The sequence below is a fragment of the Pan troglodytes genome, chromosome X (assembly GCF_028858775.2).
Source record: "Pan troglodytes isolate AG18354 chromosome X, NHGRI_mPanTro3-v2.0_pri, whole genome shotgun sequence".
Lineage (NCBI taxonomy): Eukaryota > Metazoa > Chordata > Mammalia > Primates > Hominidae > Pan > Pan troglodytes.
Window position 1 is genome coordinate 72,873,485 of NC_072421.2, and position 144,179 is coordinate 73,017,663.

General features: G+C 37.3%; 1 protein-coding gene and 1 pseudogene across 4 annotated transcripts; both read right to left on the reverse strand.

The window, feature by feature from the left end:
* Window positions 1–7,067: 7,067 nt before the first annotated feature.
* ABCB7 (ATP binding cassette subfamily B member 7) lies at window positions 7,068–110,434 on the reverse strand. Of its 4 annotated transcripts, none has more exons than XM_016943706.3 (16): window positions 109,874–110,434; window positions 68,572–68,652; window positions 66,708–66,794; window positions 52,760–52,879; window positions 30,306–30,438; window positions 29,146–29,414; window positions 27,650–27,738; window positions 27,471–27,558; window positions 25,271–25,445; window positions 24,120–24,277; window positions 23,049–23,212; window positions 22,765–22,894; window positions 18,832–19,003; window positions 16,093–16,196; window positions 13,982–14,089; window positions 7,068–7,373 (listed from the first exon to the last, which is right to left on the reverse strand). In XM_016943706.3, the coding sequence occupies exons 1-16, from the start codon at window positions 110,039–110,041 to the stop codon at window positions 7,158–7,160; spliced, it is 2,262 nt and encodes a 753-aa protein (XP_016799195.1). In that variant the 5' UTR covers window positions 110,042–110,434; the 3' UTR covers window positions 7,068–7,157. The 4 variants fall into 4 exon arrangements, with proteins under 4 accessions (XP_016799195.1, XP_016799196.1, XP_063660964.1 ...); XM_016943707.3 differs by having other exon boundaries at window positions 68,572–68,649; window positions 109,874–110,079; XM_063804894.1 differs by lacking the exon at window positions 109,874–110,434 and adding an exon at window positions 109,753–109,805.
* Window positions 110,435–129,483: 19,049 nt separating this feature from the next.
* Window positions 129,484–131,909, reverse strand: LOC134809302 (uncharacterized; annotated as a pseudogene).
* Window positions 131,910–144,179: the final 12,270 nt, after the last annotated feature.

The following is a 144,179-nucleotide window of genomic DNA, read 5'->3' on the forward strand; positions in this document are numbered from 1 at the left end:
ATTAGCCTTCTTAGATACCATTTCTGGCTGTCGTCATTCATGCCTGTGGATTCAAGATATTACCTGGTATCATTCCTTACATAGCTTTGTTTCATTCCCAATAAAATAATAATATACAGATTGTTTTATGCAGTTGCTTTATAAGTCAGTTAAGAGAAGAAAGGAAAAGAAGCATGCAATTGTCTTTTTAAAGTACTCACATGATTGCCATTACTGGTGCTTCCTATTTTTTTTTCACGTGGATTTGAATCACTGTCTGGTGTCACTTGCTTTTTGACTGAAAAATTACCTTTTTATTTCTTATAATGCAAGTCACTACTATTGAGTTTTCCTTTTATTTGTCTGGGAACATCTTATTTCACCTTCATTTCTGAATGAGTTTTGCTAGATATAATATTCTCATTTGGGTAGTTTTGTTTAATTTCAGCAATTTGAACATGTCATCATTATATCTTCTGGCCTTCACTGTTCCTGATGAAACTTCACTTGTTAACCATATTGGGGTTTCTTTGTAGGTGATGAGCTATTTTTCTCTTACTGCTTTTGAGATTTTCTCGTTTTTTGCTCACAACATTTGATGTGTCTCTTTGTTTACCCTACTTGACATTTGTTGGGCCCCTTTGATGTGTAGATTAATGTTTTGCATCAAATTTAAGTGTTCTCGTAAGTTTCAGTTTTTAGTCCCCCTCTCTCCTCCTGGTACTGTGCATATGTTGGTACACATTTTTCTTGTTATTTTTCCCCATTCTTTTTTCTCTGTTCTTCAGACTGCATAATCTCCACTGATCTTCCTTCAAGTTCAGATTTTTTTCTGCCAGCTCAAACATACTACTGAACTCTTGTGAATTTATTTCAGTTATTGTACCTTTTCAACTCCAGAATTTCCATTTGTAGACACACACACACACACACACACACAAATTCTCTTTGTTGACAAATCTTTTGCCTGCTACAAAAGTCATCTGGGCCACTTCTAAGGCAGTGTTTTATCACCTGCTTTTTCCCCATGTATGGGTCACACTTTCCTGTTTCTTTCCACGTCTTGTAATTTTTTCTTGTAAATTAGACATTTTAGATAGTATCTTACAGCAATCCTGGATATTGATCCTCCTTTCCTGGGGGATTTTGGTTATTTCCTCCACAGTGTGCAGCCTGATGTTAGCTCTATTTTTCAGTTCAGCTATTAATACCTAAGGGTTGCCCCCAGGTTAGCACAAGGCACTTATTCGTCAATAGGATTTTTACCCTTTACGACTGGATGTGTGCATGTTTGGAGGCTGTTATAAATAGTTCAGGAAATTTATTTTCACCCATATTCATCAGGGACTAGAAGCTTGGAGGATCCCTGTGTGATCATCCTAAGAAGGCACAACCTTCAACATACACACAGTCTTTCAGATTGCCAGGGATGAGTGTAATTTTATTTTTAATCCTTGTTCCTGGGAGTCACTTCTGGGTCAAAGTAGCTTATTGCAGTGTTTGGTCAAAGGTTGTTTTTAAACTCCTTGTGCCAGTAAAGATTGCACCTTCTGTTGATGGGTCTGCATGCATTGGAATGCTTTCAAGTATGTCCCATGTTCCGCTCTGATTGTCGTGAGTGGGTGCAGACCCAGCACATGCACACAGACTTTTCAACCCCCATAGTTGACTGCACTCTCAGGACGGCTCTTCTTGGCTGTCTCTTTCATGTTTCTATTAAACTTCTGGTTCCTTTGCATGTGCAAGCTTCCCTTAATTGATCTCCACCAAGATCTCCATCCACTGTTTTTGACAACATCTTTAGGGATGAAGTTCTTCATGCTCTGTTCCAAATGAAGTCAGTTTCCACAGGCAGAGCTATGGAGTTGTCTTTATTGCATGCCTTTCCCCTTGGGCAGAACCTCTGCACCACTGAACTGAAGCTGAGGGTGGGGCTCATTTTTCCTGAAATGAAATCATCATTTTACTCACGGGTGATGGGGTGGGGTGGAAGTCCCCCGTATTTGACAGTTTCCTTCTTTGGGTGATGCCTCCAATGTTATGAGCAAGCTGGGATAGAGAAAATCAGGGCCCCCTTATTCTCAGTCTTTGCATAGAATAGAATTTCTACTCTAAGGGGGTGGGGGTAGGGCTGGGTGGCAGAAGGCATCTCTAGTCCTTTTGGCTTTGTCTGCCTGGGATAGAGTTTCTGCAACACAGGTTTGAGCATGTGTTTGTATGGGGTTGAGGGGTGGGATAAGAAATGTAAACAGTTGGCCATGACAGGGTGAAACTGTAGTCCCAGAATGGGAGCTGGGAGAAGAGTGAGCCCCACCTACCCCCATCATCTTCAGCATACAAGCCCTGAATGGAGCATCCAGGGTGGAACACTCAGGTAACACTTGGATGGGGGTGGGGGATATATGGAACAGGTTGTTCCTCAAAGACCAGACTTTTGCTGTTCTTAATAAGATTCAACATATTTTCTTGAATGAATGTTTCTCTATTTCCCATATGCCCTTAAGACAATTTTCAGAAATTTTAAATGATTGTTTTAAAAAACAATTTTACCAGTAAAAATGTTGTTTTGCTGGGGAGAGGGTCTATTGAGCTCCTTACTTTGCTATTATGGAAGTCCTACTCTCCAATTTATTTATTTCACCAATGCCAACTGTATTTCAAGTCATAATGGCCGGGTATCGGGAAAAATTTTCAATTAGCAATAACTGTGCCTCGGATAAACCTCGTTGGCTTCCAATTTATTTTTAAATGTAACTTCAGTGGAAATGTGGTGCAGTAGAAGGAAGAACGGACTAGGTGTCAGGAGCCAGGGTTTTCATCCCAACTTGGCCTGTTTCCTCATTTGTAGAATGAGGGGATTGTATTAAATGACCTCTAAACTCCTTCTAACTTTAAAATCTCATGATTTTATGAAACTGAAACTACTGTAGTTGTGTAACAACAGGAAGTATGGAAACAATCCACTCACCTTTTTCAACCAAAAAATGCTCCAACCTGTTATTAATTAGAGCATGCATTTCATTTCCAACTCTACCTAGCTAATAAAAATGCTAGTTTATCACATGATTTGCAGTCAAGACATTTCTATACCCAAAAGTTTACTTCCTAATCATTAGAACTGAGAAACTGGGGGCAACAGAAACTTGCCTTTCACTGATTGGTCATCAAAATTATGACAGCTTAATGTCAACTGAAAGCACACTATAATTTGCTGCCATTTTACCCACATTATGAGCTTCACAATTACTTAGAAACAATTCCAAGTTTTTACCTTCTGCATAAGGCTGTAACGTCATACCCTCGGAGTGTCTCTTAATTATCTGTATTTATTCTCAGTATGTGAATGACAAAATATCAGTTTTCCCTGGACACTGCAGAGAAGAGTTGCTTCAATGGGATACCCATTTCTTGTCACAAATATAATGTTATTTAGTAATGTTTATCTACACAGATTGCTATAAACAATAACAGTGAGGTTAAGGGCCTCTCTGACTGAGTTATTTTGTCTTAACTGACCAGTTTTAATCTATTTGATTTGGTATTATCATTTACTATAAAATTTACATTAAAAATCTATATATTCAAAGGGATTTGTTTACAATTTAAGAAAACTGCAATTGCAAACATATTTAAATGCTTTCAACTATTAATCCAGGACAGACTATCTAGTACTAAAGATACAAGGTAAGAGAATTGTGAATATACACTGGCAAAAGTTGCTACTCAGCAACACATTCAGCAAGTAGGAAGGATAAGAGCAAGATGGCAGTATGGACAAAGAGATCCAGAAATAAGGAATCATACAATCTTTAAATATCTTGCCTTTAAAGCAAAAACTTTTTAAAAAATAGCCATCTTCACAAACTACTTTGTCAACATCCAAAGGAATGACACAATATTTATCTTAAGGTTTATAAAAGGTGCAAATCTCTGTAGAGGAAAAACATACGCTTATCTTGAGCTTGTTCATGTCCAAATGCTAAGGTCTCTTTCTGATTTTCAAAAGTGACCCTCAGACTTGAGCTGTTAAAAATTTCCAAATGAGCCCATCTGCTCACCAAGATATTTCTATGTTAAGAACCTTCAGTAAGGCATCTGGCCCAGTTTTTACAATCCCAAATTACCTTGGTTTCAACTTAATTTTTGTAAACTGGAAGTCCCTTAGGAAGAAAGTAAAATTTTCAATCTTTAAAATAAAGAGACATAAAAAATAAAACCCTATCATCTTGCTCCATTTTCAGATTCCATATTCTAAAACTGTACCTGATTCATCTCAATATATTAAAAAACATTATGTTGCAACACTGATTTAGAAATTTATACACTTTATCCTTTTGTGTGAGTACATAATATTATAATGTGAAATAAGTACCCTATAATTAAATGCCCTTTTTCTTGGCATTTCCTCTGAATGAATCATCCTAGGAAGCTTTTCTTTCATCTTAATTTGTCTATTATTTCCCTGTATAGAACTACCTTAATATGAAGTGGTTAAAAGAAATGCCTTTAAGACTTAGTTATGGACCCTACAATAACTGCTTTTCAAGTAATTTAAGATTTTGTTAGTTGAAAATAATGGTTAATGACGACAATGGCGTAGGGACCACTTACAATCATACGAAAAAAAAATAGCTTTGTATCTCTTAGTGGGAAAATTATCCACACCTTGGAAACATTCCTAACCTTCTTGGACTAAAGGTTTCCCATATCACAAAATAACTTACTTTGAACACTATTCACACCTCAAAATGAATTATTGCTGATGGTTACTTCAGTATTATGTGTTTGTTTATGCGGCTAAGCAAAATCTTTTCCATCAGCATCACTGGAAATGTATAGAGGGAATTAACAAAGAAGCAAAATTTCTATTGAGACTTTAACCACATTTCCAGTAATGCAACTGGTTTATTAAAAGTACTCACCCCACCCCCAGAAGAGCAGTAACAACTATGGTTTCAGAGTAAGAAATGTTGAAAAGGAAAAAAAAAACACTAATCCACTTTTCAGTTGATTATGCATCTCAGTATTAACTCTAGCTTTAAAAGCAAGATCTTGCATCACTTACTCTGGCAGCAAAGACTATGAAATATTGGTTTCATGTTACTTATCAAATTACCTTTATATAGCAAGAGTGGACACCTAAGTTAGATAAGTTCAGCTATCCACCCACCAATGTCAACAATACTAAAATTAATCTCTCCCATATCAAATTATCATGAAAAATTTCTTAAAACTATAAACCAATAAAATATTAGGACCTTTTCTGAGAAATAAAACCTTATTACATAGTTATGTGGCCATTCATGAGGTGCATATGTTTTCAAATTGAATGATTACTACCAAACAAATGAAAGCAAGTTCATACTGGAAAAGAGAAGAACTTTCTAAGTGAATGTAGAGCAATATTTTATTAATTCTTTCTAGCAGGTAAAACTTTTTTTCCTCCCAAGGTAAAACTTGATTATGTTGTTTGGGCTCCTCCTCGTTATGTCAGGCTTAAAGAAACTAATTAAATTACTGAAAAGTAAGGGAAGATCTTTTAATAAAGAAATTCTGAAGTGTCAACACAGATTAGAGTCTTGATCATCTAAAGAGTATAATATGTAATACTCTGTTTACCTAAATGTTAATATTTTTTAAATGGACAATGATTTATACACGTGTGAGCATGTGCATACATGCACGACATCCCATTTACTTGTTTCTTTGTAAACTTCGAATAGAAAAAGCAGCACATTTAAGATGGAAATATAAAAGGAAATGAACTTTCTAAGCTTTTCAGATTACTCCCAGTATAGCAACTTTCAAATTACATAGGAGTTTGTAAATCTTTAAAGAAAAATGTGTAGTTTTGTCCAAAACAAAAACAATGCCTCATATTTTTATGGAAAAATAAAATTCTAATCACTAGATGATAGTTATGGTGCTGCTTAATGATGAAGAATATTCTACATAGCGACATGAGAATGAAGGTTTTTTTCCTTCAAAAAGTACATAGTTGCAAATACTTCAAAAATTCTAGCGGCCGGGTGCGGTGGCTCAAGCCTGTAATCCCAGCACTTTGGGAGGCCAAGGCGGGCAGATCACGAGGTCAGGAGATTGAGACCATCCTGGCTAACACGGTGAAGCCCCATCTCTACTAAAAATACAAAAAAATTAGCCAGGCATGGTGGCGGGCGCCTGTAGTCCCAGCTACTCAGGAGGCTGACGCAGGAGAATGGCGTGAACCCGGGAGGCGGAGCTTGCAGTGAGCCGAGATCGCGCCACTGCACTCCAGCCTGGGAGAAAGAGCAAGACTCCGTCTCAAAAAAAAAAAAAAAATTCTAAGTATAGGCTGGGCATGATGGCTCACACCTGTAATCCCAGAACTTTGGGAGGCCAAGGTGGGCGGATCATGTGAGGTCAGGAGTTCAAGACCAGCCTGGCCAACATGGCAAAACCCTGTCTCTACTAAAAACAGAAAAATTAGCCAGGTGTGGTGGCACGCGCCTGTAATTCCAGCTACTTGGGAGGCCAAGGCATGATAATTGCTTGAACTCAGAAGACAGAGGTTGCAGAGAGCCGAGATGTGCCACTGAACTCCAGCCTGGGTGACAGAATGAGAATCTGTCTCAAAAAAAAAAAAAAAAAGAAAAAAGTAAGTAACCTATCAAGTAAGACATCAAACTATAAATGCATGTCTATTTCTGATACGTTCTAATTTTAAAAGTTTATAAATTCATTTTCACATCAATTTCAATTGGACGAAGGAGGGAGAAGAAACAATGAACCTACACTATCCTCTTTTTCTTTCATGTTAAGAAACAGACACTTTCCCTCTAAATTGTCAGCATAAAGGTTTTAAAAACTATAAAAATTTGGAAACCAATCTGATTCATCTGGCTATAGATCAAATGAATGTCAGGCCTCAAGAGGGTAATGTGGTAATATCAAACAGGTAGCAAAAATTATGCATTGAGCACAACCAGGACAGTGACAAGAAAATAATTTGGGGATAAATACAGATGCCACATTAAATAGACTATGAAAGATGTAAAACTCAAATCCCCTTTTAAATAAATCTTATCTAAAAGAAGGATTATAGAAAATGGGAATGTATGATTTTTTTAATAAAACAATTCTGCTTCAGTGCAAATATGTAGTCCAAAACAACAAAAAAAGAAAATGTCTTATGTGACTTAGCACGAACAGTTTCCACAGCCTTTCACACTATTGACAATTTCTTCTTGTAGTTTCTTTCTTTCCTCCTCTTTGGATATATTTTCTTTCTTTGCTTCCCATTTGGGGTTATCATGGTTCTGCACACGGCTGCTCTGTGTATGCCACATTTCTGAATAGATACTATGAGGGTTAGCAAGCAAACCATGGTGGGTACCACGTTCGGCTACCTTACCCTAAAAAGTAAACACATGAGAAACACGGAGAAAGGTCATTTAACTAGCATAATAACTGAAAATACCAAATACTTTCTAACTAAGGAGTTTGAAGGATTTGCATTCATTAAAATACTTCTCCCAATTCCTCATACACAGTATAAGTGAAAAAAATTTAGGTAGGAATGCTTTCCTCCCTGTTGAGCTACCCAGTGCCAGAACAAACAAAAGGCTATAAAATTTCTAATACCATAAACACCATTTTATTTAAAGGAAATAAAATTGTAATGTTTCATTTGTCATTTTGAAGGGAAGAAAGGGAAGGTTAAAATGTAAAAAGGTGATATTTTCTGTAATCAGCAAATATTCAAATCAAAAGCACTGTTATTTACAGAGACTTAAAAGATTTAAAAATAATATCCTTAAATCCTTATGTGTACTTTGAAATAAAAGAGATTTCATAAAATAAAAAAGATTTAATGAAAATGAAAAGTTTACTTCTTCCAGTGGCTATTTTTGTTAACAATGGTTATTAAACTTAACACTGCAAAGATTTGGTGGTATAGATTCCAAACTCTCATCTACAATTAATTTGTTTCTTGATAGCTACGGTTAACCATGCTGAGAGACAAAAGGACTTCTGTCACTTTTACTGGTATTCCTGGTAACAAGACTTTTACAATAAACCCTTAAGTAAAATAACTGAAATGTCTGTGCCTACATTTAAGTATTTACATGTAAGGTTATACCGCTATTCCTTGATTTATTCATTTCCGGCATTATCTACTAACTTCCTACTATGGAATACGGAGATTCAATACTCATACTATCCCACATTCCCACTACTCCATCATTTACTCTCCTAATAACATCAGTTACATCACAAATTTTGATTCAGTGTTTACCTTATTACGACTTTGTAAGTATTCCCTGCTTAGCTAAGTAGGTACTAGGATTTTATATTTATTTTCTTATATAGTCTTTTAATTCTCCTAGACTTAGTAACTTCCTTGTTTTTTTTTCATTTGCTTAGTTTTCTGTGTCACTATTGGAAATCTCTCCAAAGTTTATTACACAATCACAGAACCCTTCTCAACAGTATTTTTCTCATAATCAACTACATTAGGTAATCTATTAGTTTATTTCACCTCACCACCCAGAGATATTCCCTTCAGAGCTTTTAGGTTGTTTTCTACATCCTCAATTCTGAAATTGTATGATAATGTGCCCTGGTACAGCTTTATTTTTCCTTTCCATTCATTGTGGTGGGTACTCAGGCCCTTTCAATCTAGAAACTCTTGCTCTGAAGTTCTAGACACTTTTTTGGTATTACTTTCTACGGCAAAAACCACAATAACTTTTGTACCAACCTACTATTTGACAATTTCCTCCCCTGTTTCTGGCCTCTCTAGAACTACCACTAGTCAGATGTTGGACTTTTTAGATAAATTCTCTTGTTTTCTGATCTTTTCTCTATATTCTCTCTCTTTTGGAGATTTCCTTGACTTTATTTCAGCAAAGACATTTCTCATTTCAAAAATCTTGTTCTCAGGTCATTCCTTTATTTATTTATTCACCAAATCCATTTTAAAATTTTGAAATATTTCAAGAGTGACACAATGAACAACTTTATATGCTTCTCCTAGTTTGGCAACCATTATTTTTTCCTACATTTGCTTTCTCCACCTCACCTTCTCTCTATATATACATGATTTTTTTGCTACACAATCTGAGAATGAGCTGCAGACATCATTACACTTCACCCCTAAATATTTCATTAGCATGTATCTCCTAAAAACAAAGACATTCTCCTACATGACTGAAATACAACTATACCACACTCAGGAAATTTAACAATGGCCGGCCATGGTGGCTCATGCCTGTAATCCCAGTTCTTTGGGAGGCCGAGATGAGAGGATTGCTTGAGCCCAGGAGTTTGAGACTAGCCTGGGCAACATGATGAGACACACCCCCCCGCCCATCTCTACCAAAAAAAAAAAAAAAAAAAAAAAACCAAAAAACACACAAAAAAAACTGAACAGTGATATGATATTCTTATTTAACATACAGTCCATATTCAAACTTCATCAATTGTACCAATAATGTCCTTTATACTTTTTTTCCATCTAGGATCCAATCAGGATCAACACATTGAATTTATAACAGCTTCGTTCTAGTCTGTGTGTGTTTGTGACATTGATATTTCTAAAATGTCCAGTCCTGTTTTTAAAAGACTGCCCTTCAATTTGTATTTGTCTAGTTGTTTCTGATTATTAGATTCAGGCTAAATTTTTTTTTTTTTTGAGATAGACTCTTGCTATGTTGCCCAGGCTGGTCTGGAACTTCTGGGCTCAGGTAATCCTCCCACCTCTGCCTCCCAAAGTGCTGTTATTACCAGCATGAGCCACCATGCCCAGCCCAAGTTAAACATTTTGGGTAGAAAGAAAAGATAATACATCTTCAGTGCATTACATCAGGAGGTACATGAGTTCAATTTGCTCCATTACTGATATTAGGTTTGATCAATTGGTTAAGGTGACATCTACCAGTTTCTCTATTTCTCTATTTTCAAGGTATTTTTTCTCTAATTAGTAAGTAACCTATGGTAATTTCAAACCGTGCAAATATTCTAGCCTCAATAGCTTTATACCATATGGTTTCAGCAACCAGAGAGGACCCTTACCTGAATCAATTATTACAATGGTGGCTGTAAAGTGTGATTTTCTAAATTTGTAATTCCTTTTACATTTCATGTGTTAGTTGGCTTTCTTCCTAAAGGGGAATTGTCCCTTTCCCCTTGATAATTTTTGTTTTAGCAGTATCATCATGGATGCTTAGATGTTTTTTATTTAATGTATTATAATTAGTGTCATTATTCTTTTTATGCCCCAATTGGCTAGTGGGAGCTCATTCAAAATGGTTCCTCTGTCCTCATGACTTGTGTTCATTAGTTTCCCTGACCCAGATCGGGAATCAACTACTTCTCCAAAAAGTCTTGGTTCCTTTTAGTGAGGAACAGTATTTAGTGCCCAAGATCTGGGTGCCAAGTATACCCATTACTACTGGGTTTTCACAGCTTCTAGGCCTCTTCAGTGAATAGAGTTGGGACATTTTTTTTAAATCATAAATTCAGACTGATAATACTATTCCAATATATCGCAAGGTTCTCCTCGTCCTTGCGAATTCCATATTTTTATCTTTCTTCTCCAAGAGATCTGTTTCCCAACATCAATGTATTTACTCATAAGCTCAATCTTACACTATACACAAAAATAGTCTCAAAATGGTTACCCCCACACTACTACCAACAATACACTAGGTTCAAATTTCCTTTGGGTTATTTTTGTCTTTATAATATATTCCACTAAGGGTATATAATCAAAGTAATATATTCAAAAGTTACTTGGCTTAATTCTATTTTTCTTCTGTGTGGTTATGTTAGCAATTTTATATGCAATTCGTTTTACTTCTTTCTGTTTGTATTCAATTTTTATTTTTCCCCATCCTTGTTGATTTAATTTTATTTTTGAAGGTATAAAAACACTAAGCATGGTTCAAAAGTAAAAGAAATATTAAAACTTCATTCTCTTTTCCGTATCTCTTCTAACCCTTTGTACCCACATCCCATAGGCAGCCAATTGCTTTAGTTTCTAGTTTATCCTTTGAGTTTCTTTTTGCAAAAATAAGCAGATATACATATATTCCTTTTTCCTTATCTTCTTTGCAAAAGGTAGCATGCTATATTCTCTTTTGTATCTTACTTTTTTTTTCACTTACCAATATATTCTACAGATCATGCCATATAAGTTTCCTTTACTTTTTTTTTTTTAAATTTTTGGAGACAGAGTCTCGCTATGTTGTCCAGGCTGGTCTCCACCTCCTGGGCTCAAGTCATCCTCTTGCCTCAGTCTCCCAAGTGGCTGGGATTACAGGTTACTTTTTTTTTCTTCTGTCCTTATTTTAGAAATACTGTATTTTCCACAATCTCTGAGCATATTAAGAAAGTCTACATTTTCCATTGAGTTCCTTTTTTCTCTGTTTTGGAGGCCTATCCACTGACATTTAAGAATAGAGCATTGAAAGGCTGACCGGAAGCTCTGTGTGCATCAATATGCCTTTCTAAACCACTGGACTTCATGGTAGGATGATTATGTAGATATCTGGACATTTTGTTGGGGTTCTCAAATACAAATATCTTTTTTTTTTTCCTGGGGCTGCTTTTGTTTCTCCAGAGAAGAATCCTCCTATTATTTGCTGATGAGTTAAGGAGTAGTGATGGTAAAAATAAACAACTGGTTGGCAAAGTTCTTGGAGCCAGTGGCACAAGAGGGTCTGTGGTCCTATCCTTTGGTATGTTTTGATTTTCAGTTAATCTCTCCCTTCATTGTTAATGTGCCTGGTGGTCTGCTTGTGTCCAAAGCCAGTAATTTCCTGATAAGTAAATCTCCAGACTCTTGCTAAGGTTAGGAAGGAGTATAAACACCAGGCTGTGGGGATGAGAAAGGGACCTGGGAACTTTATTTCTTATGTAGTCTTACACTTAATTCTGTTACTTTCAACCTCATGCTTATCGCCACTTTTCATCATATCTGGTGCCTTCAATTCCTGAGCCTTTTCAGGGGTCTACAACATGAATCAACTTGCTTTTTTTTAAATTGATGTCTCTCTCTTTTGACACACAACTTTTTAGCTCTGCTAATCTGTCTACTTACCAGTTTCCCCCAATTTGCTGGTATCTCTTGTCCACTGTTACTCCCTCTCCTATTATCTTTGTCCTTACGGCTGTATACTTATTATACTTATTTTATTTCTTCACTTTCATTTTAGTATGGTTAGGGGAAGAAGAGATAAACAAATGTATCCAACCTTCCATGTTTAACTAGAAGTTCCCTAGATATGCCGTCTTAACATTAACACTACTACAAGAAATTGCTGACAGAACACAGGGGGTGACAGATTATTAGTCAAAGCTAAGGTCATATTAGTTTCACTAGAAAATGAAAATCTGTTATCTTCATAATCAGACAACTATAGAATCATCAAATTATGAATAATAAAGAGATTCTTGTTTAGATACAGTTGCTATGATCATTAATAAATTAGGTCCAATTATAACCCAAAACCCAAGTGGCAATGGTGTAAAATAAGTGTATAGATACTGTGAATTACATGGCATGAGGCAGGTAATCACATGCCTGCTAACGTATTTTAACAACTTCTATTTGTAATAAAAGGCTATTACTACTTGGCTGCATAGAATCAGAAAGCTTATAAAAAAGTAGCAGATTTTATTTAAGATTCTTGAACATCAATGATATAATAAGGTATTATTTACAAAATTTCCCATTTAAGACATTCTGGTACAACCATACTGGAAAAATCAGTTTGGCAATGAATATAAATATTTAAGAACAAACCAACAGAAAGGCCTAGGGTCACAAGTATGCAAGCAACTTATGAAGGTAATAGTATACAAACCACAACACTGAATACCCTATAAGAAATGTTAGTGGAGTGAAAAAGTCCCTTTAAATAGCTCAATATACAGACAGTACATGAGAATGCTTCTCTCTAAACTCTTAGTATACAGGTTTTCAAAATGTGACCGGGTGTGATGGTTCACGCCTGTAATCCCAGCGCACTTTGGGAGTCTAAGGTGGGCAGATCACCTGAGCTCAGGAGTTTAAGACCAACCTGGGCAACATGGTGAAACCCTATCTCTACAAAAAATTAGCTAGGTGTGTGGCACATGCCTGTATAGTCCCAGCTACTTGGGGGACTGAGGTGGGAGGATTGCTTGAGCCCAGGAGTTCGAGGCTGCAGTGAGCCGAGATCGCGCCACTGTACTCCTGGGTGACAAAGTAAGACCCTGCCTCAAAAAGGAAAAAAAAAACCCAAAATGATAAAGAATTGAAGATATATTTATTAGAAGGGAAAAATAATTACAGAAAAGGCTGAATGCAGGGTGGAAAACTGCATAATGTTAGAAATAATCAAGTACTAGGGGGGTGTGGGGAGAAGAGGTCCTTACAGAAAGAAGAAAAGAAAAATTATTGCAATTTTCAAATCTACCCATCACAATAGTGGTACTCTGATTTGTATAGACTTTTACAGTATACTCATATAGTAATTCCCTTAGAAGAGATAAAGCAGGCTATCTTTTTTCTTACTTTCCCGAGAAGGAAAAACATAAAATAAAAATGACCATGTTTGAAAATGACCACTTTATTTTATGGTAATTTTCTTTTAACCATCAAGGGTATGTGCAGGTATTAGAAAAACAAAAACATATAATACAGCAAAGACACCAAGCAAAGAGTCTATTCAGAGCAAAATGAAGGCAGAAAAGTTATTTTTTATATGCACCATTGAAAAACCTGCTTCTATCGTGAAGATTTAATGCTTTCCTGATTAAACTTTTGCTTATAATACTTTAATAAAGAGTGAGTTAATATACTTTATTCTTTCTTGGAAGTGACATGCATTATTTCCAACCAAAAGGGGCTAAAAACAGAATCGTAACAGGATTCAGTCTCAACCAAATAATGTAAGAAACAATATTTAAGCTTCTTGTATCTATAACAATTTCCAGTGTTCCTCAAATACTAAACTTTAGTTAAATCTCTTACCTGATCCAAGACAATGATTTCATCTGCATCAACCACTGTTGACAATCTGTGTGCAATGAAAATAGAAGTTCTGTGTTTGACCACATCCTTCATGGCACCAAGAATAGTCTGCAAGTTTGGTAATATGAAGAACAGGAGAAAATAAAAAGAAGTACACATTAGGCAAATGTAAATTAAAATAATCATACATTTCCTAAAGGAACATAAAAAATGCCAGTTTTTTTTTAGTATGTAACTTTATACTGATACCAAATATTAGACCTAATCTAATAACTGCTAAAAGGAAGAGGAGAAAGCAAAAAGAGAAGGCAACTATGATCACATTATCGTGGAAAAAAATTCTTTAAGATAGGCAACATTTCTCCAAGTTACAAAATCTGGGAGAAAGTAGATATTTTCTATACAAGTACAAATAAACAACTCTCGTGATATCAGGAACATAGCCACATATAATGTTTACCAATGAGAACAAAACTAAAATGAGGAGAGACTTAAGTGATAGGACACAGAGAAATTCAAAATAATCCAGAGATAGGGAGATTCAAAGAGTATAGGAACATTTGCTTTTCCTTAGTTCAAACTCAGAGGACAGAAGGGGAAACAATGATAACTGTATATTTTTAACTGCAGAAACCTCTTTTTCAAAAGCATTCTGACTTCCTAACGCATCCTGGAAATACATTTTTGTTTATTCCCTGTAAAGTATAAGAGTTGTATATATATTCAGCTATACTTGGAAACCTGGGTCTAAGTACAGCAAGCTAGATGGAAATAGCAGTGTGGGGGATGGGGATATACCCAAATTTCCTACGGATATTTCTGAACATTTTATTTATTAAAGGAATAAAATTATCAAGAGCAGATGGTTACCCAGGAAAAGATCTTATTTTACTAGGGCAGACTGATAATAAGGTACAAGGCCAATACTAAGAAAGCCTGTTATGTTTGTGAGGACTCCTTTTTTAACCTTTAACAACTTAAACTCTGACATCCTACTTAAAACTCTGGACTTTTTAAAAAGGCCCATTAAAATTTACCACATCTTCTAATAACTCCTCCCCTTGGGGGGTTGTCTATTGGCTCTTAATGGGTTATGCTCTCTGACATAATAAAGCTGTGTGACTCAAATAATGACTGTTGGTAGGTCTTTTAGTTTGTGGTAGTATGACACATTTTTAGGTGAAAAGTTCTTATAAGCATGTTCCTATTTTTCCTATGAATGGGGTCTGGTCCTGCTTATGGGTCACTTTAAATATATGCTAACCAATTCACTTCAAAATTAAATTGCTTTAAATATGCTGCAGATGAAACAATGGGCCCTGAAACTTAACTCCGTATGAAAATATTATGTCACACAGCCTGCAAAGCTGAATTAGGCCTATCCTTCAACACTAGGTTTATACTATGTATTGAATTAAAAGGTAGTTGAATGAAGGCAATTGACAAATGCATCTGCCTATCTTCAGTTCTAGATTAAGGGGATATGATAATGAAATTACCATTGTTGTTGAGACTTTTGTATGTAATGTAAAGATGTTGCTATAAAATCTAATGCAGCTGTGGGGCAATGTCATTGACATCAGTGTCACATCTTGGTGTTTCATAACACTTCCAGTGAAATGAATACAAATTGATACCAGCACTGCAGGTTGTGTGTGCCTGACTTGCATCTCATGAGTCGCTCCATGATAAGTGAAAGGCTTTCTGGTATGTACCATGTCACAGGTTTCACAATCACTTCCATGACTATTTTAATGAGTGTTAAGTGGCAACAGGAGAGAGACTAAAACTTTCTTCCTTTGTCAGCATATCAGGTGATTCCTACAGCTTTGTAAAATGCAAGGGCAATACAACAACAGCATAAGGTATCACATAGTTCCAAAAGGAGACACATTTGCAAATGGACTTAACACTGTGGTATCTCTAGTTCAATACAACCTGGTATTCTTACCATCAACACTTGCCATATGGAAAAAGGGGGATAGGCATTTTGCTCTATAGCACTTACTATTGAAGTTTATTCAAAATACAAAGTAATGCAGCCATTTTACTGAAACTTCCAAGTAGAAAAGTTAAACATTGAAGAGCTTTATATTTTAATCATAACTTACCTCTTCAGTAATCGAATCTAACGATGAAGTAGCTTCATCATAGAGTATGACTGGGGGGTCCTTCAAAATGGCTCTTGCAATTGCTACTCTTTGCTTTTCTCCTCCTGGTAAAGGAAAATTTTACTTTAAGGAAGCATAGTGCATGCATATTTTATGTTTTTAGTGTTTCCATTGATTACAACCACCAAGTAATACACTGAACATTTCCTTATTCTCCTGATCACAGTTCATTTTACTGAGTTGTAGAGTCGAAGTTCATATATAATATCTTTTGACAAATTATATTCCCTGAAACATGAATGCACTACCGAATTCTGACTTCGTAGCAGGTGGGAAGAATGAGGATGAGGCAGGAAGGTAACAACTTTGATTCTACTATTATTCTTCTACCAGAAGCATGCTCATTATATGTTACTTTATATTACAGATAATTCTCAATGAACTGCAATCTCAGAAAAATTTCAATGACAGAATTGACAATGCCAACAAAATCAATATCTGAAACCTGAAACTTGAAGACATTAAACTATGAATAACTGAATTCGTCTCTTAAGATAAAAAAGTAGCATTCAGCCAGTATTCTCAAGGATTGTTTTTTGATAGAAAGCCATTATTTTCACAGCATTCTTCAAAGTTAAAGGCATATACTAGATATCTTTTCCTTTATTCAGGTATTTATTATAGGTCTCTAGCATATCAAATTTTTAAAATAGAAAGGATACAGGCCCAGAAAAGTTAAGTGATTTGCTCAAGGTCACCGAGCAAGAATCTGGACTAGACCCATTCCAGTCCAATGCTCTTCTTATCACAATGTGTAAGCCCACATTTATTCCTAAATACAAGAATAAATATTTAGAAAGTATTTCTTAAATAAATAGTGAAAATATGTAGTGAAATGTATAGAAACCTTTATTACTGGGACTACTGTAGGTCTAAGGTCATCAATCTTATATAGAACTATAGTTGGAAGTACAGAAGATGGTACTCTGCTGACTATGTCCCTTTTGGCTTCTTTTCTTGTCTATTATACATTATCAATATCTGAAAAACATATTTTTCAGCTTATTAGGAAATAAGCTCTATCCATTACCTGGTACATTAAATATTTTTATTTTTACTTGTTCTACAATTATTATCTTTGGCCTATAAAGGGGTTCCTTATTTTTAATATTAGTAAGTTTATATTTATGCTAGCCATACGCTTCCCCACCTCACAGGATCAAAGTTCTCCTAACAAGGCAGGTACCATAAGTACTATCTTCCCGCCTACCTATCAGCCCAGTAGCAGAAAGTTCCTCAAAGAAGTAGATATTCAGAGGAAGGACTAGTTTTGAAGTGCCTCTCAAATTTCAAGTGGAAACCAACTCAGTTGTAATTCTATTCAACGGTATTTTGGAACTTGGAGAAGAAATGTCTGTTTATTCTCTAACATAATTATTAGCATAAATGCTAAATAATAAATTGCTCATTTTGAGAGGTTTGGTTGTAAGGAAATGAGAAATAGGTAAGAATAAAATTTCTTTAGCTATTCCTATCCCTCAAAGGCATGCAGAAAGGAAAAATAAGATTAGAAAATGGAACACAGCATAGCTGGCTGAGGCAGTCATGCATTAAGAGGGCTAGTTCATATTACGTGATAAATTAGGGATCGCCAGAATTAGCCAAACGGACACATAATTTGGGGGTGGGCCAGATAACTGGAAATTACTCCTATTAAAATCAGTAATAAAGTGTAAATGTGGACTGGAATGATACTGGCATCTTATACTACCAGGTAATGACCCAATCAACTTAACTTGGAAATAATCTTTGCTTAAAATTTTCTAAACCTAGCCCAAAACTTTCTAACAGATTGCCAATTCCTGAATAACAGGCCTGTTTGTGCTTCATTTTTTTAACTTTCAAATCATTTAGCATAGTAGCTTGCACATAGTGTGTATCTAATAAATGAAGCCAGTTTATAATGAAGAGGAATGTGGATTCGTTAAAATTCATATAGAGTATTTCTCATTCTATTTTTGCCTTACCTCTATCTATAATCAATACATTTCCTCCCCAAACTAAACTAGACATTGCTATACTTTTGAATTCAAATAATTTGGGGGTAAAGAAACATTTTTCTGTGTCCTCCAAAAAAAATCAGTCATTTTAGGGTAATTCATTCTTAAACCTAGCAATCTCATAATTAAACATTTAACAAGAAATGTATAAGCCTCAAAATATCCTTGGCCACAGAACAAAGGACATGAAAATGAATCTGGCTGTAAGGAAAGTATAGCAGTTAACAGGATCAAATATAAAGAGGTCTCAAGTACTGAAAACATCTTCTAATGATCTAGGAAGTTATGATGAGAGATATACACTATTCGTTATCAAATTACTTCTCCCTAACCTTACTACTTTCCCAGGTAAAGAACGATCTTGTTTTTCCTTTATCATGAAGATTGTAGATAACAAGTTAGTAATGATCTGAACATATTTTGATAACTTACTTAATATCAAACACCTACAGTGTTTGCAGCTGCAAGTGAAAAAAAAAAAGACTTGCATGACTTGAGAATAGTTACTAATATGTTGAATTGGTTATAGTGAGGGCTAGGAGATTAGTAACCCAATCAAATGTGACTCAACGAGCACTACATTTGAAGTCTCTCATTACATTTTCTAAAAAATGGCTCTGACAAATTAGAGTTTGAAAGAAGTATACAAGAAGGGGGCAGGTCTAAAATCTCTGATCACCTGAAAGCTTGAGTCCTCGTTCCCCTACTTGGGTGTCATATCCATGTGGCATTCGAAGAATTGCATCATGAAGTCCAGCTAATTTTGCCACCGCATACACTTCCTCAGGTGAAGCACTGATGTTTCCATATAAGAGGTTGTAATAAATAGTATTATGGAAGAGGACAGCATCCTGAAGCAGATATACTGAATGAATATATATCTATATCTATATATCTCTCTATATATGTTCATTATTAAAAATTCAAATAGTAAAGAGACAAAGGCATAAAGGGTAAAACATGACAGTCCCTTTCATCATCCCTCATCTGCAAAATCCCATTCCCTTCCCAGGGGTAGTCATCATAAACAATTTAGTGTGCATCATTCCAGACTTCTTCCTGTGAATTTATATACCTAAACATATGTTTCTTTCCCCTAACACAAGTATGGTCATTCTACACATATTATTTTGCAATTGCTTTTTTCAGTTAACATATCATGGAGATTGTCCATGTCAATAACAGAAAACTAACTCATTCTTTTTAACAGTTGTATATTCCATACTATGGAAATGTCATAATTTATTTATACATTCTCCTACTGATGGACATTAATGTGATTTCCAAGTTTATGCTATTACAATGTTGGAATAAAACATTATGTATATGACTTTGTACACCTGTGTGTTTCTGTAAGAATTCCTAGAAGTAGACTGATGAGTTTAAAGTTAAGCATACTTTTATCCTTTGATATTATTGCCCAAATGTCTTCTAAATATGGCCCTACCAGCAACCAATAATGTATAAGTACACGCTAACCAATAGCATATGAGGGTGCCAGTTCCTCATATACTCAGAAACCCTGGATATTAATAATTTTTAGGTGTTGCTATTCTTAGGGGAAAAATGTGTTTTTTGTTTAAATTAGCATTTCCCTAATTACTAACGAGGTTTGAATATGTTTTCCTATGTTTCTAAGAAGCTTTGACATTGATATTAAAACAGAAAACAAATAATTTATGCAATATATATATTTTTGGAGAAAGTTCACTTCAAGCATTCATTTGATATTTCAACTTATTCTCACATGGCACACTAAAGCTAATTTACTTCAAGTGAGCATCCATCTCCCATTTTTCTTTCAATCTCTAAACGGTTGGAAGGCTATGGTTAGGTGAAATAAAATGACTCCATTTGTTCACATTAACCAGGATACCCATCTTCTTTAACATCATAATCAGACCAAAAATTTCATATATTGCTTTAAATAGTATTTAAATCATTTATATACCTATTAATAAAATTTCTCATATTGAGACAATACTTAAACTCAATAAGCTCATTGTATAAACAGAAACTGCTTATTTTAAAATAATTTATATTTAGGAAAAAGCTAAATGTGCTAGATGGAAATTTTGAAAATATAAAAACTAATATAAAATAAATACTGATTTTTTGGTGTAATTTCTGCTAAATGGGTAGATTTTAGCTGCTCTAGTCACAAAAACATGGGTAACTGTGAGATGATGGACATGTTAATTTGCTTCTCTACAGTAATCTAATTATCTATATGTATCTCATAACATCATGTTAGATACCTTAAATATATACAATAATGTTTAATAAATTAAAATTTAAATAATCCATATTCCCATCATGTAGCAAGATCTAATATTACATTGATATTTTCTATCTTTTTTCTCTACTGCAATGTATTCATTTAATATAATAAAATCAGGATATTATATTTTGCTTGCTATCCTCCTTTTTAATACTTTGTATTTGCATATTTTTCATGACAATATTCTTTAAAAACACAATATTTATGAATGGCTGCATGACTCTGATCCTATAACACTGTAACCATCTACTTACTGTTGGACATTTACATTGTTTCCAACTGATGCTACTATAAATAATGCTGTAATGAACATATTTGCATATAAAGACTTGTTCACATCTCTGTTTATTTCCTTACTAAAATTTCCTAGAAGCAGAATTATTGGAATAAAGGGTATGAATATTTTTCAGGAACTTGATACACACTGCCAATTTGCTTGTCAGGAAAGCTGTATACTTCCACCAGCAAAACAAGAGATTGTCCATTTTACACAGCCTTGCCCAAACTGGATATTAGGAATTTCAAAATCCTTACCAATCTGATAGGTGAAAAAACGACACGTATCCTGTTGTTGATTTAATTTATATTGCTAAGGCCTCCAATGAGGATGAGAGTCTTTCGTTTACTGATGATGTGTATTTTCCCTTTGTGATTGTGTTACTTCCCAAAAGGATGAGGATAATTGTTACAATGCCCAAGAGAATGGCAGGAATCTATTTACATGGATGAGGACACTGAATCCTAAGTAGTCACAGCTCAGAATCCAGTTCACTTGACGCACAGTTTAGATTAGTGTTTCTTTTTCCTTTTTTTTCTTTTTTATTTTTGAGACTGAGTCTAGCTCTGTTGCCTAGGCTGGAGTGCAATGGCGTGATCTCGGCTCACTGCAACCTCTGCCTCCTGGGTTCAAGCAATTCTCCTGCCTCAGCTTCCCAAGTAGCTGGGATTACAGACACCTGCCACCATGCTCAGCTAATTTTTCTATTTTTACTAGAGACGGGGTTTCATCATGCTGGCCAGGCTGGTCTCAAACTCCCAACCTTAGGCGATCTGCCTGCCTTGGCCTCCCAAAGTGCTGGGATTACAGGTGTGAGCCACTGTGCCCAGCCTAGATTAGTGTTACTTAACATACAATCTATGAACCATCTATATCAGAATAACCTAGGAGGCATTTTCAAAAAGGCAGTTTTCTGGGCCCACATAGTCCTCCAAAATCGTAATTGGGGTATGTGAGAAAGAACTGGAATTATTAAATTAGATTATCTAATCCAATTTAAATGATACGATTTATTTTTTAAATTTATAAATGGTATTGCATATATTTAAGGTATAGAACATGATGTTATGAGATACATATAGATAGTAAAATGATTACTATAGTGAACAAATTAACATATCCATCATCTCACACAGTTACCCAATAATTTCTCTAAATGACTCATCCTGACTAACATGTGGGATTTTCAGTGAAAAAGAGGACAGGGGAGAGTCCATGTGTGGGATCATTTGGGGAACATTTTGCAAGCTACATATCCCCATCCAATCACTCTCTTACAGTTCTTCCTCTCCCCATATTTTGATCCATTCTCCCAGGGATTTGATTCTGGCTCCAGAAATCAACTTTATAATACATACTAGCTGCAACTAATTCCCAGGTCTCTCTATAAGCTTTCATCATAAAAAAGCTCACATCCTATAAGGCTATCTACCTCTTAACTTCTCAGACCTTACTTTGAATTTATTTTCCCTCCAAAGTAACACAGTAAGTGTTTATTAAATGTTTAACATGGGTTCGGCACTGTGTTTCGTACTGAGGGCAGAGTGGTTAACAAGGCATACAAAATTGAGGATGGCAGACAAGCTACTTTGTAATTATTATAAATCCACTGTGTTGAAAACTGCTCCAAATTACAATAGTAGTTTCCGTTTTCTGAACAATTATGTGATAGACTCGGTATTTTATATTCATTATCTCTAATCCACAATAATTCTATCCTATAAGATAAATGGCATCCTTATTTTACAGATAAGAAAATGGAGGCCCCAGGCCACACAACTAATGACAATTACAGATGGGGTTAGAATCCAGGTCTGTGTTCTTTGTATTCTATTATGCTATCATTCCAGGGCTTCCTATCATGCAGATTTTTCCTTCAAGTTTTTTCTTTTCCTTTTTTAAAAAATCCCTTTTGATACCAGAATTTCACTGGTAGGGTCTAATACTGACTACTTCAGTAGCATATGTTGATCCCTTGATTCAAATTGCTCTAGTTACGGATTGATCAACCCAATAAATCCTCCAAAAATTTGTTTTTTTCTGTTTTTAAATACCTGAGGTACCACTCCCACTGCCCTCCGAAGGCTTTCCAGGCTCACATCTTGTATATTTTGACCAGCAAGATAAATGCTACCCTTTTGAGGCTCATAGAAGCGAAACAATAGCCTCACTATTGTGCTTTTCCTGAAATTGGAGATGAAGAAAGGTTATTTAGCTCCTATTAATGTTAGGAAACCCCAGTTTTAAACCACAGTAATCATTTTGATAAAGAGAGAAATATTACATTGGGAATCATCAGCCTATAATACAGAATTTTACAAATAACTAAATTACCCACCCTGACCCACTACCTCCTACAATGGCCACTTTCTTTCCTGCAGGGACTTCAAAGGATATTCCACTAAGGACTTTCTGGCCCTCAATGTATTCAAAATGCACATTATCAAAGGCCACGGTAGCTGTCTGTGGTGTGATCTGAAGGGGAGATGCCATCACTTTGTCCTAGCAGGGAAGAGAAAAAAAAAAGCCACTTTACGCACTGCCTAGAGTACAGCTATGAAGACAATTTTCTAATTCACAGAAAGAAAAAGGATATAATGGAAAAGAAGGAGGTTTATAAGTGGACTTAGACCACTTCCAAGCATGCATTTAAATATTTGTTTTCTCATGCTTCATGGCTAAGGTAAAACAAACCCTGAATGTTTTGGTTTCTGAGCAACTTTTTTTTGAGGTGGGGTTGGGGAGGGAGAAGGGATAATGGGCAGGGGAGGAAAGGGGCTGAGGATGCAAGGAGAGGCAATCATATATTCCATGTCATTATTAGATAAGTAAATTCAGTGTAAGTACAAATAATTCAACTTAACAAAATTTACTTTCTAGTATAACAGTCTTCATTAACATTGTAAGATTTTATTTATTTATTTATTTATTTATTTTGAGACGGAGTTCGCCCTTGTTGCTCAGGCTGGAGTGCAATGGCAGGATCTCGGCTCACCACAACCTCCGCCTCCCAGGTTCAAGCGATTCTACTGACTCAGCCTCCCGAGTAGCTGGGATTACAGGCATGTGCCATCACGCCCAGCTAATTTTGTATTTTTAGTAGAGACAGGGTTTCTTCATGTTGGTCAGGCTGGTCTCGAACTCTTGATCTCAGGTGATCCACCCGCCTCAGCCTCCCAAAATGCTGGGATTACAGGAGTGAGCCACCATGCGTGGCCAGGTTTTTAAACACAGAAGTGAAAGCTCTAACAACCTCTTAATACAGGTGATAGCACCCCCGCCCCTGCCAATTCCTGCAAGTAAAATAAATTGGTTTGCTAATGTGGTGATGTAGGAATATTCCTAGAATAATCCTACTAATAGAATGATGTTCACATACTTTTGAAAAGGTACTATATAGATTACTTACTTTAATTCGGGTGTCTACCTTGAGTAGAGTAAACAAGGTGTTCATATCTATGAGTGCTTGTCTAGTCTCTCTATATACAGTTCCCAGAAAGTTCAGGGGTAATGAAAGCTGAAAAAGCAGTCCATTCACCATTACTAGATCTCCAACAGTAAGGGTACCTTAAAATGCAATCGGCAGAAGAAAAAAAGGGTATTTTAGATAAATGTTACATACTTTTCCAATTTACGATAGGTTTATAGTCTATTACCACGGAACAAAATATTCTTAATCAGCAACAACTCTTATGTCAACTCAATTTCAAAGCATTAATCCACGATTTAGGTAATACAGGGAACTTAGTATACGTTAGGAATGGGAAAGACCCACCTATACACTATATATAATATATAAAAAAGAATGGTTTAAGTGAGGATAGAAATTGAAGGCTAAAAATTTTCTCTTTTTTTCCCTAAGACACTAGCAATGGTTTCTTTGTAGTGTAAAGCAGAAATTTAAAAATTAGTATACATTAAAAATTGGAGAAAATAGATATCACGATTAAGGATGATAAACCATTCTGATGTACATCAAGTTGAAGGAAACAAAATGAAACAACAACAACAACAAAATGTTGTTGTGACCTAAACATGTTTTCCACAGATTTTCCACATATTTAGGTCACAGTGAATGAATGAATACTAACTGAGTGGGGGTGGGGAGGGTTTCCAGAAAGGAGGGACAGACATTTACTTTTGAAGTGTTTTGCAACTAAAAAAAGGAGGAGAAAGATTAAAAGGTTCCTGGTAATTCTTAAAAAAAAGAGTGCAGTTTAGTGCTTTGAACTAAACACTAAATTAATTACATTGCTTTACAGGTCTACAAGAGAAATTAGAAAAGCTAGATACTAAAAAAAAAAAGTTGTTCTTAAAAGAACAGGTAGTTCCGAACAGTAATCCCAATCAGTGAGTGAGCCAGTGCTAAACAAAAGGAAGTTAAAAAACCATTATCAAACCATCAAGTAAATACATTCTGATACAAAGAGAAAAGTACTCCAAGGATGTGAAAGCACTTTAACATCATTTATAATTAAGATAAGCATACACATTCCTTTCATTAATCTTTATTTATAAAAGTTGAACAGCCTGTAAATGTGATAGCCACAGACTCATTACCTGCCACAATTCCCTGACTGGCGAGCACCATTATAGCTGTTAAACCGACACTGAAAATAGCACTTTGACCAAAGTTCAGCATAGCCAGAGTAGAGGTACTTTTCAATGAAGCAGTCTCATACGTCTTCAAAAATCCATCATATCTCTGTGCTTCATATCTTTCATTATTAAAATACTACAAAATATATAAAAATAACTATGGGCAAGTATAATTAGAATTTATTCTCTTAAGTGATTAGTATACTTTTCATCAGACTTCATGTATGAATGCAATTTTGTACTGTAGATTCCATTTTAAAAATTGACTCAATATATTGGACTATGATATCCCTGCAGTTTTCCATAATGAATTGTATTTGAAAAGTCCACAAAATTCACGTAAATTCAGTAAAAATTCAACGAATATTTACTGAATGCTTATCTAATTGCAACCCGACCTAAAACAAAATCTTCAATGACACTTCCTTCACAAAGCCTTCCCCTGAGACTCTGAATTGACAATTCCCACTACCCTCACAACATTATGCCTTCTTATTTAGTCACCTGCATACTTAAATTCTCTCGGTACAGTATAAAATTCTGGGATAGCAGGGATCAGAAAGTAATCTTTTTTTACCACCCTCCCCTGTGAAAGCACTTAGAACACATAAGAGGCATTCAGTAACTATTTGTTAAATGGAAATATGAACAAATAAATGAAAGAATTAATGAGAAGCACTATGCTAGGCACTCTGAGGGATAGAAGAGAGTCAAGAATTTATATGCCAGTTTGATTAGCTTACTGTTCATTCTGAATCAAGATGCTAACGGTATACAGTCATGCATCACTTAACAAAAGAGATATGTTCTGAGAAATGCATACTTTAGGTAATTTTGACTGTGCAATCATCATAGAGTGTACTTACACAAACCTAGATGGTATAGTCTACCACTCACCTAGACTATATGGTATAGCCTATTGCTCCTAGGCTATAAACCTGTATAGCACGTTACTATATTGAATATTGTAGAAAATTGTAACACAATGGTATTTGTGTATCTAAACACAGAAAAGGTACAGTAAAAATATAGTAAAGAAGATTTGCAGTGGTATATCTGTATAGAGCACTTATCAGCAATGGATCCTGCAGGACTGAAAATGGCTCTAGGTGAGTCAGTGAGTGAGTGGTGAGTGAATATGAAGGCCTCGGGCATTACCGTACACTACTGTAGACTTTATAAACACTGTACGCTTAGGCTACACTAAATTTATTTAATATTTTCTTTCTTCAATAACACATTCAAATTAGCTTACTGTAACTTTTTTACTCTACAAACTTAAATTTTTAAAAACTTTTTTACTCTGTAATAACTTGGCTTAAAACACAAACACATTGTACAGCTGTACAAAAATATTTTCTTTCTTCATATCCTTATTCTATAGGCTATTTTCTATTTAATTTTTTTTTTTTTACTTTTTAAACTTTTTTGTTAAAAACTAAGACACAATCACACACATTAGCCTAGACCTACATAGGATCAGGGTCAAATATCACTGTCTTCTACCTCCACATCTCGTTTTACTGGAAGGTCTTCAGGGGCAATAACATGCATGGAGCTGTTAACTCCCATGACAACAATGCCTTCTTCTGGAATACCTCCTGAAGGACTTACCTGAGTCTATTTTACAGTTAACTTTGTTTTTAGAAGTAGAAGGCGTACACTCTAAAATAATGATTAAATGTGTAAAAATACATATACTAGTTAACATACTAGTTTATCATTATCAAATATTAAATGACGGGTCGCGCAGCTGGTTTGTTTCCACCAGCATTACCAGAAACACATGAGTAATAGAGTAATGAATTGTGCTACAACATTACAATGGCTACAATGTCACTTGCTGACAGGAACTTTTCAGTTCCATTATTATCTTATGGGACCAACATCATAGATGCCAAAGCATCATTATACAGTGCGTGACTGTATTTATGATCACTTATAAATTAATTCAGAAGGTAAAAATCTGATAGTGCCAAACAAAAACTGAGAAGGAAGGAGGATAGTTTCTAAAGACAAACAATAAAATAGTATTATTCCATCACACCTAGAGATCATATCCTAACCTGAAGCTCTAATTTACAGTACCTATTAAATTAAATGGTAGATCAAATCTTAGTGCAGTGTGAAAGGCAGAGGAAAGTATAATTAAACATATTACCTTCACAGTTTCATAATTCAGCAGTGAGTCTATAGCAGCATTACCTGCATCATTATCTGCTTTGTTCATTTCTATTCTAAATCTAGTTCTGTAAGACAAAGATTTGCATAGGCATGAAATACATGTTATAAAAGCATAACAATTTCTAAATTTTATGTGGCTTCTAGGGAATAAATTACCTCCACCGTGTGACTGCAACTGTGAATGCTGTGTATGTACCAAGTGTTCCAAGGGTTACCAAAGCAAACTGGGCACCGCATTTGTAATACTAGAAAAGGAAGTCCAAAGAAGAAATGTGAAACAGTTATTGTTCTTCCCAAACAGTTTGTAATACACAACAGCAAATCTCGGTCAAAAGATTTTAACAAAAATATGGTGGCGTGAAGTTATGTACGTGAATGATGGGTGAAAAATCAAATACTTTAGAAAATCTACTTTAGGCAACAAGGGAAGAAAGTCAAACTGCACTTGCTACATCAGTAGTACCATCAAATACTAATAGGAAGATAGTACAATAAGCCTAAAGAGGAATAAAAAATATATACATATATTTTTAACTATAAAAGGTGAAATTGCTAATCATTAGAGAAATGCAAATCAAAACCACAATGAGATATCATCTCAGATGAGTCAGAATGGCTATTATTAAAAAGTCAAAAAATAACAGATGTTGTCAAGGTTGCAGAGAAAAGGGAACACTTATACACTGCTGGTGGGAATGGAAATTAGTTCAGCTACTGTGGGAAGCAGTTTGGAGATTTCTCAAAGAACTTAAAACAGAATTACCATTTGATCCAGCAATCCCATTACTGGGTGTATATATATTGAAAAGAACATAAATCATTCTGCCATAAAGACATACAAATGCGTATGTTCATTGCAGCACTATTCACAATAGCAAACACATGGATGCCAATCAATGGTGGACTAAATAAAGAAAATGTGGCCCATGTACATCATGGAATACTATGCAGCCATGAAAAACAAAATCATGTCCTTTGCAGCAAAATGGATGCATCTGGAGACCATTATCTTAAGTGAATTAACTCAGGAACAGAAAACCAAATACCATATGTTCTCACTTATAAGTGGGAGCTAAACAATGAGTACACACAGACACAATGAGGGGAATGGACACTGGGGCCTATTGAGGGTGGAGGGTGGCAGATGGGTGAAGGCAAAAAACTACCTATTAGGTACTATGCTCACTACCTGGTGATGAAATAATTTGTACACCACACCCCAGTGACACATAATTTACCCATGTAACAAACTTGCACAGGTACCCCCTGAAGCTAAAAGTTGAAACAGAGAAAAAAAAATAAAAGGTGAAATTGCCTAAAATGTTATGAATGGTGATGAGAAACCTAGATATTCTGAGCATATTAGTCCAATGTCATATACAAAAATCTCTGCTTTAAAAAAACCTTGTAAGTACTAGTTGATGACTAATCTATGTGTAGAATTGAACAGTTATTTACAATAACAACACGATAAAGAATTTGAGCAGTCCATTGAAGCTTGTGGCAAAATAATTAAACTGCATAATATTTCTGGCATCATGGAATTTTGCTTTCAAGCCCATGGGCATGCAACAGGACAACAGCTTCAAATATTCAATTGCTACTAATGAGAATTTAAGATAAAAGCTTGTTATGAAAAATGTTTAACTTACCAAAACACCACTGACAAGCATCACTTCAAACATGATGGGAAGAAGATTAAATACCAAAGCACTCAGGACAAAACTGATACCCCTTGTTCCTCTGTCAATAGCCTTAGATAAAGCTCCCGTCTGTCTGCTCAGGTGAAAACCCAGATCCAGGTTGTGAAGATGGAGAAAGACATTTTTGGCTATTCTTCGGATTGAATTCTGGGCTACCTTGCCAAATACTGCATTTCGAACTTCGTTAAAAAAAGCAGCTCCAGCTCTTGATACACCATCTAACAATACATTCAAAAGAAAAAATAGGATGTAACAATATTAGAATCAAAGGAGTATAGAAATGACAAGGGCTCAGAAAATGTTTGTACAATGAGTAATTCAGTGAATGAATATATCACAGAATATTTACAATAAAAGAAACCTAGAAATAATCTAGCCTAATGAGTATTAACTTTTCTACCACTATGAATCCCTTCAGTGTTATTTCCTCCAGGTTTCAGACATTAAAAGATATTTTTTCCAAATAAAATACTTAAATAATAGCCCACATGGCATTACTGTGGATAAATGTGCAGTGTCTGTTGAGGTTTTTTTTATCTAATTTAATCTTCCTAAATAACAAGTGATAAAATTGAGACCCTGAAGAATCAAGTGCCTTGACTAAAGGCATACCCCTACTAATGTCTCCTAAATCTCATAGTGTCCTTTCTAATGCATGGGACACACAGCATTCATATTCTGTTCTTTTCAAATTGTAGATTTGTGTCATTACTAATGAATATATTTTAATAAAGCATTTATGTACATATATATTTTTATTTAGCTATTTCCTATTTAATAGCTAACAATGCCAGCAAGAAAATAATTGACCTTTGTGGAAATGGATGTTACAAAAAGCCTAACTATTAGAAGTGGTTGTTATGAATTTAATGTCTTATTTTATATTATTGTTTTCTAGAACTTGTAAAAATGCTACTGTTATCATGGAATTTTTTGAAAGTGTATCATACAGAATAGTTTTTAAAAACACATACAAAACATCTCACATAAAACAACAAACATCCAAAACGCTAAGTTGTGTTTGTAGTGAAAAGGTCATCTGCTCAAATATGATGAAACCTCCTTGAAGAAAGTCAACACCTGTAGACAGATTAAAGAATCACACATACAGCCAATCAGAACTGCTGTTGCCATGGTTGCAACTGTATTTGGTGCATCACTCAGGTTCAGCATGTTTCCCGACATCTGGTTGAGGCTGTCTACAGCATATTTAAACATGAAGGGAACCACAATATTCATGGCCTAAAAACATAAAAACATCAATTACCCATTATACACAAAATACTTATTTATAAAAGTACAAATATTTACCTTAAATTAGTACTTATGGTAATGTTTACATATTTACCACTTACTGGTATTAGAGTGATTTTCCCCATTCATAAAGACAACATCTTTGACATTGGGAGAGCTGTCATTTCAGGCTTCATACTTCACACTGCCATGTTAATATTCATTTATAAGCTATGTGAATTAGTCAAATGCTTCTGCTTCCATGAAATCATCCCAGATCTGCCACTCAAAAATGCTGTCTCCATTATCTAAAATCCTACAAAGCTCATGACACTATGGCAAACTGTCTTACACTGTAGTTATTTGTGTATATATTTCCCTTTCCTACTGGATCCTTGAGGGTCTGTGTCATTTTACTTTTTGTCCCACCCATGCTGAATATAATGCTCTTATACAGTAGGCATTCAATAAATATTTTTAAAATAATTTGGTCACCAAAATAATGGTAAACTAAATTACACAGCAAGCCAGATCACAAAAGCAGATGAATTACAAGTATATGTGGCTGATTCACCATTTGAAAAAACATTGATAAATCCATTTGTCCTATTTGTCCTACAGAAAGCTTCTTTGCCCCAATACCACATAAAACAAAGCCCAATTATTATCAAAACTAAGCTTTCAATAATGAACCTATTTCTCCATGAGAATACATCAAAATAAAACTTAAAAAGAAAATTAGAAGCATGATGTTTTCATATATTAAAGGCAAATGTTTCATCATTCACATTCTATATTTTCTGCAGTTATAGTATCCAAAACATCAACCATCATTTAGGAACAGAAAGTTTGTCAGACTCCCAAAGTTTCTTTGAAGAAATTAAATTGATGCACATTAATAACATGTGAAAACAATTTTATAAGCCTTAATAAAAACACTGAAATCCCAGATCTTGTTAATGCTCCATTATTATGCCATCTATCTTTGCAAAGTTTAGCTATAACTGATAGAAGCTATGTAACTCTTATCAAGATTCCAAGGTAACGTATACAAGAGTCTTACCAACCAAGCAGGCATTCTAGTATTCGACAATATCATTAAAATACACAGCACATGTTGGGATGCTTTTAAGAATGTAACATGAGATAAAGTGCTTAAACATTAAGCTTTCTGACTTCCAAAATCTAATAGAATATATGGCAGGTCTCAAATAGCATAAATTTCTCAAATCTGATTCCCCTGTAGCCATATAACCTTAGGTTCTTGCTTCTTCTTTGCCTTTTTTTTTTTTTTTTTTTTTTTTTGAGATGGAGTCTCACTCTGTCACCCAGGCTGGAGTGCAGTGGGGAAATCTCGGCTCACTGCAACCTCCGCCTCCTGGGTTCAAGCGATTCTTCTGCCTCAGCCTCCTGAGTAGCTGAGATTACAGGCATGCACCACCACACCCAGCTAATTTTTGTATTTTTAGTAGAGACAGGGTTTCACCATGTTGGTCAGGTTGGTCTCAAACTCCTGACCTTGTGATCCGCCCGCCTCGGCCTCCCAAAGTGCTGAGATTACAGGTCTTGCTTCTTCTTGAAATGGTCTCCTCTCCCCTATCTACCTCGTCACTCTTCAAAGCCCAATTTTAATCCCATTTCTACCATAATGCCTTCTCTGAAACATGCAGCCAATTTGGCACTCTCCATTTTCTATCTTTTTGTTATAGTTTATACCTCAATATTTATCACTTTTATGATATATTTCTGATTCATTTTGTATGTATATATGCATGGATATATTTCCATCCTTTTTGCATAAATTTGAGGGGTACAAGTGCAGTCCTGTTACATGGATATATCGCATACTGGTGAGGTCTGGGATTTTAGTGTATCTATCACCCAAATAATGTACAAACCTTTTGTGACAAAACTGACATTTACTGAACAACAGCTAGATGAATCAGGTATGGTGAAAGGTAGGTACCTTTCACAAATGTGAAGGATGAAAGGAATAAAAATTTTACAAAATAGATTTTATCTGTATAGTTGAGGAACCTCAGGTTCCACAAGGTTTAATGTCTTGTCTGGTAAGAGCAGAGCTGAGATTAAAATACAGGTCTGACACTTGAAGTTAGAATTTTTTCTAGTATACCATAGCCACATTAGCAGCTTATAAGGCAGGGACAATATATTTCACTTATTTTGCACCCTAAAATGGATGCTCTCAAAGGCACTGTTTAAACCAGCTATAGCTGTAAAGTATATCAAAAGTAATTTAAATAAATTTGAGCAGATTCCAGGTTTTCCATTTAAGGATACAGTCCCTCACCTGCAATCCAATACACTTTCTTCAGTAGGAGAGAAAGTGATAGTTACAGCTAGCATGCAATTCTCATAACTCACAGCCCATTATACCTTTTCCAAAGCTGTAGTGAATGACGCCTAAAACTAATGTATCACCAATAAAGTTGTGCAATTTTACTTCCTTGAAAATGTTTTTGGATTTGGTCAAACTAGAGAACATCCTTGTAAGTGTTCAGGACGTGTGAGTGTCATCTGCATTGTGTTGTTTAGTGGCAGAAAAAGGGCAGTTAGCACATGCAAAGAGCATGGCGCTACCTCTAATAATAACTGAATACTGTCAGTTTTCCCATAAAAGTTATTTTAAAAAGGTAAGAAATATGCCATATATGTTAAAAACGAAAGAAATACACCAAAGAAATAAGAAGGATACTACATGTAGATGTTTTTATTAACATGTAGTGTAAGTTTTATTTGCTTTGTGATATTTTGGGGATGGGACTAGCAAATAGTGGTTTTCCCCAATATCCTGCCTTTAGCAGAACTAGATTTAAACCATTCCAGGCAAATGAGAATCTTTAAAAAAAATAACTTTTTTATTTTGAAATAATGAGACTCATAGCTGCAAAACAGTACGTAGTACAAAGAGACCCACGTACCCTTCACCCAGCATCTCCTAATGACATTTTATTTCGCTGTAGTTCAGTATCAAAACCAGAAAGTTAACATCGGCACATTACCGTTAACTACTGGACTAGAGAACTCATTCAGTTTTCACCAACTTTTAGCTTGTATTCATGTGTATGTGTGTGTAGTACGTATGTGTCTGTCCGTGTGGTTCTATGTAATTTTACCGCACGTTCAGATCTGTAACCAGCACCACAATCAACATACAAAACTATTCCATCACCACAAGAGAAATCCATTATGCCACCACTTCGTATTCACCCCCGTTCTACCTGCCTCACCCCAGTCCCTTTACCCTGGCAACCACTAATTAATTTGCTCTTGATCTCTACAGTTTACTCATCTTGAGAATATTCTAGAAATGGAATCATATATAACCTTTTAGGATCAGCTTTTGTTTTATTCAGCATAACGTGCTTAAAGTTTATCAAGACTGTTGCATGTATCGATAGCTCATCATTTGCTATTGCTAAGGATTATTCCATTGATGTACTAGAATTTATTCAACCAGTCACCCCGAAGGACATTTTGGTTGTTTCCAGCTTTAGGCTACTATCAGTAAAGATGTTATCAACATTCTCATACAGATGGATATAAGTTTCCATTCATCTGGGAAAAGACCCAAGAGTCCAACTGCTAAGTCATATGGCATCTCTATGCTGACCTTACTAAGAAACTGCCACACTCTTTCTAGAGTTGCTGTATCATTCTATTTTATATCTTTGAGACAGAGTCTCACTCTGTTGCCCAGGAAGGAGTACAGTGGCATGATCTCGGCTCAGTGCAACCTCCACCTCCCGGGTTCAAGCGATTCTCCTGCCTTCACCTCTTGAGTAGCTGGGACTACAATTGCACGCCACCAGGCCCAGCTAATTTTTGTATTTTCGGTAGACACGGGGTTTCACCATGTTGGCCAGGCTGGTCTCAAAGTCCTGGGCTCAAGTGATCTCCTGCCTCGGCCTCCCAAAGTGCTGGGATTACAGGTGTGAGCCACCACGCCTGGCCTGCTGTATCATTTTACAATAACCAGCGAAGTATGAGTGACCCTGTTCTTCTGCATCCTCACAAACATTTGGTATTATCATTTTTTTAAATTTCAAAACTGTTCCAATAGGTGCATATTGATACCTCACTGATGTTGAGCACTTTTTAATGTGCTTATTTGCAATCTATATCTTCTCTTTGGTGAAATATCTGTTCATGTCTTTTATGCATTTTATAATTGGATTGTTTGTTTTTCTGCTGTTGAGTTTTAAGAGTTCTTTATATATTCTAAGTATAAGGCCTTTGTTGGATATGTGGTTTGCAAATATTTTCGCCCAGTCTACTGCCTTTTATTCTACTCAGGAGTCTAACTTCTCACTCCATTCAGCAGTAATGAGGAATCTCTTCTGCCAGGAGCCAATAGAGGCCCAAGTAGGAACCTGGATTCTCATCTCCACCCACAGTAATGAGGCAGCACCCCTGCTCCACTGAAGTGGTGACACAGGAGGCCTGCTAAACAGAAGATTTACATAAGATTCAGAGTCTAATAATACTCTACATGTCCAGGTTTCAATTTAAAAAATCATATCAAGAACCAATAAGATAAGATATCAATTTGAATAAGACAATACAATTAATAGACACTAACATCAGGATGACACAAACATTACACCTATCTGAAAGATTTCGGAGTAGCCATCATAAAAGTGCTTCCAGGAATATTTATGAACATGCTTGAAATAAGTGAAAAAATAGAAGTCTCAGGAAATAAATAAAGGATATAAAGAACCAAATGAAAAATACAGAACTGAAAAATATAATAACTGACATATAAAAACTCAACGGATGGGCTCCATGGCAAAATGGAGAAGACAGAGGCAAGTATTATTGAACTTGAAGATAGAACAATAATTAGGAATACAATGCTTTCATATATTCAAGGCAAATGTTTAATCATTCACATTCTACATTTTCTGCAATTATAGTATGAAAAACATCAACCATCGCTTAGGAACAGGAAGTTTGTCAGACTGCCAAAGTTTTTCTGAAGAAATTAAATTGATGCACATTAATAATATGTGAAAACAATTCTATCAGGCTTAATAAAAACACTGAAATCCCAGTGCTTGTTAATGTTCCATTATTATGCCATCCATCTTTGTTAAGTTTAGCTACAACTGATAGAAGCTATATAAATCTTACCAATCAAGATGTCAAGGTAAGGTATACAAGAGTCTTAGCAACCAAGCAGATGTTCTAGTAGTCAACAATATCATTAAAATACACAGCAGATGTTGGGATGCTACCTAAGCTTAACAACAGGGAGAAAATAGACTAAAGAAAAAAAAAAGCCAACAGAGTCTCAGGGACCTATGGAGCTGTAACAAAACACTTACCATCCTTTATTGAGTCCCAGAAGGATAGCAGAAGAGTGTGGGGCACAAAAAAGTACCAACGAAGTAATGGCTGAAATTTTCCCAAATTCGGCAAAAGACATAAACCTATAATTTCAAGAAGCTGAGTAACCCAAATGTGGATAAACCCAAAGAAATTCACACCAAGACACATCATAATTAAACTTATGAAAGCTAGAGACAGAGAAAAAAAATCTTAAAACCAGCTAGATAAAAACACGTTATGTATAAGGGAAAAACAATCTTAAGACAGCAGATTTCCACAGAGGCCAGCAGTAAGTGGGACAACATTTTTCAAGTGGTGAAAGAAAAGAACTGTCAACCTAGTACCGTACACTGGGCAAAATTAGCCTTTGTGAATGAAGGTAACATCAAGACATTTTCAGATTAAGGAAAACTAAGAGAATTAGTTACCAGAAGGCCTGCTTTAAAAGAACTGCTAAAGAAAATTCTTCATACAAGAAGTGAAAGCAGAAGGAAACCTGGAATATCAGGAATGAAGGAAGAGCAATGGAAATGGTAAATATCTGTGTAAATATAATAACCTATTTTTAAGTTCTTTAAAAATATGTTTGACGGTTAAAAGCAAAATTTATATTTGTCTAGAAAGATTCCATAGAGCAATAAAAAAGATTACTGACTGATGCGGTTTACAGTACATCAAGATATATGAAACAATTGTAAATATAAAGGGGGAAGGTAAGGGAACTTACAGAGTAGTAAGTTTTTACATTTCATTTGAAGTAGTAAAATATTGATCCTAAGCAGACTGTGAAAAGTTACTTATGTATATTATAATTTCCAGAGTAACCACTACAAAATTATATAAAGAGATAAACTAAAACACATAGTAGATAAATGAAAATGGGATAGTAAAATCTGTTCAAATAACATAAAAGGTGACAGTAAAGGTAAAACCAAGTAACAAAATAAATTTATCAGAAAATACATAATAAAATGGTAGACTGAAATCCAAATATATAAATGATAGCAATATTATCAATATATTACAATGATCAACAAAAATCAATAATTATTAATATATCAACATATTAGCGATGAACAGTTAGAAACCAAAATTTAAAAAAGAAAATTATTGACAATGCCCTCATCAAGTAAAAAAAATTCTTAAGTATAAATCTAACTCAGGGTCTCAACCTCCAGCACTACTGACAGTTTGGGTTCCATAATTATTTCTTGCGGGAAGAGCTATTCTGTGCATTGTATGATGTTTAGCAGTGTCCTTAACCTCTACCCAATACACACCAGTAGCATACCCCACCCCCTCTAGTTGTGACCTATAAAAATGTCTCCAGACATTGCCTAATGTCCTCATGGGGTCAAAATCACCCCTGGTTGGGAACCACTGGTATAATCAAACATGTATCATGTCTGTATGCTGAAAGCTATCAATGCTGATGAAATAAATCAAAGAAAAGCTAAATAAATGGAGAAACATACTACATTCATCCAATGGAAGACACGACCTAGTAAGGATGCCAATTCTACCCAAATTGGTCTACATTTTTAATAAAATTTTATTTAAAACATCATCAGGCTTCTTTGATAGAAGAGCTTTAATAGCTATAGAAAAGTTTATTCTAAAATTTATATGCAGAGGCAAAAAAACTGGAATAGCTAAAAACAATTTTGAAAAGAAGGGAAGAAAGTTGGAAGAATCATCCTACTTGGCTTTAAAACTTACTATAAAACTACAAATATATATATATATATATATATATATATATATATAAAATATAAAAATAGTGTGGTACTGGTGAATGCAGAAACACAAAGATCAATGAAACAGAATAGATTCCAGAAAAACATCCCATACATAATCATTATGGTAGAAAGAATAATGGCTCCCCAAAGATATTCATGTACCAATTTCCAGAACCTATAAAGATGATATTTTACATAGCAAAATGAACTTTGCAGATGTGGTTAAGCTGAAGAACATGATTATGTTCTTTATCCTTGATTTTGTGGGTGGGCCAAATCTAATTACAGGAGTACTTATAAGAGGAAAGTAGGAGAGTCAAAGTTGAGACGAAGGGAAGCAGAAGGGTCAGAGTCAGAGATAGATTGAACATGCTGTTGATGCTGAAGATGGAATAAGAGGCCCTGAGCCAAGGAATGTAGGTGAACTCTAGAAGCAGGAAAAGGCAAGGAAATAGATTTTCCTCAAGAGTTTCTGGAGGGAGCACAGCCATGCCAAATATCTTTATTTCGATCCAGTGAAACCTAATTTTGGATTTCTGACCTCCAGAAATGTAAGATAATAAATTTGTGGTGTTTTCAGCTACTATGTTTGTGATAATCTGTTACAGCAGCAATAGGAAACAAAGCAAATTGAATGGGGAAAGGATAGCCTTGGTGTTGGAACAACTGGAAAAAAATTCAATTTGGTGTTGGAACAATTGGAAAAAAATTTAATTTCTACCTAAACCTCATATAAGAATTCAAACTGTAGCACTTTAGTTCAGTACATATTTTTTAAAAAACGTGGCACAATCTAAATGTAAAAGAGAAAAATATATAAAACTTTTAGAAGAAAACAAAAGAGAAAATCTTAATGACCTTGAGTTAGGCAAATAGTTATTAGACATGACAACAAAAGCATAATCCATAAAGGAAAAAAATAATAAACTGAAATTTATCAAAATTAAAAACATTTGTTCTACATAAAATACTATTAAGGGGATTAAAAAACAAGCTACAGACTGGGAGAAAATATCTGCAAATCATATATCTGGTAAAGGTTTCATATCAGAATATATAAAGAATTCACTAAAGTTGAGAGGAAAAACATACAGCCCAATTAAAAAATGGACAAAATGCTTAAACAGACACTTCACAAAAGGAAGATATACAAATGTAAACTAAATACACACAAAGCTGCTCAATATCCCAGGCCTTAAGAGAAATGTAAATTAAAACCACAAGATACCACCATTCACCTGACAATACCAAGTGTTGACAAAGAAGCAAAGCAACAGGAACTCTTTCATATACTGCTGTGGGAATACAAAAAGAACTACTCTGGACAACAGCTTGGCAGTTTCTTATTGAGTTAAAAATGTGTTTAGCATGACCTAGCATTCCACTCTTAAGTGTTTATTCTAGAGATATGGAAACTCAGGTTCACACAAAAACCTGTGTCTGAATGTTTAAAGCAGCTCTAGTTATAACCTATAATCACTAAAAAGTGGAAAGAACCCAATGTTGTTGAATGGTGAATGGACAAACTCTGTTATATCCATACCATGGAATACTATTCGGCAATGAAAAGAAACAAACTGGTATATCCAATAACATGGATGAATGACCAAGACATCATGCTTAATGTGAGAAATCAGCTCAAAAGGTTATATACTACATGATACCATTTATATGGCATTCTCAAAATGAGAAAACTATAGTGATAGAGGACAAATCAATGTTACCCAGCAGCTAGGGGTCTGGAAAGGGTATGACTATAAAGAGGTAACAAAAGGGAGATTTTTGGGGTGATAGCACTTGTCTGTATCCTGACTGTGGTGGTAATTACATGAATACACACGTGTTAAAAATTATGGAACTGTATACTAAAAAGAGTGCACTCCATTGAATGTACATTAAAATTAAAAGAAATAAAGCCAGCATCACACCACAGACCCGGCTCCCTGGGGGCAGGAAATGTCTAAAAATAAGGCTGAATCACAGTGTATTTCAATAAAAATCAACCCAATATGAAGTTTCATACCCCTGTTACTTTTTAAAAATTAAGAAACTGGTTATATTTACAAGATTGTAATCTTGTGACAAAAGGTATATTTAATCTGACTGCAATGTGCACACTAAGTACACGAGAAATAAAGGAACTTTAAATATTTTTTTTTTTTTTTGAGATGGAGTCTCACTCTGTCGCCTAGGCTGGAGTGCAGTGGCGTGATCTCGGCTCACTGCAACTATCGCCTCCTGTGTTCAAGTGATTCTCATGCCTCAGCCTCCCGAGTAGCTAGGACTACAGGCACGAACCACCACGCCCAGCTAATTTTTGTATTTTTAGTAGAGATGGGGTTTCACCATGTTGGCCAGGAAGGTCTCAAACTCCTGGCCTCAAGTGATCTGCCTGCCTCGGCCTCCCAAAGTGCTGGGATTACAGGTATGAGCTACCATGCCCAGCCTCAGGAACTTATAAAACTTTTTTTCTTTCTTAGATCAAAAATTTAAATCATATAAATAATCTGCTAGGCTCTTGAATTATCAAAGACTGGTATATCATTACAAAATGGTATTCATTTAATTTTTAGCACAAAACTGTACAATTTGGGACACTAACTGAAGAAGAGAGTTAAGTAAAAAGTAAAATTGCCATAAAGGACTACCAAAAGTATGCTATATCTACATGGTGCCAAAATTACTGGTCAATATAGTCAGTTTGCTGAGGACCTCAAGTTCTAGATTTAATTATCGCTTTTCCCATTATGATCATGACTAGTCATCTGAGGAACCCAATTCTTTCAGACTTTTTAATATCTAAACTCCTTAATAAATTCACCTCTTTCAGAGTGGCCTCTGTTAACTAAGGGCTTTATGAGCAGTGCTGCCAAGAAGTGCCCAATATATCTAAACAAGTAAAAAAGAATTTTGTTCCTTTAATTGCTTCTCTATTCACAAAAGAATCAGGAGAAAAAAGAATAAAGACCAGGAACACTAAAGAGAGATCTGATTAGCAAGGCAAAGCAAAGATAAAAGAAAACCAGACAAGGTAAGGTAGGAGATCGGCATGAATTATTTTCCAAGCACTGGTCACGAGGCCCCACTAAACAAACAGGATCTGAGAAAAACAGAATGCAGCAAAGAAACCAGCCAAAACCAGCTAGATCCAAGATGGTGACGAAAACAACCTCTAGTTGCCCTCATTGCTCATTATACACTAATTATAATGCATTACCATGCTAAAAGCAACTCCCACCAGAACCATTTACAAATGCCATGGCAACTCCTGGAAGTTGCTTTATATGGCTTAAAAGGAGGAGGAACCCTTAGTTCCAGGAACTCCTCATCCCTTTTCCAGGAAATTCATGAATAACCCACCCCTTATTTCACAACTAATCAAGGAATAGCCATATAGCTAGCCAGAAATCCAATGCTGCTGAAAGGGCTGCTGCTACTACTCTGTCTATGGAGCAACCATTTTCCTGTACTCTGTTGCTCTAATAAACTTGCTTTCAGTTTGCTGTCAGCTCACTCTTAAATTCTTTCCTGCACGAAGCCAAGAACCCTCCCAGGCTGAGCCCCAATTTTGGGGTTTGCCTGCATTAAGGGTACTCAGACAATTTGTAAAGATTATCAGGGTAGTGGTAGAATCCTCACAGAACTGAAGTTTCTATTCTCATTAAAGGAAAAATATCAAACAACAACAAAGCAGTTATGTAAGTTGATCAAATAAAATTATTTTATATTGTATACATTATTAATTCATGAAAATTAGGCCTAGGCAACAAAGCAAATGTCATTAAAGATTTCCATTGTATAAACAAAATACTTCTGGCTTGTATATAAAGTTTGCTCTGGGCATCAAAGAGTAACCTCAACAGAAAACAGCCTATTTAATACAATCCTTGCAACATAGCTGAATATGGATCCTGAGAAAGTAAAGCAAGAGTTATGACTAATCTATATGAATAACAGACACGCAGAAGACTCCATATGCAAGACTTTTACATAATGTAATATTTGTAAGAAATGTCATTTTTACCTAGTCTGATAGTTTGAAAGTATAAACATGGAAAGGTATGACATAGAAAGGGACTATATGTCATTGTCATTTTCAATAACAGACATCTAAAAGCTAGAGATCATAATATCCGCAAAACAAACTTGTTTTACCTTATTTCATAGCTGAAGCACACAGAACTGAAAGCAAATTAAAGAATATGAAAGAGCAATTGACTTGCAGTCTCAACTCCACTAATCTAATCAAAGAGATAAGTCCTCTTATCTAAATCCTCTAGGAGATAAAACATTTAGAGGGGAAAAGTAGATCACACTGATATTTAATGAACAACCTCAATGTAACTAGTAGAAGTTACATGATATGTGAACCTGATTCATTAAAATTTTTTGTTCATATGGCCTTATCCCCTAAAATTTGTCTAGCCCCCGTTTAGCAGGTTCTAGAGGAAATTCTAGCCTCTGACACCTACAGCTACAGCTAACACTAAAGACAGCCAACTCCTAGCCAGATAAACATAAAATCTCACATTAAAGGCATATTTATCATCTAATGCATTGTGTCTAGCTTTCAAAAAAAATTACAAGGCATGCCAAAAGGCAAAGAAGAGTCTGAATAGACAAAGTAAACATCGGAACCAGACTCAGATAAGGCAGAGATTTTAGAATTATCAGACCAGGAATTTAAAATGCCAAAGGCTCTAATGGAAAAAGCAGACAGCATGCAAGAAAAGATGGGTAATATAAACAAAGAGAGAGGAATCTCTAAGAAAGAATCAAAAGGTTGTACAAGAAATCAAAAACACTCTAACAGAAATGAAGAACGTCTTTGATAGGCTCATCAGTAGACAGGACACAAAATAGAAAAGCAGCAGTGAGCTTGAAGACGTATGTCAGTGAAAACTTCACAAAGTGAAAAGCAAAGAACAAAATGAATTTAAAAGGGAAAAGAATATGCAAGAAATATGGGAGAATTACAAAAGGTGTAACATATGTATACATAATGGGAATACCATAAGGAAAAGGGAAAAGGAACAGGAAAAATAATTGAAATAATGAAGGCTAAGAATTTTCTAAAATTAATGACAACACCAAACCACAGATCCAGGAAAGCTTAGAGGACACCACGTAGAAAAAACAAAACAAAAGAAACAAACAAAAAAAAAAACCACAACAACAACAACAAAAAACTCCCAAAAGGTACAGCCTGGCATATCATATTCAAACTATAAAAATCAAAGACAAAAATAATCTTAAAAGAAGCCAGGGGAATCACCTATAAAGGAACAAGAATAAAAATAACAGTGAAGGCAAGCAAGAACAGAGTGGAATGAAATATTTAAACTGTTGAAAAAAAACAATCCACCAACCTAGAATTCTGCACCTAGTGAAACTGTCCTTTACAAGTGAGGGAAAAACATACACTCTCTACAAAAGCAAAAATTGAGGAAATTTGTTGCTAGTACATGGATCTTGCAAGAATTGTTTTTAAATAAAGTTTTCCAGAGAGAATGCAAATGATATTGGTCAAAACCTCAGATTTACATTTAATTGGGAAGCAATGTTAGAGAAGGAATAAATTAATGTAAAATAAAATAATTTATCTTTATTCTTAATTCATCTAACAGATAAGTTTCTTCAAAATAATAACAGCAACAATGTATTGGTAATTAAAGCTTATAAATAGGTGAAATGAATCACAGCAGTGTGTAAGTGATAGGGGGAATGAATTGGGAATACTGTTATGTGTACCACCCCCATGAAGCAGTAATAGTGTCATATTAAAGTGGAATTAGACTGCCTATAAATGTATAATGCAAACTCTATGGCAACCACTTAAAAATTAAAAAGTATAATTGGAATGTTAAATGATTAGAAAAAACAAAATCATATAAAATGTTTAATTAAAGCCAGAGAAGGAAGAAAAAGATTGAAGAAAAAGTAAAATAAAAGCAAAAACCAAAGAAGAAAGGAAATGAACAGAAAACAGTTACACATATGGTCAATATTAATCCAACAATATCAGTGAATCATTTTAAATGTGAATAGTCTACACCAATTAAAACACAGATTGTCACCATGGCTGAATCTGATGGCATTAAAAAAAAAACAGATTGTCAGAATGGATTTTTAAAAGATGATCCAATTACAGACCCAATTTTAAATATCAAGACATAATGAATTATATGTAAATGGATGAAGAAATATACACCACCTTAACCCTTATCAAAGCTAAGCTGGAGTAGAAACCATATTAATTTCAGATAAAGCACACTTCAGATCAAGGAAAATTAACAGGAACCAGGAATAAAAGAGGGGCATTACATAATGATAAAGAGGTTAATTCTCCAAAAAGATATAACAATCCTTAATTGTGTATGCACCTAACAGCAAAATATCAAAATGCATGAGGCAAAAACTGATAGAATGGCAAGGAAAAATAGATGCATCTTCTATTATATCTAAATGACACCTATAGGATACTTCATCCAACAAGAGCAGAATACACATTCTTTTCAAATTTGCACAGATCATTCACCGAGATAAATGACACCCTGGGCCATAAAACACACCTCTACAAATTTTTAAAAATACACATAGCACGAAGTATGCCCTAGGCAAAATGGAATTAAATTAGAAATCACTAACAGAATGACGGTAGGCATATCCCAATGATTAAACAACATGCTTTTAAATAACACATGGGTCAAAGACTAAAGAGAAATTTTAAAATATTTTGAACTAAATAAAGATGAAGATACAATGTATCAGAATTTGTGGGATGCAGCAAAAGCAGCACTTAAAAAGAAATTTATAGCACCGAATGCAAATATTAGAAAAGAAAGATCTAAGATGAATAATGTAAGTTTCCATCTTGGGAAAATAGAAAAAAAAAAAGCGCAAAAAAAGTGCAAATTAAATCCAAAGTAAGCAGAAGAATAAAAATTGGGGCAGAAATCAATGAAATTGAAAAAAGGAAATCAACAAAACCAAAAGCTGCCTCTTGGAAAAGAGCAATAAAATTGCTAAGTCTCTAGTCAGGCTAATCAAGCAAAAAGAAAGAAGACAAACTACTAACATCAGAAATGAAAGGCAGGACTTCAGTACTGTTTCTATGAAAATTAAAAGATAATTGAGGGATAGTATGAGCAACTCTAGTCCAACAAATTTGATAACTTAGATGAAATGGACAAATTCCTTAAAAGATCCCTTCCTATAGAAGATACATTGATAAATTGAATTGGTCTGTATCTATTAAATAAATTGATTCAATAATTAATAACCTTCCAAAACAGAAAGCACTGGTCCAAATGGTTTCACTGGTGAATTTTACTAACTACTTAAAGAAGAAATGATGTGAATTCTCTACAATTTCTTCCAGAAAACAGAAGTAGAGGGAATACTTCCTCATTCCATGAAAACAGCACCATTCTAATATCAAAACCAAAGACATTACAAGAAAACTACAGACCATCCTCTTTCCTGAATATAGATACAAAAATCCTCAACAAAATATTACCAAATCATACCCAACAATGTATAAAAACAATTACATGACATAACCAAGTGGAATTTATTCTGGGTATGGAAAGCTGGTTCAACATTTGAAAATCAGTTAATGTAATCCATCACATCAACAAGCTAAAGAAGAAAAATCAAATGATGGCAGATGAAAAAAATCATTTAACAAAATCCAACACCTATTCATTACAAAAACTCCCAGCAAACTAGGAATAGAGGAAAACTTCAACTTGATTACAAACACCTATAAAAAACCTTAAAGTTAACAACATACTTAATGGTGGGAAACTAAACTGTGAACAAGGCAAGGATGTCCTCTTTTATCACATTATATTCAACACTGTACTAGAAGTCATAGCTAATGCAATAAGAAAAGGAAATAAAGGTATTCATTCTACAAAGGACAAAATAAAACTGTCTTTGTTTGCAGGTGATATAATTGTCTATACAGAAAATCTGAAAAAAAAATCAACAAAAAACCCTACTAGAACTAAAAAGCAATTACAGCAAGGTTGCAGCATACAAGGTCATATACAAAAGTCAACTACTTTCCCACATACCACCAATGAACAATATGCAATTTGAAATAAAAAATACAACACCATTTAAATTAACAACAAAAAATGAAATACTTCAGTACAAATATAACAAATGTGTGCAAAAAGCATATGAGGAAAACTACAAAACTCATATGAAAGAAATCAAAGAAGCTAAATAAATGGAGAGATACTCCATGTTCATGTATAGGAAGACTCAATATTGTTGAGATGTCAGTTTTCTCCAGCTTGATCTATAGATTCAATGTGACCCCAATCAAAATCCCAGTAAGTAATTTTGTGGATATGGACAAACTGATCCTAAAGTTTATATAGAAAGGCAAAAAACTCAAAACAGCCAACAGAATACTGAAGAAGAAAACAATACTGGAGGTCTGACACTACCTGACTATAAGACTTACTCTATGAAGCTACAGTAATCCTGACAGTATGGTACTGGTCAAAAAATAGACAAATAGATCAATGGAAATAGAAGAGACAGCACAAAAATGGACTCACAAAAATATAGTCAACTGATCTTTCACAAAGGAGCAAAGGCAACCCAATGGGAAAGAGACAGCCTTTTCAATAAATGATGCTGGAGCAACTGGACATGCCAATGGAAAAAAAAAGGAATCCAAACACAGACCTTACATATTTCATAAAAATTAACTCTAAATAGATCATAGACCAAAATGTAGAAGATGAAACTATAAATCATTTAGAAGATAACGTAAGATAAAATCCAGGTAACCTTGGGTTTGGCAATGACTTAGCATCAAAAACATGATCCATGAAAGACTGGTAAGTAGGACTTCATTAATATTAAAAAGTTCTGCTTTACAAAAGACACTGTCAAGAGAATAAGATGACAAGCCACAGACTGAGACAAAGTATTTGCAAAAGACTTAACTGATAAAGTATTTGTATCCAAAATTACAAAAGAACTCTTAAATCTCAACAATAAGAAAACAATCAAATTTAAAAATGGGCAAAAGAACTGATCAGACACTTCACCAAAGAAGATATACAAATGACAAAAAAAGCATATGAAAAGATGCTCAACATCATATGTCATTAGGCATTTGTAAATTAGAACAAAAGTGAGATGCTACCACACACCTATTAGAATGGCTAAAATCTAAAATATCAATAACACCAAATGCTAGTGAGGATGTGGAGCAATAGGAACTCTTATTCATTGCTTGTAGGAATGTAGAATGGTATACCAACTATAAAAGGTTATTTGGCAGTTGCATACAAAACAAAACATAGTCTTACAAGACAATCCAGCAATTGTGTTCTTTGGTATTTACCCAAATGAGATGAAAACTTATGGCCACACAAAAACCTGCACACAAATGTTTACTGCAGCTTTATTAATGATGGCCAAAATCTAAAGGAAACCAAGATGTCTTTCAACAGGTGAGTGGATAAACACACTATAGTACATCCATATAACAAAATATTATTCAGTGATACAAAGAAAAGAGCTATCAGGTAACACACACCCACACAATGAATATCTTGAAATACATATTGTGAAGTGAAGGAAGCCAGTCTGAAAAAGCTACATACCATATGGTTCCAACTATATGACATTCTGGAAAAGGCAAAACTAGAGAGTTAGTAAAAAGATCACTGTTGTTAGGAATTCTGGAGGAAGGAAGGACAGATGAGTAGATGGATCACATGGGATTTTGGGGGCAGGGAAACTATTCTATATGATATCATAATGGTGAATACACGACATTATACATTTCCCAAAAACCATATAACTGTACAACACAAAAAGTGAATCCTAATGTAAACTATGGACTTGGTTAATAATAATGTATCTTTTCAAAATAATTGGTTCATCAGTTTTAGCAAATGTACCACATTAATGCAAGATGTTAATAACAGAAGAAACTGCATTGTGGGGAAAAAAAGGGGGTATATATAAGAACTCTTTGTACTTATTGTTCAATTTTTCTGTAAACTTAAAACTTCTCTAAGATATAGTATTTTAATAATAATAATAATAATAATAATAATAATACTACCAGGGTAAAATTCATACTTCTCAAAAAGGCATCAGGTAGCAGTCTCATTTTAAAAAATATTTTTCAGAAAAAGTTTCAAAAAAATGAAGAAGTACATAAATGTTTTAAAGTTACAAATGTCAAAATAGTTATTCAAAAATACTAAATCCTTCATAAAGCCTTCCCTATATGCTTAATTGTTGGTACTCTCCTACAGCTTCATTTGTCTCTCCTTTTGGATGTTTCTATTATGTTATATACATATATATATATATCTCTTATTATTTGTTAGTCACTCAATAAATACTTGCTCAATATATATATCACCTGTTATACTTTATATAACAGATGCATTTCTGAAGAAAAAGGGTGTTTATTTTTATAAATCACTCTCCCTTGAAATTATTATAATTGTAAAGATAGCTTATATTTGCACTTGATACTTTAACTTCCTTTGCCCCCAGTTTTTCTGTCGACTAAGTGGTTTCCAAGATGGCAGTGGTTAGAGAATATGAATAAACATTTTTTGGTAATACTAAAGGTAACATACATTTTATAAAATCAAATGACTTCAATAAATATGTTTTACATTTTCCTTAAATCCTGGCATGGTTGTATGTAAAATACTAATAGAAAAGTTGAATTAGGTTCGCCGGGAGTGGTGGCTCATGCCTGTAATCCCAACACTCTGGGAGGCTGAGGCGGGCGGATCACCTGAGGTCAGGAGTTTGAGACCAGCCTGACCAATATGATAAAACCCTGTCTCCACTAAAAATACAAAAATTAGACGGGCATGGTGGCATGCACCTGTAATCCCAGCTACTCAGGAGGCTGAGACAGGAGAATTGCTTGAACCCGGGAGGCGGAGTCTGCAGTGAGCAGAGATCATGCCACTGCACTCCAGCCTGGGCAACAAGGGTGAAACTCCATCTTAAAAAAACAAAAACCCCATAGAAGACCTCAAATTCCCCAGATTAATAATGATATGATACTCCTATGATATATGTATAGATGGTAAAAAAATACATTACATATGATTTGTAGGGATTTAAGGAATGAATACAAATGGCATTTTGTTTTTGTCTCTCTTGGTAGTAGAACCGCTAAAATACATCTTATATAGAACCCAAACATATTAAAATAGAATTGCTGCAACTCTGCTAGAAGAAATACCAATCCCCTCTCTTAGTCTACTCTGGGCTCCAAATCATCTCTACATAATATCATTTGTCTTTAAAATTTTTGCTGGAGACAATGATAGCCTTAAGACCCTCAGGATCAAAAGAGCATTAAAAAGTAAATAAGCAAGCAGAAGGTATGCTATGTTCTCATACATTAGGCACAAAATCTTCCTCCTGTTTTCTTCTTCTTACTTGACAATCCTTTCTTTCTTCTTTCTCATCTACGTTTCATGCCTAGTTATGATACCACTACAGCCATGCAGATGGCAGGGTGGCATTTAGAGCTGAGAAGATTCTTGAACACTGCACTAAAATCCCCAGAATATGTGGAGGAGGTAGGAAAGATCAGAATATAAAGAGGCCTAGATTGATCCAAGGTGTTTATATGCCAAAGCATATATTCAGGTTTGATGAAAAATAGGAAGCCAAGGATAAAAGGGGATAACAATCCATCTTTCCACACCAATTATAAAACACACCTGCAATACTACTCAAGAATAAACAATGATCACTTTTTAAATATTTGCAAGAGCAAGCACTTTTAAACGGCCAGTCCGCAAAGCTGTGCAAATGCTTTTTGGAATGGTCAAATGCTACTACTATGTTCTACATGCTTAAAGTTATTCTATGATCTAGTTTCTGTTTTGTAAAAAGAAAATTGTTTTCTATATGCTTTGAAAGTACTAGCAGGCACTCATCATAACATCTGGCAATTTCTTCCTTCTCCTGATTCAAAAGAAATCAAACATTCTTTTTGAGGATTTTCTATATTCACTTCTGCTTATCTGCAATCAGTTTACATGAGTTTAGTATAGCATTTTCCATCTTATGGGCACTCAGTAGTTGTTGATTAAAGAATCAAATATTAACCTTCTAAAAATATTTTAGTCATTAAGGAAGTTAGTTTAGATCTAGATTTCATACCCTGATATTGACCTGTCACTAAGCAACAGAAATCTGTATTTTGAAGGACTGGAACTCACTCTAAAAATAAATTCTAATACAAATGCCATTACTTAAGACTCTCCACTTTGACTAGCTTAATTAGTCATGTTCTAACCTGTTCTCTTCAATTAAAAAGAAAGTCTAGAAAACAATCTGCCTTTAACTTGTCAGCAAAGTACTTGCATTCAACTAACAAAGGAGCATATGAGCTCAGAATCATATTTATCCTTAGGTAATTTGTATGTAAAAGACAATTCAGCAACCAATACTATGCTAAAAATGCACGAGGGTTAAAATTTTTCAACAATACGTACTAAAATTACATTTGTAATATTCTTCTCTCTGTTCAGCTTAAACAAATGTAACAAAAAATGCTTTCTTGACCTGTTGCTCAGCATCTTGATTTAAGTAAGTACTCTTTCCCAAGAATGGGTGAGATCCCCGGGAGAGTACTCAACAGAGATTACAGATGAGAAAGGAGACATGAAAATGGAGTCTGATTGTGAATTATTTTGGCTTTTCTCTTAACTGTACAGTCACTCCTTCTCAGTTTCCTCTATTTACTTCCCTAGAGGAACACATTAATCAAAGGTACTGTCCCTAGTTGTCTTCTATTTCCTTCTATTTGTGTTCTTTTCCTTGGTGAACTCACTAATTTGCATTGTTTCAACTGTCATCTCAATCTCTCTAGACCTGGGCTCCTTCCTGAGCTTGTTTCACATTTTGTATTACCAGCTGAATATCTCTATCTGGGTGTTCTGCTAGTACCTAAAACTTAACATGTCCAAAACCAAGATCTTCATTTTCCCCAAACAAGACCTTCTGATTATACCCACTTTTGTTAAAGGCATTCTTATTCTCTCATCCTGGAATCCTACTTTTTTTTTTTTAACTTCTAACAGTTGACCCATTGCTAAGTATTGTTGACTCTATCTCCCCTACTGCACAGTATCTCTTGCATTTTCCTCCATGTTGCAATTTCTACTACTATTTCAGTACAAACTGCTATTACTTCTTATCTAGACTATCATATGAGCCTTATAACTGGTCAGTAAACATTTGCTGAATGAATGTGTGAAATAAATGGTATCCCTACTTTAGGTCTATCACCATTTGAATTCATCTTTTACACATGGCCAGATTAATTTCCTAAAACACAGTTCTAACCTTATTACTCATCTATTCAAAATACAGGTTCCCACTTCCCACATAATTAAATACATTTTTCTGTCTCACAGTCACAATATTTCACATTTACGAGCTCTAATCTGTCTTTCCAAGCTTATTTCCGAATTCTCTGAAACATCTTCCCCTCGCTGGAACCAAGATAGACTACTCACTTCTGTACACATACTATGCTCTCTCACAACTAGGCCATTTTTCATGTTATTCCTACACCTGTAATAATCCTACTCATCAATCAAGGTCTATCTCAGATGTCATCTCCTCTGTGAAACCTTTCCTAACTCCCCATGATGGTGGTTCCTAACTTTCTTCTGAAACCCCACAACACCCGACTGGCACTTCTTTAAATCATTTATGACCTACCTTTTATTAGGGCAATAAAATAAAGCTTGCCTTATCCCATATGGTTTGAGGAAAGAAATTTGCTTTGTTCATATCTGAACACTCTGCAATGCCAAGAACAGTAGTGTGTATAAGTTCTCAATTAATATTTTTAGGGTAGGGAAAAGAATAAGCAAATAAAGGAGAGTATACATAATATAGGGAAAAAATAAGTGGTAAGAACTGGGTTCTAAAATAAAATCTTAATCCTTATATATAAGAGTGGTAGCCAAATTTTAGCCAAACCTCCTTTATGCTCATTTTAAGCAAACACTTTTTACCATTATTTTTGGAAATCTAAATTTATTTATTTTTAATACTTGTATTTTACTACCTGCCAGGCACTGTTATAAGTCCTTTATATGTTAACTTATTTAATCTTTATAGCAACCCTATTTTACAAATGGACAAACTGAGGCACACAGACTAAACAACTTGCTTAAGGTTACAAGGTGGCAAAGCCCAAGCAGTCTGATTCCAGAGACTTCATCATGACAATATAGTATACCTACAAACGTGTACTTCCCTGACATTAAAATCTGAGTAAATTGGGGGCTGGGTGCGGTGGCTCATGCCTGTAATCCCAGCACTTTGGGAGGTCGAGGCGGGTGGATCACCTGGGGTCAGGAGTTAGAGACCAGCCTGGTCAACATGGTGAAACCCCATCTCTACTAAAAATACAAAAATTAGCTGGGCATGGTGGCGCACGCCTATAATCCCAGCTACTCGGGAGGCTGAGGCAGGAGAATTGCTTGAACCCGGGAGGCAGAGATTGCAGTGAGCCAAGATTGTGCCACTGTACTCCAGTCTGGGCAACAGAGTGAGACTCTGTATCAAAAAAAAAAAAAAAAAAGAAAAAAAAATCTGAGTAAATTTGAAACAAGGTTTTTATTTTCTTGAAAACTCGAGGTCATCATTATAACTTTGCTTTATATAGTACAATGACAAACTGAGAAGGCTGCTGAAATGCAGAGGGCTCCTATACTGAACGTACCAAAACAGTCAGGTTTTGTGGCTTTTGTTTTGTTTAGCTTTTCTCTTGATATTAAGCTGTTGCTTATTACTTATGGCTATCAGTGTTCCTAAAATGGCTTCATCCTCTTTTCAATTTACTGGGATCTGGGAACCAAGCTTACCAAAAATATGTATTATTTCGGAGCCAAAGAGGCTCCGAAAAGCTTCTTTTACAAAGGTGCTTATGCTTTGTTACAATCAATGCTCCTATATCTCACAATGGTTTCAAGGAGTGAATTCCACTAATTCTGTGAGAAGTCTGATCCAGAGATAAACAGGACATTACCATATAATTTCTAATGACTGCATAAAATAATTATGTAAACTAAATGAGGGTCCTAAAAGTTGGTCATGCTACCCCAAAAGTGATTTACACCAGGCCCAGGATTCATAACTAGAAAATGTAGTATTTCTTAGTTAGAGCAACCAAACAATGCATAATTTCTTACCTTTGCACCACCCAAAAATCCCAGCGAAATGGCAACTCTAGCTCGTAGATCTGGCCTGTCTTTGGGCCACACATAAGAAAGCATTGCTTTTATGATTTTCCGAGTATCAACATCTTTTAACTATTGAAAGAGAGAAAACAAAGCAGTGAATAACATGTCATTTCAAATATAACCATAATTCAATAACGTAGAATTTATATATTTGAGAAATACATGAAAACATTACAAATATAACTTTTATTCTGAATCTAAGGCTAATATCTTTCAAAATCAAAATATTTTAGAGAAAAATTATTTCAATTACTTTAAAAAAGTTATTCATTTCTCTTAAATGTCTTACTTTCAATTTTAGCCACTCTCATATTGTTAAAAAAGTAATTTAGTGGTCATGAAGGGACATGTACTATACATTTATTTATTAAGCTACCAAAACACTACAGAAAATTCAAAAAAAATTTCCATATTTCCATTTTGTAGTAGAAAATTTATATACATTTTGGCTATTTGTCAGTTTTTTACTTAAAACACTTTGGAGTCCCAAGTCTAAACTCATGGTAGAGCTGAGTTGCAATACTCCTTTTAGGAAAGCAGAGGGCTTGGTATTGACTATATCAAACAAAGTTGAGTTACTGAAAATTTCCTCACAAATGCAATTTTCCAATAATACTTAATCTGATCTAAATCCATCTCACATTTTTTTCTTTGTCCCATGTTCCTGAGGCAACATTCCATTAAATTCTTTTGCTTTACTTTCAGCTTTAGAGGCAGAATATTAAGAATAAAAACCACATTTTCTAATACCAAACTAAGTAGACCAATACATATATATTCTAAAACTACTATATTATTATGATTGGCAAAACAATCCCCATTTAAACATTAAAATCATAACTTGATTTCTGGAAAAGGTATTAAAAAGAATAAAACATACCCAAAAAACACTGAAAAAGAAAAAAGTAAAAAAAAAAAAAAAGGATACTGCTTATTACTGCTGAGGGCATATGAAAATGAGCACTCTAATACACTGTTGATGGAGAATACACTGAAATAATCTTTCTGGAGAGCAATTTGCTATATATTACAAGCTTTTAAAATAATTTTGCCCTTTGTGTCAATAATTCTACTTCTGGGAATTTATGCTAAAAAAAAAACCCTTATAAATATGCTCTAAGTTGAATCAATTTTATCTCCTAAAAATCTCTTGAATCTATTTCTTTCCATTTCTAACCATAAACCTCATCTGAGCTATCATCAATTATCGCGTAAACCACTGCAACAATCTCCTAACTGATCTCCCTGCATCTACTTTGTCCTTATCTAGTAAGTTCACCCTGCAATCAGATTTCCCTTCCAGCTTAAAACCATTAAGCAGTATCCTATCATTCTTGGGATAAAAAACTAAAATCTGTAACATGGCTTATAAGGCTCTGCTTGGTCTGGCCTCTGGATACCTCTCCAGTTATGTTTTATACCACTGCTTTCAGTGCTTAGGCCACACTGCCTTTCTTTTAGTTCCTTAAACATTCCATAATCCCTTCTGTCATGGGGACTTTACACAGTAATGTCTACTCTGTCTGGAATAATCTCTCTCTCTCTAACACCTTCCCCTGTGGCCCCTTCAACCTCTTTCAACTAGTTGACCAACAGCTCAAATAGCATTTCCTCAATAATGTCTTCCCTAGCCCATCAGGGTCCTTTGCCTTATTCTCGCACAGTACATTATTCCTTTCTTTCACAGTATCCATTTCAGTTATAAACTACATAAACAGCAGTACAATTATTTGATTAATATCCACTCTCCTGCACATTCCACATGAGTAATCACTCTAACAGTAGTGCTTACTGTTGTAACTCAAAGCCAAATACAGTGACTGACATACAATAGGTACCTAATGAGTATTTGTTGAATAAAGGAATGAAAATTTAGCTATAAGGTTGTTTATACCAATTCTGTTTTAATAGAAACAAAATTGGAAACAGCCTAAGTGATACATGTTGGAGAACAGTGTAAATAGAGTGAACACATACAACAAAATGCAGCCATTCAGAAATGTATGTAGTGACAGAGGAATGTGTTAAATGAAAAAAGCAGAGTGAAAAAAATATTTTTGTGGGAAAAAATGTGATATATGTAGGAGTTTACACCAAAAGTGTCAATAACAGTAGCTGTGAGTGGGTGGAATCATTGATACTTTTTTATGGCCTTTTGTTGTTGTTGTTGGCTAGCTTCTACTTTTTATAATTCACATATATTCAGCAGGGGTTAGGGAGGGAAGTTATATAATTTCGAGTAGATTTGCAAAGCAAGGAACGGGGGGAAATTGTCAACATATAATATAAAACTAACCTGTATTATATAAGGTACTGTCAAGGCCCAGGACAGTACCTTATATAATACAGGTTAGTTTCATATTGTAGTTATCCCTCTAGGACTCAGCAAACTACTTTTCTAGTCTTTTAGGCAGTTTATCGCATAAAGAGTATTAGAAATAAAATTGTTCATATTGTAAAAACACAAGAGTTATCTTCCTGAACTGCTTTAAATACATAAGATGACAAAAATATGAAATGCTGAAAGTATAGTTCTTAATGTTTTATTTTATACACACACATATACATGCTCTTATAACTGGTAAGACCTTCTAAGGCAGTAATTTTAAAATTCCCTTTCCCAATAGAACTATTATGAAATAAATATAATTTAAAGCATTATAACACAAACTAGGGCATTTCAACCACTTTCCCATTTCATGAGTTTTGTCTATCTTACTTTTCTTGATGGAATAATGGAAAAAGGCCCTGCTTTCATGTATCTTTAGAAACACTCTCTTCTATCAAAACCTTCTACAACACATCCCAGAATTTTTTCAATAAGGACACAGTGAAGTTATGGCTAAGAGCAAGAAAATTATTCTAGTTGGCTTAATAGTGCATAAAATGTCACCACTTCATTTAACAAAATGGGTTCTGAAGTTATGTAATCATGCATTATGAGTCCATTAAGCTGTAAAGTACATGAATTCCATTAGTTTTGATAAACTATAAAGTTTGAAAAATAATGCATTTTTTTAACTGGAGACCAAACCAAAGAGGCATTTCAGAGTCCGAGGCACAGTTTTTATTGATTCATAATATTTTACATATTTATGGGGTACACGTGAGATTTTGTTGAATGTACAGAATATGTAATGATCAAATCGGAGTATTTGGGGTATCTATCTCCTTGAGTATTTATCATTTCTATGGGTTGGGAACATTTCAAGTTCTCTCTTCCAGGTACTTTGAAATACACATTATTGCTAATTATAGTCACCCTGCTCTCCTATCAAACATTAAAACTTACACCTTTTATCTAACTGTAGGTTTGTACCCATTGACCAATCTCCCTCTATCCCCCACTCCTAACCACACACCCTTCCCAGTCTCTGATATCTATCACTCTATTCTCTACCTCTATAAGATCAACTTTCTTAGATAACATGTGATATTTGTCTTTCTGTGTCTGACTTATTTCACTTAACATACTAACCTCCAGTTCCATCCATGTTGCTGCAAATGACAGGATTTCACTTTTTTGTAGACTAAGAGTACTCCACATTTATATTATCGTATTTCCCACTGATGGACACTTAGATTGATTCCATATCAGCTATTGTGAAAAGTACTGCAATCAACATACAACATGCAGGTATCCTTTGATATACTGATTACCTTTCCTTTGGATAAATATCAGGTAGTGGGATGGCTGGATCATATGGTAGTTCTAGTTTTAGTTCTTTGAGAAATCTCCATACTGTTTTTCATAGTGGCTGTACTAATTTACAGTCCCACCAACAGTGTATAAGAGCTTCCTTTTCTCTGCATCCTCACCAATATCTGTTATTTTTTGTCTTTTTATTCACGGCCATTATAACTGAGGGAAGAGGATATCTCATGTGGTCTTGATTTGCATTTCCCTGGTGATTAGTGACGTTGAACATTTTTCCACATACTTGTTGGTCATCAATATGTCTTCTTTTGAGAAATGTCTTTTTAATTGATTTTTTTTATTATTGAGTTGAGTTCCTTGTATATTCTGAATATTAGTCTCTTGTTGGATGAATAGTTTGAAAATATTTTCTCCCATTTAACAGGTTGTCTCTTCACTCTGTTGTTCCTTTTGCTGTGTGGAAGCTTTTAAGCTTAATATAGTCCCAGCTGTCTATTTTTGGTTTTGTTATCTGCTTTTCAGGTCTTCACCACAAAATCTTTGCACAGACCAATGTCCTAAAGTATTTTCCCTATTTTTTCTTCCAGTAGTTTTACAGATTCAAGTCTTACATTTAAGTCTTTAATCCATCTTGAGTTGATTTTTGTACATGGTGAGAGACAGGGATTCAGTTTCATTCTTCTATATACGGACTCCAATTTTGCCAGCACAATTTATTAAGGAGAGTGTCCTTTTCCCATGTATGTTCTTGATGCCTTTGTCGAAAATCAGTTGGCTATAAATACATGGATTTATATTTGGATTCCCTATTCTGCTCTGTTGGTCTATGTATGTTTTTATACCAATACCATGCCATTTTTGTTACTATAGCATTATAATATATTTTGAAGTCAGGTAGTGTGATGTCTCTAGCTTTGTTCTTTTTGCTCAGGATTGCTCTGGCTATATGGGCTCTTTTTTTGGTTCCATACAAATTTTGGAATTCTTTTTTCTATTTCTGTGAAAAATGATGTTATAACTATCCTTGTAGAGATCTTGCACCTCCTTGGTTAGATTTAATCCTGAGTAATTTTTTTGGTAGCTATTGTAAGTGGGATTGCCTTCTTCATTTTCTTCTTAGCGATTTCACCATTGGTGTATAGAAAGACTACTGATTTTTGTATGTTGATTTTGTGTCCTGTAACTTTACCAAATTTATTTATCAGATGTAAGAGTTTCATTGGTGTAGTCTTTAGTTTTTTTCTAGATATAAAATCATATCATCAACTAAGAGGGACAATCTGACTTCTTTCCCAATTTGGATGTCTTTTATTTGTTTCTCTTACCTGATGGCTCTGGCTAGGACTTCCAGTACCATGTTGAATACGAGTAGTGAAAATGGGCATCCCTGTCTTGTTACAGTTTTTTTTTTTTTTTTTTTTTTTTTTTTTTTTTTTTGTGGAAAGGCTTTCAACTCTTCCCTATTCGGTATGTTGTTAGCTGTGGGTAAGTCATATATGGCATTTATTATGTTGAGTTTTTCTATGCCTACTGTGCTGAAAGTTTTTATTATGAAGAGATTTTGAATTTTATCAAATGCTCTTCCTGTGTCTATTGACAAATAAAAGATTGATTCTTTGAAAAGATAAATAAAGCTGAAAGACCACTAGCTAGATTAACCAAGAACAAAATATAAGATTCAAATACTTGTAATCAGAAATGGAAAAGGAGACGTTACAACTGATACCACAGAAATACAAAATATCATCGGAGACTACTATGAGCACTTCTATGCATACAAACTAGAAAACCTAGAGGAAATATATAAATTTCTGGAAATGTACAACCTCCCAAGATTGAATGAGGAAAAAAACAGAAATACAGAACCCACCAACAATGAGTTCCAAAATTGAATCAGTAATAAAAAACCTCGAAACAAACAAACCCAAAAACCCCGGAACCAGGCAGATTCACAAATTCCATGAGACATATAAATAACTGGCACTAATCCTACTGAAACTGTTCCAAAACATTTCAGGAAGAGGGAATCCTCCGTAACTCATTCTACAAGGGCAGCATTACCCTAAAACCAAAACCAGGCAAGGAAACAACCCAAAACAAAACAAAAAACTACAGGCCAATATCCCTGATGAACACAGATGTAAAAATCCTCAACAAAGTATCAGTAAACCAAATCCAACAGCACAAGATAAAGATAACATACCATGATCAAGTGGGTTTTATTCCAGGGATGCAAGAATATATGCAAATCAATAAATGTGATTCACTACATAAACAGAATTAAAAACAAAAACCATATGATCATCTCAATAGATGCAGAAAAAGCATTCAATAAAATCCAGCATAAACCTTCAATAAACTAGACATAGAAAAAATACACCTCAAAATAATCAAAGCCACATATGGCAAACCCAGAGTCAACACCACACTGAATGGGGAAAACTTGAAAACACTCCTGAGAACGAGAATAGAACAAGGATGCCTGCTTTCAACCACTCCTATTCAACATCTTATTGGGAGTCCTAGCTACAGCAATCAGAGAAGAGAAATAAATAAAAAGCATCCAACCTGGAAAAGAGGAAGTCAAATTATCTCTTTTTGATCTTACACCTAGAAAACTCCTCCAAAATGGTCCTCCAAAAGGGTCCTAGATTTGATAAATAACTTCAGTAAAGTTCAGGATACAAAATCAATGTACAAAAATGAGCATTTCTATACATCAATAACAAGCAGAGAACCAATCAAGAGCTCAATCTCATTTACAATAACTACAAGAAAATAAAATATCTAGAAATACATTTAGCCCATGAGTTGAAAGATGTCTACAAGAAGAACTATAAAACACTGATGAAAGAAGTCATAGATGACACAAACAAATGGAAAAACAAACTCAAGGATTGAAAGAATCAATATGGTTAAAAAGACCATACTGTCCAAAGCAATTTACAGATTCAACACTATTCCTATCAAACTACTAATGTCGTTTTTCACAGAATTAGAAAAAACTGTTCTAAAATTCATATTGAACCAAAAAAGAGGCAGAATACCCAAAGCAATCCTAAGCAAAAAGAATAAAGCAAGAGGTACCACATTATCTGACTTCAAATTATACTACAAGGCTACAATAACCAAAACAGCCTGTACTGGTATAAAAATACACACATAAATCAATCAGAAAGCAAGCCACATATGTACAACTAACAGATCTTTGACAAAGTTGACAAAAGTATATACTGGGGAAAGGACAATCTATTCAATAAATACTGCTGGGAAAATCAGATAGTCACATACAGAATAATGACACTGGACCCATATCTCTCACTAAAAACAAAAATTAACTAAGATCTAACTATAAAAAGCCTAGAAGAAAACCTAGAAAAAACTTTTCTAGACATTGGCCTAGGTAAAGAATTTATGACTAAGACTGCAAAAGCACAGATAACAAAAGTAAAAACAGACAAATGGGACTCAAATGAAAAAGATTCTATACAGCAAAATAAATAATTAACAGATTAAATAGAAAACTTACAGAATGGGAGAAAATATCTGCAAACTATGCACCCAACAAAGAACTAATATCCAGGATCTAAAAGGAACTCAAAGAACTCAACAAGAAAAAAACAAGTAACTCCATCAAAAAGTGAGCTAAAGACATGAACAGATAGTTTTCAAAAGAAGACATATAAGCAGCCAACAAACATATGAAAAAATGTTCAACATCAATAATCATCAAAGAAATCCAAACTAAAACCACAATGAGATTCCATCTTACACCAGTCAGAATGGCTATTATTAAATAATTAAAAAACAACAGATGTTGGTGAGGATGTAGTAATTAAAAAACAACAGATGTTGGTGAGGAGGTAGAGAAAAGGGAATGCTTATACACTGTTGGTGGTAATGGAAATTAGTACAACCGCTATGGAAAACAGTATGGAGATTTCTCAAAGAGCTAAAAATAAAACTACCATTCAATCCAGTGATCCTATTCCTGGGTATCTTCCTAAAGGGAAACAAATCATATAAAAAAGACACCTGCACTCATATGTTTACCACAGCACAATTCATACTAGCAAAGTAATGGAATCAACCTAAATGTCCATCAACAGATGAGTGAATAAAGAATATGTGGTATAGAGTATCATCAAGGGATGCAGAGCACGATGGTGGACTATAAGGCTCCACCAATCATCCCCCTTCCCTTCAGGGACACCAATTTAACAACTATCTACACAGAAAAAACACCTTCATAAGAACCAAAAATCAGGTGAGCCCTCATAGTACCCGATTTTAATGCCGTATTGCTGAGTCACTGAAGAGATAGAAAAAACAGTCCTAAATTGCTGACACCACCCCTCCCCGACACCGCAGAAGCAGTGGTGTGGTGTGGAGAGCATCTCTGGGTGCTGGAAGCGGGAGAGCACCGCAACTGTGAGGTGCTGAACTCAGTGCTGTCCTGTTAGAGCAGAAAGGAACACCAGAAACAGGACGAAACTCAGCTGATGCCCGTCGGCAGAGGAAGCATTTAAACCAGCCCTAGCCAGAAGGGAGTAATCGATCCCATAAACCCTGCCCCTGCAGGCTAAAGTGCTTTGTGCTCTAAATAAGCTTGAAAGGCAGTCTAAGCCATAAAGACTGCAACTAACAGGTGAGCCCTAGTACTGAACTGGGCCCAGAGATGGTGGGCTGAGGGCGAGGGTCACACAACCTACTGAGACACCAGCTGGGGTGGCTAAGGGAGTGCTGGCATTGCTCTCCCCTCACCCCAGGTTGTACAGCCACTGCTCCCAAACAGATCCCTTCCTTCCACGTGAGGAGAGGGCAGAGTGGGGAGGACTTTGTCTTGCATCTTGGATATCAGCTAAGCAACAACAGGATAGGGCAACTGTCAGAGTCGTGAGGGCCCCATTCCAGGCCCTAGCTCCTGGACCCATTTCTAGACACGCCCTAGGCCACAAGGGAATCCACAGCTTTGAAGGGAAGGACCCAGTCCTACCAACACTCATCACCTGCTAACTGAAGAGCCCTTGGGCCCTGAATAACCAGAAGTGATACATAGTTACTACATCAAAGGTGAGCCTCTGAGAATTGCTGGCTTCAGGTGAGACTCGGTACATTGCCACCCGTGGTGGCTAGGTGCGAAGCTCCTTCTGCTTGAGAAAAGCAGGGGGGAAAGTGAAGGGAACTTTGCCTTGCACCTTAGGTACCAGCACAGCCACAGAGGGGTATAGCACCAAGCAGGCACTGGATGGTACCGGATTATAGGATTTGACTCTTGGACAGCATCTCTAGACCTGCCCTGGGCCAGAAGGGGGCCCACTGCCCTGAAGGGTGAGTCTCTGGCCAGGCAGCATTTACCACAAGCTGACTGAAGAGCCCTTGGGCCTTAAGGGGACATTGGGGGTAGTCTGGCAGTACTCCCCGTGACCTGTGGTGGCTGTGGCTACAGAGTGAGGCTCCTCTGACTTTGGCAAGGGGAGAGGAGTGGGAAGGACTGCATCCTGTGGTATGAATGCCGGCTCAGCCTCAGTATAACAGAACACCTGACAGACTTCTAAGGTTTTTGACCCTAGTTCCTGACTCACAGACAGCACCTCTGGACCCATGCAAGGCCTGGGGGAACTCACCGCCCAGAGAGGAGGAACGTGGGCCTGGCTGGCAAAGAATGTGGGCCTGGCTGGCTTTGCCACCTGCTGACTGCATAGTCCCAGGGACTTACCAAACATAGGCAGTAGCCAGGGAGTGGTTACAGCAGATCCTCGGTGAGAACCTGTTCCTCCTCTGCTATCAGAATATACATGCCTCAAATTTAAAGCCCCATTGCAATGTAAAACTAGTACTCTATAAGTATGAGGAATTAAAGTTTTTAGAAAATCTCAACTATATATTGGAATTAGATAGTCATAGTTAAAGGAAGCAATTAGATCCAGAAAAAAAAAAAAACCCACAATGGTAACAAAGAAATAAATTCAGATAGAGTCACTAAGATCTTGGAATAGTAACAAAATTTTATTTACTTTTTTTTCAGAAATGACTTTAGAAGAAAAAGTTCGGAAATGACAGAGGGCTGAGAGAAGCTGAAAGCAACTGAAAACGAGGTGGCCCAAGAGAAAAAAATCAGAAGAAAAAGAAACTTGACTGATATCAGAAATACTCACTAAATACTTATTCCATTAATTAATTAATGTATCTATTTTCAAACACATGATGGGAAATTCTTATTAATATCCTAGAGGCAATACCTAATAATTAATTAAATCACCACAACTTTTGACAGATTTTTAAATATTTACTTATTTGGTATTAACATACAGCTTCATAAGCTTCATGAGGCTGGACAGGTAAGAAATAATGAAAAGAACATCTATACAATGAAATAGCACAATCACAGTATGGTGGGTCAAAAACAAATACATAAATAAATAAGTACACAAATAAAACTGGAAGTACCAAACTCAGTAGGGTGTAACTGGAAAGCCACAAATTATACTTCTCATGAATTGACAGTGCTCAATTTGACAGTGTGATCTGAGGAAGAGAAGCACTGCCTCATGGCCAAATGTACTACAAGTGAACAGCTATACCTAATAACGATGTAGACAAGACCTGAGAATAAAAAACCAAAACAGCTGGAGCAGCTCATTTGGTAGAATTTTCAGATATTAAAGATAACTGTATATTAATAAATTGAATACACATTCTGTTTCTCAGGTAAGTAAGTTTCTATTTCTCGCCAGGAAAGGTCAAGCACTGAAGCAAGAGCCTATTTTTCTATCCGTTGCTCGTTCTTTTCAAGGGAGTGAAGCCCAGTGGCCCTTGATAAGAAAATGAAGAGTAAGAAAAAAAAATGATCTTTTGATAAAGGTAGAAGAATCACCTTTTCCTTAGCCGATGAGGAATTTCTCTAAGAATTCTGGTTTTACAGACATTCCTAAATTCTAAAAGCAAGAAATGTAATACCTCATAGAATCAAGGGACTGATTTTGAAAGAAACTACTTGGGGACAAAACTTGTAGTAAGGAACTAAAAAACATTAAAAAAAATGGAATGCTGTTTTGTAAAAATATGAGCTATAGGCTGAAGGTTTTCTCCCTAAAGAACCAATCTAGAAGAAAATTTGGAAGTGTCCATAATTTCAGGGATAAGCAAACTATCCAGAGAAAAGAACTGTCTCCTCAACCCAACAACTGCAATAAAAGGAAGAAACCACTTCAGTACTATTAAAGATAACAATGGATTTATAAAAAGAAGGTCAAAAACTAGCGAGTTCAGTCGATGTCTAAAAAATCCAGAGTGTAACTGGAAAATTTTTATTGTGTTGTTGGAGAGATACATATAGTGAATTTGGGATAAGAGAAGAAAATATGTATGAGTTGTCAGGAAAGGCTTTACAATTTTTGTTACATTATACTTCAGGGTTTGTTTTCCGAGCTTTGTTGGTCTGAAAGTTCAATGAAGAACTTATTCGGTGGTGATTAGACCCTTTCCTTAAATGGATTATGCTACACATAAGATGGATTTGTATTTTACAGTCCATTTAATAATTTACAATAAAAAGAACTACCCGCCAGACTGATATTCAAGTTGGCCAGCCAATGAATTTTCTATCCCAAAGGAAAGACAATTTTAGAAATCAAATGAAGATCATAAGGCTATTTGATTATGTATGAAATCAGAGCTGGAATACAGCCTCACCATGTCATCCAGGTATGCTTGCCCACTGGTCTAATGTGTCCACTCATTTTAACAAACCTCTTCCCAATCTTCCAATTTTTAATCCTCCAAGTTACTCCAAGTTTTAATACCAATTTTTAATATTCCAAGTTACTGTTTCACTTCTTCTGATTACATCAAGCTCTCCAATTGCTTAAGTAAGTGAAAATTTCTCTTTAAAAACTACTAGCTTCTGACTGTGTCCAATCAATAAGAATGTGTTTCTAACATAAAAAAGAGTATGTCAAGCAAAATCTCAGAAAGAATCCTTTCATTAGGGTCTTCATTATTTGTGTCCTTATTAAGATACATGGCTAACTAAATTTACTAGCAGATGCCTCTTCAAAGCAGCATATAAATAAAAATTTAAATGCAGGAATAAAGCTCCAAAATCCTTTAAAAATCTGGGGATTCTATTATAAAACAATTCCTTAATTCATCTACTTTAAAAACTGGAGTTTTCAAATACTGAAATTGCCACTCCTTTTTCACAAACCCTTTATGATCCCATGCTATATAAATGGATGATTTAAATAACTTCCAAACAGCATTATTAATACTGATTGTTAGCTGTTAAGAACACACACATGTAAATGAATAAAAAGGGAAGCAAAGCTGGGTTTGGTGGTGCACACTTGTAGTCCCAGCTACTCTGGGAGGCTAAGGTGGGAGGATCGCTTGGGCCCAGGAGTTCGAGAGCAGCTTGGGCAACACAGAGAGATCCCTTCTCTATAAACAAGCACACAAAAAGTAAAGCACTACAGATTTCAGTTGGTTATAAGGTAAAATCTATTATTTGTCACAGTGATAAAACTTCTACATGGCAGTTTACATATTCTGCCATGTTGTTAAGTTTCTAGACAGCAGAGATTTTGTCTTGTATATCTCCAGTACTTAACACAGAGTTTAGCACAAAGAAGGTATTCAATATATACTTTTTAAATAAATGGATTCTGGTAGAGGACAGGCCTTACAATCTCACATTATAACAACAGCAGCTAAAATTTATTGAGCACTTACTATGTGTCAAGCACTATTTAAGAGCTTTAACATGGTGTGAGGAGTTAACTCATTTAAATCCCCTTCAAAATTATCATCTCCATTTTACAGATGAAGAAACTGAAGCACACAGAGATTAAGTAACTAGCTCAAGGTCATTCTACTAGCAAGTGATGGAGCCACAATTCAAATCCAGGCAGTCTGGCTCCAGAGCTCAAGCTCTTAACTACAACTCCACACTATTTATTTTCTGACATGGTCTCCAATCTATATGATTCTATGATTCCAATTCAATAAAAAGGCTAAACTAATACAAAGATGGCAAGGGAAAACAAACAAAGGGCTACAGACTAACTATAAAGTATTACAATGAGTGTTGCTTTATTTTACTGGAGCAGAAAGAAACTGTCTTGAAGTTTATACTGCTTGAGCCTAAAAGAAGTAGCTGCTTCTCCTTTATTAAGTCAACATTTTTTGGTTGTGTTTAGATTATTAGCAACTATCCTTAAGAGGCCTTGGTGACAGATGATCCTGAAAACTGGCAAATATCATACCAAAGACTAATGCAAAGACAAACAAATCTCACTATTTGGGTTAATATTTTAAAATTTTATTTTATGATACTTTGCAGTTTTAAAAATCAGCTATGAAGGATAATGTACAAAAATGGGACAGAAACATGAATGTGAAGTGTTTTGAGTTCCTTGAAAGAACTGTACTAGGAATCAAAGAATGGAAAAAAGCACTGAAAATTGTTTCCTGCCAATCACTTTCTATGAATAAAATAATTAACATTTACTTCTCTCTTTGCAATTTAAAGAGTACTTTTACATAAAATTTGTTCACTTGACCACCAACCCTGAAAATATCATTTCTACTTAGAAATAACATGTATATACTGATTGGGTCAAGCCAGAGGAAGAAAATAAAGGCAAGCTCAGAGAAAAAGGGCCAGATGTAATACTGTATAACAGTATTCCAATGACATTTTTCACTTACTGAGAAAAAATATATAGTGCAAGTCTTTCTATTTCAACAGCCCTACTGCTTAGCATGTCTGTATAATGATAATAATAATGATAAAGAATATGGATAACTAGGTGGATCAGGTAGATAGAGGATTTACCATGAAGCTAGGGGATATTCTAGGATTTCTCTAAGTGTATAGAAGGGGAAACATTAACCTTGAAGCACACGCACACACACAAATTGTTTTTTAGGTGCTAAATCTAATTTGCTTACTTATTATAAGGCTAGATTACATAACAACCTCAAATGATGCTATTTTAAAGAACTAAAACATTTAGGTGGATAAATAACTTTTCTTTTTTAGTCAATCATAAATCTTTAAGTCCGAGAAAATATCATCTATAAACTATGGTCAATTAATATGTTTTTTTTTCATTAGAGAACATGCAGTTAGATGAGTCAATCAAAATATTCTAGGATATTATAATCTTAAATACATATATCTTCTGTGCAAGGACAATCATCAAGAATTTCCAGTTACTTGTTACTGGCTCTTACCCCTTCTTTTGGGTCTGTGTGGAGTCCTCCTCCTGCATGACCATGCCAACATGTCCTCTTTTCTATCAGTGGCCATACCTGGAGAGCCTAATTGAAGATGATACCAAGCAGTCCATTAGCTATTACAGAATTTCAGATGTTTCACAATTTGGCTTGAACAGTCTAATCTAATGAACGTTTCCAAAACAAATTCACAGGTATAGTATTTAGTCTGGCATAGTAAAGCAAAACACCTCCACAATTAACTTATAGCTAAATTTATGTTAAAAATATTAAGATACAACAAACTCATACTGAAGTCACTATCTCTAAATAGCTTTTGAAACTCACGTTTAAAGGATTTAACCTGTTTTACACCTCTACTTGACTTATACTGGCTTTCCCAGTGTCATTCACTACTATAGTGCCGATAATCTCTTATTCCATTATTGGCAAGCAAGTATAATATGCAGTTAATTTATATCTCACTTGCTTTCCTTGTGTATACATTTCTTTTTTATAGTTAACACAGTTAATTTTAAACAACTGATTCTTTTTCTTGTTGTACTTGCTCATATATACATTTAGAAACAAGGTATTTTTTAAAATCTCATAGTCTGTCTTATGCCTATATTGTAGTCATTTGCATACACTGTTTTGCCTTTCTTATTACACGATAAATTTCTGAAGATCAGAGACAGTGTCTTTTATCTTTGTATCTCCCATGGAACATACCACAGAATCTTACACACGGGCAAGGTAAGTTTCAATACTTGTTGGATTAGATGATTTTCCAGTAGCTATAATAATCAATAATTAATGAACAAGGGCACAGTTCTTTACAAACACAAATGTGTATCAATATCATACATAGCATAGCAATATCAGCTCTGGGCCAAGCTATGAAAATGGAGTTACAAAAAGCAAAAAGTGCCTTCTTGCTCTCACCAGTTGAGATAGAAAAAGTGATTGCCATAAACGGGATATTGATTTTTGGATCAATAATCTCAAAGCACTTTGTAAAAGGAAAACATCAAAAGGTAATTCCTGGTCTGACAATGTCTCTTTGTGCCATTTTTTCCTCTAAAAGATTGAGCAACAAGTTTTATCAAGGGGTCTGGTGAATACCACACAAGAGAGTGAGGTCTTCAACAAAACAAAAGACTAAAATAGAAATAAACTTAGTGGTGTCATAGACAATAAGAAAACTATGCACATTTTCCCCTTAACACTTTAATAATGGAAAATATAATTCATTTCTACAGCCTCTGCATAAATTAGAACAATGCTTTGTATCTTAATGGCAAATAATTATTAATAAGAAAGAAAAAATAAAATACCCAAAATTTAGACTGTCTTCTAATTTTCTAGTCTTTTCTATCACCGAGATTTATGGGTCTCATTTTAAAGCACTGAGAATTTTTAAAGATGTCTTTCACTTATATTAGCAATGAAAAATAACCTCATCAACATGTAAACTCAGCACTACCTACCTCATGGGCTCTAATAAGCTTAGAATCCCTTGGTATTTCTACTATCTGAACATTGGTAACATTAAAAAACATAAAGCATTTCACATATCAGATATAAATTAACAGGATAAATTTAAGTGTCAACAAGTTGCTATTACATTTATAAAAGCTTTCTGAAAATATTACTTTAGTTGACACTGATTCAAGAGATTCAGATAGACTTTTCCAGGGGTAGAAAACATCAAGACTTCTCTCTGCATTTCCAGAAGCAGAAACATACCTTCTTATTCATCTTGTCAGCATTTAGAAAAACACAAAAAGGGAGACGTAAAATATGTAGTATAAATTGGGAAATACTCCAAGGGTTTACAGGTTTTTCCTAGCTATATGTAGACATGTTTGCTCAATCTTACCTTTGCAGCATCTAAGAACTGTCCTGAATTGCCTTTTCCCAATCTCTGCCATGTGATACTTTTTAATGACTCTGGAATCTGCTGACAAGGAAAAAAAGTAGGGGGAAGTTTCAGAGTGGACACTTAATATTCAAAGATTATTTCCTTTGTTCATAAACATACAGAAAATTAAAACCATAGCCATATTGGAGAGATGATTATGCTTTTAACGTATGCCTAAAAAGACAAAAAATAGGCCGGGCCTAGTGGCTCACGCCTATAATCCTGGCACTTTGGGAGGCCAAGGCGGGCGGATCACGAGGTCTGGAGATCGAGACCATCCTGGCCAACATGGTGAAACCCCGTCTCTACCAAAAATATAAAAATTAGCTGGGCGTGGTGGCGTGCGCCTGTAGTCCCAGCTACTCAGGAGGTTGAAGCAGGAGAATCGCTTCAACCCAGGAGGTGGAGGTTGCAGTGAGCCGAGATCACGCCACTGCACTCCAGCCTGGCAACAGAGCGAGACTCTGTCTCAAAAAAAAAAAAAAAAAAAAAAACGACAAAAATAAAATTTGTGGTCCGGGTATGAAGTAAATTGTATTACCCATTATAAATGTCAAATTGTAGTTTGTTTTCATCCCCTTTCTTTCTGGTTTCTGTCTCTTTTTTTTTTTTTTTTTGGTCTTAATCCCCTAAAGTCTTCAACCCAATTTCTTTCTTAAATGGCTTTTATGCTCTTTTCAAATACTCCTCTTTTGTTCTCTCTTTACTGTATTTTATTATGCTCCACATCTTGTTTCTGTGCCTTCTTTCATCTTAATCGGAATGCTAAATTTATATACTGGTCACAAGATCAGTTTTGACAAACGATTCTATGTAACCAGATGATGGACTCTGTAAGCCAAAAGTAAAATGCTACTAAGTCCCCCAACCAACTGAATGGCCCCCCTCCTGGCCAAGGGGACCCCAAAGAAACCTGGAAGTCTAGTTCAGGCCATGATGCTGGTTGTGTGTGTGGGGGGGTGGCGCGGGGCAGAATTAGACATGCCTCAATATACCCTCTTCCCTTTGGAGTTCAGAAACAACTGACCAGCATTAACATTAAAACAGCGATCTTAAGAGTGACAAAGCAGAATTTGTGGCAATGACATGCCAAATTCCAACCTGACTGCTATAGTATCATATGACAGATTAACAGGCCCTGAAGGAAATCAAAATATTTTATCCCAAAATATATTTCTTTGACATATTCTGAAATGGCCCTACAAATCTGTCTCTTGTGGGGGAAATTTGCATTCTGTAGAGAATCTCCTTCCCTTATTAAGTCTTTTCTGGAAAGCCTGACACCTTTTAAGGTCTGATAAGAGACATTCACCATCTTTATCTCTGAAGCTTGCGACCTGAAAGCTTCATTTACATGAGAAGAACCTTGGATTCCACAAGCCCCTGTTCAAACTCAAGCATTTCTTTAAGCTGAATTCAACTCTTCAGGCAGGGCTTAACTCTTTCAACCTATGACCTGGAAGTCGCACCACCCCAAGCCCCCCGCCCCCATTGTATAAACACACGCTATAACCAAACCAACTTGGACACATGTTCTCAGGACCTCCTGAGGTTGTGTCATGTGCCATGGTCCTTAACCTTAGCAAAATAAACCTGTAAATTGAGACCTGTCTCAGATACTCTTTAGTTTGCAACTCCAATCAAAGTTTCCTTGAGGCCACTTTACCCTTGGTAACGTTTCAAAAGTGGAGCTGAAAGAAGGCAGAATAAAGACTCTCTCCATGTGAAATACCACACAGACATCTGCAAAATGGACACACACCTTTTCGAAATCTACCAACAATTTAGTGAGGAAAAAATTTGCTTCTCGGGTCAAGTGTCTCCCAAAGTATCAGAGGCATTTGAACCAGAGCAACTCCATCTTGAGTAGGGGCTTAGTAAAATAAGGCTGAGACGTGCTGGGCTACATTTCCAGGTGGTTAAGGCATTCTAAGTCACAGGATGAGCTACGAGGTCGGCACAAAATACAGGTCATAAAGACCTGGCTGGTAAAACAGGTAGTGTAGTAAAGAAGCTGGCTAAAACCCACCAAAAACCAAGATAGCGACAAGAGTAATCTTGGGTCATCCTCACTAGTACACTCCCACCAGCACCATGACAGTTTACAAATACCATGGCGACATCAGGAAGTTACCCTATATGGTCTAAAAAGGGGAGGCAAGAATAATCCACCTTGATTATGTGCTTGCTTAGCACATAATCAAGAAATAACCATAAAAATCTGCTCTGCCTACAGAATAGCCATTCTTTTATTCCTTTACTTTCTTAATAAACTTGCTTTCCCTTTTCTCTAAGGACTTGCCCTGAATTCTTTCTTGCATGAGATCCAAGAACCCTCTCTTGGGGTCTGGATCAGGACCCCTTTCCAGTAACATCTTTCTGGCAACCACATAAGAGACAATACTGAGGAAACCCTCGACCTAAAGGCTAACTTTGGGTAAGTGGTGAGGTCCAGTAGTATCTTTCTGGAGACTACCGAAGGGACTATACTAAAGAAACCCCTGACCCAAAGGAAAATCACCTGCGCACACCAATTGACTGATTTTGGGTAGGTCGGGTGCATATACGCAGGTAAAGAATGGGATTGGTTAGAGGCCCAACTTAGGAGTGTTAGAGTTTCTCCTAAGACAGGGTTAAAGGCTCCTCTCAATAAAAAGCAAGGACACTTGAATGACCTTGGGTTCGAGGCCCAACTTAGGAAGGTTAGGGTCCTTCCTAAGATTTAGGGGGTTAGAGGCCCCTTTCAGTAAAGTCCCTCTCAGCTGAGAACAGGTTTGGCACTATGGGATGTTAACTGCTACTCTATTTGGATTAATCTGTCTTGCACTTTTTGCTGATGGCTATGGATGACAGGATTAGGCATGTACAGGACCATGGGATATGGGGACTTTTTTCCTCCCCAAAAGGGGAAACTTGAGAGCTGATGGGACTGCTGGAAAAAATCCCTTTGCTACTGGCAAGTGGCCACCTGAACTCTTCAGTGTCGCTGCAATGGGTGGGTCTTTCTCTGGCCTCCCTGAGCTCTTTGCCTTCCCCTCCCAATGGAGGCAATACTTTTCTCCCTTTCCTTTCCTTTCTCTCTCTGTGTGAACTGGTTGAATGAATGGTAAAAATCACTGTTTAGCTCCTCTGTAAAATTCTGATTAATTGGAAAAAGGATTTGTGAAGCTAGTCTTAAGCTGTAGTGAATCTGTTATACTTTGTGCTATGAATTTGTCTTTCTGTATCATTCTATCCTAAAGAGGAGTACCTTAAGATAGAACATGGGCTTAGGATCCCATAAGCCTACTGTTCAAGACAGCCCAGCAAACTGGTCAGTCACGTCCTTGAGAGCTTGACCTTGTAACCACGTGGCAGTGCTTTCTTTTGGTCTCCGCCATCACAATGGCAGCCTGGGTGCAGGACTCAATTCCTGGCTTAGGGAATGACCACTTTCTGGTTTGTTAACTGTGTGCCTTTCTTGAATTTTTCCTTTCTCTGAGCACCTGTGAAGTTACTTTTGGTAAAGTTTAAAAGCCAGAAATATCAGCCGGCTAAAGTCTGATAATAAGAAATTTAAAAGGCCTTTTTTTTTTTTTTAAAGAGCACTGTGGTTAAAAGTCAGCTTAATTAAAAGCAGATATTCCAGTTCTAACAGCCTGGGACTCCTTAGGAAAAAAGAAGAAGTGCCACAGATCCCGTTTTGGAATAAACCTCTGTTGTACTCATGAAACTTCAGGACTAAAAAGTAGATAAGATTCCTCTCAAAATCTAAGGCTCTGTTCCATTTTGCATTCCATTATCTGATATTTTTTACTTTTGGGGGGGGTGACAGAAATTAATTTGCATTATGAGAGAACTTTGGTGTGTAATAACTATATAGGAAATATACTTTTGAGGACAGCTAATGGCAGTTATGGGGAAATACTCAGCTCTGCTCTGCAGGTTTGGATCAGAGAAGGATGCTCTTAGCCACCTAGGAAGTATGGAGATGTCCCCATCCCCCACTGAGAGATAACACTCCCATGGGGATGAGCTGATTCCCTCTTTTTGGGATCCAGGATCTGGTATAAAATGGGACCCTTAATTTCTGGAGATCTGTTTTGCCTTCCAGCTGTGCCTGCTTATTATGCCCTAGAAACTTTAGGCTTTAAAGAGAAACTTAAAAACTGGCGAATGAAGAACCTTACAGCTACAGGATCTTCTGTCTGCGTATTTATATTTGTTGTGTGTATGATGCTTATATCTAAAAGAGCTTTGATTAATTGGTTTAATAATAACAAAAGTTTAGATCAAACATTTTGTCAGAAAAGTAAAAAGTGTAATGACTTAGTTCACATGACTTAAGTAATCTTTGGGAAATAGAAACAGTTTTACATGCAAGGTGTGCAAAGAAAGTGAAATGAGTTTTTGGTAAAAGATTACAAGAAGGCATGGAAATAAGGATTTTTCTGCCTAGATTAAAGGGTTAAAGGATTGTTTTAAGTTAGGATAAAGCTGAAAGTCTGAGCAAGTTGTGGAAGGTTTGTGAAAAATTAATCCTGTAAAAAAAATTATGTGTGTGACATACTGGCTAAAGTTAAAGGGGGTATTATTCGGTTTTTCCGTAAGTTGAACACTGGAATAAAAGTACAACAGGTTTTTCTTAGAGCACTTATCTACTGTTTAACAAAAATTTTTGTAAAGGGTTATAAAAGGTTTATGAGAATCTTACCTTATGGTCAAACATTAAAATTGGGTAGATTCGTCTATAAGGTTTTGTTAGGAATTGGGTTTGACATCAATAATGCACAAATGCAATGGTGAAATTTGGCTCATTTAGTATAAAAATCATACAGGAAGCACTGTCAAATATGAAATGGTATTTGGCTTTCTTTGGGCTGTATTTATATAAATATGTTACTGATCTCTGTTCCAAAATTATGTAAAACTCCTATAATCCTGCTATAACTTCGTGTATGTTATTAATAGTTACAATTATTATGTACAATTGTATGCCACAGAAGTAACCAAAATTTCCTTGAATAGTGGCTGTCCTAAGACTTTTTAATATCCACAGACAATTGTTGTCTTGTTCTGATCCTCTTCAAAAGGTGGTTTATAGTCAGCTATATGACTTTGACAGGTGTTCTTAAATGCAGGTGTCTGATAACTTTGCAGATTTATGAAATTAGAATAGAGAAAAAAACTTTTAGGACTCTCATGGAAAGCTGAAATGTTTATGAATATCAAACAGAATAGGAGTGAACTGAATGTACTGAACTAATACAAAACTGAAGTAATCTTTTTTACTTTGCCTAAAATGCTGCTGATCCTTTGTTTTATTTTTCAGAGTCCAGAAAACTTTTAAGCTATTTACAGCTTGTAGCAATTGAGCAAAATATACTCCTGTAAACAAAATTTGGAGCATATGTTTCTCTCTACCTGATTTTTCCAAAATTTGGAAACTACTTGTGAGTATTCTTAATTTATGGAAATATAGTAATTTGCATAAGTGCAATAAGAAACTGTTTTCTTGGCTGGGCATGGTGGCTCACGCCTGTAATCCCAGCACTTTGGGGGGTCAAGGTGGGTGGATCACTTGAGGTCAGGAGTTTGAGACCAGCCTGGCTAATGGTGAAACCCTGTCTCTACTAAAAATACAATAATTAGCCGGGTGTGGTGGTGGGTGCCTGTAATCCGAGCTACTTGGGAGGCTGAGGCAGGAGAATCACTTGAACCTGGGAGGTGGAGGTTGCCAAGATCATGCCACTGCACTCCAGCCTGGGCAACAGAGTGAGACTTCATCTCAAAAATAAATAAATAAATAAATGAAAATAAACTGTTTTATTTTGCAACAGGACACAATTGGAGAAACTGGTTATTTTACCAAGGCTTTGACTGGAATGGCATGCTTTCCTTTAAGGAATGTAACTTGACTTACAGAGTCAATAAAAGCCCCCTGGGAAAACTGGCCTCATACCTTGTCTACACAGTTCCTGTGCGGGGTTCCTAACCTATGGTAAGTAAAGAATGTCGCTTTCTGACAGGCCCAGGAGCCCCAGATTATCCTGGGACCTCAAGAGGAAAGGAATTTAAACAACTAATAGGTATTTGAGGGTACAAACCCATGACTGGGTTTGGCTTTAAAAAAGTCTTCTCTAAGATTCCTTATGAAGCAGAGTTCCATCAAAGCCAATTTAAAAAGCCTGTGTAGGCTGGGCATGGTGGCTCACACCTGTAATCCCAGCACTTTGGGAGGCTGAGGCGGGCGGATCACTTGAGGTCAGGAGTTTGAGACCAGCCTGGCCAACATGACGAAACCCCGTCTCTAATAAAAATACAAAAATTAGCCAGGTATGGTGGCATGTGCCTGTAATCCCAGCTACTCTGGTGGCTGAGGCAGGAGAATCACTTTAACCCAGGAGGTGGAGGTTGCAATGAGCCAAGATCGTGCCACTGCACTGCAGCCTAGGTGACAGAGCAAGACTCTGCCTCAAAAAAAAAAAAAAAAAAGTCTATGTAAAAAAAATAATTATTCTTGTTGGACATTATACAAATATTCAGGCCAAGCATAATAAAGCAAATCAGTCTTACCATGATTTATCTTTAGTAAAAATCGGAGACTGGAGAGAAAAAAAATTATGTTTCAAGAACTATGGTATACTTGTTGTTATATTCTAGTCTCAACAGTTGTTTTAGAGTGTTTTCTGCAATTTAGACTGACTGCTTGTTCCTGTGAGCCTGCTTGTTCCTGTGATCTCTGGCTGCTGCTCAGAAGAAACAAGAGGGATGGGTAATACAAAAATCAAGATCAGTATTCTATTCTGGACACACTGGAATCAGCTAGCAACCCCACATCAACTTGGTTCCAAGAGTTGCACAGTTCATTGAAAGCCTTCTAATTTAGTTTACTTGGGATAATTTTGCTTATTTTGCTTTACTGTTGTGCAATATATTGTTGTACTCTTTGTGCAGGAATGCAGAATAAGTTTACTCAATCTTAAATTAAACACTTATTAACCTTCCAGATATCGCCTTTTGTCAAAACTCAAGAGTTATGAATGGCCCTCAACATATTGATGCTTTCTGACTGAGCTCCTCTCTACCCTGAATACAAGAGACCCTCACAGTTAGGCAGGAAGATCATCATCCCTATTCAGCCTGAAGAAATTGCATCAGATGGATCTTCATCCTTCTGCAACCCTTAGGATTAAGGGTTCTCTTATAAAAGGGAGGGGTGAAATGTCGGAGGCATTTGAACCAGAGCAACTCCATCTTGAGCAGGGGCTTGGTAAAATAAGGCAGAGACCTGCTGGGCTAAATTCCCAGACAGTTAAGGTATTCTAAGTCACAGGATAAGATAAGAGGTCAGCACAAGATATAGGTCATAAAGACATAGATGATAAAACAGGTTGCAGTAAAGAAGCCAGCTAAAATCCACCAAAACCAATATGGCGACAAGAGTAACCTCTGGTCACCCTCACTGCTACACACCCACCAGCGCCATGACAGTTTACAAATGCTATGGCAACATCAGGAAGTTACCCTATATGGTCTAAAAAGGGGAGGTGTGAATAATCCATCTCTTGTTTAGCATATAATCAAGAAATAACCATAAAAATGGGCGAGCAGCAGCTCATGCTGCTGCCCCGCCTATGGAATAGCCATTCTGCAATGCTGCAATGAACATGGGCATGCAGACATCTCTTTGATATGCTGATTTCATTTCCCTTGTGCCTATAAATAGAAGAGGAATTTCTGGATCATGTAATATTTCTATTTTTAATATTTTGAAGAATCTCTACACTTTTCCAAAATGGTTTTCTCAATGTAGAGTCCCACCAACAGTGTACAAGGGTTTCCTTTTCACCACATCCTCACCAACACTTGTTATCTCTTATCTTTTTGGCAATAGCTATCCTAACAGATATGAAGTGATATTTCATTGTGATTTTGATTTGCATTTCCCTGGTCATTAGTGATGTTGACCACCTTTTCATACCTATTGACAATTTGTATGTCTTCTTTGAAAAGTGTCTATTCAAGTCCTTTGCCCATTTTAAAATTGGGGTGTGTGTGTGTGTGTGTGTGTGTGTGTGTAAGTTGTGTGAGTTCCTTCTGTATTTTGGATATTAACCCCTTATCAGATATGTGATTTGCAAATATTTTCTCCCATTCCATGGGTTGCTTTATAGTTTTGATGACTGTTTCCTTTGCTGTACAAAAGCTTTTCAGTTTGATTTAGACCTACTTGTTTATTTTTGCTTCCACTGACTTGAGCTTTTGGTGTCATATCCAAAACATCATTGCCAAGGGTAATGTCAAGGAGCCTTTCCTTATGTTTTCTTCTAGGAGTTTTGAGGGTTTAAGGCTTATGTGTAAGCCTCTTATCCATTTTGAGGGGTTTTTTTGTATGAATAAGATAATGGTCCAATTTCATTCTTTTGCATGTGGATATCCTGTTTTCCCAACATGATTTATTGAAAAGACTATCTTTTCCACATTTTGTACTTTTGGCACCCTTGTAGAAGATTAGTTGAATGTATATGCATGGGTTTATTTCTGGGCTCTATATTCTGTTCCATTGGTCTATGTGTCTGTTTTTATGCCAGTACCATACTGTTTTGATTAATACAGCTTTGTAATTTGAAATTAGGAACTGTGATGCCTCCAACTTTGTTCCTCTCTCTCAAGATTGCTTTGGCTATTTGGGGTCGATTGTTCCATGTTAATGTTATGACTTTTTTCTATTGCTGTGAAAAATGCTGTTGAAATTTTTATAGGGATTGTGTTGGGTAGTGTGGAAATTTTTATAGTATTAAAATATCTTTCCATAAATCCAAAGATATTAAAATCTTTCCATTTATTTGTGTCCTCTTCAATTTTTTTCATCAGTGCTTCATAGTTTTGAGTATATAGATCTTTCACCTCCTTGGTTAAATTTATTCCTAAGTATTTTATTCTTTTTGATGCTATGGTAAATGAGATTGTTTTCTTGAGTTCGCTTTTCCAGACAGTAAATATTTTAGGGTTTACAGGCATATCGTTTCTGTCACAACAATTCAACTCTGTCATTGTAGCATGAAAGCAACCATACATGATAAGCAAGTGAACAAGTGTGGCTGTGCTCCAATAAAACTTTATGTATGAACAATGAAATCTGAATTTCATGTAATTGTCATCTATCACAAAATATTCTTCTTGATTGTTTTTCCAACCATTAAAAAATGTTTTCAAGTATTCTTAGCACAGGAGCCTTGCAAAAATAGGTGGCATGCTGGATTTGGCCCAAGAGCCATTGATTGCTGACCCCTGCTCTAAATAATTTCTAACACCCCTCAACCTCCAAGGATTTTGAGAATGACAGAGTAAAACAAAAGAAAGTACAATGACCAAAAAATCTCCACCAGCACCACCACAAAAAAGCAACACACAAACAAAAAATATGTATGGGATTCCCCTCTACCTCTAACAGTTTTTCCTTTATCTACCAAATGTTCACATCTCTGGGTACGTAACACCAACAGCAAGGCCTATTTAAAAGACAGAAGAAAAGGTCCTGACAAAAGTTTTTTTATGTTTGTTTAAGCAACTTCTATGAAGTTTCATTGTTCCCAAATAGGTTCATTTATCATAACATTTTTGTCATCAAGAAACTTGCACACTGCTTCATAAGTTTTAGCTAAGTGATGTGAGATTCCAAGCTGCTTGCTACTAAGAGTAACAAAGAATTGCAAAGCATTTGCCAAAATCAGGGCAATTAAAACCAATGGCTGAATATTAAAAGTTAAGAAAAAACTCCAGAACCAACTCCTTTTAAATCATGAAATTTGGGGACGAATGTACAAAGAGAAATTTCTTTATCATATTAAGAGTGAATATACCAAGGACACATTTTAGACACAATAATTTCATTGAGCTGGCTTATTAGAACCCAAGATCTTTAGAAAATTGGTACGAATCTCTGAGTACTTCTAATATTCCTAACCCTATTGTGTTTGTGGACAGAATGGAGAAATTATCACACATTCCACACAACAGCTGGAATGATGAGATAATGTAATAAAAGAAGTTGAGAAAGTAGAATTGGAATATTTTCTGCTTCTTTACAGTTTCAACTTTCAGTAATTTAATACCGAAATTGCTTGCTCTTATATTTACTAATGGGGACTTGGAAGAGAACCCTCAAGCACATTTCTTAACTTTCGATTCCATAGCTGGACAATTTCATTATGTTTTTCTATAATGCTCCTTTACGTTTGTTACTTTTTATGCATGTGTCAGATTGCCACTGGTGATTAAATTACCTCGAAAATTATTCGAAACTCATATAAGATAGCATTTTCATTTACTTGGACCATTCTGTATGGCTCAATATGCAGGTCATATCCCAAACCCCCTGGTTTTCTTTATAAGCATTCCAGCAAAGTCTGATACAGGCCGTCCATAAATAGGATATATCAGACATAATCTGCTTATAACAGAAAGTGTAGGCTAAGAGAACATTGATATAACACAAACCCAACTCTAGGGCTGACAAATGATATCTAATGAATTCCTGCTTAACAAACTAGATAGAAAAGGTACTTTGAAAAAGGTATTTGGCTTTGTAAATTTTAAATTCCTTTTGGCCTATCTGTATCTAGTCTCTAGCATGCTAAAAGCTAATTTCTACTTCAGAGGTAGGGAAACACAGTTATTTGGGACAATTTCTGATAGCAATCTACTGCTCCCCTCAGCATGGATGTCTTCTCTTTATCTCCTTGCTACTCCATTTTTGTGTCTCCCTTTTCAGGTGTTCACTGATTTCTTTTTGTTCTGCCTGTTTTTAAATTCTTAGTTTAATACTGCTATGGGCACTCAAGCCTGAGGTTTCTAATTCCTATTCCATTATCTCCCCGTGGTCTTACTAAACAGAGGCATGATACAGAATCCAACTGTGTATTTCTGATAATGCTGCTTTTGCCCAAACCAATTGAATTAGCTCCTCAAATGAAAAAAAGGGACTTTTTCAAAAAATATGGTAAAGCCACTCTACCCAATCCCCCCCCAAAAAGATACACACACAAAAAATGCCTTAATTTTGCTCCCTCTCATTTTTCTTCAGGTCTACACGAGCCCTGAAAACCTGTCAGTTTTTTTTCTAAAAGTACCCACTTTTCTTTTCAACTACACTTAAAAAATTCCATGAGGTGACTAAAATTCATACAATAGCTAGAATACTTGTTTTCACAAAATGCCAGAAAGAAAACTGACAGCTCTGCTAGAAGCATTTTAAGAGCTAACTTTTTTTTAAAGCTGGCTGGCTTGAAAAGAAGCACCTAGATCCTTCAAGTCAGTCTAGAACATTTCAAGAGTAAATAAACTTTAAATTATCCCACCAAACTTTTCAAAATGCACTCACTTCTGCCATACAAAAAGGATTGTATCTTCCACGTTGTACACAACGAAATTTTAAATACAAGATCCTTATGCTGTAGTTTACACTCTAAAACTGACAGATGCAGGCATAAGTTTTGGCTGCTTGAAATAAGTAAGTTCTTTGAAACAAATGAGAACAATGACACAACGTACCAGAATTGCTGGGACACAGCTAAAGCAGTGTTTAGAGTGAAATTTATAGCACTAAATGCCCACATGAGAAAGCGGGAAAGATCTAAAATCAACACCCTAACATGACAATTAAAAGAACTAAAGAAGCAAGAGCAAACAAATTCAAAAGCTAGCAGAAGACAAGAAATAATTAAGATCAGAGCAGAACTGAAGGAGATAGAGACAGGAAAAATGCTTCAAAAAAAAAATCAATGAATCCAGGAGCTGGATTTTTAAAAGATTAACAATATAGATAGATGACTAGCCACACTAATAAAGAAGAAAAGAGAGAAGAATTAAATAGACACAATAAAAAATGATAAAGGGGATATCACCACTGATTCCACAGAAATACAAACTACCATCAGAGAATACTATAAACAACTCTATGCAAATAAACTAGAAAATCTAGAACAAATGGATAAAATCCTGGACACATGCACCCTCCCAAGACTAAACGAGGAAGAAGTTGAATCCCTGAATAGACCAATAACAAGTTCTGAAATTGAGGCAGGAATTAATAGCCTACCAACCAGAAAAAGTCCAGGACCAGACAGATTCACAGCTGAATTCTACCCGAGGTACAAAGAGGAACTGGTACCACTGCTTCTAAAACTATTCCAAACAATGGAAAAAAAGGGACTCCTCTCTAACTCATCTTATGTGGTTGGCAATATCCTGATAACAAAACCTGGCAGAGACACAACAAAAAAAGAAAATTTCAGGCCAATATCCCTGATGAACAAGGATGCGAAAATCCTCCATAAAATACTGGCAAACTGAATCCAGCAGCACATTAAAAAACTTATCCACCACAATCAAGTTGGCTTCACCCCTGGGATGCAAGGCTGGTTCAATATACGCAAATCAGTAAATGTAATCCATCACACAAACAGAACCAATGAAAAAAACCACATGATTATCTCAATAGATGCAGAAAACACCTTCGATAAAATTCAACACCCCTTCATGCCAAAAGCTCTCAATAAACTAGGTATTGATGGAACGCATCTCAAAATAATAAGAGCTATTTATGACAAACCCACAGCCAATATCATACTAAATGGGCAAAAACTGGAAGCATTCCCTTTGAAAACTGGCACAAGACACGGATGCCCTCTTTCACCACTCCTATTCAACATAGTATTGCAAGTTCTGGCCAGGGCAATCAGGCAAGAGAAAGAAACAAAGGGTATTCAAATAGGAAGAGAGGTAGTCAAATTGTCTCTGTTTGCAAATGACATGACTGTATCTTTAGAAAACCCCATGGTCTCAGCCCAAAAACTCCTTAAGCTGATAAGCAACTTCAGCAAAGTCACAGGATACAAAATGGAAGTGCAAAAATCACAACCATTCCTGTGCAATCATTCAATGTGCAAAAATCACAAGCATTCTTATACACCAATAACAGACAAACAGAGAGCCAAATCATGAGTGAACTCCCATTCACAATTGCTACAAAGGGAATAAAATACCTAGGAATACAACTTACAAGGGATGTGAAGGACCTCTTCAAGAAGAACTACAAACCACTGCTCAAGGAAATAAGAGAGGACACAAACAAATGGAGAAATATTCCATGCTCATGGATAGGAAGAATCAATATCGTGAAAATGGCTATACTGCCCAAAGTAATTGATAGATTCAATGCTATTCCCATCAAGTTACTACTGACTTTCTTCACAGAATTCAAAAGAACTACTTTAAATTTCATATGGAACCAAAAAAGAGCCCATATAGCCAAGAGAATCCTAAAGAAAAAGAACAAAGCTGGAGGCATCACACCACCTCACTTCAAACTATACTACAAGGCTATGGTAACCAAAACAGCATGGTACTGGTACCAAAACAGATATATAGACCAATGGAACAGAACAGGGGCCTCAGAAGTAACACCACACATCTACAACCATCTGATCTTTGACAAACCTGACAAAAACAAGCAATAGGGAAAGGATTCCCTATTTAATAAATGGTGTTGGGAAAACTGGCTAGCCATAAGCAGAAAACTGAAACTGGACCACCTCCTTACACCTTATACAAAAATTAACTCAAGATGGATTAAAGACTTAAACATAAGACCTAAAACCATGAAATCCCTACAAGAAAACCTAGGCAATACCATTCAGGACATAGGCATGGGCAAAGACTTCATGACTAAAACACCAAAAGCAAAGGCAACAAAAGCCAAAATTGACAAATGGGATCTAATTAAACTAAAGAGCTTCTACACTGCAAAATAAACTATCAGTGAACAGGCAACCTAAAGAACAGAAGAAAATTTTTGCAATCTATCCATCTGACAAAGGGCTAATATCCAGAATCTACAAGGAACTTAATCAAATTTACAAGAAAAAAACCAAACAACCCCATCAAAAAGTGAGCGAAGGATATGAAAAGACACTTTTCAAACGAAGACATTTATGCAGCCAATAAACATCTGAAAAAAAGCTCATCATCACTGCTCATTAGAGAAATGCAAATCAAAACCACAATGAGATACCATCCCATGCCAGTTAGAATGGCGATCATTAAAAAGTCAGGAAAGAACAGATGCTGGAGAGGATGTAGAGAAACCGGAATGCTTTTACACTGTTGGTGGGAGTGTAAATTAGTTCAACCATTGTGGAAGATAGTGTGGCAATTCCTCAAGGATCTATAACTAGAAATACCATTTAACCCAGCAATCCCATTACTGAGTATATACCCAAAGGATTATAAATCATGCTACTATAAAGACACATGCACACGTATGTTTATTGCAGCACTATTCACAATAGCAAAGACTTGGAACCAACCCAACTGCCCACCAATGATACACTGGATAAACAAAATGTAGCACATACACACCATGGAATACTATGCAGCCACAAAAAAGGATGAGTTAATGTCCTTTGCAGGGACATGGATGAAGCTGGAAACCATCATTCTCAGCAAACTAACACAGGAACAGAAAACCAAGCACCGCATGTTCTCACCCCTAAGTGGGAGTTGAACAATGAGAACATACGGGCACAGGGAGGGGAACATCTCACACCGGGGCCCATGTGGGGTTGGGGAGCAAGGGAAGAGATAGCATTAGCAGAAATATCTAATGTAGATGACGGGTTGACGGATGCAGCAAACCACCATGGCACATGTATACCTATGTAACAAACCTGCACGTTCTGCACGTGTATCCCAGAACTTAAAGTATAATAAATATATATTATATATATATATATATTTTGACTACCTTCCCACCATCATCCACCCACAAGGAAACCCTTTCACTATTAGTTTACCCCTAAAGATGCTTAGTCCAGAACAGTATAGAGGGTTCGCTGAAGGCCAGGGTAGTTAGTATTTTACCACTTTTCGTATTTTTATTTTGATTTTGGCTTGCTAAGGTATTTTTACATTATACAACAATGCAAATTAGTAACAGCTATCACATTATCATTTTTAGTAATGAACAACAGTGGCTATCACTCACTGAGCACTTATTATTTGGCTATTCTAATGCCCAATACTACATTATCTCATTTCATTCTCACTGCAACCCTACAAGGTAGCTAATACTATTATTATTTTCCCATTTTACAGATTAGAAACTGAGGCTTAGAGAGGCTTATTTGTTCAAGTTCATACAGCCTGTAAGTGGTAGAATGGAGATAACCCATTCCTAACACTACAGTACTGATAATATTAGCAATGTCGCTGAATCTAGGGAATTTACTAATTGTCATATTACTGACTGATAACCTTGAAATGTCTAGGTTAATTTTTCTGTTGCTATTAAGGCATACAGGATTTTGTTTGTTTTTTGGTCCAAGAATCAATGTAATTCTGATTTTAAAAATACAGGAGTGATATCACCAAAAATGACAAGAGTATGGGGCTATAAAAATTCATCCCTCCACTAAGGCAACAATTTAGCTAGCAAAAACTGTCAGATCTCCATCAACTTTTCCAGAACTCTGGAATCTAATGAAAAACTAACAACAACCAGGGGAGTGTATAATGAAAAAAGAAGTTGCTAAATAAGTATCAGAAGAGAGTGTCATGACATTTGTGCTCACTCACATACCATCCTTCCATTCCCTAATGGGGATGGCAGCTTGCATTCTTGGTATAGCTTGCTGGTACCAGAGAAGGAAATATGGACTTGTTTTTGAAGAATTATGGTTATACTTTTTGACTTGTCTGGCAGCTCCCTGAAGGACTGGCTCAGGGGCTTATCTTGTACCTATCAGAACACTCTTGGGGCTGAAGTGGCTTTCCATAGGGTCCTCTGTTGAAAGCATATAAAGGCATATGCCTGGGTCAAGGGATAACAGATGGGCAAGCAACAAAAAGAGTTAAACTTAGCCTAGGAAGAAAGACCCTGGGAAAAGAGATACAAGGGAGAATCAGTACCTTGAAAAGAGAATGGAAATATTAGGTATGAAAAGTAATAATATAAATAAAGCAACACAAAAGTGTACATATTAACAACTATTTACTGAAGCAAAGGAAAAGAAAAAATCAAAATGGAGATAAAAATATTTACAAAAATAAAGAGATTCATTGTACAAAAATTAAAGATAAAATATTTCATACTGAAAGAGTCCACAGAGTGCCAAGAGAATAAGAAAAAACTACCTCCTGGACATATTGACAGTAAAATTTAAAAACATGTAAGTAAAATAATATATTCTAAATGAATCTCAAAAAAAACAAATAACTAAGAGTCACATAGACAAATGGGGACATAGAAAAAATAGAAAAGTTATTTTAAAAATTACAAATAACATGAAGTAAAAAGAAATCAGATGGACATCAGACTTCTTAAGAGTAATACTAGATGCAAAAAGAAAATGGAGTAGGATTTTCAAAGCGTTGAAAGGAAAGAATGTTGAGCCTAGAGTTTTATATCCAACTTAATTGTGTTTCAAACATGATGGCATTCTTGGCACAGGTTTACATGGGTCTGTTCGGTTTGTAAAAAAATCATCAAGCTGTATACTTATATGTGCATTTCCTGCATATATACTTTAATAAATGGTTTAAAAAGCATATGATGGGGGAGATGGCAGGGCAGTGGACGTATATATAATTTTTTTAACTTCCCAAATTCTCACACTAACAACAGAATAACCAACAACAGAACCTGTGAACAACATTTACAACAAAATTAGGCTGAAACAAATCCCCTTCAATCTCAAAGTGCAAACACATAGAAAGACTACACACAGACCGCCATTTTTGCTGCTGCTACAGCTCCCACCCCAATGCCCTCAAGCTCAGGAGAGAGCAAAGAGCTTAAGGACTATTATGAACCTCCAGCATAGCATAGCTGCCTTATGTAAAAGTGGCCAGTCTGTTCTCCACACAGGTCCCTGCCCCTACTACTCCTCACTGGGTAGGGCCCTCTGACCTGGGCCCACAGCACAACTACCCTGACACCACCTGAGCAGCTCTGCATCTCTCTGAGGAAGAAATCCCAGAGTCAACCCATATCCCTTCTGCCATTACAGCTACAGTAGTACCACCCTTACTGCTTTTGAGCTGGAGAAGGAAAAAAGAGTCTGGTCACTTCACTGATACCTCCGTGACACTGCAGCCACCACACAGAGGAGCCCAATTTCTCTTCCCTGTGAGTCCCCACCCCTCCTCTTCACCAGGCAGGGCCCCGGGCTTGGGGCTGCGCGTAGCTTCCCCACACTTGGCTGAACATTCCCATTGTTAGTGGCTCTGTGTTTCTCTGGGGTGGAGTTTATCAGTGGCCACTGACAGCCCCTCAGCCTCTGCCACTGCTACTACAGTACTACCGGCCTTGCTGCCCTCGGACTGGGGAAGGAACAAAGATCCTGAGTGCTTCACTCACACGTCCAGCATGCCACAGCTCTCCTATGAAGAAGAGGCCACAATGACTTCTCTGTGGGCCTCTGACCTCCTCTGCCCAGCACCAGGCAGGGAACTCTGGCTTGGGCCCGCAACACAGCCACTCCACATTAGGCTGATCATTCTGACTGACAGCAGCTCTGCATTTGCCTGGGGCAGAGCCCCAAGGAACAAGCGAAAGGCCCTCTGCCATTGTCACTGCCAAGGTCGCCAACCCTGTTGACTCCAGCTGAAGAGGGAACAAAAAGCCTGAGCTCACCCCAGACTTGTGGAGCACAGCTCAGGAGTGCCAAACCAAGATCTACAGCCAGCACTCCAGTGAGAGAGGAGCCCACACTCTCAAAGCACTGAGAGGGAGCATGGCTGTAAATGCAAGGAAATACAGAGGAACTGCACAGCTGAGCAAAAGCCTACCTACCAGCCATTATACTTTAAGTATCATCTGGATTAAAGTCCAAACTTCGACACCAAAAATACCTTGCTAAAATACTCTGCTATGAAACCAAGAACAAGAATTCAGCCACGAATAAAGACCCTGCGGCAAGCCTCAGCCCTTTGAAAACGTCCAGAAACAAAGTCAACTGACTATACTCAAATTACACCACAGTTAAAGGAACATCAGCCCACACAGATGAGAAAGAACCAGCACAACAACTCTGGCAACTCTAAAGGCCAGAGTTATCTCCTTACCTCCTAACTACCACACTAGCTCCCTAGCAATGGTTCTTAACCTGGAGGAAATGGCTGAAATTACAGACATAGAATTCAGAATTGGGACCACGATGAAGATCACCTAGATTCAGGAAAACGTTGAAACCCATTCTGAGGAATCCCAGGTATACAATAAAATGATTTAAGAGATGAAAGACAAAATAGCCATGTTAAGAAAGAACCAAAATGAGCTAAATAGCTGAAAAATTCTCTACAAGATTTCGAAACACAAGGGGGAGTATTAACAGCAGAATGAATCAAGCTGAGGAAAGAATCTCAAAGCTCAAAAACAGGTTCTTCAAATTAACTCAGTTACACAAAAATAAGAAATAATTTTTTCATGAACAAAATCTGGGAGAAATATGGTATTAAGTAAAGAGACCAAATCTATGACTAATTGACATCCCTGAAAGACAGGGAGAGAAAGCAACTTAGAAAATATATTTGAGGATACTGTATGCAAAAATCTCCCCAACCTCACGAGAGGCTGACATACAAATTCAGGAAATTCTGCGAGAATTCCTGTCAGTGTGAGATACAGTACAAAACAACCATCCTCAAGACACATAGTCATTAGATCCTCCAAGGTCGAAATGAAATAAAACATATTAAAGCAGCTAGAGAGACGGGGCAGGTCATCTACAAAGGGAACTCCATTAGGCTAACAGTGGACGTTTCAGCAGAAACCCTAAAAGCCAGAAGAGACTGTGGAACTATATTCAGCATCTTTAAAGAAAAGAAATTCTAGCCAATAATTTAATATCCAGCCAAACTAAGCTTCGTAAGCAAAGAAGAAACAAAATCCTTTTCAGACAAGCAAATGTTAAGGGAATTCATTACCACCAGGCCTGCCTTAACAAGAGGCCCTTAAAGGAGTGCTAAACATGGAAACAAAAGACCATTACCAAAAACCACAAAACACACTCAAATACATAGACCATCAACACTATAAAGCAAATACATAATCAAGCCTACATAAAAATCAGCTAACAACACGATGACAGGATCAAATATGCACCTTAATTAATATTCACCTTAAATGTAAATGAGTTAAATGCTACACTTATAAGGCAAACAGTGGCAAGTTGCATAAAGAAACAAGACCAAACTGTATGCCATCTTCAGTGGACCCATGTCACATTCAAGGACACCCACAGGCTCAAAGTAAAGGGATGGAGAAAGATGAAGTAAACAAAAAAACGAAAAGAGCAGGGCTTGCCATTCTTATTTCAGACAAAACTGACTTTAAACCAATAACAATCAAAAAGGACAAAGAAGGGCATTACATAATGATAGAGGGTTCAATTCAACAAGATATAACCATCCTAAATATATATGCACCTGACACTAGAGCACCCAGATTAATAAAAGAAGTTCCTAGAGACTTACAAAGAGATGTAGATAACCACACAATAATAGTGGGATGCTTCAACACCCCACTGGCAGTATTGGGCAGACTATTGAGGCAGAATACTAACGAAGATATTCGGGACTTAACCTCGCACTTGATCAAATAGACCTAACAGCCATCTACAGAACACTCCATGCAAGAACAATAGAATATACATTCTTCTCATGTGCATATGGCACATACTCTAAAATAGACCATATGCTTTACCATAAAGCAATTCTCAACAAATTCAAAAAAGCTGAAATTGTACCAACCACACTCTCAGACCACAGAAAAATAAAAATAAAAATCAATGCTAAGAAAATCACTCAATACTATAAAAGTACATGGAAATTAAACAATCTGCTCCTGAATGACTTCTTGGTAAATAATGAAATTAAGGCAGAAATCAGGAAATTCTTTTAAACTAATGCAAATAAAGATACAACATACCAGAATCTCTGAGACACAACTAACGCAGTGTTATGATGAAAACTTAGAGTGTTAAATGCCCACATCAAAAAGTTAGAAATATCTCAAGTTAACAACCTAACATCACATCTAAAGGAACCAGAAAAACAAGAGCAAACTAACATCAATGCTAGCAGAAGAGAAATAACCAAAATCGAGCTAAACTGAATAAAATGGAGATGAGAAAACTCATACCAAAGATCAACAAAAACAAAAGATGGTTCTTCAAAAGAATAAATAAGATTGATGGACCACTATCTAGACTAATAAAGAAAAAAGGGAGAAGATCCAAATAAACACAATCAGAAATGACAAAGGGGACATTACTGTCGACCCCGCAGATATTAAAAAAAAAAAACCCTCAGAGACTATTACAGACACCTCTATGCACACGAACTAGAAAACCCAGAAGACATGGATAAATTCCTAGAAACATACAACCTCCCAAGATTGAACCAGTAAGTAATTGAAGCCCTAAACAGATAAATGAGTTCCAAAACTGACACAGTAATAAAAAGCCTACCAACCAGGAAAAGCCCTGGAACAGACAGATTCACAGCCAAATTCTACCAGATGTATAAAGAAGAGCTGGTACCAATCCCATTCAAACAATTCAAAAAATAGAAGAGGAGCAACTGGTCCCTAACACATTCTATGAGGCCAACACCAATCTGATACCAAAACCTGGCAGAGATACTACAACAACAAAAAAGAAAACTTCAGGCCAATATCCCCGACCAACATAGATTTAAAAATCATCAATGAAATACTAGCAAACCAAATCCAGCAGCACAACAAAAAGCTAATCCACCATGACCAAGCAGGCTTTATCCCTGAGATGTAAGTTTGGTTCAACATATAAAAATCAATAAATGTGATTCATCACCAGAAAAAGAACTAAAAAGAAAAACCACATGATCATCTCAATAAACACACAAAAGAATTTTGACAGAGTTCAACATCCCTTCATGTTAAAAAACCATCAACAAACTAGGCATTGAAGGAAAATATCTCAAAGTAATGAGAGCCATCTAAGACAAACCCACAGCCAACAGCATACTGAGTTGGCAAAACCTGGAAACATACCTCTTGAGAACCAGAACAAGATGAAGATGTCACTCTCACCAGTCCTACTCAACATAGTCCTGGATTTTCTAGCCAGAGCAATCAGGCAAGAGAAAAAAAAAAGGCATCCAAATAGGAAGAGAGGAAATCAATTTATCTCTCTTCACAGATGATATGATACTATCATATCATCTAGATATCACCTAGAAAACCTCATAGTCCTTGTTCAAAGACTCCTATATGTGATAAACAATTTCAGCAAAGTTTCAGGATACAAAATCAATGTACAAAAATCAGCAGCATTTATACACACTAATGATGTCCAAGCTGAGAGTCAAATCAAGAATAGAATCCCATTCATAATAGCAACAAAAAGAATATAATGCCTAAGAATACAGCTAACTAGGGATGTGAAAGGTCTCTACAATGAGGATTTCAACACTGCTAAAAGAAATCAGAGATGGCACAAACAAATGGAAAAATATCCCATGCTCATGGATATGAAGAATCAAAATTGTTAAAATCGCCATACTGCCCAAAGCAATTTAGATTCAACGCTATTCCTATTCAAACTACCAACGTTTTTCAAAGAATCTGAAAAAAACATTCTAAAATTAATTCGGAACTAAAAAGTAGCTCAAATAGCCAAAACAATCCTAAGCAAAAGCAAAAACAGAAACAAAAACAAAACAACAACAACAACAACAAAAAAGCTGGAGGCATGGAGGCATCACAATACTTGACTTCAAACTATACTACAAGGCTACAGTAACTAAAAAAGCATGGTACTGGTATAAAAACAGACAGACTGACCATTGGAACAGGTTAGAGGACCCAGAAATAAAGCTGCACACCAACAGCCATCTGATGTTCAACAAAGCCAACAGTAACAAGCAATGGGGAAAGAATTTTCTATTCAATAAATGCTGCTGGGGTAACTGGCCAGCCATATGCAGAAGATGAAAATGGGCCCCTATCTTTAACCATTGACAAATATAAATTCAACATCAATTAAAGACTTAAACGTAAAACCCAAAACTATAAACTCTGGAAGACAACCTAGGAAATACCATCTGGATATGGGACCTGGCAAAGACTTCAGGAGGAAGACACCGAAAGCAATTTTAACAAAAACAAAAATTGACAAATGGGACCTAATTACACTAAAGAGCTTCTGTACAGCAAAAGAAACAACCAACTGAGTAAATAGACAACCTACAGAATGGGGGGTAATATTTGCAAACTATGTATCCGACAAAGGTCTAATATCCAGTATCTATAAGGAACATAAACCAACAAGCATAAACCAACCAACCCCATTAAAAATGCGCAAAGGACATGAACAGACACTTCTCAAATGAAAACAAACACATGGCTAACAAGCATATTAACGAATACTCAACATCATTTATCATTAGAGAAATGCAAATCAAACCCACAATGAGATACCATCTCATACCAGTCGGGATGGCTATTACTAAAAAGTCAAAAAATGACAGATGTTAGCAAGGTTTTGGAGAAAAAGGACCATTTATATACAGCAGGTGGGAATGTAAATTAGTTCAGCCATTGTGGAAAGCATTCTGGAGATTTCTCAAAGAACTTAAAACAGAATTACCATTCGATCCAGCAATCTCATTACTGGGTATACACCCAAAGGAATATAAATCCTTCTACCATAAAGACACATGCCTGCATATGTTTGTGGCAGCACTATTCACAATAGCAAAGATATGTAATCAACCTAGATGCCCATCAATGGTGGACTGAGTAAAGAAAATGTGGTACATACACACTATGGAATACCACATAGCCATAAAAAAAAATGAGATCATGTCCTTTGCAGCAACATGGAGCTGGAGGCCATTATCCTAAGCTAACAGACGTAAAGAGAAAACCAAATATTGCATATTCTCATTTCTAAGTGAGAGCTGAACATTGAGTACACATGGACACTCAGAAGGGAACAATAGACACCAGAGCCTATTTGAGGGTAGACAATGGGAGGAGGGAGAGCATGGAACAACTATGTATTGGGTATTATGCTAATTACCTGGGTGACAAAATTATCTTTACACTAATCCCCTATGGCATGCAGTTTATCCATGTAACAAACCTGCTCATGTATCCCTTGAACCTAAAAGTTGGAAAGAAAAAAATAAAAACATCTTCTAAATGTTTGCTTACACACACAAAAAAAATGCTCAATACCATTAGTCATTAGGAGAATGCAAATCAAAACCACAATAAAACATCACTTCGCATCCACCAGTATAACTAAAATTTAAAAAGATAGATGTTAACAAGTGTTGACAAGGATGTGGAGAAATTGCAACCCTCATACACACACACACACACACACACACACACACACACACGTGTTCCAACAGAAGAAAAAAAGTATGTATTATGAAGCTGTTAGGTACATATTTATGTGTGTATACACACATGCATATTTATACATATACGTATGTACACACACACACACACAAAATCAAGCCTGGCAACTGTATTGTTCAATCTGTATTTAATGGGTTTTGTTTTAGTTTTGACTGCTTTAAATTTTTTTTCTTTTTAATTAACTCCCGATAAAAGCTCTTCATAAAGATTTTCCCAAACCAGATACTAATACTGGAGGGAATGAAGAAACACCTTTTATATCACTTCACAGCTATTAACAAGTAACTTGACATACAGAATAGCTTTTTAACTGGGATTCCTTTTTCATACATCTTTTACAATAGTAGTTCCCAAGCCTGAATATACATCAGAATCCACCAGAAGCTTTTAAAAAATATAGACTCTTGAACATTATCCCAGACTTGCTGAACAAGAATTTTCAGGGATATGAGGCCAGGCACAGTGGCTCACGCCTGTAATCCCAGCACTTTGGGAACAGAGGTGGGTGGATCATGAGGTCAGGAGATCAGCACCATCCTGGCCAACATGGTGAAACCCTGTCTCTTCCAAAATACAAAAAATTAGCTGGGCGTGGTGGTATGCACCTGTAGTCCCAGCTACTCGGGAGGCTGAGGCAGGGGAATCGCTTGAACCCGGGAGGCAGAGATTGCAGTGAGCCGAGATAGAGCCACTGCACATCAGCAGGGCGACAGAACGAGACTCTGCCTCAAAAAAAAAAAAAAAAAAAAAAAAAAGGGATCTTCAGGGATGTGATACAGGGATCTGAAACTATTTTTAAGACCTTAAGGTAATTCTGATGCAGCTAGCTCAGCACCTAATCTCAGGTTCACATTTGTGAACCACTGCTGTGTACCACTGATTAATCTTCCTAAAACACTTCAAACCCTTATTCCCTCTGCTCAAAATTATCTAATAGCTCCCTAATAACTCCAAACACCCTTGGAATGGTATTTAAGTTCTATGTTGATCTGACACCAATTGACCTTTTCAGTCATATCTCTCCCATCTCTATTTCATGAACACTTTATTCGAACTGATGTATTCACAAACCTTCAAACACACTTTGCACATTTGCTGACATGAGTTATCTTGCCTAGAATGTCTTCTCCCTTCTTCTTTCTCTAAATTCATCTCTCAAGATGTCAGTCAAAATTTACCACCTTCCTAAATCCTTTCCACATCACTCTCTTCTCCAAGCCTGAAGTAACTCTCTCATCTGAGAGTAGTACCTGTTTACAAAACTCACTGGTCAATCGTGTAATCTCTTATATGGTTCTGAACTGTTCTTGAAGTCTTCTTTATTTTTATTTAGGTTTAAACTCACATTACATTTTATTGAATTATTCTATATACTCAATGAAGGCAGGTCACATGTCTTTGGATTCTTTATATCTGCCATGCCAAACTTCATAATGCTTCTCAGAGAAATGCTCATATAAACATTGATTTAACTTAATTCCTTTCCTCCTCAAATGATTCTCATAGATGTTATCTAGGCAGATTTCTACATATAAGCTTTTAATCTGTAAGTGTATAATCATACAGGCTAGTACAAAAGTTCTGCATATTTTAATGCATTGTGAAGATGCCCTTAGTTTATAGAAAATATAATATGGATTAGACCGTCACAGTATCAACTGTACATACACATATTAGCAATCAATTTGTATAGAATGTTTAAGACACATATGACCAAAGCTACAAAACTTTACCAAAGTACATAAAAGAAAATGTAAATAAATGGAGAAAAATGCTAGATTATATAATATGATGATATTGATGCTCCCCAAATTAATAGATTTAATGAAATCCAATAGAAATCTCTACAGGATTTTTAAAGGAGATCTTGACAAAACTATTTTAATAGCTCCTCTGGAAGAATAAACAAGCCAAGAAAATTTTGGAGACGAGGAGTAATGTAAGTGTGTTGGGAAGGAGAAACTTATTCTATCAGATATTACATTATATTGTAAAATAAATGGTGTGTGAAGCTGAGTGTGGTGGTGCATGCTTGTAGTTCAACTACTGGGTAGGCTGAGGCAGGAGGATACTTTGAGTTCAGGGGTTCAAGTCCATTGTGGGCAATACAGTGAAACCCTGTTTCTAATAAAGGAAACAGTGTGGTACTGACATATGGATAGGGAAATTAATGAGATCAAGTACCAAATATTGAAACAAATCCAAATATAAAGTTACTGTTTGACAAATTCTTCATATTAAAATCAGTATGGGAAAAAAGAGATCTTTACTTAATACCATACACTAAAATAAACCATTAATGGGGTAACAATTAAATATGATAAAATTAAACCTTAAAACAATGAAAAGAAGTGATATGACCATTTATCTACTCCCAGGATAAGAATGGATTTTCCATCTGGAAGGTCTCTGCTCTCCTTTATAGACAACCAGGATAAAAGGCTAGGACAGGATTGGGAGTGAAGGTTTCCTCCCACCTTCACTTTCTGACCTTGTTCTGATATGCTCTTTAATTTAAAGGCAGGATGTGAAAAGGACATGAAAAGACACTCAGAGTCAAAAATAAAATTAGAAGAGAATAGAAACCAAGACCAAATGTTTCTCTCATCCTTTTATACCACCAAATCTCCCTATTCTTCTTAATTTTACCCATGAGAGTTGTGGAATGAAGTAGAAGTTCTATCACCAGGACATAATCTCATAAGGTTAAAAACAAAGACAAAAACCCTTAACTCTCATGTCTTCAGGATGAAAGTGGAGCACATGAGAGATGAGCTAAAGTCACCTCTTGTCAATATGTTGGCATTTTTTAATTTCATTTTTCTCTAAAAAAGATATCAATTCAGCATCTTTTAATTCTAAACCAAGCTTTGGAGACAGAAAGCAGCTCAGGTTCTGGCAGCTGCTTCGCTGAGAAACTTAAAGGCCACAGCAAAGAATGGACAATAATTGGGCTCAAACTACATATTTACTGTAACATATTTCAGCATCACAAAAATGAAAGTTGGGTTCATTGTAGAAAATTTGGAAAATATAGAGAAGATGACAGAACATAACAGTCACCCATTATCCTACCATCCAGAGATAAACAATGTTTTTATATTTGGGTGTGCTTCTTTTTAAATCGCTGTTTCTTGCTTATGTTTTTTTTTAATATAATCATTTGGCCTACTGAATTTTTTAGACTGCTTTTTACACTGAATATTAGATCATATGCATTTTCCCCATCATTAAATATTGTTAAAAAACATCAGTTCCAAGATTGGTGAACTGATGGCTGAACCATAATTTATTTAACCAATCCCAGTGTCAGATACAAAAGCTGTTTTCAACTTTGAGCACTACAAATAACACAGTAAAGAGTAGCTGTATATTAACTTATAAACATTTGTGCACTTTCCTGATTGTTTCCTTAAGACAGTTTCTTAGAAGTAGAATTGTTGGGTCAAAGAGGGTGAAATTTTTTTTAAGGTTTTTGATTCATTCTGACAAACCGCCCTCCAGAAAGGGGGCTGATTTCAGGGCCAGTGCAGGGAAAATATAAGATGAACCTGGAGCATTGTGTGATGCCAGAAAATAAAGAAATGCTTGTAAAAAGATGAGGGCATGTCCAAAGGAAACAGGAGCCAACCTAAAAGGATCTCCCAATAGCCCAAACCTGGAAAAACAGAGCAACAAAATATATAATTAATGTAATGGATTTTAACTCATAGAATATAATTAACATCTGTGGGTCCATCCTGGTATAAATAAATTAATGATTAAATGAGAGAGAAGGGACATCTCTTCCTTACAGAAAAATTCCAATTAACAAATGTAGAAGGAATGAGGGAAACAGAAAAACAGACAGTTGTCCCACAGTATCTGTGGGAGACTGGTTCCAGGAACCCCTATAGATACCACAATCCACAGATACTTAAGGCCCTTATATAAAATGGTGTAGTATTTATGTATAACTTATGCACATCCTCCTGTATACCTTAAATCATCTCTATATTACTTGTAGTACCTAATACAATGTAAATGCTATGTAAATAGTTGTTATACTGTATTGTTTTAGAAATAATGACAAGGGAAAAAAGTCTGTAAATATTCAGTAGATGCTACCATCATTTTTTCTCCAAATATTTTAACCTGCAGTTGATTGAATCCACAGATGCGGAACCCATGGATATGGAGGGCCAACTGTAATTAGGCAAACACCATAGTAATAATTGCAGACAAGATCCACTGATGCATGCTAAAATTAGCTACTGAAAGTTTAGAAAGAAATATGATGTTTGCATACTTTCAAAGAATCTCCCCCCAAGGTGTTTTTAAATTAGCCTTTCCCCATTCATCCACCAGTCCAACATCTACCCACAAGACTTCAATATTCATCTATAAATTGTTCACCTGCAAAGTATTTCTTGACCTCCTTGGACTGAAGGTGGTTCCCCATCTCCGGGCTCATATAAAATCCTGCACGTCGCTCTACAAAAGCATTTACCACACCTTAAAGTATTGGTTTGCCTACCTGTTTTCTCCTTCAAACTGTGAATTCCTGGAGGGCAAGGCTGTTTCTTATTCACGGCTATAGCCCCAGTGCCTAGTAGAATGTCTGCCAAATGGCAGGTGCCCAATAAGTGTTTGTTAAAAGACTGGTAGCATGTTCTTTTTATAAACATAGAGCTGTATTAGGTGGTGATAAACTCTAGAAACAGAATACAGTTTGATTTTACTGTTTTTACATATATGACCATACTCTAAGCTAGTAACATTTAAGAACTTGTTTCAAAGAGTTTTACAATAGGTTTATTTAAATAGATTTACTCTATTTATCAAAGCAATGGATTATGGAAGCACAAAGGGCTCTGTTTCCTTTTTAAAACTGAATGCTTTTAACAGCACCCAAATCACCTCTTGAATGCTTTGCTGCTTAGAAATTTCTTCTGCTAGATGCCCTAAATCATCTCTCTCAAGTTCAAAGATCCACGATTCTCTAGGGCAGGGGCAAAATGCCACCAGTCTCTTTGCTAAAACATACCAAGAGTCATCTCTGCTCCAGTCCCCAATAAGTTCCTCATTTCCGTCTGAGATCACCTCAGCCTGCATTTCATTGTCCATTATCATTATCAGCATTTTGGTCAAAGTCATTCAACAAGTCTCGAGGGAGTTCCAAACTTTCCCACATTTTCCTGTCTTCTTCTGAGCCCTCCAAACTGTTCCAACCTCTGCCTGGTACCCAGTGCCAAAGTCACTTCCAAATTTTCACTTATCTTTTCAGCAGTGCCCCACTCTACCAGTACCAATTTACTGTATTAGTCCATTTTCACACTGCTGATAAAGACATACCCGAGACTGGGAAGAAAAAGAGGTTTAATGGACTTACAGTTCCATATGGTGGAGGAGGCTTCACAATCATGGCAGAAGGCAAGGAGGAGCAAGACACGTCTCACATTGATGATGGCAGGCAAAGAGAGCTTGTGTAGGGATACTCTCCCTTATAAAACCATCAGATCTCGTAAGACTTATTCACTATCACGAGAACAGCACAAAAAAAGACTTGTCCCCAAAATTCAATCACCTCCCACAACATGTGGGAATTGTGGGAGTTATAATTCAAGATGAGATTTAGGTGGGGACACAGCCAAACCATATCAGATGGGTAAGAAAATTTTTATTCAAATACCCATTTATAGTCTAAAAACACTGAGACTGAGATAAAATAACTAAGATAAGGTAACACTCTCCTGCTTCAAAGCCCTGTCTTCTTTCCATGATACAAGAATATTTGGTGACAAATCTTGACAATGCTACCTCATGACAGGCAATGCAGGCACTTATCACTTCTCTCCTATATTACTTCAATATTCTCTTAATTAATGTCCCTATCTCCAATCCTTGCCTATTTCTAATCTTTCCCTCAAACTGCACCCAGAATCACAGCCCTAAAACAAATTTGATAATGTCACTCCCTACTTAAAATTACTTTCTAGAATGGCCATGTACAAGAAAACTTTCAGTGATGACAGAAATATTCTGTGTGGTGAAATATAATAGCTACTTAGCCACATGTGGCTATTGAGCACTTGAATTATGTCTAGTATGACTAAGTTACTAAATCTTTAATTTAATTTTAATTGAAATTTAAATAGCTACATATGGCTAGTATCTACTATATTAGAGAGTAAAGCTCTAATCAATAGGGAGCCTTTTTTCTAATTCTGGTGAAAACCACTAAATAAACAGGTAGAAGCAAGAAAAAGTAAAATTTTAAAGCATTTTGTAAACTAAAACACTATAAAAATATTAGCTGGTATTATTAAAAGTATAGGTTATACTGACCTATTAGCATAGCTGCTTTTTTTTTGGCTTTTCTGTATTTTCTAATCTTTCAGTAGTGGGTTTGTACTGTTTTTGTAATTTTTTTTAATATAAAAATTTGATTTTGAAAAAAAGAAACCTAAGTATAAATAGCTCTTTATTAGGCAGAATCAAATATGCAGAATCAAATATGCACAGCAAGAGGAGAAACCACTGAAATGAATAGGAAACACTAGGACTCAATTTCCAAAGAATCTCCCAATTCCACAATGAAGTAACAACCAAAAACTGGTTACATTTAAAAGCAGCAAATACTTCCAGGAATGCTTTATAAATGCATTAAAGACTTTTTTATTCTGGGATGGGGTGCTGGCCATCTCAGATCTTGGTGTCTTCTCTATGTCCCACAAGCAGGAGTGATCGCTCAGAGTATGGGAGGATCTCCATGAACCAGGAAGAAATTGAATCCCTGAACAGACCAATAATGAGTTCTTTACTTGAGGCAGTAATAAACAGCCTACCAACCACAAAAAGGCCACGACGAGACAGATTCACAGCTGAATTCTACCAAATGTACAAAGAGCTGGTACCATTCATACTGAAACTATTCCAAAAAATTGAGAAGGAACTCCTCCTTAACTCATTCTGAGACCAGCATCATCCTCATACCAAAACTTGGCAGAGACACAACACCAAAAAAAACTTCAGGCCAATATCCTTAATGAACACTAACGCAAAAATCCTCAACAAAATACTGGCAAACCAAATCCATCAGCACATCAAAAAGCTTATCCACCACAATCAAGTAGGCTTTATCCCCAGGACTCAAGGTTGGTTCAACACACCCAAATCAATAAATGTGATTCATCACATAAACAGAAGTAAAGACAAAAACCACATGATTATCTCAATAGATACAGAAAAGGCTTTCAATAAAATTCAACATCTATTCATGTTAAAAACTCTCAATAAACTAGATATTGAAGGAACATACCTCAAAACATGAAGAGCCATATGTGACAAACCCACAGCCAACATCACAACATCATACTGAATGGGGAAAAGCTGGAAGCATTCCCCTGACAACCAGCACAAGACAAGGATGCCCTCTCTCACCACTCCTATTCAACACAGTATTGGAAGTTCTGGACAGGGCAATCAGGTAAGAGAAAGAAATACAGGGCATCCAAATAGGAAGAGAAGAAGTCAAACTATCCCTGTTGGCAGATGGCATGATCCTGTATCTAGAAAACTCCATAGTGTCAGCCCAAAAGCTTTTTAATCTGATAAACAACTTCAGCAAAGTCTCAGGACACAAAATCAATGTGCAAAAATCACTAGCAGTGAGTCAAGGCCGGCTCTAAAAAAATAAAAATTAAAATAAAAAGATAAAAAAATAAAAACAAAAATCACTAGCATTCCTATACACTGACAACCATCAAGCCAAGCACCAATGAGGAACAAACTTTCATTTACAATTGCCACAGAGAAAATAAAATACCTAGGAATACAGCTAACTATAAGGAGGTGAAAGATCTCTACAAGGAGAACTACAAACCACTACTCAAAGAAATCAGAGATGACACAAACAAATGGAAAAACATTTCATGCTCATGGATAGGAAGAATCAATATAGTCAGAATGGTCATACCGCCCAAAGCAATTTATAGATTCAATGCTACTCCTATTAAATGTCAATGGTAATTGACATTGTTCACAGAACTAGAGACAACTATTTTAAAATTCAAATGGAAACAAAAAAGAATCCAAATAGCCAAGGCAATCCTAAGAAAAAAGAATGAAGCTGGAGGTATCACATTACCTGATTTCAAACTATACTACAAGGCTACAGTAACCAAAACCACATGGTACTGGTACAAAAACAGACACACAGACCAATGGAACAGAATAGAGACTCCAGAAATAAGGCCTAACACCTACAACCATATCATCTTCAACAAACCTGACAAAAACAAGCAATGGGGAAAGGAGTCCTTATTCAATAAATGGTGCTGGGATAACTGGCTAGCCATAGGCCGAAGATTGAAACTGGAGCCTTCCTTATACCATAAACAAAAATTAACTCAAGATGGATTAAAGACTTACATGTAAAATCCAAAAGTATAAAAACCATGGAAGACAACCTAAGTAATACCATTCAGGACAGAAACACGGGAAAAGATTTCATGACAAAAACAACAAAAGCAACTGCAACAAAAGTAAAAATTGACAAATGAGGTCTAATTAAACTAAAGAACTTCTGCATAGCAAAAGAAACTGTCAACAGAGTAAGCAGACAACCTACAGAATGGGAGAAAATTTTTGCAAATTATGCGTCCAACAAAGCTCTAATATCCAGCATCTATAAGAAACTTAAACAAATTTACAAGAAAAAAAAACATAAAGTGGACAAAGTATATGAAAAAAACACTTTTCCAAAGAAGACATACATGCAGCCAACAAGCATACAAAAAAAAAAAAAAATGCTCAACATCACTAATCATTAGAGAAATGCAAATCAAAACCACAACGAAACACCACCTAACACCAGTCAGAATGGCTAGTATTAAAAAGTCAAAAAATAACAGATGCTGGTGAGGTTATGGAGAAAAAGGAACACTTATATGCACTGTTGGTGGGAGTGTAAATTAGTTCAACTACTGTGGAGAGCAGTGTGGCAATTCCTCAAAGAATGAAAAACAGAATTATCATTTGACCCAGCAATCCTATTACTGGGTATGTACCCCAAGGAATATAAATCATTCTATTATAAAGACACATGCATGCGTATGTTCATTGCAGTACCATTCACAATAGCAAACACATGGAATCAACCTAAATGCCTATCAATGACAGACTAGATAAAGAAAATGTGGTACAAATATATCATGGAATACTATGCAGCCATAAAAAAGAACAAAATCACGTCCTTTGCAGTGACATGGCTGGAGCTGGAGGCCATTATCCTTAGCAAATTAACACAGGAACAGAAAACTAAGTACTACATGTTCTCACTTACAAGTAGGAGCTAAATGATGAGAACACATAGACACATAGAAGGAAACAACACACACTGGGGCCTATCAGAGGGTGGAAGGTGGAAGAAGGGAGAGGATCAGAAAAAAATAACTAATGGCTACTAGGCTTAATACCTGGGTGATAAAATAATTTGTACAACAAACCTCCATGACATAAGTTTACCTATGTAACAAACCTGCACATGTACTCCTGAACTTAAAATAAAAGTTACAAGGCCAGGCGTGGTGGCTCAGGCCTGTAATCCCAGCACTTTGGAAGGCCGAGGTGGGCGGATCACCTGAGGTCAGGAGTTCGAGACTAGCCTGGCCAACATGGCGAAACCCTATCTCTACTAAAAATACAAAAATTAGCCAGGTGTGGTGGTGTGCGCCTGTAATCCCAGCTACTTGGGAGGCTGAGGCAGGAGAATCGCTTGAACCTGGGAGGCAGAGGTGGCAGTGAGCCAAGATTGTGCCACTGCATTCCAACCTGGGTGACAGAACACAACTCCATCGCAAAAAAATAAAAAATAAAAAACAAACAAATAAAATAAAAGTTACAGAGATGATAAAATGCATTACTACTAGTAGACAAAACAAATTGGACTTCAAATAAATGAATATAATATAACCTACTCAAAAAGGTCAGTTCATCAATTGAAAAGCTTAAACATGAAATATTTTTCTCATTGTAAAAACAAGTACAGTATATCAAACTATGTCTGTGTATCCATAATAGCAAATTAAATTTTTTGTTTGTTTTTTAGCATCCCAAACCCCCCCCCCCCCGCAACCCCCGAGGTAACCACTTTTACCAGACTGGAGTGTATCTTTCCAATTTTCTATGTATTTGCATATACATACACACACATACAAACACATACGCACATTGTTATGGTCTGAACTGTGTACTCCCCACCCCCACAAATTTATATGTTGAAGTCCTAACCTCTAATACTTCAGAATGTGACTATATTTGCAAACAGGGCCCTTAAAGAGGTAATTAAAGTTCAATGAGGTCATTAAGGTGGGCCTTAATCCAATATGACCAGTATACTTCTAAGAAGAGGATATCAGGACACAGACACACACAGTGGAAAAGACAATGTGAAGACAGAGGTATAAGATGGCCATCTACATGCCAAGGAGAGAGACCTCAGAAGAAATCAACTCTACTGACACCTTCATCTTGGACTTCATGGGTTCCAGAACTGTGAGAAAATACATTTCTGTTGTATAAGCCACCCAATCTGTGGTGTTATGGCAAACGTAGCAGGCAAGCACACATGTACATGCACAGTTGTTAAGTCACTACAGTCAGAGTAGTTGAAGAAAGAGTTCATACTTAGCAAACATTCATGCACTCAAAAATATGAATATATTACAATATTATAGTATAAGTTACTCAAGATCAGTAAAAACAATTTTATAAGTAAACCAAAATCGAAGCTTCACCTTGTCTTTTTCTAATATGCTTTGAAAAGCAGAAGTTTAAAAGTTGCTCTCCCAAAACATCAGCACCTAAGGAACTATACCCTTAGGATGCGGTTTCCCTACTTTAATATCCATCTCTCTCTAGATATTGTAAAGAAAACTTAATCAGAGGACTAATGAACATCCCAAAATACAGTGTGCAGTTAAAATTTCTACAAACAGCAAATTTTTATATCTTATTCCTCAAAGAATGTTATCCTGTAAGTCACTTTATCTTAGCAAATGATGCTCACAAATAAAGTAACTCAAAAATTTTAGGATAAAAAGTAAGTGTGCTTTGGTTATTGAACTAAAACTGACAACAATCAGTGATGCTACTCCACCACGGTACCATATGCCTAATGACAGAAATGCAATGGACAAACTTATGAGGTTGCCCTGAAGAAAGTTAGCTTTCAATTCCAAATGTATAGCAGTGGAGCAAATATTATTAATTATTATGTTAGATTTTTGCTTTGGTTTGGTTATAGAGTTTAATCATTCATTTTACATATATTTTCTGATTACCTATTACATGTAACATACCGTGCCTAGCTCTGTGGAAGATAAAAACAAAAAGATGATTGGAATATATTAGCCTTTTAGGCACATAAAATCTTATCTCCTCCACAAGATACATAACTACTTGTAGGAAAAAGTGTTGTAGGAGTTCAGAGGAGGGAGAAATCAAAGTCTTATTAGCTTATAAGGAATGGTTTCAGGGAACGGACTGACCTTTGAACTAACATTTGAAAAATAGGCACCAGTTAGAGAGAGGGCATTTCAGACATAGGGTATGGCATAAAAAAAAGAACAGACACAAAAAAGCACATGGTCCAAGGAACAGGGAACAATATAGGGTGACTGGAGGGACAGGGTATTTGTAGAGAAACAGTTTACAATATGGCTAGCAATCTAGTTAGGTGGAAATTTTTAAGGCTAAGATATAAAGCCCACTGAAGTTTATGCAGGGAAGTGATGGGATAAAAGTCATGCCTTAGGAAGAATAATCTAGATGTGCTGTATAGGATGGATTGAAAGGGCAAGTCCCTGAAAGCAGGGACAAAACCCATGCATAAAGTAATAAGGGTCTAAAACTAGGGCAGAAGTTAAGGGACTGAAAAGGACAGAAGAGGCCATTGCTACTACAAAGAAATGTTCATCTACCTAACCGGATTACTGTGAAGACCAAATGACATTAAATAAAGACTTGAAAAGTATCTTTACTCACTAGTGGCAAATCCTACAAGGGAGTCAAGAGAGCACAGATGAGGACTTCAGGGAGATGGATTTCAGGAAAGGAAGGAGAAAATCAAAACAACAAAAATATCACATTTTGCAGGTAACTATATATACCTATTAACATTACTAAAATCTTAAGTAATTAAAAGACCTAATTTTGGTCAAGACTGAGCACCAAGAAAAAAAATGCTCACAAGTAAAAAGAAACAGAATTTAAAATTATCCCAATAATGTAAAAATTATGTACATGAAAGAACAGAGATTCAAAGGAAAAAGGAAAAATTATTTAACATGTGGGATTGTAGATATCTGTCTTGACGTTTTTATTAGATGTGGTTTTGTATAATTAAAATGGGGACAATGTAAAGCATAAGAATCGTATACAGAATGGGCAATTTTATCTCTTATTATATACCTTATTTTACAATATGGGAAAGAACATACTTTTCTTTGAAAAAGCAAAATCTTTAAGATAACACTGACAACAATACAGCAATAAATGATATTAATTTTATAACAATTGTATAACAATAATTAAATGATCAATTATGCATTTATCATTTAATCAAAATTTTGATGTAAGTTTCCACTCTATTTCTACCCCGCTGCCCAGTGACAAGTGTTCTTTATCTTGCCACTGGCTACTCAGGAACACCATTAGAAACCCACCAGCCAGCAATATTGTATTAATCAGGGATTACTGACTGGAAGAGGGGATAGGTTTCTGATTCCCCTGAAATTGCATGCAAAATGAAGCACATACGTATGTATATTTTTCTAGGGAGAAGGTCTATGGCTTTTATCAGATTCTCAAAGGGCCTCGTGTTCTAAAAGAAAGTTTAGAAACATGAAATTTTCTTCCTCTTCCTAATAATCTTAATAACTAGTTAAAACCAATGTGTCAATGACTTAGAGAATGTTATTTATTCAACTATATCTGAATAAAGAATCCCCTGAATTCCTCTTCTCAAGTCCCAGTGCCACTTTCCATTCCTTACCATATACAGCCCATGTAAGGTATATCTTTATTTACAACTTTTATAGCATTACTGTTATTCTTCACCACCCCTTAGAATCTATTTCTACCATCCTAGATGATTTCGGAGCCTAGCTTACTTTTTCCTCCACACTACTTCCATCCTCCCAACACTACCAAATACTAAGCTCATAATTAAATTCCATTTTTCTATTCCTACTCTTAGATATACAAATATGACAAGAACAATACAAATTTGTCCCATTAAAAATTCATGTGAACATAAACTTACCCTATGTTGCTCCTGAATACTACACCAGTAGTAAACTAGGATCACAAAGTAGAGGTACTATATAAAAAGGGCTGGTCCTAAAGGATTACAGTAAAGAAACAAGAGAGTTGCAAGAAACCTTAGAGATCTGGTAGTCAAATATTACTAGTTTACAGGATCTGATGTCCAAAAGAACAAGTTATGTGTCCAAGATAATTAACAGTACAAATAGAGCTCAGGCAGTCAAGTGTCCTGGTCCAGTGTTCACCCCACAATACCAAGTTATGCCCTTTGCACACCAGTTATTTCATTATTTTTAACATTTAGAAATAAAAATCTTTTAAGTCATCTGTATTTTCTTTACAGTAAGGCTTACTCCTACCTCAAGACCCCTTAATAGTATTCAATATCATTCCTTCCAAGCTTACTGTGTGAGAACAGTGTAGGGGACAATTAAAAGCCGTGTTGAAATCAAGATAGACTGTCACTCACTCATATGAATAATTGGTTTGGTATGTCTTGCTCTTTTCAAAACCAAGCTGGCTGCTTCCTAACAGCTCGTATTTTTCTAATGACAGTAAATTATTGTTTAATAATTTTAAAAGTCTTTCTTGGTCTCCTAATAAAAGGACTATGCTTTTAACATTTGTGTCCCCCTAAAATTCCTATATTGAAACTTAATCACCAATGTGATGGTATTAAAAGGTGGAGTCATTGGGAGATGATTAGGACTTGGAGAGTAGAGCTCTCATAAACAGGATTAGTTCCCTTATAAGAGGGGCCAAAGAGCTGCCTTGTCTCTTCTACCACATGAGGACACAGCTAAAAGGCACCGCCTATGAACCTCAAGACCTCACCAGACACTAAATCTGTCAGCACCTTGAACTGTGAGAAATAAATTGCTCTTGCTTATAAGTCATGTAGTTTATGGTATTTTGTTATACCAGCCCAAACAGACTAAGATAGACTATTAGTCTAAGAAATTATTTCTCATATGCACATTAAATCCCTCTTCCTGCAAATGAAGTCCACATCTTTGTATCATAACCTAATGTTCCAGTTAAGTTTAGGCATCACTGAACTACAAATAACCCCTTCAGGTCCTTTTTTTTTTCTTTTTTTTGAGAGGAAGTCTCGCTCTGTCGCCCAGGCTGGAGTACAGTGGCGCGATCTCGGCTCACTGCAACCTCCGCCTCCAGGGTTCAAGCAATTCTCCTGTCTCAGTCTCCTGAGTAGCTGTAGTCACAGGTGCACGTGACCATGCCCAGCTGCTTTTTGTATTTTTAGTATGGACGAGGTTTCACCATATTGGTCAGGCTGGTCTCGAGCTCTTGACCTCAGGTGATCCACCTGCCTTGGCCTCCTAAAGTGTTAGGATTACAGGCATGAGCCACTGGGCCAGGCCGCTTCAGGTACTTTAAATGTCACTGAATCACCTCTCACCCTTTTCAGTTCCATGATCTATAATCCACTTAAAGACACCCTTATTTCTCTTGTAAGTTCTGTTTTTGTTGTTGTTGTTTGTTTGTTTGTTTTTGAGACGGAGTCTTGCTCTGTCGCCCAGGCTGGAGTGCACTGGCGCGATCTTAGCTCACTGCAAGCTCCGCCTCCCGGGTTCACGCCATTCTCCTGCCTCAGCCTCCCAAATAGCTGGGACTACAGGAGCCCGCCACCATGCCCGGCTAATTTTTTTTGTATTTTTAGTACAGACGAGGTTTCACCATGTTAGCCAGGATGGATAAGTTCTGTTTTTTATTCTTTTAGTACATTTTGGGACTGTTGAATAATCACTGTAGTTTCTTCATAGGCATCTTATATTGTTAAATTTAAATATGAACTAGAACCTCTAAAATATAGAATAGGAGGATTATTTCCCTAGTGTTGTTATTATATTCCCACTTCAGTTAATATGAAAGCCAGGAGTAAAGTATTTTAATTTTTATCTACTCTAACTCTTAGCAGCCAATGGTGGAAGAGTAGGAAGGTGGAACTTGCTACTGGGAGAAATTAAAGCTCCCATTCTTTGTCCATGAGGTCAGACCAACAAATGAAAACAAAACAGTACCTATCCAAAAGAACTACCATATTCCACAACCCAGGTCTAGGGCATATACTGGGTGAGAAATACTTACAATGAATTCCAGTAATCACATACATGTGGGACTGTGTGTGTGTATATATATATATAAAATATATATGTGTGTGTATATACACATAAAAGTTCATGAAACAATACTTCACTTAAGATGTAAAAAGCACTGCTATTTTCTTTATATTCTACTGAATTTCATCTAAAAAAGTGCTAATCCAACCCACTAACATTATTTCATAACACTGCTCTAAGGTTCCTTTCAGCTCTAAAATATTATGCTATATACTAATGATCGTCCTAAAAGTATGAATTCAATAATTATTTTGTAATCTTAATCACAAGTCACAAATTTGCAGGTACCTCAGGTTACCTCAGCTTCTACTTTGAAAACTTTGTAATCATTCCTTTCTCACCCTGTTTTAGAAAAAGGATGGCAAGAGTTCCATGCCTTTAAGAAACAGAAAACAAAGGTAACATCTTTCCCTTGTTTTGCACACTGAGGAAATGGTAACTAAAGGAAATGGTAGGATGTAAAGGACAGAGTGGAAGAAGGAAGTTGTGGAGATAGCGTTCATGGAAAGAGAGAAAGCTAAATTTGTATTGCCATTGCCTCCTCTGAGATTCCTAATAACTTCTCCTTTTCCCCCTTCCCCCTCATTCTTCCAGCTTAAGAAATTTTATCTTAAGATATCTAATTTTATCTAAGATAACATTTACAAATTTTATCTTAACTTCATCTGCCTTATTGGAGAACTACAGAACAAAAACCATTCCCAAGAGATCATGTGTTAGAAACTTTCAACCATAAAATACTTTAAAAACCTTAATAAAATCATCTAGATTTGCTTCGTTAGCCTAATCTGCTATTTCCTATCTTGAATGACTCACTACATTCTAAACTACGTGCAGTTCTAGAAAAGGTCCATGTTCTCTCTGACTTGTGGGCCTTTGCACATGCGATTCCTTCTTTAACTGGCTAACTTCTAATTTTTCAGCTCTTGCTTTAGATATCAGTTACTTAAGGCAATCTTCCCTACCTTACAATTAGACTTAATACCCCTCACATATACTGTCCCATACCTTGTACCTTTCCCATTATTACACAGCTCCACTATATTTTAATTGCCGATTAATTTACATATTTCCCACTAGATTTTAAGCTCTTTAAAGACAGGACTTATATTTTATTTTGTTTGCTCCTGTAGAGGTGTTCAATAATTACTGAATGAATTATAAATGTCATTCCATCAGCCTTCCACATGCTTAGTGTCATTCCGTATTCTCCCTGTTCAGAACATTCTCCCCAGTTCTATCACCAGCATGAAATACTCTTTATAACCTGGTCCTTAATTATCACTATTTCCTCTGGATGCCTATAGCCTTTATTGTACATACTATTCATTTGCTAATTAACCCACCACTGTGTTTTTCAGTTATTTTTGTAATGCATAGATCCAATCTCCTTAACTAAACTGTACAATCCTTGAAGGCATAACTGTATGTCTCTCTTAGTACCCTATCATCTAGCACAGGGCTATGTACAAGGTAGACGTTAAATATTTGTAGATGAAGAATCAAAATTTAAGAGGTTGTTTCTCATACAAAACTGACAATATTTTAAAGTGATAGTGATAAATACGTGGTGGCAATTAAACCTCTTGTCGATACACAGAAAATAAAAAGATATACTTTAGTACAGTTAAGTACAAATAATTTTTTAAAAAACCGTTCCTGAGTGAGAGGTAATAATGGACTCAAATTTTAGGAGGCACTACAACCATAGCTACATTCATAAGTTAAGGATAAGTAGCCTATGGCTTCCAAAATGACCTGTGCACAGAGAACATCACTGTATTTTTCAGATCTAGGACAGTCATATTTATACAAGAATTTAGGGCGGTCTATGTTTTGGAAAGATAGTTACGGTTTTGGCCTATCAAGAAGCACGCCTGTCAGCAAGGGAGTTAACTGGCGCCACTTGTTTATAGATAGCTTGCTGTCATTACAGTGCTCTCCGAATTGCTAATTCCAACTGAGTAAAATCTGAACCACAGATAAACTGTCCCAAATTCCATTACTAATTGGGGAAAATAATCCAGTCTTCCTCGTCTTTAGAAAGGCAAGCAGGCTGGGAATGGTGTCTACCCCAACTCTTAATATGAGAGAAAAACTATGACTCCTACGAGAGCCTCCAGCGCTCCAGGTGTCCTCTGCCCAGAACCTCCTGCCCCGTTTCCCTTTGCTGAACTCAAAGGTTTTCTTCTTCGCCCTTTCCTCAAATTACTGACGTTAATTTCCTTCACTTACTGCTGCTCCGAGTTAGCCATGACTTTCTTCTTGGTGCTCTGCCCCGAGGTCACGAGGGCAATCTTTTCCCTACAGGTCCCCTTGCCCTTCACCCTATTCTTCCATGTCAGTGGCATCTCACCTGGTAGGCTCGAGCGGTTCCCAAGGCGCCGAGTTGATGTGGCCTCCACTGCGGACCTGAGCCGCTAACAGAGACTAAAGGCCGGATCAGAATCGCGGAGTGCCGGCGCTTTTCGAAAGCAGCCGCCGCGGCCGCCCAGCGCCAAGAATGCATCGCGAGCAGCGCCATCTTGAGCGAGGAAAGAGGAACCGAGAGAAGAGGATTATGGGACACTGGCGGACTGAATTCGGCTACCTTAATTGTCTCTCCTCTTCTTCTTTTCCCAGGGCCCCAGACCGGAAATGGATTCTGTTTGAAGATTCGGATGCATTCGCGCAGCCTCTTTTATTTGTTTTTCCTTAGGGCTGAGCTTTGATTGTTTTCCTTACACAACCGGGAATATTGGAGTAACACTGTATTTTTCTCTTTTCCTGGAGTTGCCAGATGAAATACAGGATGCCTACCTAGTTAAGTTTCAATTTTACATAAACAACGAATCATTTCTTCGTGCGTGTGTCCCAAATATTGTATCTGCTAAATCTGTCAACCCCATCTTGTCTGTCATAATACTCTCTTACCTCCTCCAACTCAATGTCACGCTCCCCTCTCTCCATTTTCCCTATGCATATTCTTATCTTCACTCCCTTCTGAATTAAGGAAAGATTAAACTACAGACGTTAATTTCCCCTGGGAGGAGGCTTCAGCTGTAAGATTTACTGCTTTTCCGTCCTGTAAGGACTTTAACTTTGCTGATTGTTCTCTATTGCGCAAACCTTGGGGCAGTTTTCCTTTGGTCTGTTGCTCGTGGGACAGTCACACACACACACACACACACACACACAGAGAGAGAGAGAGAGAGACTACAGACATCTTTACTAATTTTGTCACTCTTTCTAGCTCTTCGCTTTGGTTTTTGCAGCGTCCCTAATTCTTGAAAAATCGCTTAGGTTGGCTGAAGGGTGGTAAAGTGAAATGTATGGAGAGAAGACCATGTTTAAAGACAGGCTTATATTCTTTTGTCACCACTATTATCAAACAAAATGTCAAAATATGTTTACAGTTATCTAGGAAACTGCATTTCCAGTTGTAAATGTTACCTGAAACCCCGGAGACAATAATGCAGTTGCAATTTTATATTCACTGCTGCATTCTCCAACTTTTCACACAAAAGAGACAAATAATTATGGACTTCTTATGAAGAGGTACTTTGGACTAGTAAGTCTGATAAAGAAAAACAGAAATCTGTAGCCCATGCAGTTAGCTTTTTTGTTCTGGGATTCATTCAAGGGGATGCTTGAGCTAGTTATTTAAAGAAAAATAGAATTCAAGTTGAAGAGGTGACTGGAATTACACGTAAAGAAGATGACATGTTAAAAGCAAGAAGGCATAAGAAAATATTTTCAGGTTCAGGAGTCTATGGAGTTTGGGAAAGTAGTAGGAGGTTAACCTGAGTGAACAGAGACCTGATGGTAAAGGGCCTTCTATTTCATTCTAAGAAGTTAATACTTTATCCTATAACCAGTGAAGAGTTTTAATCAGGAGAGTAACATGATCAGATTTATATGTCCATTAAGCTACTCTGGCTTAAGTGAGAAGGTTGGATTGGACGGAGTTCATATTGAAGTCATGAAGTTAATGCAATAGTTCAGTCATAAAATAAAGGCCTCAACCTAGCAGTAGCAGTGGCAGTAGATCGATTGCAGGGCAATTAGGAGATGGAATTGGCAAGACTTAGTGACTAATTGGATGTTTCTAGCTTATTATTGTATTGTTGACAGTAGATCAGTAATGGCTTCATATTAATGACTATATTGTCATCAACAAATATTTATTCAGCATCTATTCTGTGTTAGACAGCTACAGTATACATTAGAGAAACTCTAGACTCTACTAATGATTTCTCTTAGGGCTGAATATTGCCACTGAATCTTACCACCCAGTTGTAAAGTCTTTGAATGGAGCCAAATTATTTTTTTCCAAAAGTAGTGCTCATTGTAAGCCAACTGTTTTGATCAAAAAGTGTGAATAACATTGAAATACCCAAGTTGTTACTCTATGATGAACTAAAGTGAGGCAAATATTTATTTGCCAAATAAGCCAAAGAAAATTTCCAGGGCACCCAGAAATAGAACGTGAAGCATAATAAGAGTTGCACACTGCTGGGGAAGAGCAGCAACAAAAAGGCCAACTCAGCCTGTAATAACTTGACACATAACTGTCTGACATAAATTAAAGAGACAGAGGTATACACAATAAAAGCTGCTATAAATAGCTGCTACAACCACAGATCACATGATAGCACTTTATGTATGCAATAATTATACTTAAATGTGTATAGTATTTTGTAACTTACAATCCGCTTTGTCATACCTTATTTCATTTAGTCCTCACATCGACCATGGAAGATAGGTATTATTTATTAATATGCCCATATTTATGAGGAAACTGAGGCTAAGAAAAGTTGTGACTAGGTCAGAGGCCACAGAGCTAATGGGATGGAGACCAAACCTAGGTTTTATGACTCCAAACATAGTGCTCTTTTCACTTAATAACACCTGAAATGTGGAAGAAACACTTGAGCAATTTAAGAAGGCCACAGTGGTCTTCTGTTTCTAAAAAATACCAGAACTTATTCTCACCTCAGGACCTTTCCACTTGCTTTCCCCTCTACCAGGAATATCTTTCCTGTAGATTTTTAAATGACTTTTTCTTATCTTTCAGGTCTCAAAACAAATGTCACCTGCTTAGAGAAGCTTTCCAAGAGAACCTTATCTAAAGAGGCCACCCCCTGTCCCCACCACTCTGTATCACCATTGCCTTGTGTTATTTCCCTTAAAATCTTGCTATTCCAATGTGATCCATGGACCACTAGCATTGGCATTACTTGAGAGGTTGTTAGAACTGCAGAATCTTTTTTAGCTATTTTGAACTATACAGTAAGTTGTTGTTAACTATAGTCACCTGCCCTATTGTACTATAGAACACTAGATATTACTCCTTCTAACTACATTTTTGTACCCATTGACCAACCTCTTTTCATTGTCCCCTCCCTTCTGCTCTTCTTACCTTCTGATAACCACTATTCTACCCTCTACCTTCATGAGATATACTTTTTTAGCTCCCACATATGAGTGAGAACATGTGGTATTTGTCTTTTTGTACCTGGCTTATTTCACTTAGCATGATGACCTTCAGTTCCATCAATGTTGCTGCAAATGACAGGATTTCATTGTTTTATGGCTGAACAATATTTTATTGTGTATGTACACCACATTTGGAAGAAAGAGAATGTTCCCAACATAAAGAAAAGCTAAATGTTTCTTTATTTGATTATTACCTTGTTGTATATATTGTTTATGATATCATATACATCATGTATCAAAATATCACATGTACTTCAACAATATGTACAGCTATTACATAGCAATAAAAAAAGAAATGCAGAATCTCAAGCCCGATGCCAGACTTAAATATTCAAAATCCGAATTTTAATTAGAATGCCTCAGGTTGTTCATATGCACATTCAAGTCTGAGAGGCACTTTTAGAGCACGTATCACTTTCTGAAACTAACTTATTTTCCATGTACTTTTAACATTTGGAAATATTGAATCATAACTGAAAATTACAAAGAAAAATGTAATCACCATGTACCTACAACCCAGCTTAGTCATAGCTTAAGATTTTATGATACTTGCCTTAGATTTTTTTTTTTTTTTTTTTTTGAGACAGAGTCTCACTCAGTTGCTCAGGCTGGAGTGCAGTGGCACGATCTCAGCTCACTGCAACTTTCGCCTCCCGGGTTCAAGCGATTCTCCTGCCTCAGCCTCCTGAGTAGCTGGGACTACAGGTGCATGCCACCACGCCCGGCTAATTTTTTGTATTTTTAGTAGAGACGAGGTTTCACCGAGGATTGTCTCGATCTCCTGACCTCGTGATCCACCTGCCTCGGCCTCCCAAAGTGCTGGGATTACAGGCGTGAACCTCTATGCCCAGCCTGCCTTAGATCTTAAAAATAATGACTTAGTTGAAGATCCCGGCATTGCCCTTCTCTAATCCTAGTCTCTTTATCCTTATGGATTTATTTCTGTTTTATTCTTTTATGTTATTTTGGTGGAGTCTGTAAGGAAGAGGCGATAAATAGGTTTCATTAATCCACTATGATTATCTGGATGACCTACATATTTTATGAGGCTAGTATAAACTTAATACATGGACAAGGACCATACAAGAAAATTATAGATCAATCTGGCTGTGATTTTCCTCTTCGTTTTCTAACCTCTAGACATTTCCTTTGTTTGCTTTCAAGCTCAACTATGCATTTTTTAAAAACTGTGGGGCTTTTTGTTGCTACTTTTAACCAACTTGTCTGTGTTTGGAGTCTGTAAGGTAGTGTCTCTTACATGTTGTCAGTTAGCCCTCTTGTCTCTATTGTATACCTCTTAACCTGGTTTACACTTTAAAAAATGCAGCCCAAAATTACCCTTCCCTCAAAATAAGGTGCATTGCATAAAGATGTTTGTATCAGTGTTATTAATAATAGCAACTTTTTCTGTCGTTTTACTTTATTTCTTTATTTATTTTTTAGAGACAGAGTCTCGCTCTTGTCACTCAGGCTGGAGTGCAGTGTTGCAATCACAGCTTACTGCAGCCTCAAGCTCCTGGACAAGGGATCCTCCCGCTTCAGCCTCCCAAGTAGCTGGGACTAAGGTGTGTACGACAGTGCCTGACATATATTTAAAAAATTTTTTAAAGATGGGGTTTCGCTATGTTGCCCAGGCTGGTCTCAAACTCCAAGCCTCAAGTGATCCTCTTGCCTCAGCTTCCCCAATGGCTGGGATTTACAGGCATGAGCCACCATGACCAGTGCAACTTTTGAAAATAATTCCAAATATTCCAAAAGCAGTTCAATGAAATACCTCAACAGCTATTATTTGAAAAGTATATGTATGTACTTGCGTTGATACTGTATATGGGAAAGTATATATGAAATAATGTTGAATAAAGAAGAAACAAACATATATATACATTTATCTGTATGAATATATAAACACATACACACATGTTTATTACTATTGAGATTTTAGGAGAACATTGCACAAAATAAGTAGTTGTTTTAAAGTTATGTTTATCACTTTTTTTCCCTTTTTTGAAGGGAATATTTATTGGGCATTTATTCTGTTTTAAGCACTGCACTGCACTGCACTGGGTGCTTTAAGCTGTATCATCGAATTTAATCCACTCAACGCACATAAAGAGTGGTTTCTGTTATAATCTCCACCTTACAAATGAGGAAAAGAAAGCTCTGGGCTTGCCCAAGTAGTTTGGAAGTGGTAGAGATGATATCCAAATCCAGAAGGTCTGATTCCAGAGCCCATGCTCCTTGTCACCATGCCATAGAGGGTTTTAATAATAGTTGTTTGTATAAAAATTAAATTTTAAAAATGAATGCAAAGTTTTAGTTATTTTTTAACTTAATAAAAATTTAGAGATTTTGGTAAACTTTAATGCTTAACCTCCAGGGGAAAAAAAATCTTTTACAAATTTGTAAATGAGCTGGTTTCTTTGCATATCATGCAAAATAATATCTTAATCCTCATATATAATAATAACAGCTATTAATTATCGAGTGCTTCATCTGTAACAGGGAGTAGCTACTGCTTTACATACATGATCATATAATCCTCTCCAATATTGTATGAGGTAGCTATTATTATAATTACCATTTTTTTCTGCTGATGTAACCTGAGACTTACAGACATTAAAGAACTTTCCCAAGATTGCTTACCTAGTAAACGGCGGAGTCAAAACTCAAACCTAAACCTGACACTAAAGTCTATGCTGCCAACCTAAACTATGCTGCCTTTTCTTGTATGTGTCAATGCCACCTGTAGGATTTAGGGGGCATGCCAAATCTGTTTTCACTGTAATATTGTGGGCAATCCTATGTATTATAAAGCAGTGACCCAGCTTTATCTCGACAAAAATAATCTTGTGGGAATTTTGTAGGACTGTAGGACCCCATGTAGATGGCACAATAAGAATCATCTCCTTTTGAACACTATGCATTGGGTCCATCCCAAGAGTCATCATGTGTATCCCTTAGAAATATTTCTAGGTATACCCTAATTTCCTTCTTTCTTTTCTTTTTTTTTTTTTTGTATTTTTAGTAGAGACGGGGGTCTTACCATGTTGGTCAGGCTGGTCTCGAACTCCTGACCTCAGGTGATCCACCCGCCTCAGCCTCCCAAAGTGCTGAGATTACAGGCGTGAGCCACCATGCCCAGCAGGTATACCCTAATTTCAAGTCTCTTGAAGATCTAACTTGCTTGCTGTTTTAAAGCTCCATGGTTTTACTCTGGTATGAAGGATCCAGTGAACTGTGAAAACTTGTCTTTTTATCTGTGTGGCATGTAGACCCATGATAAAGCTATAGATTAATAACTCAGTATGATGTTTTTAAGCTCTCAGAGCTCACTTCAAAGTTTTCATCTTAAACTCTCCAAGTTGCAATTTCAAGATATTCTAAAAGATGTTGAAGTGGGGTGAGAGAATGTGAATGAGAAAAATTAGAGAGTTATCTGGAAAATTATTTTAATAAGATGGGTTACAAAGGGGTGGATAGGCTTGAGTGTGACATCAATTTTTAATAGGCTGAGCCTGATGAGGGTTCATATCTGTCTATTAATGTAATATCATTAAGATACCTCTGGCTATAAAACCCATTATTCTGTGATTTCTTACTAACCCGAATCATTATTTACTTTATGTTTGAGGGAGCCTCTCTGGCAGAATCAGATTTTTTTAAAGATCTATTGTTACCCAGGTAACTGCAATAATTATGGTAGTATTAATAATTACAGAGAAGGAAGGAAACTCAGGTACATCGAGGTAGTACTGAATGGTATGATGGCAAAAGCATCAGTATGATGTTGTGTTGATTTCATGGTGCTCCATAACAAACTAACACAAACTTTGTGGCTAAAAACAACATACATTTATTATCTCACTATTTCTGTGGGTCAGTAATCTAGATACAGATGAGTTGCATTCTCTGCTCCAGATCTCACCAAGATAAAAATCAAGATATCAGCCAGGGCTGCAATCTCATCTGAGACTTGGGGTCCCTCTCTCAAACTCACTGATTGCCCAAAAACATCCTTACAATTGTAGGACTGAAATCCTTGTTTTCTTGCTGGCTGTTGGCTGAGGACTACTCTGTTTCCAGAAGGATCCTCAGATCCTTGCCACGTGACCCCTTTTATAGGTAATTAACATGATTGGTTGCTTCTCCAAGGCCAGAAACAGAATCTCTTTGATTTTGAACCTTTCTTTCAAGAAAGGACAGGACCCTCTTTTAAAGGGCTTGCCTGATTAGATAAGACCCACCCAAGATAATCTCTTTTTTGATTAACTTAAAGTCAACTGATTCAGTGCCTTAATTACATCAGCAAATTCCCTTCTCTTTGCCATGTAACATAATCAAATCAGGGGAGTGTTATCCCATCCATATTCACAAGTCCTGCCCACACTCAAGTGGAGGGGATTATGTAGGGTATATATACTAGAGGGTGGAAATGATAGTGGCCATCTTAGAATTCTGCCTATGACAAAAAACTGGGGTTGCAGATCAAGTTGTAAATGAAAATATGTCTACACAAAAGCCTGAACATGAATGTTTATAGCAGCATTGTTTAGAATAGCCAAAAAGTAGAAACAACTTAAATGTTCATCAACTGGTGACTGAATGAACAAAATGTGGTATATCTATACAATAAAATTGCTATGGTTTAAGTATGCCCCCTGAAAAGCATGTTTTGGAAACTTAATCCCCAATTCAGCCTAATTCCTATTAGGTGAGGCCTGATGAGTGATATTTAGGTCATGAGGGCTACATTCTCATGAATGAACTAATGTTGATTACTAAAGGACTTGAGGGCTGGGTGCAGTGGCTCAATCCTGTAATAGCAGCACTTTGGGAGGTCTAGGCCAGTGGATCACTTGAGTTCAGGAGTTCAAGACCAGCCTGGCCAACATGGCGAAAACCCATCTCTACTAAAAATACAAAAATTAGCTGCGCGTGGTGGCACATGCTTTAATCCCAGCTCCTCAAGAGGCTGAGGCAGGAGAATCGCTTGAACTCAGGAGGCAGAAGTTGTAGTGAGCCAAGATCATGCCACTGCATTCCAGCCTGGGTGACAGAGCAAGTCTCCGTCTCTAAATAAATAAATAAATAAATAAAGGGCTTGAGGTTGTGAGTTTGATCTCTAACATGCACACGCATGCTTTCTTGCCCTTTCACCTTCTGCTTTCCAACATAGGGTGATGCAGAAAGAAGGCCCTTGTCAGATGCAGAGCTTTCAACCTTGGACTTCCCAGTCTCCAGAACTGTAAAAAATAAATCTCTGTTCTTTATAAATTACCCCTTATCAGAAACTCTGTAATAACATTACAAACAGACCAAGACAGAAATATTATTGAGCCATACAAAGGAATTAGGTGTTGATACATGCTACAACATGGATGGACCTTGCAAACATTATGCTAAGTGAAAAAAATAAAAAATACCATATATGATTCCATTTATATGAAATGGCCAGAATAACAAATCTATAAAGATAGAATGTTAGATTAGTGATTGCCTAGTGCTGGGGAATTGGAATACCTGCTAATGTATATGAGGTTTCTTTTTGAAGCAATGAAAATATGTTCTAAAGTTGATTGTGGTGATGGTTGCAAAACTCCATGAATATACTAAAAACTATTGAATCATACACTTTATAGGTGAATTATATAGTATATGAATTATAGCTAATAAAACTGTTTTTAAAAAAATCATGTTGTATTACTTGCCAGCTTCTTTGATGTTTGGCAATTCAAACTCAGTTTCCTCACCCTTAAGTAGATTTAAGTAAATATAATACTCTCCCTAAGTGAATAAAATACCTCCTTCACGAGGTTGCTGTGAGGTTCAAATGAAGTAATTATGATAAATTGTTTTGTAAACTTCAAAATGCTATACAAATTTTTTAATTGTTATTGTGTAGTATATAACTTTGCAACCAAGGCAAGATCAACTTAATCCTTTTTTTTTTTTTTGGCTATCTTGTCTCCCAATATATTAATCCCAATAGCTGGGTATCATTTCTATATTTCCAAGACTAAATCCTTCTCCCCCTAGTATGTCCATTTCCTTTCATTCTCAACAGAAGTGGAGAACAGTTGCTCAATACTATCTATTCTTTCATCTACTTGAAGTCTTTTCTTTAAAATTCCTCAATTCTTCTCCCCCACATCAATAAGCTAATCCAGTTTCAAAGCTCAACAAGCCCAGTTTGTTTAACCTTTACTTATAAACCCTTATAAATTGAAATATCTTTTCCCCTTATCTGATCCTTTTATATGTAAAAGGTAAACAAGGGCTTCAGGATTAAAAGTCAGATCTGCCTTTGGGGTCTATGTATAACAAGGAATGTTTAAAGCGAAGGTCAAGGAAAGGATAAGAGATTGGGGACTGGAAGAGACATTTTATTTAATTGAAACTAAGAAGAATCCACAGGGATTACAATTCTCCAATGTTTGAAGCAGCAGATGAAATAACACAAGAAAAGATTGATAGGCATGTCAATGACATGTTTAAATGCCTGCAGTATAATACCAAAGAGAAAGGCTAAATTAACAAAAAGTATTAATTAGGTAAAGCACATTCATATGGAGAAAAATTGAAAGGTGAAACAGATGATTGGTCAATTTTTAAAAGTTTAATGATTTTTTAATATTGTTTTCTGGTTTTTAAGATAATAAATTTTTTCTTTTTTAAAAAAGTAGAGATGAGGTCTCACTATGTTGCCCAGGGTGCTATTGAACTCCTGAGTGCAAATGATCCTCCTGCCTCGGCCTCCCAAAATGCTAGGATTACAGGGGTGAGCCACTGCACCTGACTAAATAATAAATTTGACATAAAAATGATGAAGAATTCACATATCATGGAAAGTTTCTGAAATATAACATTCTCTAGCTCATTCAGATTATTAGCAAGATCGGGGGAAAATCATTAACCTCGCACATAATCAGCAACACATATTTTAAGTTTAGGATTTAAATATGATGCAGGACTGTCAATACCAGAATATCCTCGGACAAAATGGGATGGTTGGTCATTCTAGTTTAGTCTTACAATAATTTTGTCCATAAGGGGCTTGTTATCATTTTATTCCTCTTTTGTACTCATTGTATATGATAATTAAAATCAACATGATTTTTAAACCCTGTTTTTCAACCCTCTTTCCATATTTTAAACACTTCTCCTGTCTCCTCCCTATTTACCAATTACCAACCTATTCTGAAAAGAAATTGCATTTGAGAAGAATGATATTGTAATAACAGATAAAAATAGGAATGTCAGTTTCCACTCAGTAGGGATAGTGTTGAGCATGTTGTCTGTAACACTTTCTGGAGAAGAGAAAGTCGGACAAACTACGACAGCCTCCTCCATGGAGCTAACTTCATAACAAAGGTGGGTTCATGAGACTATATAATAGCTTGATGCCCCCAATCCTTAAGACCATTCAAATTCATCTGCTCAGATCCTCTACTCACCAAATAGCCTTCTTTCCAATTCTTTTTTTAACATTTTTTATTGTGAATAATGTAAATAAAAGTGTATAAAAGATAAATGAACAATTCTATGAATTCTTTAAAATCTGAGCATATCCAAGCAGCTACCACCCAGGTGAAGAAACAGAGCATTAACAAATTCCCAGGAGCCCCCAGTAATAAATCTTCTCTTCTCCACAAAAGAAAACTAAAGACATCCTTACTTTGGTTACACTTGCCTTCTTTTAAATTTTATTTAATGGAATCATATAGTTATTTTCTACATCTGGTGTTTTTATTTAATCTTCTGTTTGTGATCCACGTTGTGACATATAGCTGTATAATTTTTTATTACCATGTAGTATTCCATTGCATGAATATTCCATTGCATGGACATTTGGGTTGTTTCCAGTTTGGGGTCATCATGAATAACGCTGCTATAAATATTCTTATATACATCCCTTGGGTGTACATGTGCATGCATTTCTTTTGTGAATAGACTTGGGAGTAGAATCTCTGAATCATGTATCTTCAACAATACTTGATATTGTACATCCTTTTCAGTTTTGGTATTCTGCTAATGTGCAGTGGTATCTCTACATTTTCAATTTGTATTTTCTTTTTGTAATTTGCACTTTCCCTATGAAATTTAGCACTGTAAAAAATTTGTATCAGTAATTGGGGTATCCTCTTTTGTGAAATGCTTGATCAAGCCTCCTGCTGATTTTCATGTTCTTTTTTATATACAAGCACATTTATATATTCTGATATAAGTTTCCTGTTGGTTGTATGTATTACAAAAATCTTTCCCCACACCGGATCTCCTAAAGTTGTATGTAAAGCATGAATTGTACGACTTCAGAATTGCTCTTTAAATTATTCATGGGCCTGGATCATATATGTCTCTTTATCATCTTTAAGTAACTATCATATTAGACCCATAATGGGGGTTCAAGCAATATTTGAATTAAATCATTGAAGGACATGGTGAATTGATTTTTGTGTAGTTTTTAAATGCTATGTTTCACTTTGCATATGCATTTAATCTTATAATTTCAAAAATAGTTTCCAAACATTACTATGCAATGTTGAGCGTTTTCTCATATGCTTGTTGGCCACGTGTATATTTTCTTTTGAAAAGTGTCTGTCCAGGTCCTTTTCACACATTTTAACAGGGTTTTTTGGTTTTTGCTTGTTTTTTGTTGTTTTTTTTAAATGTTCACTTTACTTTTAATTTGTGATTGCAGGCAACATTCACATATCCTGGACTGTGACACATCAGCATTTGTTTCCCTTAGCCAGCCCAAACAAGTACAAATTGGAAAGTGTTTTGGATTTCTGTTTTATGTATTAAATACAGTGAGAGGTTGCCCTCCCACTGTCCCCCTCAATTCAAAGCTACGGGCTCAGTCAGCTTGCAGGCATTGCTGCCTGTTTTTTAGCTTGTCTCTGAAATAAATGAAATAATTAGCAAGTATCATGGACAGATGAGAAAATAAGACAAATCTGTGATTCATTAGGTATGCTACTAGTATATTTTGTCATTTACCTCCGTTCTGTTCCTTTCCCATCGCACTTTTTCTAAAATGAATTGCAGATTTACTTTCAGAATGAGAAGTACCTGTAGTAAATTGATGCCTACATTGACCTGTCCATCTCTGTACTTTCCCCACTTATTTGTACATATTTGAGATTTATTCACCCCATTAAACTTGTGTCAAATACTTGTTTTACAAACAAATAAACTGAATATTTTATTTGCTTTTAAAATAAGGTTGTAAAAAGATGGAACACCTCATCTCTTATTGGACCCAAAATAATTTTGATATTAACCATCATTAAATATTCTGTTTTCTTTTTTTGGGTGGGGGTGGGGTTATTTAAAAATTTTGTCCTTTTTTATCATTTTTAAAATTTCCGTAGGTTTTGGGGGAACAGGTGGTATTTGGTTACATGAGTAAGTTCTTTTTTTTTCTTTCCTTTTTTTTTTTTTTTTTTTTTTTGAGACGGAGTTTCGCTCTTTGTTGCCCAGGCTGGAGTGCAGTGGCACGATCTCGGCTCACCGCAACCTCCGCCTCCCGGGTTCAAGTGATTCTCCTGCCTCAGCCTCCCGAATAGCTGGGATTACAGGCATGCGCCACCATGCCTGGCCAATTTTGTATTTTTAGTGGAGACTGGGTTTCTCCATGTTGGTCAGGCTGGTTTTGAACTACCGACCCCAGGTGATCTGCCCGCCTAGGCCTCCCAAAGTGCTGGGATTACGGGCATGAGCCACCGTGCCCAGCTGTAAGTTTTTTAGTGGTGATTTGTAATATTTTGGTTTACCCATCACCCGAGCAGGATACATTGAACCCATTTTGTAGCTTTTTATTCCTCACCCCCTTCCCACCCTTTTCCCCTGAATCTCCAAAGTCTGTTGTATCATTCTTATGCCTTTGCATCCTTATAGCTTAGCTCCCACTTATGAGTGACAACATATGATGTTTGGTTTTCCATTCCTGAGTTACTTCACTTAGACTAATAGTCTCCAATTCCATCCAGGTTGCTGCAAATGCCATTAATTCGTTCCGTTTTATGGTTGAGTAGTATTCCATAGTGTATATATACTACAGTTTCTTTATTCACTTGTTGATTGATGGCCATCTGGGTGGGTTCCATATTTTTGCAATTGTAAATTTTGCTGCTATAAACATGTATGTGCAAATGTCTTTTTCAGATAATGACTTCTTTTCCTCTGGGTAGATACCTAGGAGTAAGATTGCTGGATCAAATGGTAGTTCTACTTTTAGTTCTTTAAGGAATCTCCACACTGTTTTCCATTAGTTGACATTCCCACCAGCAGTGTAGAAGTGTTCCCTTTTCACTGCATCCACACCAACATCTATTATTTTTTTTGGTTTTTTAATTATGGCCATTCTTGTGGGAGTAAAGTGTTATTGCACTGTGGTTTTGATTTTAATTTCCATCTTGATTTCATTGTTGACTCAATGATCATTTAGGAGCAGGCTATTTAATTTCCATATATTGGCATGGTTTTGAGGGTTCCTTTTGGAGTTGATTTCAAATTTTATTCCACTGTGGCTGAGAGAGTACCTGATATAATTTTGATTTTCTTAAATTTATTAAGACTTGTTTTGTGGCCTATCATGTGTTCTATCTTGGAGAAAGTTCCATGTGCTGATGAATAGAATGTATACTCTGTGATTGTTAGATAGAATGTTCTGTAAGTATCTGTTAAGTCCATTTGTTCCAGAGTATAGTTTAAGTCCATTGTTTCTTTGTTGACTTTCTGTCTTGATGACCTGTCTAGTGCTGTCAGTGGAGTACTGAAGTTTCACACTATTATCATGTTGCTATCTCATTTCTTAGGTCTAGTAGTAATTGTTTTATAAATTTGGGAGCTCCACTGTTAGGTGCATATATTCTTAGGATTGTGATAGTTTCCTGTTGGACAAGGCCTTTTATCATTATATAATGTCGCTCTGTGTCTTTTTTTTTTTTTTTGAGATGGAGTCTCAATCTGTCACCCAGGCTGGAGCGCAGTGGTGCGATCTTGGCTCAGCGAAACCTCCGCCTCCCGGGTTCAAGCGATTCTCCTGCCTCAGCCTCCCTAGTAGCTGGGACTATAGGTGCACGCCACCACGCCCAGCTAATTTTTGCATTTTTAGTAGAGACAGGGTTTTGCCATGTTGGCCAGGCTGATCTCAAACTCCTGACCTCAAGTGATCCACCCGCCTTGGCCTCCCAAATTGCTGGGATTACAGGTGTGAGCCACCACGCCTGGCCTGTCTTTTTTAACTGCTTTTGCTTCAAAGTTCTTTTTGTCTGATATAAGGATAGCTACTCCAGCTCGCTTTTGGTGTCAATTTGCATGGAATATCTTTTTCCACCCCTTTATCTTAAGTTTATGTGAGTCCTTATGTGTTGGGTGAGTCTCTTGAAGATGGCAGATACTTGGTTGGTTAATTCTTACCCATTCTGCAATTCTGTAATCTTTTAAGTAGAGCATTTAGGCCATTTACATTCAATATTAGTATTGAGATTTGAGATACTATTTCATTCATTATGCTAGTTGTTACCTGAATACCTTGTTTTTTTATTGTGTTATTGTTTTATAGGTCCTGTGAGATTTATGCTTTAAGGAGGTCCTCTTCTGGTGTATTTCAAGGTTTTGTTTCAATATCTAGGATTCCTTTTAGTATTTCTTTTAGTGCTGGCTTGGTAGTGGCAAATTCTGTCAGTATTTGTTTGTCTGAAAAAGGCTATCTCTCCTTCATTTATGATGCTTAGTTTTGCTGCATACAAAATTCTTAGCTGATAATTTATTTAAGGAAGTTAACAATAGGACCCCAATCCCTTCTAACTTGTAGGGTTTCTGCTGAGAAATCTGCGTTATTCTGATAGATTTTCCTTTATAGGTTCCCTGGTGTTTTTGCCTCAGAGCTCTTAAGATTCTTTCCTTTGTCTTGACTTTAGAAAACCTGATGATGATGTACCTAGGCAATGATCTTTTTGTGGTGAATTTCCCAGGTGTTCTTTGAGCTTTTTGTATTTGAACATCTAGGTCTCCAGCAAGGCCAGGGAAGTTTTCCTCAATTATTCCCCCAAATATGTTTTTCAGACTTTTAGATTTCTCTTCTTCCTCAGGAACACTAATTATTCTTGGGTCTGGTCATTTAACATAATCCCAACCTTCTTGGAGGCTTTGTTCATTTTTTAAAATTATTTTTTCTTTGTCTTTGTTGGATTTGGTTAAATCAAAAGCCTTGTCTTCAAGCTCTGAGGTTCTTTCTTTTGCTTGTTCGATTCTATTGCTAAGACTTTCCAGTATATTTTGCATTTTGCTAAATGTGTCCTTTATTTCTTGAAGTTGTGATTGTTTTTTATTTACGCTATCTATTTCACTGAATATTTCTCCCCTCATATCTTGTATCATTTTTTCATTTCCTTAAATTGGATTTTACCTTTCTCTGGCGCCTCCTTGATTAAGTTAATACTCGACCTTCCGCATTCTTTTTCAGGTAAATCCGGGATTTCTTTTTGGTTTGGATCCATTGCTGGTGAGCTAGTGTGATTTTTGGGGGGTGTTAAAGAAGGTTTTTTTTTTTTTTAATGTTACCAGAATTGTTTTTCTGGTTTCTTCTCATTTGGGTAGGCTATGTCATAGGGAAGATCTGGGTCTCAATGCTGCTTTTTCAGATTCTTTTGTCCCATGGGGTGTTCTCTTGAGGTAGTACTCTTCCCATTTTCCTAGGGATGTGGCTTCCTGAGAGCCGAACTCTAATGATTGTTATTTCTTTTCTGGCTCTAGCCACCCAGCAGGGCTCCCAGGCTCCAGGTTGGTACTGGGGGTTGTCTGCACAGTCCTGTGATGTGAACTGTCTTCAGGTCTCTCAGCCATGGATACCAGCACCTGCTCTGGTGGAGGTGACAGGGGAGTGAAATGGACTCTGTGAGAGTCCTTAGTTTTGGTTGTTTAATGCACTATTTTTATGCTCGTTGGCCTCCTGCCAGGACATGGCAGACTTTCAAGAGAGCATCAGCTGTGGTAGTATAGGAAGGATCAGGTGATTGGTGGAGCTCTAGAGCTCTCTATAGAATATGCCCTTTGTCTTCGGCTACCAGGATGGGTAGAGAAAGACCATTAGGTGGGGGCAGGGTTAGGCATGTACGAGCTCAGACTCTCTTTGGGATGAGCTTGCTGAGGCTGCTGTGGGGGATAGGGGTGTGGTTCCCAAATCAATGGAGTTATGTTCCCAGGAGGATTATGGCTGTCTCTGCTGTGTCATCCAAGTTATCAGGGAAGGGGGGGAAAGCTGGCAGTTACAGGCCTCACCCAGCTCCCACACAACCCAAAAGGTCGGTCTGACTCCCATCATGCTCTCCCCAACAGCACCAAGTTTGTTTCCAGGCAGTGGGTGAGCAGGGCTGAGAACTTGCCCAGGCTACCAGCCTCCCAGCTGAGAAAGCAAGCAGTGCTTTTGTGTCCGGAATTGGTGGGTTCTTGGTCTCACTGACTTCAAGAATGAAGCCACGGACCCTTGCGGTGAGTGTTACAGCTCTTAAGGTGGTGCCTCTGGAGTCTGTCCTTTTCGATGTTTAGATGTGTTCGGAGTTTCTTCTTTCTGGTGGGTTCGTGGTCTCGCTGGCTTAGGAGTGAAGCTGCAGACTTTCCCGGTGAGTGTTACAGCTCTTAAGGCAGCGCGTTTGGAGTTGTTTGTTCCTCCCGGTGGGCTCGTGGTCTCGCTGGGCTCAGGAGTGAAGCTGCAGATTTTTGCAGTGAGTGTTACAGCTCATAAAAGCAGCGTGGACCTAAAGAGTGAGCAGTAGCAAGATTTATTGTAAAGAGTGAAAGAACAAAGCTTCCACAGTGTGGAAGGGGACCTGAGCGGGTTGCACTGCTGGCTCGGGCAGCCTGCTTTTATTCTCTCATCTGGCCTCACCTACATCCTGCTGATTGGTAGAGCCGAGTGGCCTGTTTTGACAGGGCGCTGATTGGGGCGTTTACAATCTCTGAGCTAGATACAAAGGTTTTCCACGTCCTTATCAGATTAGTTAGATACAGAGTTTCGACACACAGGTTCTCTAAGGCCCTACTAGAGCAGCTAGACACAGAGTGTTGATTGGTGCATTCACAAACCTTGAGCTAAACACAGGGTGCTGATTGGTGTGTTTACAAACCTTGAGCTAGATATAGAGTGCTGATTGGTGTATTTACAATCCTTGAGCTAGACATAAAGGTTTTCCAAGGCCCCACCAGAGCAGCTAGATACAGAGTGTCAATTGGTATATTTACAATCCTCGAGCTAGACATAAAGGTTCTCCAAGGCCCCACTAGAGCAGCTAGATACAGAGTGTCGATTGGTACACTCAAAAACCTTGAGCTAGACACAGGGTGCTGATTGGTGTGTTTACAATCCTTGAGCTAGATATAAAGACTCTCCATGTCCCCACCAGACTCAGGAGCCTAGCTGGCTTCACCTAGTGGATCCTACACCGGGGCTGCAGGTGGAGCTGCCTGCCAGTCTCGCACCATGCGCTCGCACTCCTCAGCCCTTGGGTGGTCGATGGGACTGGTGCCGTGGAGCAGGGGGTGGTGCTCGTCGGGGAGGCTCGGGCCGCACAGGAGCCCATGGAGTGGGTGGGAGGCTTAGGCATGGCAGACTGCAGGTCCTGAGCCCTGCCCCGTGGGAAGGCAGCTAAGGCTCGGTGAGAAATTGAGCACAGCGCTGGTGGGCTGGCACTGCTGGGGGACCCAGTACACCTTCTGCAGCCACTGGCCCGGGTGCTAAGTCCCTCATTGCCCGGGGCTGGCAGGGCTGGCCGGCTGCTCCGAGTGCGGGGCCCGCCAAGCCCATGCCTACCCGGAACTCCAGCTGGCCCGCAAGCGCCACATGCAGCCCCGGTTCCCGCTCCCACCTCTCCCTCCACACCTCCCTGCAAGCTGAGGGAGTGGGCTCCAGCCTTGGCCAGCCTAGAAAGGGGCTCCCACAGTGCAGTGGTGGGCTGAAAGGCTCCTCAAATGCCGCCAAACTGGGAGCCCGGGCAGAGGAAGTGCCAAGAGCGAGTGAGGGCTGTGAGGACTGCCAGCACACTGTCACCTCTCAATCCCCCCTCTAAACAGGACACCCCAACTGCTGTTGGGAATTTGGCCAGTGACCGCTCTAGCTACTTCCTGCTGGGTAGGGGCAAAGAAGGGGCCCTGCAGTTGTAGTGTCCTTCAGAGGAGAACTCTCTAGGCCAGGGGAAGTGCCAGTGGGTCGGTCCAGGGGTCCTCAGTAGAAGTTGTTAGTTGAACTCATTTGGGGTTCCATTTGTAAGACCATCTGTAGCTTGATGGCCTCGATTCTAGAGGAAACAAATTTGACAAGAAGGTTAAACATACAGGGCCTAAAGGTGAGTAACAGCAAGATGGCTGCCACGGGACCTAGAAAGGGGAGAAGCCATGTTGCCTAACTCTAGAGATTGGTATAAGAATTTGAAAGGCGTTGTCTGATTTCAGAAGCCTTTTCCTGTAAACCCCAGGCGGCATCTCATACTATCCCTTACTGGTTAGTGTAAAAACAACACTCTGCCCCTAAGAAGGTGTAGCGTCCTCCTTTTTCAGCAGTGAGGAGGTCTAGGCCTCAGTGGTTTTGGAGAGTCACTGCTGCCAAAGAGTCTGTTTGGGATTGTAAAGGAAGAATAGATTTTGTTATTTCTTGCAAACTGTCTGAGAGGCAGATATGGGTTGAAGATCCACATAAGTAGAATATGCCTTGGCTGTGTAGATATAAATTTACCTTGGCTTTTAAAGGAATAGGGTACACTGTTTTTCCTTTACTACTTTCATCCCTTTCTCTCTTCGACTTCTTTTTTGTCTCTTTCTCTCTTTTTAACTCTCTCTTTGACTTTCTGTGTCTGTCCCTCTTTCTCTCTGACTCCTTCTCCTTGTCTCTGTTTCTTTCTCTCTCTCTTTCTCTGATGTTTTTCTCTCTTTCCTTCTTGCTGGTCTTTCCTTACTTCTGCCAGCCACTTATGCTGCTGCTCTCCCCTCTCCTTCCCATTTTTATGGCTTTGTCAGTGTAAGATTCCTACCTCTTTGTGTTTTCGCATTGCGTGACTGTGCAGGCATTTTTTTTGCCCTTTCAAATTGTCCTCCTAATGCCCAGACTTCAGTGTTGATTCCTTCCTCAAGTAGGGGACAACAAATGGGTAACTTGTTCCTCATATTCATGTAGATAATAGCTCCAGCCTTGGCTAACATATCCCTCCCTAATAATAGTGTGGGACTTTCAGGCATAACAAGAAAGGCATGTGAAAAGAGCAAAGTCTCCCAATTACAACTGAGGAGGTGGGAGAAATACCTGATTACAGGCTGTCCTAGGATTCCTCGGATGGTAACGGACCTTGAGGACAGTTGTCTAGGACAGGAGATTAACACTGAGAAGGCCGCACCAGTGTCCAGGAGGAAGTCAATTTCCTGGCCTTCAATAGTTAAACATACCTGGGGCTCAGTGAGGGTGATGACATGAGCTGGCGCTTGCCCCGGGCACCCTCAGTCCTGTTGTTGGATCATCTGGTTGGGGGCTTCTGACCCAGGGAACCTTCGTCCTCTGGGGCAGTGCACCTTCCAGTGATTGCCTCGGCATAGTGGACATGGATGAGGGGGCAGCTTGTTTCTCATTGGACAATCTTTTTTAAAGTGTCCTAGTAAACTACACTGATAACAAGCCCTACCAGGTGGTTGGCCTGCTCCATTTTCTGACCTCTCAACCGTTTGTCTGAGGGCCATGACTAAGGCTGCGGCCTTTCTCTGATCTCGCTTTTCCTTTTGGGCCTGTTCTTCTTGGTCCCTATTATAGAACACTGAGTTTGCCACATTTAATAATGCCTCTAGATTTTGTTCAGGGCCCAGGGCTTGCTTTTGGAGCTTTCTCCTGATATCTGCGGCTGATTGGGTAATAAACTTATCTTTTAGAATCAATTGACCCTCGAGTGATTCGGGTGATAGGGGAGTATATTTTCTTAAGGCCTCTCGTAGCCGCTTGAGGAAGGCAGAAGGATTTTCTTCCTTTCCCTGGGTTATGGTGGATATCATTGAATAATTTATGGGCTTTTTCCTAATTCTCCTTAGTCCTTCTAGAACACAGGTCAACAGATGTTTACAACTCCAGTCCCCATGATCTGAGTAAAGGTCCTAGTGGGGGTCCATACTGGGGATTGCTTGCTGACCAGTAGGGAATTTGTCCCTTTCTTCAGCTGTCATTCTATCATTTACTTGACTGAGATACCAGGTATCTCCAAACTCTCGGGCTGCAGCTAAAGCCGCATTCTTTTCATTAAAGGCCAGGGTTTGATCTAACAGTAGCATGACGTCTCTCCAAGTGAGGTCAAAGGTTTGCCCTAGACCCTGTAGGACATCTATGTACCTATCAGGATTATCTGAAAACTTCCCCAGGTCTGCCTTGATCTACTTTAAATCAGAGAGGGAGAAGGTGACATGTACCTGGGTTGGGCCAAATTCCCCTCCCCCTACAGCTTGAAGGGGACATAACTGATAGCCCGGGGTTTTTTGTGGACCTTTGGAGATTTCTTTGCTTATTTCCTTTTGGGCAGGGGAGATTAGAGGAGGGGTATCATCAACAGGAAGGGGAGCTATAGGGAGGCTAGGATATGAGGGTAAGCTGAGGGGTCCTCCTGTGGGATGTAAATTGCAAGCTTTGCATAGTCGTGTATTCTCCCTCAGTGAAAAGAAAGCTTGGACATAAGGTATTTCACTCCATTTGCCTTCCCTCCTACAGAAAAGATCAAACTGCAGGATAGTATTGAAATTTGTACTTCTTTCAGGTGGCCATTTTTCCCCATCAGAAAGAGAATATTGGTGCCAAGCCGTAGTGCAGAAAAAAGTGAGCCACCTCTTTTTCAGGGTTTGTGGGTCAAATTGGTCCTAATGGCTTAGGATGCATTTCAAGGGTGAGCCTGTTGATGCCTGAGTGTTTCCCATCTGAAAGACAAAACCGCCCATGGTTTTGGTTTATTTTGTTTCTCTACCTGCCCAAGAACCTGCAATGGTCCCTGGACCCTGCTGATCGGAATAGTTGCGCTCACCGACACAGCAGCAGAAACAACCCCTGCCCAAGAACCCGCAATGGTCCCTGGACCCTGCTGATCAGAATAGTTGCGCTCACTGACGCAGCAGCAGAAACAACCCCTGCCCAAGAACCCGCAATGGTCCCTGGACCCTGCTGATCGGAATAGTTGCACTCACCGACGCAGCAGCAGAAACACTAGTTTTCCTCCCAGACCACATGGAGGACCGAGGAAGGTCGGATTTAGTGGTCCTTACCGACGCATTCTTGAAAACCTGCACCTTTGCCTGTCCTCCTAGACCACAAGGAGGACCGACCGAGAAAAATCGGATTTAGTGGCCCTTACTGACGCATTCTCAAAAACCTGTTAGAGTCCTAAGCATTCTCCTGTTAGTATTGGGACTTTACCCCTGTCCTATAAAGATGTTATGCCCTAAAAATGAAGTGGAGGGCCATACCCTGAGGGAGGGAAAGGATCTCTAGGGCTGGAGGAGTGACACCTTTTGTCCTCACTTATATAAATAGGAAGGATACAATTTCTGAGGCTCCCCATATCCTAGCTGCAGGAATAGCTTTTGTTAGGCCTGTTAGTCTGAGGAGGGATCCTAAAATTCCAGGTAGTCCCCACTACAACGGGGCTTTGGGCAAAAATTATGTCTTTCCGATTGGTGAGCCCAGGTGCCTAAAGAAGGTAACAGAGTCCTGGAGTTTATACTAGAAGTCATTCTTATAGGAGAAACTAGAAAAGCACTAGAGACAGGTAGCAATTTTTAGAGGTGGGTCTAACCTCAGAGAAGAGAGGCGAGAGGAAGTTTCTCTGGCAGGCATTAGGACCCAGAGGGCAAAGGTCAGGATAGATAGGATAGATGGGCGAGTCTCGCTTGGGCGACATGCTTGTGAGAGTTCCACTCATGGCCGCAGGGTCAACCAACATGTTGTCGGGACCCCGGAGCTGCATGGCTTTCCTCTCTGTCGACCCTCGGCTCAGCCCAGAAGTACAGGAAAAGTGGAAGCTGGTTCTAGGCAAACCAACGGTCCCAACTCCGAAGAGTCGGGGGTTGTTAGAGAGCCCTTTCCCAGAAAGCCTGACACCCGTGTCTTTAGTCTGGCGGCTGCGCTAGTCGCTTTTAACTGGCCGACAGGTGCCCAGTTTTTAGCCCCCGAATTCTAAGGAAAGATAGGACAGAATAGCAAGCGAAAGGGGTCCGATGGTACTCACTGCTTGGCGACAGGCGAAAGTCTCACCGCTCGGCGATAGGCGATGGTCTCACCGCTTGGCGATTGTCTCACCGCTTGGCGATAGGCGAAAGTCCCTTCGTGGTCACCAAAATGTGTCCGGAATTGGTGGGTTCTTGGTCTCACTGACTTCAAGAATGAAGCCGCGGACCCTCATGGTGAGTGTTACAGCTCTTAAGATGGTGAGTCTGGAGTCTGTCCTTTTTGATGTTCAGATGTGTTCGGAGTTTCTTCTTTCTGGTGGGTTCGTGGTCTCACTGGCTCAGGAGTGAAGCTGCAGACCTTCGTGGTGAGTGTTACAGCTCTTAAGGCAGTGCATTTGGAGTTGTTTGTTCCTCCCGGTGGGCTCGTGGTCTCGCTGGGCTCAGGAGTGAAGCTGCAGATCTTTGCGGTGAGTGTTACAGCTCATAAAAGCAGCGTGGACCTAAAGAGTGAGCAGTAGCAAGATTTATTGTAAAGAATGAAAGAACAAAGCTTCCACAGTGTGGAAGGGGACCTGAGTGGGTTGCCACTGCTGGCTAGCGCAGCCTGCTTTTATTCTCTTATCTGGCCTCACCTACATCCTGCTGATTGGTAGAGCTGAGTGGCCTGTTTTGACAGGTTGCTGATTGGTGCGTTTACAATCCCTGAGCTAGATAAAAAGGTTCTCCACATCCTTATCAGATTAGTTAGATACAGAGTTTCGACACACAGGTTCTGTAAGGCCCTACTAGAGCAGCTAGACACCAGAGTGTCGATTGGTGCATTCATAAACCTTGAGCTAAACACAGGGTGCTGATTGGTGTGTTTACAAACCTTGAGCTAGACATAAAGGTTTTCCAAGGCCCCACCAGAGCAGCTAGATACAGAGTGTCGATTGGTGTATTTACAATCCTTGAGCTAGACATAAAGGTTCTCCAAGGCCCCACCAGAGCAGCTAGACACAGAGTGTCGATTGGTGCACTCACAAACCTTGAGCTAAACACAGGGTGCTGATTGGTGTATTTACAATCCCTGAGCTGGACATAAAGACTCTCCACATCCTTACCAGAGCAGCTAGATACAGAGTGTCAATTGGTGCACTCACAAACCTTGAGCTAGACACAGGGTGCTGATTGGTGTGTTTACAATCCTTGAGCTAGATATAAAGACTCTCCATGTCCCCACCAGACTCAGGAGCCTAGCTGGCTTCACCTAGTGGATCCTACACCGGGGCTACAGGTGGAGCTGCCTGCCAGTCTCATGCCATGCGCTCGCACTCCTCAGCCCTTCCTTGGGTGGTCGATGGGACTGGGTGCCATGGAGCAGGGGGTGGTGCTCGTCGGGGAGGCTCGGGCCGCACAGGAGCCCATGGAGTGGGTGGGAGGCTTAGGCATGGCAGACTGCAGGTCCTGAGCCCTGCCCCGCGGGAAGGCAGCTAAGGCTCGGTGAGAAATTGAGCACAGCGCTGGTGGGCTGGCACTGCTGGGGGACCCAGTACACCTTCTGCAGCCACTGGCCCGGGTGCTAAGTCCCTCATTGCCCGGGGCTGGCAGGGCTGGCCGGCTGCTCCGAGTGCGGGGCCCGCCAAGCCCATGCCTACCCGGAACTCCAGCTGGCCCACAAGCGCCGCATGCAGCCCCGGTTCCCGCTCCCGCCTCTCCCTCCACACCTGCCTGCAAGCTGAGGGAGTGGACTCCAGCCTTGGCCAGCCTAGAAAGGGGCTCCCACAGTGCAGTGGTGGGCTGAAGGGCTCCTCAAATGCCGCCAACGTGGGAGCCCAGGCAGAGGAGGTGCCAAGAGCGAGCAAGGGCTGTGAGGACTGCCAGCACGCTGTCACCTCTCACTTTGTTGCCTCCCCACCTGTTGAATCTGCACACCAGAATCATGCCCTTCCCCGAGTTCTGGCCAGGACACTTTGCATTCAGTTGGAATTGTTACAAAGTTCAGTTGGATGTTTCCTTCTCCCTGTGGTCTTTTCCCAGTTCCTCTGTCAGCCCTCCCCAAGAACCTCTGTGAGACAAGTCAGAAATGGCTTCCCTGGGGACCCAGATAGCCCACAGGGCTTTTCCCACTGCTTCTTCTACTACCCCTGTGTTTTGCTCAGCTCTCTAAATTGACTCAGCTCCAGGTAAGCTCAAGTTATTCTCCCATGATCTAGACCTTCAGGTTCCCCAGTGAAGGTGTGTATTTGAGGGTGGACGATCCCTCTTTCCCACTCTCACAGCTTGGGCTCTCACAGTATTTGGGCTTTCTCCCAGATCCTGCAGGAGTGATGTACTTCTTTCAGAGGGTCTGTAGATTCTCTCCGCTTTTCTGACATATTCCTGCAGTATTTCTGGAGCAAAAGTTCACGATATGAGTCTCCACACTCTGCTCTGTCCATGTGAGCTGGAGCTGCAAGCTAGTCCTGCTTCCTGTCTTCCATCTTCCCCCTTTTCTCTGTTTTTTTTTTTTTTTTTTTTTTTTTTGCTTGTTAATTTGTTTACATTTCTTATAGATTCTGGATATTAGACCTTTGTTGGATGCAGTTTTCAAATTTTTTTTACCATACTATACGTTGTCTGCTTACTCTGTTGATAGTTTCTTTTGGTGTGCAGAAGCTCTTTAGTTTACTTCAATCCCATTTGTCAGTTTTTGCTTTTGTCACAATTGCCTTTGGCATCTTCATCATGAAGTCTTTGCCCATGCCTATGTCCTGAATGGTATTGCCTAGATTGTCTTCCAGGGTTTTTATAGTTTTGGGTTTTAAATTTATGTCTTCAATCCATCTTTTTTTGTATAGGGTTTAAGAAAGGGGTTCAGTTTCAGTCTTCTGCGTATGCTAGCCAGTTATCTTAGCACCATGTATTGAATAGGGAGTCCTTTCCTTATTGCTTGTTTTTGCTGATTTTGTCAAAAATCAGATTGATGTAGGTGTGCAGCATTATTTCTGGGCTTTCTATTCTGCTTCATTGGTGTACGTGTCTGTTTTATTACCAGTGCCATGTTGTTTTGGTTACCGTATCTTGTAGTATAGTTTGAAATTGGGTAATGTGGTTCTTCCAGCTTTGTTCTTTTTGTTTAGGATTGACTATTAAGGCTCTTTTTTGCTTCCATATTAATTTTAAAATAGTTTTTTTCTAATTCTGTAATGCATGTTATTGGTAGTTTGATAGTAATAGCTTTGAATCTGTAAATTGCTTTGGGTAGTATGGCCATTTTGTCAGTATTGATGCTTCTTATCCGTGAGCATGGAATGTTTTTCCATTTGTTTGTATCCTCTCTTCTTTCCTTGAGCAGTGTTTTGTAATTATTGTTGTACAGGTCTTTCACCTCCTTGGTTAGCTGTATTCTGAGGTATTTTATACTTTTTGTGGCTATTGTGAATAGAATTGCATTCTTGATTTGGCTCTCAGCTTGGGTGTTGTTGGTGTATAGGAATGCTACTGATTTTTGTACATTTACTTTGTATCACGAAACTTTGCTGAAGTTGTATATCAGATCAAAGAGCCTTTGGGGAGGGATTATGGGGTTTTCTAGATATAGTAACATATCATCTGCAAACAGGGATAGTTTGAATTCCTCTCTTCCTGTTTGAATGCCTTTTATTTTTTTCTCTTGCCTGATTGCTCTGGTTAGGACTTCCAGTACTATGTTGAATAGGAGTGGTGAGAGAGGGCATTCTTGTCTTTTTCTGGTTTTCAAAGAGAATTCTTCCAGCATTTGCTCTTTCAGTATGATGCTGCCAGTGGGTTAGTCATAGATGGCTCTTAATATTTTGAAGTATATTCCTTCAATGCCTAGTTTGTTGAGGGTTTGTAACATGAAGGGACTTTGAATTTTATCAAAAAGCCTTTTCTGCATCTATTGAGATGATCATGTTTTGTTTGTTTGTTTGTTTTTAGTTCTGTTTATATGATGAATCCCATTTATGGATTTGCATATGTTGAACCAACCCCGCATCCTGGGGATAAAGCGTACTTGATCATGGTGGATTAGCATTTTGATGTGCTGCTGGATTCAGTTTGCTAGTCATTCTTTGAGGATTTTTTCATTTATGTTCATCAGGAATATTGGTCTGAAGTTTTCTTTTATTTGGTGTGTTTCTGCCAAGTATTGGTATGTGGATGATACTGGCTTCATAGAATGAGTTAGGGAGGATTCCTTCTTCCTCAATTCTTTGGAATAGTTTTAGTTGAAATGGTACCAGCTCTTCTTTATATGTCTGCTAGAATTCAGCTGTGAATTCTACTGGTCTTAGGCTGTTTCTGGTTTATAGGGTTTTTATTATTGACTCAATATGAAGACTCATTATTGGTCAGTTCAGGGTTTTAATTACTTCCTGGTTAAATCTTGGGAGGCTTATGTGTACAGGAATATATCTATTTCTTTTAGATTTTGTACTTCTGTGCATAGAGGTGTTCATAACAGTCTCTCTGTGTTTTTTTGTATATTTGTGGGGTCAGATAATGTTTTTTTTTCATTTCTGATTATGTTTATTTGGATCATCTCTGCTTTATTATTAGTCTGGCTAGCAGTCTATCTACTGTATTGATTCTTTCAAATAACCAGCTCCTGGATTCATTGATATTTTGTATGGCTTTAAACACCTCAATTTCCTTCAGTTTAGATATGATTTTGGTTATTTCTTGTTTTCTGCTACCTTTGATATTGGTTTGCTCTTGTTTATCTAGGGCCTCTAGTTGTGATGTTAGGTTGTTAATTTGAGATCTTTCTAAATTTTTGATGTGGGCATTTAGTGTATAACCTTCCTTCTTTTTTATTTTACTTTATTTTATTTTTTTTTATTATTATTATACTTCAAGTTCTAGGGTACATGTGCACAACATACACGTTTGTTACATATGTATACATGTGACATGTTGGCATGCTACACCCATTAACTCATCATTTACATTAGGTATATCTCCTAATGCTATCCATCCCCTCTCCCCGCACCCCACGACAAGCCCTGGTGTGTGATGTTCCCCTTCCTGTGTCCAAGTGTTCTCACTGTTTAATTCCCACCTGTGAGTGAGAACATGTAGTGTTTGGTTTTCTGTCCTTGCAATAGTTTGCTCACAATGATGGTTTCCAGCTTCATCCATGTCCCTACAAAGGACATGAACTCATCCTTTTTTATGGCTGCATAGTATAATATGGTGTATATGTGTCACATTTTCTTAATCCAGTCTATCATTATTGGACATATGGGTTGGTTCCAAGTCTTCGCTATTGTGAATAGTGCCGCAGTAAACATATGTGTGCATGTGTCTTTATAGCAGCATGATTTATAATCCTTTGGGTATATACCCAGTAATGGGATGGCTGGGTCAAGTGGTATTTCTAGTTCTAGATCCTTGAGGAATCGCCACACCGACTTCCAAAATGATTGAACTACCTTACAGTCCCACCAACAGTGTAAAAGTGCTCCTATTTCTCCACATCCTCCCCAGCACCTTTTGTTTCCTGAATTTTTAATGATTGCCATTCTAACTGGTGTGAGATGGTATCTCATTGTGGTTTTGATTTACATTTCTCTGATGACCAGTGATGATGAGCATTTTTTCATGTGTCTGTTGGCTGCATAAATGTCTTCTTTTGAGAAATATCTCTTCATATCCTTCGTCCACTTATCGATGGGGTTGTTTGTTTTTTTTCTTGCAAATTGGTTTGAGTTCTTTGTAGATTCTGGATATTAGCCCTTTGTCAGATGAGTAGGTTGTGAAAACTTTCTCCCATTTTGTAGGTTGCCTGTTCACTCTGATGGTAGCTTCTTTTGCTGTGCAGAAGCACTTTAGTTTAATTAGATCCCATTTGTCAATTTTGGCTTTTGTTGCCATTGCTTTTGGTGTTTTAGACCTGAAGTACTTGCCCATACCTATGTCCTGAATGATAATGCCTAGGTTTTCTTCTAGGGTTTTTATGGTTTTAGGTTGAACGTTTAAGTCTTTAATCCATCTTGAATTGATTTTTGTATAAGGTGTAAGGAAGGGATCCAGTTTCAGCTTTCTACATCTGGCTTGCCAGTTTTCCCAGCACCATTTATTAAATAGGGAATCCTTTCCCCATTGCTGGTTTTCGTCAGGTTTGTCAAAGATCAGATAGTTGTAGATACGTGGCATTATTTCTGAGGGCTCTGTTCTGTTCCATTGATCTATATCTCTGTTTTGGTACCAGTACCATGCTGTTTTGGTTACTGTAGCCTTGTAGTATAGTTTGAAGTCAGGTAGTGTGATGCCTCCAGCTTTGTTCTTTTGGCTTAGGATTGACTTGGCGATGCGGGCTCTTTTTTGGTTCCATATGAACTTTAAAGTAGTTTTTTCCAATTCTGTGAAGAAAGTCATTGGTAGCTTGATGGGGATGGCATTGAATCTGTAAATTACCTCGGGCAGTATGGCCATTTTCATGATATTGATTCTTCCTACCCATGAGCATGGAATGTTCTTCCATTTGTTTGTATCCTCTTTTATTTCCTTGAGCAGTGGTTTGTAGTTCTCCTTGAAGAGGTCCTTCACATCCCTTGTAAGTTGGATTCCTAGGTATTTTATTCTCTTTGAAGCAATTGTGAATGGGAGTTCACTCATGATTTGGCTCTCTGTTTGTCTGTTGTTGGTGTATAAGAATGCTTGTGATTTTTGTACATTGATTTTGTATCCCGAGACTTTGCTGAAGTTGCTTATCAGCTTAAAGAGATTTTGGGCTCACACAATGGGGTTTACTAGATATACAATCGTGTCGTCTGCAAATAGGTACAATTTGAGTTCCTCTTTTCCTAATTGAATACCCTTTGTTTCCTTCTCCTGCCTGATTCCCCTGGCCAGAACTTCCAACACTATGTTGAATAGGAGTGGTGAGAGAGGGCATCACTGTCTTGTGCCAGTTTTCAAAGGGAATGCTCTGAGGTTTTGCCCACTCAGTATGATATTGGCTGTGGGTTTGTCATAGATAGCTCTTATTATTTTGAAATACGTCCCATCAATACATAATTTATTGAGAGTTTTTAGCATGAAGGGTTGTTGAATTTTGTCAAAGGCCTTTTCTGCATCTATTGAGATAATCATGTGTTTTTTGTCTTTGGTTCTGTGTATATGCTGGATTACATTTATTGATTTGCGTATATTGAACCAGCCTTGCATCCCAGGGATGAAGCCCACTTGATCATGGTGGATAAGCTGTTTGATGTGCTGCTGGATTTGGTTTGCCAGTATTTTATTGAGGATTTTTTCATCTATGTTCATCAAGGATATTGGTCTAAAATTCTCTTTTTTGGTTGTGTCTCTGTCCGGCTTTGGTATCAGGATGATGCTGGCCTCATAAAATGAGTTAGGGAGGATTCCCTCTTTTTCTATTGATTGGAATAGTTTCAGAAGGAATGGTACCAGTTCCTCCTTGTACCTCTGGTAGAATTCGGCTGTGAATCCATCTGGTCCTGGACTCTTTTTTGTTGGTAAGCTGTTAATTATTGCCACAATTTCAGATCCTGTTATTGGTCTATTCAGAGATTCAACTTCTTCCTGGTTTAGTCTTGGGAGGGTGTATGTGTCGAGGAATTTATCCATTTCTTCTAGATTTTCTAGTTTATTTGCGTAGCAGTGTTTGTAGTATTCTCTGATGGTAGTTTGTATTTCTGTGGGATCGGTGGTGACATCCCCTTTATCATTTTTTATTGTGTCTATTTGATTTTTCTCTCTTTTTCTTTATTAGTCTTGCTAGCGGTCTATCAATTTTGTTGATCCTTTCAAAAAAGCAGCTCCTGGACTCATTAATTTTTTGAAGGGTTTTTTTTGTCTCTATTTCCTTCAGTTCTGCTCTGATTTTAGTTATTTCTTGCCTTCTGCTAGCTTTTGAATGTGTTTGCTCTTGCTTTTCTAGTTCTTTTAATTGTGATGTTAGGGTGTCAATTTTGGATCTTTCCTGCTTTCTCTTGTGGGCATGTAGTGCTATACATTTCCCTCTACACACTGCTTTGAATGCATCCCAGAGATTCTGGTATGTTATGTCTTTGTTCTCGTTGGTTTCAAAGAACATCTTTATTTCTGCCTTCATTTCGTTATGTACCCAGTAGTCATTCAGGAGCAGGTTGTTCAGTTTCCATGTAGTTGAGTGGTTTTGAGTGAGATTCTTAATCCTGACTTCTAGTTTGATTGCACTGTGATCTGAGAGATAGTTTGTTATAATTTCTGTTCTTTTACATTTGCTGAGGAGAGCTTTACTTCCAATTATGTGGTCAATTTTGGAATAGGTGTGGTGTGGTGCTGAAAAAATGTATATTCTGTTGATTTGGGGTGGAGAGTTCTGTAAATGTCTATTAGGTCTGCTTGGTGCAGAGCTTAGTTCGATTCCTGGGTATCCTTGTTGACTTTCTGTCTCATCGATCTGTCTAATGTTGACAGTGGGGTGTTAAAATCTCCCATTATTATTGTGTGGGAGTCTAAGTCACTTTGTAGGCCACTAAGGACTTGCTTTATGAATCTGGCGGCTCCTGTATTGGGTGCATATATATTTGGGATGGTTAGCTCTTCTTGTTGAATTGATCCCTTTACCATTATGTAATGGCCTTCTTTGTCTCTTTCGATCTTTGTTGGTTTAAAGTCTGTTTTATCAGAGACTAGGATTGCAACCCGTCTTTTTTTGTTTTCCATTTGCTTGGTAGATCTTCCTCCATCCCTTTATTTTGAGCCTATGTGTGTCTCTGCATGTGAGATGGGTTTCCTGAATACAGCACACTGATGGGTCTTGACTCTTTATCCAATTTGCCAGTCTGTGTCTTTTAATTGGAGCATTTAGTCCATTTACATTTAAGGTTAATATTGTTATGTGTGAATTTGATCCTGTCATTATGATGTTAGCTGATTATTTTGCTCGTTAGTTGATGCATTTTCTTCCTAGTCTTGATGGTCTTTACATTTTGGTATGATTTTGCAGCAGGTGGTACTGGTTGTTTCTTTCCAAGTTTAGTGCTTCCTTCAGGAGCTCTTTTAGGGCAGGCCTGGTGGTGACAAAATCTCTCAGCATTTGCTCGTCTGTAAAATACTTTATTTCTCCTTCACTTATGAAGCTTAGTTTGGCTGGATATGAAATTCTGGGTTGAAAATTCTTTTCTTTAAGAATGTTGAATATTGGCCCCCACTTTCTTCTGGTTTGTAGAGTTTCTGCCGAGAGATCCGCTGTTAGTCTGATGGGCTTCCCTTTGAGGGTAACCTGACATTTCTCTCTGGCTGCCCTTAACATTTTTTCCTTCATTTCAACTTTGGTGAATCTGACCATTATGTGTCTTGGAGTTGCTCTTCTCGAGGAGTATCTTTGTGGCATTCTGTGTATTTCCTGAATCTGAAGGTTGGACTGCTTTGCTAGATTGGGGAAGTTCTCCTGGATAATATCCTTCAGAGTGTTTTCCAACTTGATTCCATTCTCCCCGTCGCTTTCAGGTACACCAATCAGATGTAGATTTGGTCTTTTCACATAGTCCCATATTTCTTGGAGGCTTTGTTCATTTCTTTTTATTCTTTTTTCTCTAAACTTCCCTTCTCGCTTCATTTCATTCATTTCATCTTCCATCGCTGATACCCTTTCTTCCAGTTGATCGCATCGTCTCCTGAGGCTTCTGCATTCTTCACGTAGTTGTCCAGCCTTGGTTTTCTGCTCCATCAGCTCCTTTAAGCACTTCTCTGTATTGGGTATTCTAGTTATACATTCTTCTAAATTTTTTTCAAAGTTTTCAACTTCTTTGCCTTTGGCTTGAATGTCCTCCCCTGGCTCAGAGTAATTTGATCTTCTGAAGCCTTCTTCTCTCAGCTCGTCCAAGTCATTCTCCGTCCAGCTTTGTTCCGTTGCTGGTGAGGAACTGCATTCCTTTGGAGGAGGAGAGGTGCTCTGCTTTTTAGAGTTTCCAGTTTTTCTGCTCTGTTTTTTCCCCATCTTTGTGGTTTTATCTACTTCTGGTCTTTGATGATGGTGATGTACAGATGGGTTTTTGGTGTGGATATCCTTTCTGTTTGTCAGTTTTCCTTTCAACAGACAGGACCCTCAGCTGCAGCTCTTTTGGAGTACCCGGGCATGTGAGATGTTAGTCTGCCCCTGCTAGGGGGTGCCTCCCAGTTAGTCTGCTCGGTGGTCAGGGGTCAGGGACCCACCTGAGGAGGCAGTCTGCCCGTTCTCAGATCTCCAGCTGTGTGCTCGGAGAACCACTGCTCTCTTCAAAGCTGTCAGACAGGGACATTTAAGTCTGCAGAGGTTACTGCTGTCTTTGTGTTTGTGTGTGCCCTGCCCCCAGAGGTGGAGCCTACAGAGAGAGGCAGGCAGGCCTCCTTGAGCTGTGGTGGGCTCCACCCAGTTTGAGCTTCCAGGCTGCTTTGTTTACATAAGCAAGCCTGGGCAATGGCGGGCGCCCCTCCCCCAGCCTCGCTGCCACCTTGCAGTTTGATCTCAGACTGCTGTGCTAGCAATCAGCGAGACTCCGTGGGCGTAGGACCCTCCGAACCACGTGCGGGACACAATCTCCTCGTGCCCCGTTTTTTAAGCCCGTCGGAAAAGCGCAGTATTCAGGTGGGAGTGACCTGATCTTCCAGGTGCCATCTGTCACCCCTTTCTTTGACTAGGAAAGGGAACTCCCTGACCCCCTTCACTTCCCGAGTGAGGCAATGCCTCGCCCTGCTTCGGCTCGCGCGCGCACCCACTGACCTGCGCCCACTGTCTGGCACTCCCTAGTGACATGAACCCGGTACTTCAGATGGAAATGCAGAAATCACCCATCTTCTGTGTCGCTTACGCTGGGAGCTGTAGACCTGTGCTGTTCCTATTTGGCCATCTTGGCTCCTCCCCCTGCTTCTCTAGTTCTTTTATTTGTGATGTTAGGGTGTCAATTTTAGATCTTTCCTGCTTTCTCTTGTGGGCATTTAGTGCTATAAATTTCCCTCTACACATTGCTTTAAATGTGTTCCAGAGATTCTGGTATGTTGTGTCTTTTTTCTCATTGGTTTCCAAGAACATCTTTATTTGTGCCTTTGTTTTGTTATGTACCCAGTAGTCATTCAGGAGCAGGTTGTTCAGTTTCCATGTAGTTGAGCGGTTTTGAGTGAGTTTCTTAATCCTGAGTTCCAGCTTGATTGCACTGTAGTCTGAGAGACAGTTTGTTATAATTTCTATTCTTTTACATTTGCTGAGGAGTGCTTTACTTCCAACTATGTGGTCAATTTTGGAATAATCGCGTTGTGGTGCTGAGAAGAATGTATATTCTGTTGATTTGGGGTGGAGAGTTCTGTAGATGTCTCTTAAATCTGCTTGGTGCAGAGCTGAGTTCAATTCCTGGATACCCTTGTTAACTTTCTGTCCCGTTGATCTGTCTAATGTTGACAGTGGGGTGTTAAACTCTCCCGTTATTATTGTGTGGGAGTCTAAGTCTCTTTACATGTCTCTAAGGACTTGCTTTATGAATCTTGGTGCTCCTGTATTGGGTGCATATGTGTTTAGGATATTTAGCTCTTCTTGTTGAACTGATCCCTTTACCATTATGTAATGGCCTTCTTCATCTCTTTTGATCTTTGTTGGCTTAAAGTCTGTTTTATCAGAGACTAGTATTGTGACCCTTGCCTTTTTTTGTTTTCGTTTTCTTGGTAGATCTTCCTCCATCCCTTTATTTTGAGCCTATGTGTGTCTCTGCACGTGAGATGCGTCTCCTGCATATAGCACTCTGATGGGTCTTGACTCTTTATCCAATTTGCCAGTTGCTTCTTTCAATTGAAGCATTTAGCCCATTTACATTTAAGGTTAATATTGTTATGTGTGCATTGGATCCTGTCATTGTGATGTTAGCTAGTTATTTTGCTCATTAGTTGATGTAGTTTCTTCCTAGCATCGATGGTCTTTACATGTTGGCATGTTTTTGCAGTGGCTGATACCAGTTGTTCCTTTCCATGTTTAGTGCTTCCTTCAGGAGCTCTTGTAGGGTGGGCCTGGTGGTGACAAAATCTCTCATCATTTGCTT

Excerpts from the sequence above, each read along its gene's own strand:
- ABCB7 (XM_016943706.3), bottom strand. The coding sequence starts at position 110,041 with ATGGCGCTGCTCGCGATGCATTCTTGGCGCTGGGCGGCCGCGGCGGCT. Across the intron at positions 27,739-29,145 it reads TGCTTGTCAGTGGTGTTTTG|TATTACAAATGCGGTGCCCA; the intron begins GTAAGTTAAACA and ends TTCCTTTTCTAG. Across the intron at positions 22,895-23,048 it reads GTAGGAGGTAGTGGGTCAGG|GAAAAGCACAATAGTGAGGC; the intron begins GTGGGTAATTTA and ends CTCCAATTTCAG.